This window comes from Ambystoma mexicanum, chromosome 10 (assembly GCF_040938575.1).
Source record: "Ambystoma mexicanum isolate Mex_15411 chromosome 10, UKY_AmexF1_1, whole genome shotgun sequence".
Taxonomy (NCBI): domain Eukaryota; kingdom Metazoa; phylum Chordata; class Amphibia; order Caudata; family Ambystomatidae; genus Ambystoma; species Ambystoma mexicanum.
The window spans coordinates 313,791,514-313,935,692 of record NC_090932.1 but is presented as its reverse complement, the minus strand read 5'-3'; the positions used below and the strand labels follow the sequence as shown (position 1 = coordinate 313,935,692).

At 46.5% G+C, this 144,179-nt stretch overlaps 1 protein-coding gene across 1 annotated transcript; it reads left to right on the top strand.

The window, feature by feature from the left end:
- Positions 1-40,714: 40,714 nt before the first annotated feature.
- LOC138491402 (zinc finger protein 79-like) lies at positions 40,715-136,222 on the top strand. Its single transcript, XM_069617913.1, has 2 exons — positions 40,715-40,765; positions 133,710-136,222. The coding sequence occupies exon 2, from the start codon at positions 133,724-133,726 to the stop codon at positions 134,687-134,689; it is 966 nt and encodes a 321-aa protein (XP_069474014.1). The 5' UTR covers positions 40,715-40,765; positions 133,710-133,723; the 3' UTR covers positions 134,690-136,222.
- Positions 136,223-144,179: the final 7,957 nt, after the last annotated feature.

The window sequence follows — 144,179 nt, the reverse complement described above, 5'->3', positions numbered from 1 at the left end:
AACACAAGATTATGTGATTGAAACATTTGAGACGACCAGATGAACTTTATTATTCTGCCCTGGTCGCCTCTTCCTGAATCTCATGGGAACAGCTACTCACCATGACACCATCAGAGCCTTGAACCACGGACATACTGTTGCAAAAATGTTGCATATTGGTAACACTGTAACCCTCTTCCCAAGGAAAACTGTCTGCAGGTGATTTGAAACTGCCGTGGTTCTTGCCGGCTTCACTAGAAAATCACATTTTATAAATGACTTTGAATTATAAAATGGTCATATGTTAATTTTTCACTGGCAGACCCCCTGAGCTCTAATCAATTGACCTCAAAAACGAACAACCACTGTGTGCTTCTCTTAAGGCTCGACTGGGATTGCATGCTCTGTACTAATTAACCAGATGCAGGGGCCTTTGCCTCAAACAAAAATGCTTGCACACATTTAAAGCAGAAGCAAGCTTTTAAGGCCTATTTACCGCATTTCATTCTACAACTAAGTTTGATTATACTTAGCTGTGCTTCGATATTTATGGATTCATTTTTATTAAGCATTTTATTTCACTAATGTCAGAAAGAGCCCCCCTTCCCTTTTACAGTGTTACTCTCGCAGCTTGTAAGTGTGCTCCTTCATACTGCGCTCAACTTGCATTTTTATTACATTTTTACAAATGTGATTTAAACTGATTATCTCCAACACAATAATATTTACCTATTCAGCAAATATCTACTTAAAAGTCAGAGAAAAGTAACCAGTATGCATTTTTTTACTACAAAACACAAGGAGGGTGGAGGAATGATAGGGTATATGAAACATTAGAATAAAGAAAACAAATTTAATATTTTTAAATTATTGGAAACACTGGAAGCAAAATACCTTGGCAAATAAATAAAAGAATGTCTCTAAATGATGCACACTACTGTATATGTAAATTAGTAAACCTAGTTGGCAGGTGCTTAAAAATTTTAGTCAGCCATAATCACATTCAAACTTGAGGAACAATTGTTTCTGAAAATGAAATCATTTTTGTACTTACGGAATACCCCTGATGACAAAATGTAAAATTCCATCAAGACTGCCACATTAAAATTAGCATTCCCTAGCCATCCAAATGCTCTCTTTGGCAGTTCCAAGTCCCTAAAATCACTGGAACCTTCAACTGCTGTTCAATTGTTCCACCATTGTTGGTAATGTTTGCTCTCGTGCCTCTCTTACCATAAACAAAAACTCGTTCTTCACCACCCATGCTGCTTCCATTGAAAAATCCCAAATATTGTATTTCTTTTGATACTTGAGCATTATAGGCCCGGGCCCACAGGCAGTTACATGCCCACAAGTCTGGCCGTGTATGTAACTGGCCTGTGGATTGAAGCCCTGCCTCGCTTTGGGAAGTTTAGAAGCGAGCCGGGAGACAAGGGGGTAGCTGAGGCAGTCTCAGAGGAGGTTGTCTCTGGAAGGCAATTGCAGTAAGGGCGGGAAGAGGCTGCAGGTACTTGGAGGGGTGAGTCACCTCCCAGTAGCCATGAGGTTGCCTGAATCCTGATTCTATGACAAGACAGGAGGCTCATATTATGCATTTTAATCTTTACTCTGAAACCACAGCAGCAAAGAAAAAACTTTACAAACAAAAAAGTTTAAAACAGAACTAAACAGAGTTCAATGTCAATGCAAGGGGGAACTCCCCAATCCATCATGGAGGACAGGTCATGCCCTGCAGGAGGCCAATGAGCAGGGACCCTTCCTTATATAAGTCCATTACTCTAAACCCAACCCCTCTTTCTTTGCTGCTGAAATCCACAGCTAAGTTACTCCTCCTAGTTCTTACCTTTGTGTGGAATTTATGGAGTTTAGAATGTTATTTTCTGTTACTTTATGTATTGAAAGTGATTTATAGCGCTGATAATTACAGTCGCTTCGCCTGCTCATAAAACTCAGGCGGCGACACGTGGAATTTTTTCCCCTCAGGGGAAGTTTGTTATCTTGATGCGGCTGCCTCCAGTTCCCGGAGCCAGCGCGCATTGCCCACGTGTCCCTAGAAAATGCTTAACGTTCTTTCCCCTCAAGGAAAGTTTGTTTATTTTGGGGCGGCCTGGAGTCGCCGCGCATTGCCCACGTGTTCTTTGAAATTCTTCCCCTCTGGGGAAGGCTGGTTTTCCGTGTGCGGCTGCCTCCAGTCCCCGGAGGCAGCGCGCATTGCACACATGCTTGGTTTGTGGCATGCGCGGTCTGTTTTAGAAGCTCAGCTTCTTACCGACGCTTGTCACGTCCCGAATGCGGCTCCTAATACTTTTATTTCTCCCTTCACGGGGATGGTAATGTGGCGCAGCGAGTAGAGCGCTCGCTTGACATGGGTGCAGAGCCTGCTGACACAGGTTCGAATCCCGGAAGGGCCAAACTCTTCCTTTCCTCCTTCCAAGCTTGATAAATGTGCACCACACACTGTGGGTAATTCGTAGCGATATATAAATGTCAAATTAAAACGCATCGCATGTGTGTTTTCTTTTCGACGCTGCTCGCGTTTGGATTTAGATGCTTGCATGCTGGGACCCGGCTGGGAGGCAGTTCGTTGGTGGAGCTCTTTCATGAGCAATTCCACTACGTGCTGCTGTCCCCTCTCTTACATTGAAACGCCATGTTTTCTTGATTTTGAGCTATTATTCTTTAGTATATATATATATTATGTGTTTATGGTTCAGAAAGGCTTCTGTTGCAGCGCACAGGTGACATAGCTCAATGGGAAGGTTAAAGGTTTTTCCATGCAGAGGGACCTGGGTTCGCTGCCGCCATTGGCAGTGTACACATATGGATGTGCTTTTATACCTTTATTTATTTATATTAACATGTGTCTTTATATATTTAAAAAGATATTTGATGTGGTATTTTATTGATATTTTCAGCCCATATTTGCACCAGTTCGCCTATTGAAGAGCCTCATACGCTGCCATTCTGCTGCTTTTTATTTATTTATTTCAGTGCTACTCAGAGCATGGGTGATTTGCCTTCACTGTACGGTCGATACACTATTTCGGTTTCAGATTCTGCCTGAGTTCTATTGCGAGGTTAACCCCTCGTCTACTGCTGGTTTCCACACCCTGCTGGGGTGAGCTTTTTCAGGTCTATTGGCTCGTGGTATTCCTCCCTTAAACTTGGCAGTTTTTTGTTTACTTGCGGCTGGGGGCAGATGTCATTCTTCTCCCTGAAGGGGTACCGTCACCTGCTCGGTGGCAGGTTTTACCTGTGTTTTTGCTGCGAGGTGGCCCCTCGTATACTGCTGGTTCCACACCCTGCTGTGGTGGTCAGTTTGAGGTACACGTGCTCAGTGTATTCCTCGCTTAAAGTCGGCAACTTTGTTGCGTGCTGCATATGGCTGTTGCTGTGCCATAACCTGCTCGGGTTCAGGTTCTGCCTGAGTGCTAATGCGAGGTTACCCCCTCGTGTATTACTGGTTATCACGACCTGCTCGGGCGAGCAGTTGGAGGTGCACTTGCTCAGTGTTTTTCCTCCCTTAAGGTTGGCAACTTTGTTTAAGTGCTGCATATGGCAGAGGTCATTGTCTTTCTGTAAGCACGCCATAACCTGCTTGGTTTTCAGGCTTTGCCTGGTTTCTACTGCGAGGAACTCCCTCGTGTACTGCTGGTTGCCACACCCTGCTAGTGTGAGCAGTTGAGACGCACTTACTCAGTGTACTTTGGATAACCAGTAGGTTTAAGTGTTGACTGGAACACATTTGCATTTTCAGAATGCTCAGTAGCCCGCATAGCTCGGTAAGTATCGGCTTCTATAAGGGCTGGGGGTCCAGACCCCTGTGAGGGCGTACCCCTCTTCTTGGATATATTTATATATTTATTTATGTATTAAGTACTTTAAAGAAAAGAGTGTGTGGAGGTTGTGGTATACAGACCCATGTGGGAGGTGGTAACTTCCTCTCTAGCCGCTGGTGTTCACCTTCGCCTTTTTAGTTAAAATTCGGTTGCCATTTACCTTGGTTAGTTTCAGGACAACTCAGTCCTTTCCTTAGGTTTTGTTTCCCGATATTAATTGCTCCACCCAATACCTGTGCTTATTAAGCTGCAGTATTTTCTGCTAACATGAGGAAGAAAACAGGTTGCGTTATGCCTCTATTGAGGTCTGCAGGGCTTGAAGCTCTCTTTATGGGGATGTGTTTCCCTTACTATTTGTCCCTTTGGACATTTATTATTCTATTGGAACTATTGGTGGAGACAGGGTCAGCTCGAGAGGAGCTGCTCAGTTGTGTGGCATGGCAAGTTCAGCAACCAGGTTCTACTTGGAAGAAGTGTTTGGAAACACTTGATGCTATCTAACAGGCGAGTTGCCAATTAATGATTTTATGGCGCCTGCCCAGGGATTTCCTCCCAAGGCTTGGCCTGTGGTTCAGCTAACCGTCTAACAGGTGTTGCAATTTCTCTCCTCTGCTCGAGGAGTTCAAGCAGGCTTCGGTACCCTCAAGAGCGTTGATTAACCTCTTTCATTGGGTATATATATATTTATATATATATATATAGACATATTTTATTTTCTATAGTGCAGAGGATAGAATGGTGTTTTCACATCCGTGCTGACCGTATGGATACAGGTCCCTAATTGGGAAGGGTCTGAATCAGTCTTTTATCCTGCTGAGATCGATAAGTGTACACCTCACACCACACTCTGTTCGTTGTAGTGCTAAGCACCACTCGTATACCTGAGGGTCGTAGTACTATATAAGTGATGTTTTGCTATGAACTATGTGCTTGATTTTCCTTCCCCTGATTCCCTTAGTGGCCAGACAGCCTCTCACGGATTCAGAGACTCGGACCTCAGGGTTTGAGGGGTCTGTGGTCCCAGGTTTATTGCACAACCTTTCATTTACGGGGCATTAATAATTTTCCCAGAGTTCTTTCCCCCCTCATTCCTTTTTTTCGCCATCCCTGGGCGAGATTGCATCATGATACTCGCGCTGAGCATTTCCCTCCTGTCAGTTACTTTCCTTTGCGCTAATCCCTGGTATTTCAATAAACTAAGGGGGACCCGTCCACGGTCAAGGGTTTGGTTAAAGTACAAGCGTGTATTTAGTTTTCTCTTAGCGGTGTACAGCAGGGCTTTAATATGGTCCTCAGGGTAGCCTTCTTCTGGGATTGCAAGGTTTTTTCCCTTGGATATGTGGGGAGGGTCCTCCTCCTTTGGGAAATCTCAATATCCCTCGGTGGGATGGTGAGGTCTGGGAGTGATACTAATCTCCCATCAGATTATTATGGCCTCTATCACGATGCGTTCCAGCGTCTCTACATTAACTATCAGAAGGTGTCTGTCAGTGCGATTGCCAGTGGGCTGGGATATATATTTAGTTACTGACTTGTTTCTCCTGGTCACCTGCAGGGCAGGTGGACCTTTGGGTTTTCACAAGAGTTTGTTTTTGCAATATGGTGCCAGCTCAGGGTGCTGTGAGCTTCAGGGATCTTCAAATTAGATGAAATAGAGGTTAGTCCTCTTCTGGTGTGCAACTCCAGTTTAACTGCTTAGCGATCGGTTCTTTGCAGTTACAGTCTTGCTAAGACTTTGGAATTTAGGAGTTCTCCTTCGGTTAGTTTTTGATCCTCTACGGGTTTTATCACCCGGAGAGGAGAGAACAAGGTTCAAGCACCGGGCATATATACAAAGGAGTTTACATATCAATATAATGGGAACATTTGGTTGTAAAATACATTTTTCTCCTTGCAATGTTTGGCCTCTTAGGGGTCAGGTGGGTACATATCTGCCTTTTGTCATGGTAGCAGTGTCCTTTTTCGCGAACGCGGGAGGTCTGTGGGTCTCCGTGTTGACAGTTTGACAGGTTCAGCTTCTCTGGTATGGCCCCTCTCTCTTCATTCTGCTTCTGTCTCCAGAAGTCATCCTTCCTTAGTATACACATATGTCTTAAGACAATTGGGAGTTAGTCTATTGTTTTCTGCTCCGCTCAGGATGGGTCGTCCTCTTACAAATTATTAAAATTACTTTTACTCCCACTTGGTTTTCCCAGTGTAGTTATGGGACATGCTCTGTTGCTACTACAATATCTTCCTTTAACGCAGGGGAGGGAGCCCTACAAAACTTTCACCCCTATGGGGTTCTTTCTTTATCTCCAGGAGAGCTGGGTGCTTCTTTTCTTTGGTTGCTATCCAGGTTCCCAAAGAGGGCGTGAGCTTTACTGTTTTAAGGTTTGCTTGGACGACAGATGCGTTTTATTTCTTTTAACCAGTTGGTTTTGGTGGCTGGTAGGGTCGCTGGAATTAGCACATCTTCCTGTTTTCTTACAGTGGATTTGGCTATGCCTTTTAAGTCAGTTATTGGGGCAGCCTAGTCTTGGGCAATTCTCTTGCAGTCAGCTGATTGATTTAATGAAAGCATTTAAAAAAATTTCTTTCCTATTATTTTATTACATTGTCTATTGTATTGATTATGTTGTACTAATGGGATGCAAGGGCTTTAAACTTGCATAATATGAGCCTCCTGTCTTGTCATAGAATAGCTAATCCCCCACACTAACGTGAGATGGGGGTTTAGATTCTATTAAAGACAAGGAGGCGATTATTATCCCACCCACCCACCCTGGGTATGATATGATATGACAGTTATGTCACGCATGTACACAGATGTTTTAAGAAAGAACAGTCTTTGGTTTGTTGGTCTTCCCATCCACCCACCCTTCTTGCTTGTTTTACAGCTACGAGTTGAGATTTTGAGCAGGAGGATGGCTCACAGCTTCAAGTTATGGAGTTCGTGGTACGAGAGCTTCGCTGGATTTGCCTTCATCGTTTATCATCTGATCTGTGCAGTGGACGTCTGGTTCAAGACAGCTACAGAAAGAGGGGTTGGGTTTAGAGTAATGGACTTATATAAGGAAGGGTCCCTGCTCATTGGCCTCCTGCAGGGCATGACCTGTCCTCCATGATGGATTGGGGAGTTCCCCCTTGCATTGACATTGAACTCTGTTTAGTTCTGTTTTAAACTTTTTTGTTTGTAAAGTTTTTTCTTTGCTGCTGTGGTTTCAGAGTAAAGATTAAAATGCATAATAATCGCCTCCTTGTCTTTAATAGAATCTAAACTCCCATCTCACGTTAGTGTGGGGGATTAGCTATTGACTGTCAATATTCCATCATTACACTGCTGGTGCTAATATATTTGTTTGAATGCTGGCCTCAATTCTCTCTCTTCTCTTTAACAAAATGTCTGTCTCCTGTGACATTATCAAACAATATATGCTAGGGTGCCCCATACCATTCTTCAATAATTACATCTTTCACTAGTTTCCAGGATTAATGCATGCACCTTTACAGATTTCCAATTGAGTTTGTACAGATTATTATTCAATACCTAGTATTCTTAATTACTCTGCGGTGGCATGGTATGGTGTCACCATCATCTTTCCAGTGTTGCGGCGCAGCAAGGAGCAGGTGATCTGTGAGACTTTGCAGAGCACCCCTGGCCTTGTCCTTATTGACCACCTGCTTGTAAGCCCCTTACTGCAACCCGGCGTTTCATTCCACCAACGCCTTTTTTGTTTGTGTGAGGCATCTTACGGCTAAGATCTACACTGGCTGAGGGGGTGATTGCTTAGCTGTTTCCAAAATCTTTGTTACCCGTTGCCTACAGTCTGTAGTGCTTGGCCCTTCTAACATGGCTGCCCTCTCTGCAGTCCCCCTGCTGTTGTTCCTGGCCTGAGCTGGCTCCCGCTCCCATTGGCTGCCTGCATTTTATTTCAGCCATTCACTATCACCGGGAGGCGGGAGCTGGCCCAAATATAAGGCCTGCATCGAGGCCCTTAGACTGCATCTTTCCAGTGTTGAAGGGCAGCGAGGAGCAGCTGATCTGTGCTCCATGAGACTTCGCAGAGCACCCCTGGCCTTATCCTTATTGGCCACCTGCTTGTAAGCCTCTTTCTGCAACCCAGCATTTTATTGCACCGTATCCTTTTTTGTTTGTGTGAGGCATCCTGCGGCTAAAATCTACACTGGCTGAGGGGGCAATTGCTTAGCTGTTTCCACATGCTTTGTTACCCGTTGCCTACAGTCTGTAGTGCTTGGCCGCTAACATGGCCGCCCTCTCTGCAGTCCCCCTGCTGGTGTCTGGCATGAGCCGGCTCCCACTCCCATTGGCTGCCTGCATTCTATTTCAGCCAATCACTATCACCAGGAGGCAGGAGCTAGCCTGTTGAATCTAAGGCCTGCATTGAAGGCCCTTAGACTGCATCTTTCCAGTGTTGTGGTGCAGCGAGGAGCAGCTGACATGTGCTCTGTGGGTCTTCGCAGAGCACCCCTACCCTTGTCCTTATTGGCCACCTGCTTGTAAGCCCCTTTCTGCAACCCAGCGTTTCATTCCACCAATGCCTTTTTTGTTTGTGTGAGGCATCTTGTGGCTAAGATCTGCACTGGCTGAGGGGGCGATTGCTTAGCTGTTTCCACATGCTTTGTTACCCGTTGCCTACAGTCTGTAGTGCTTGGCCCTTCTAACATGGCCACCCTCTCTGCAGTCCCCCTGCTGTTGTGCCTGGCCTGAGCCGGCTCCCACTTCCATTGGCTGCCTGCATTCTATTTCAGCCATTCACTATCACTGGGAGGCGGGAGCTGGCCCAAATATAAGGCCTGCATTGAGGCCCTTAGGCTGCATCTTTCAAGTGTTGCAGGACAGCGAGGAGTAGTTGATCTGTGCGCCATGAAACTTTGCAGAGCACCCCTGACCTTATCCTTATTGGCCACCTGCTTGTAAGCCTCTTTCTGCAACCCAGCATTTTATTGCACTGTAGCCTTTTTTGTTTGTGTGAGGCATCCTGCAGCTAAGATATGCACTGGCTGAAATGGGAATTGCTTAGCTGTTTCCACGTGCTTTGTCACTCGTTGCCTACAGTCTGTAGTGCTTGGCTGATAACATGGCCACCCTCTCTGCAGTCCCCTTGCTGTTGTGCCTGGCCTGAGCTGGCTCCCGCTTCCATTTGCTGTGTGCTTTCTATTTAAGCCAATCACTATCACCGGGAGGTGGGAGCCGGCCTGTTGAATCTAAGGCCTGCATCAAGGGCCGTGTCTGCTCCCTGTCCACTCTCGGTACGCTGTCTGGGGCCTGCTTGCACCCCCCCTCACTTGGAGCATTCAGAATGCTGCTCCCACACTCCTCAGCTGAACCTCGACTACCAAAACTTCTTTCACCTCCATAACAATGGGTTAGTTCCCTCCAACTGGAGATATTCCTACCCCCTTTGACTTCTCCCTCCTTCTCTCCATCTCACCTTGTCCCCTCGCTTACAGCCTGTGTTCTTACTGCGCATCCACATGTACCCACCCACTGTTCCAATTTGAATTTAGTTGTGTACCCACCCATTGTTCCAATTTGAATGTAGTTGTGTATCCACCCACTGTTCCAATTTGAATTTAGTTGTATATCCACCCACTGTTCCAATTTGAATTTAGTTGTGTACCCATCCACTGTTCCAATTTGAATTTAGTTGTGTGCCCACCCACTGTTCCAATTTGAATTTAGTTGTGTACCGACCCACTGTTCGAATGGATTTAGTTGTGTACCCACCCACTGTTCCAGTTCAAATTTAGTTGTGTTTGGCCCAGTGACTGCACTGTGCTACTCTGCCACGTTGGTCCTATCCTGGCCCTCACCCTCTGCTCCCCCCCTCTCTCTACATCACCCATGGCGCTCTCTGTTTCGCCTATCTTCTCCAACTGTTTCTCCATTGACCATTCTTCCCTTCTCACTAAGTCTGGCAGGAAGAAGTTCAAAAGGGATATCTTGGCCTCTAAACATGGTCTCCATATCGCTGACACTTATACTAGCGCCATCTCCAGACAGACCCTCACCAACATCCTCATTGTCGTTCCCTTGCCAGATCTATGGACTCTTCATATGGTCTCTGTGCTCTCTCCTTTCTCCTCTTGTCCTATTAAAGGTGGCACCCGCTGGGAGGCCCTCCTGGCCCCCTTCCACTCCTCTAAGGTCATCATTAATGTCTACCTGAATGGTACCGTCTTGGTCCAAGGCCCGCAGGCCAACCTCCTTCTCGTTGATAGACGGTTTATAGTTATAGTTTCGACAGTCATAGTTTCGAATGCCAATAGTTCTGACACAAAAGTGCAGAAAAAAAAGTTTGCATTTTTTTTTATTCTTTTTTACTTCTTTTACAATGCGAAACAAAAAAAACTTTAATATAAAAAAGAATCAAATCTTTTTTTTCGGCAATTTTGTGTCGAAACTTTTGGCATTCGAAACTATTGTTTTGAAACTTTGACTGGACGCGTGTCCCACGCCTCATCAATTTGCTTTCATCTCCTGCTGTCCCCACTCTCCTTTCTTCTGCTTCCTTGCCTCGCCCTCTGCCTTTTCCCTGGCTCCCTTGCCCTCTCCTTCTTCCTCTCCTGCCCGACCCGCCCCCCCCTCGGGCTCCGTATACACCTCCCTCTACATTTCCGCAGGTCGTACCTCTGATCTGTACCCCTCCCCAGAAGTCCTTCAAGGACGGCAACCTTCTCCATATTGCCACTCTCAACACTCTCTCAGCCGTCAAACACTCCTCTGACATCTGTTGCCTCCTGGAAGAACTTGACCTCGATGTCCTCAGTCTCACCGAGATATGGTTCACAGCCAGCTCTGTCACTCTCCTCCCTGATGGCTACAAGATCCTCTCCGCACCCATATCCACCTGGTCCGGGGGTGGTCTAGCCCTGATCTTCCCCAAGTGGATTCCTGCCTCTGTAATTATTATGCAGACCTACTCCTCTTCTAAATGCCTTGTTTACAGGCTTTCTCTCTCCCGGCCACTCTCTTACCATTGCTACCATCTATCGGCCACCTGGTCAGCTCACCTCCTTCCTATCTGATTGGGCGGATCTCTCCTCCTCCCTCCTGGCCTCAACCATTCAATTCCTCCTTCTTGGTGACTTCAATATCCATCTTGATGCTCCCTGTTCCTCATCTGTACTCTTTTGTGACCTCTGTGATTCTCTCTTTCCATTCTCCCCTCTGGCCTGGCTCACTCCGCAGGGCACACGCTTGATGCTCTGATCTCCTCTGACCTCCTCCTCCCCATCCCTTTGACCACTCCCCTCTCCTGGAGTGAGCACTCCTTTCTTTCCTCCCATCTCTCCCTCTCTACCCTTCAGGCCCAGCCAACTTGAACACTGCCACCTACCTTCTCTGTCATCCGACCCATGAAATGTGTGTCAGTTGAGGCTTTTGCCACCACTTTCTCTCCTCCTCCTCCTCTGGCTGACTCACATCCTGACACAGCCCTTTCCATGCTCTACTCTTGAATCTCTGATACTCTGGATGTTCTTGCCCCTGTCATGAGGATCCGCTTGAAGCCCAAAGCCAAGTGCAACTCCTAGTACGACTCCGACCTAGCTACCCTTAAACTTGAGTGTAGAGTGGCTGAGAAGAATTGGCGGGCTTCTTGTACATCCTCTGACAAACTGGCCTGCAGTCTGCTACAAAGGCATTATCAGCTCCTTGTCTGAACTAACAAGAGAGCCCACATCCAAGGCCACGTGTCTGCGGCCTCTAATAACTCAGCCAAATTCTTTAAAATCTGCAAGGAGCTGGCCAACCCTGCTGAAGTCTCTACCTCCCCTGTCGCCTCCCATGCCCTTTGCACGACCCTTGCCTCTCGTTTCATCTAAAAAACCCAGGACATGCTGTCCACCCTCCCGTCTTCTCATCCTCTTCCTACTTCTCTCTCCTCTACCTCTGGCCTTCCTAAAGCTGCCCCTCCCTCTCACTTTCTCTTCCTTTCCTCTTTTTTCCCCTGACAAGGTTTCTAGACAAGTCTGATCTATGAAAGTCTCGTCAAAACAGTTTCTTCCCTGTTCGTCCGAAGCCATCAAGGACAACATTGACACCCTTGCTCCTGCTGTGGCTTACTTCTGTAACCTCTCCGTCACCTCTGGAGCCTTCCCTGCCCTTCTGAAGCACTCTCTTCTGCACCCCCTTCTCAAGAAAGCCACAGCCAGCCCCTCATTCCCGGCTAACGATCGCCCAATGTCCATCACTCCTTTCCTGGGCAAACTCCTGGAAAAGCTGGCCATCTCCCAGCTTAATCTTCACACCGATTCTGTTGGTTGTCTCTATGACCATCAGTCTGGCTTTAGAGCTGCCAGAAGCACGGAAACTGTTCTCTTGAACATCCGTGAAGACCTACTCTCCAACCTCGACTGTAACATCCCCTCTGTCCTCATCCTACTCGATCTCTCTTCTGCCTTTGACAGGCCCTGCCCTGGCTAACCTCTTTCTTCTCTGTTCAACCCTCCCAGGTCCAGCTTGGGTCCTTCCTTTCCTCTACCTCACTCTCTACCTTTGGTGTTCCCTAGTGGTCTAACCTCTTCCCCCGGTTGTTCAACCAATACCTGGCACCCCTTGTCCACTGCATTGCTGCTCTCTGCTCCAACCTTCAGTGCTATGAGGATGACACTCAGCTCGTCTTCAGGCTTCCCCACACCACCTCCTCTCCTTCTCTAATCTCTGACTATCTGTCCTCTATCCAGGAGTGGTGTGCCGTCAATGATCTATACGTTAACCCCTGCAAAACGGAGATTCTCCTCATTGGCACAACTGGACCCTCCTTTCCTGTCACTCTCTGGCTGGCCTCCCCTGGCCATCTTCCTGCACCCACCAGTGAGGCTAAGAACCTTGGGGTCATCTTTGACTCCACACTCTCATTTTCTCCTCATATCTCTGATGTCTCCACAAAGTCAAACTACCAATTGCACTTCCTCAGAGGTATTCTTCCTTTCCTTTCCTCTCCTTCCCCCAGAGGCATACTGTCTCTCGAGCTCTTGTTCTCTCTAGGCTTGACTATTGCAACAGCCTCTTCCTAAATCTACCTTCTTCTACTCTCCTCCCTCTGCAACTCATCCAGAACAGGACTGCAAGACTTGTCCCTGGTCTCAAGCCCTGGTATCGTATCTCTCCAGCCCTGAAATCTCTTCATTGGATCCCAGTGGCTGCAAGGATTAAATTCAAGACCCTTTGCATTGTCCACAAGACTTTCTGGGGCCTGGGTCCAAAATACCTTCAACTCTCCCTCTGTAAATACCTTCCCACTCGAGCTCTTTGCTCCTCCACCTCCAACTCCCTATGGGTCAGTCGCTTCTCCGAGCAACGAGCTCCGGGTAGATCTCTTTCCTCGGCTGGGGCCTCCCTCTGGAACAGCCTCCCTGCCACTCTAAAACTTGAGTAGAACCACCTCCGGTTCCAGAAGCACCTCAAGACCTTCGTCTTTGCTTCTACCTTCGCTCTTCTTCTGCCCTGCTGATCAGTCTGCCTCAGTACCCTGCACCTGGTTACCCTCTGACTTCGGGCCCAGGTCCCTGCCGACCCATCCCCTCACCTGCACTGCCTCCTGGCAACCCTTGCACTAGGGTCTGTATCTGTAACCCTAGTATACCTACTATCCCCCTACCTGCACTTATCAGACACCCCTTGTCTGCACGTTAAACCCTGCACTTGCCACCCTTCTGGCTGCACTACCATTTTTTGTTTTTATCCCTTGCTTAGCACTTTCCACTTCTCCCCTCCCCCTTACACTTCCCACTTCCCTCTCTGCTGCACTTGCATGTTCTCAATGTCACTGGGCCTAGTAAGATTGTTGTTTTGTCCTCCCTTGTTCCCCTCCCTTGCCCCGTCGCACTCTGAAACACTTGAGTATGAGCGCGATACAAATAAAATATCAATATCAATATCAATATGGTGTGGTTTGAAGATTACTGGTAAGTAACCGGCTCATTAACCCTAGTCCTACCATACGTTAGCACAGTCCTAACAACTGACCTGCCATCACTAGGAAATTAGCATAAACTAAGCCTGGCTAAAATAGCAAGTATTATGGTTAAGGCCCTCTTTGATAGTCCAATAGGGAGAGGGAGGGGTATCAGGTAATATTATTCCCACAAATAATGTCGCCATATATATGGTCGCCGGGAAAGGCCATAGGCGGCATTATTTGTGGGGACAATTTATGGGGTAAATGGGAGCAGGGGTGTCCCTCGCTCCATTTAAAAAAAGATGGGGGTAGTGGGGGTGTCCCTCGTAGGTTCCATGGGTTAATATTGCTGCAAACAAACTGCGCCATTCTTGTATGGCAATATTTTTGCAGGGATATTAAAACATGTAACCGAGGGATGGGCCTACCCAGCAACAGAAGGCGAATAAAATAAATAGTAAGGGATCAATTCTCACACAAGGTAGGATTACCTGAATCGTTTAGGACTGTGACAAGGACGAGTGGGACATGTGGTAATGGAGATAAAGGATAAAGGAAATATGTTTCAACAAACAGAGAAAAATAATACTTTGCAACTTCTTAAATTAAGAGGAACCTGACCATAGCTGACCATAGCTGTACTGGCTCTCTTTTCAAACACGATCCCGGGAGTAAGGAAGCTGCATATTCAGATACTGGGTGCTGTTGTGCGTGAAGGAAAGATAAGTGCAGAAATGAATGGGGCCTTCTGTTAAAAAATGGCTTCTGCTCTGCAGGGGTATAAGAATGAGTAGTCACCAAACCGTCTACTCAGCCCTCACAGTTCAACAAACCAATAGTGATCACAAGCAAAAAAGGTAAAACGGTTACAGCTAGGAGATATACTTCCTTTGCCTTTTGTGGTAATGTGGGCTGAGGGAAGGCTATAATCTCAGAAGAGGTTTGAATGTGATCCAGTAGCAACCCAAACGTGATTAGTACACAGTTAAAAAGTAAAGGAATGTCCAAACAAGGTTCTGTTAAAATATAAATACTATACTTTAATGAATCAATTGTACAAATACGCTATAAAAACCCACCACTGCAAAAGAAACATGAGAAATGCAGAACAAGACTGTGGATGCACTCTGGAGATGGCAAGAAATGCAACAAAGGTTAAAAAGGAATATGCTTTTGAAGAAAAAAGTGCAACAAAGGTGGCTTACTATTCTCTAGGGTCCTAACCGTGGACTGGAGTACAGGGCTTCTCAAAACTACCTTATTCTGTTCCTTGGTGGTTCAATGTGGTTGAACCCAGTTTCAAGCTGTGCTGTGGTGCAGATTGTACCAGATTTGGGTGCTGCGAGTTGTACTGTCACAAGCAGCGAGCTGATGTCTAGTTGGTTCGATGTGAGTGCTCATTGCACTTCGAATGTGGAATTTGGTTCATTCAGTTCAGAAAGCTCGCCAGGGTCTGTACGAGTGTCAAGTCTGCTCAAAACATTGATAATCGCTGGTTTGGGTCAGTGCGTGGTGTGATGCTCCATTGGTTCGAGTCGAGGTAGAGCAGTTTGAGGAGGTGTCCTTGACGATCCGATACAGGGTTCAAAGAGTCAGTGGTTTCAGTTTGTATGCAGCAGCATTCTGGTTGTTCAAGCTGAATGGGTGATGGACTCTGCTTGGTACAATGGGGCGGCAAGCCCATTCGATGTATGTAAAACAGTGGTGCTTCAAACTTTTATGGATGCCAAAAGCAGCACCGGCGGGTTCTTCTGGTTCGAATGCTGCGAACACGGTTGGACTGGTTTGAAGCGGCAGAACAGTAATCCTGTGAGACCCAGTACAGGGCCTCCAGGACAGGGTTAGTCCTTTCAGGCTCTGCTACCCCAGCCTACAGTGGTTTGGAAGCAGACTGGCAGATCCAGTGCCTCAATATGAGACAATGTTCCCTGGGAGTGGGTAAGGAGCAGAGCTTGCCTCTACCTTCAAGCACTCCTTCTTCACCACAATCCCTGGGGGCATTGGAAAGATCAAACTCTCCGAAATGAGGACCAGACTAATTCCTTCTTATGTCCTAGTTGGTCCAAATGTCAATCAAAGAAAGGGTGGGAGACCCCCTCTTTTATAGGCAAGCGGCCACAGTGGATTGGTGGAAATCAAGCCCGCTTTAAGTAGTCAAATCTCCATCCTTGAGGCAAATTCCCCTTTCCTTCTGAGGTCACATCCAGAGTGCCTCCTTCTGCAAAAGGTGAAGGGGAAAGGAAGAAGAGAGAAGCCTCCAGAAAGTAAGACAGGGCAACCCTTACCCCAACTGACCTGTTTGCCCTGGCTGTCCTAACTTCACCCCTTCTCAACCTACGACTGCAAAGGCTCTCTGTTGTGAAACTCCCTAGTGTGAGGCAGAATGTTTTCAGGTGCCTAGCACTTTGATGCCCAGCTCTCATTTTGTCTCTAGCTGGGAGATCTCAGGCCTGGTGTAACGCTCACCTGATTCTCGCAGAGGCGCCGGTCTTGACTGGGCGACTACCGTATCTTCAAAGGTGATGTGTAGCACCTGGTTGGCTCTTTGGGCTGGACCTCTGTGCACTGTATGCCTGACGTGTAGAGTAAGATGTCTGCAGATAGAAAATATGGGGTTAATGAACTGGGGTTATTGGGGTGTCCCTATCTCTTTCCTCTTCTCCTCTCCTGTAGACCCCCAAAGGTTAACGCTCTCACCTTAGGTAAGTGAATGCCGAGCTCTCCATCTGCCTCGGGGCAGGGTGCTGTAACCAGTTTCTTCACTGGATAGGTAGCGCAGGCCTCTTGACTTCAGAGGACTGCTGTCCGTCGTTTACTGCACGAACGGTAAGTTTCGAGTCATTCAAATGTCTTTAAAGTCTTTAGTAATGATGTCTCTTGTTTTGCAGGGTGCCGGCAATGGCGGATGACGGGCTGAAGTGAGTTGAAGATGGAGCCCGTGTGATGAATAGAAGCGCCTGGAAGCATGTAAGTAAGCGCTTGTTGCCTGCTTCACTATGCGCTCTAACTGTCTTTTTATTTTGCAGGTACGAGTTCGGAGCGGCTGCAGGGTGCCGGAATACCCACTGGATTAGATGTGGAAAGGAGTCATGGCACGTGAGTATTAAAGTTCCCCAATGTCTTTAAACGCACCTTGTTTTGTCTTTCAGATGCGGGATGCAGCGCCGAAGAGTAGGTAAGCCTTTGCCTTTCAGATGCCGGAATGCTAACCTGTTCTTTCTTGTCTTTATAGGTGTTGCTGAAGACTGGATTCAGGATGGTAAGCCTTTGCCTTTCAGATGCCGGAATGCTAACCTGTTCTTTCTTGTCTTTATAGGTGTTGCTGAAGACTGGATTCAGGATGGTAAGCCTTTTTCCTTAGGCCCAGGACCGGATGCAGAAGACACGATGAGCGTTCTGCTGCAGAGGTTGCAGAATAACGCAAAGCAAGATTCATCCACCGGGTGTGGTTTAAATAGCCTCCTATAGTGCTTAGGTGTCTCCTTCCACAGCCACGCCTAAGTAAGAAAAGAGTTCCTGGTAAGAAAAGAGTTCCTGCCTTCCAGAAGAGTTCCAGTGTTCTGAATCTAGGGAGTGGCTCCAGCCCCACCCAACAGGAAAAGTAGTTCCAAACAGAAGAGGATCAGAGGCTCAACTGGCAGGCAAGTAAGCAGCATGGTCTGCTGAAGGTAAGTCCACCCAAGCATTATGAGCCCGGCGCTTCCAGCGCTGGGACTGGGCATATTTATGAGCCTGGTGCCACTGGCGCCAGGACTGGGTCCAAAAGGTCCCAATTGGGACTGGTTGGCACTCGGAACCTGGGTTATGGATCTGCTTCCAAGGGAGTTGGGAAAACCCTGACCTTTTGGAAGCAGAGATCATGACAGTATCCCCCCTCAAGGCCCCTCCCAAACCGGGCTTCTCCGGGGGTTTTGGCTTGTCAGGAAATGTTCGGTGAAATCTTTTGATTAGGCGAGGAGCGTGGACATATTCAGCAGGTTCCCAGGATCTCTCTTAGGGGCCGTAGCCTTTCCAGTCAATTAGGTAGAATAGTTTAGATTTGGAGATCTTGGAGTCCAGAATGCTTTTGACTTCAAACTCGAGTTCTCCATCCACTAGGATAGGTTTTGGAGATTTGGTTAGTCGGGTTTGAGGTTGCACAGGTTTTAATAGAGAGACGTGGAAGACCGGATGTATCTTCATGTGCGGGGGCAAGTCCAACTTGACCGCTACTGGGTTTACTATGGTAGTGATGGAATAGGGACCAAGGTATCTTGGGTTGAATGTGCGTGGCCCTTTTAGAGGTAGATATTTGGTGGATAACCAGACTTGATCCCCTACTTGATAGTGAGGGGCTTCCTTCCGATGTTGATCTGCTCCTTTCTTGTATTGTTCTTTAGCCCTTTGAAGGTGAGAAACAGCTTCCTTAAAGGCTTGGGTGATTGTAGAATGCAGGTAGTCTACTGCTGGTGTTTCAAGATCTTGGAGGGGATCCAACTCCGAGGTTCGAGGGTGACTGCCGTACAAAAGAAAAAACGGGGTTTTCCCAGTTCCCGAATGGACAGAGTTATTGTAGGCATACTCGGCTATCCAAAGGATATCTTTCCAAGTTTTTTCAGTTTGTTGCAGCATGCAGCGTAAATACTGTTCCAGAGTTTGATTGGTCCTCTCGGTTTGTCCGTCGGTCTGAGGGTGGTGACTGGTCGATAGTCTCACATCAATTTGAGCCGACCGACAGCAACTTCGCCAAAAATGAGAAATAAATTGACTACCTCGATCCGAAATTAGAACAGAAGGAAAACCGTGCAGGCGGACGATGTTTTCGAGAAATTCTCGGGCCAGAGTTGCTGCTGTTGGCAAGCCTTTGAGCGGAATGAAATGCGCCATCTTGGAGAATAAATCCACGATTACTAGAATCGTATTGTATCCGGAGCATGGAGGTAGATCGGTGATGAAGTCCATAGAAAGCGTATGCCAAGGGCGAGGTGGGATGTCAATAGGGCGTAAGAGGCCTGCTGGTCTTTCCTTTTGACTCTTGTTTTGGGCGCATACTCCACAGGACATTATAAAGTCTCTGATATCTTTTTTCCAAGACGGCCACCAGAAGTAGCGCTTGATCTTTTCTGAGGTCTTGGCTATACCGGGATGACCTTCCATTAAAGAGTCATGATAACAAGAGATTACTTTTTTCTGTAAATCTGTGCTGGGTAGGTATAATCGTTCTTGGAAATACAATAAGTTGTCCTTTACTGCAAAGTCCTTTCCCTGCAGATGCCAATTCTGTATGTCTGCTGGAGTTACAAGTTGCCTGGCTTTATCCTTAACTTCCTCTATGGATTCTGTGGCGATTACACCCAGAATTCTTTGTTCGGGAATGATTGGTACAGGTTTAGGGTTGACCAAGTGTTCTTCCACTCCCATCCGAGAAAGGGCATCGGCTTTACCGTTCTTTGTACCAGGTCGATAGGTAATTATGAAGTCAAACTCGGCAAAGAATAATGCCCAACGGAGTTGTCTAGAGGATTGGGCTTTTGCGGTCTTCAAATATTTCAGGTTTCGGTGATCCGTAATCACAGTAACGGTGTGTCGGGCCCCCAGCAGATAATGCCGCCAAGCCTTAAAGGCAGACTTGATAGCCAGAAGTTCCTTGTCAGTAATCGTGTAATTGATTTCAGGAGGCGAGAATTTGCGGGACCAAAATGCCACGGGATGCAACTGATTGGTTACCGGGTCCTTTTGTGATAGAACTGCCCCCATGGCAAGGCTTGAAGCATCAGTTTCCACGATGTAGGGGAGTTCGGGGCGAGGGTGTTTTAAGATTGGTGCAGAGATAAATTTAGTCTTCAAATCCTGGAAAGCTTGTTCCGCCTCAGTAGACCATTCAAAATGTTTGTTTTTCTTTAACAAGGCAGTGATGGGCTGGACTATTCGAGAGAATTCGGGGATAAACCTGCGGTAAAAGTTAGCGAAGCCTAACATGCTTTGCACACCTTTTACGGAGGATGGTGATGGCCATTTGAGAACTGCATCGACCTTCTTTGAATCCATACGCACTCCGCCAGGTGATAATATGAATCCCAAGAATTCAACTTCAGTCACGTTGAAAACATATTTTTCCAACTTAGCGAAAAGCTTGTGTTGACGCAATCTTTCGAGGACCATTTTCACGTGTTTCCGATGTTCAGATTCCGATGAAGAATAAACGAGGATGTCGTCAATGTAAACAACAACACATACATCTATGAGCTCTCTGAGGACATCGTTCATAAAATATTGAAAGGCGGCCGGGGCATTGCAAAGTCCGAAGGGCATGACCTGATATTCAAATAGCCCATACTTGGTGCGGAAGGCCGTCTTCCATTCATCGCCCTCTTTTACTCGTACCAAGTGGTAAGCTCCTCTAAGATCCAGCTTTGTATATATGCATGCTTTTCTGACTTGGTCCAGGAGTTCAGGGATCAAAGGTAACGGATATCTATTCTTAACGGTGATCTGGTTCAGGGAGCGATAATCGATACAAGTTCTAAGGTCTCCTTCCTTTTTTGGAACGAAGAACAAAGCTGAAGAAGCAGGGGACTTGGAAGGACGAATAAACCCATTTGCCAGGTATTGATCCAGGTATTGTCGAAGGTGAAGGTTCTCAGGCTCGGTGAGGGCATAAATTCTACTACAAGGAGGAGTAGATCCAGGTATCAGGTCTATCTGGCAGTCATAAGACCTATGAGGAGGTAGAGAGTTAGCCTGATCCTTCCGGAAAACATCTTGGTATTCTAGGTATTCGGGAGGTAACTGGGGAGTCTCTGAAGAAATTGCGGCCAGTGCAACACCAGGTGGAGGGTGACAAGTAGAGACACATTCTGGAAACTGGACCGTTCTTGCTCGCCAATCGATCAGAGGATTGTGTTTCTCTAACCAAGGTATTCCTAGAATAATCTGAAACTGAGGGGCCTTGATCACATCGAACACTATCTTCTCATGGTGTCCATCTTGACTTACTAGCGTCACCTCTTGAGTGGTATGCGTTACTGGCCCGGAGGCTATCTCCGTACCATCCACCGTAGTAATGACGTCCTTTACAGCCTTGGGACAAAGAGTTAGATTCATCCTCAAAACCATTTCATGATCCACATAATTGCCGATGGCACCGCTGTCGACGTAAGCTTCAATTGCATGTAATCGATCCGGATTATCAGGGCTAATGAGGACCATAGGTATCACGAAATGCGAGGTCACGGAACTGGTTTTCACGCTCGGCAAGAGGACCTCTATTCTTGTTGGGCGAGGTCGTTTCCCTGCTCAGAGTTTGTAACTTTGGTAACTGCAGCTCCTACTGCCTTCTTGGCAGGTTTCACCGGACAGTCTCGAAGAAAGTGTCCTGAGTTTCCGCAATATAGGCATAATTGCAACTGTTTCCTCCTTTCCCGCTCCCTTTGTGTTAGAGGACCTTTCAGACCCCCTATTTGCATGGGTTCCCCGGAGTCTACTCCTTTGGAAGGAGTTGGCGGTTTGGAAAATACTCGAGCATCAAACTTGGAACGATCGGCCTTCCTGTTCTGCAGCCTGTGATCTATTTGAACGACCAAGTCTATATAATCCGAACAGTCTTGTGGGGGATTCACTACTTGGGCTAAAACGTCTTTGAGCTCTCCACGTAGACCTCTATAAAACAGCGTAATCCTTTTGTCCTCAGGCCATTGAGTTTCCACTATTAGCCTATTGAAAGATGCAATATAAGCCAAAAGGTCTTGATTACCCTGTCGCAATGAAAGAAGCTCATTGTCCAAGGCCTGCCCCTGTGAATGTCTTGCGAACAGTTTTTCCATACTAAGCTGAAAGGCTTGAAAATCATGGAGAACCGGATCATCTTGATTAACTAGAGGGATCGACCAGTCTGCCGCATTGCCACTAAGGTACGAAAGTACAAAAGCTACTTTTGCTTGATCAGTTGGAAAGGCTGCTGGCCGGCATAAGAAGTGCAACCGGCACTGATTGATAAATACTGCAAACCTCTTTGGGTCACCAGAAAATCGTTCGGGCAGAGCCAGAGGTACATTCCCAGGTAGGTTGATCTGCACTGGATTCATAGAGGATGTTGAAGGAAGATTTGCCCCTGATGCGGGTAACGGGGTCTGTCCGGCTTGTGACTGTAGCACTTGTCTAGCAAGATTGTCTGTTCTCTCCTTGGAAATAATTAGTTCCCTTCTTAGAGCATTCGTTTCCTGACGAGCTGCATGCACTTCTGCCCTTAGTTCCCCAAGTAACCGGGCTAGGGGGTCAGTATCCGAGGTTTCCATAGCGCCTGGGCGAGAGTTTTGCGGTAGGCTTTGCGTTCTGTAACGCTCACCTGATTCTCGCAGAGGCGCCGGTCTTGACTGGGCGACTACCGTATCTTCAAAGGTGATGTGTAGCACCTGGTTGGCTCTTTGGGCTGGACCTCTGTGCACTGTATGCCTGACGTGTAGAGTAAGATGTCTGCAGATAGAAAATATGGGGTTAATGAACTGGGGTTATTGGGGTGTCCCTATCTCTTTCCTCTTCTCCTCTCCTGTAGACCCCCAAAGGTTAACGCTCTCACCTTAGGTAAGTGAATGCCGAGCTCTCCATCTGCCTCGGGGCAGGGTGCTGTAACCAGTTTCTTCACTGGATAGGTAGCGCAGGCCTCTTGACTTCAGAGGACTGCTGTCCGTCGTTTACTGCACGAACGGTAAGTTTCGAGTCATTCAAATGTCTTTAAAGTCTTTAGTAATGATGTCTCTTGTTTTGCAGGGTGCCGGCAATGGCGGATGACGGGCTGAAGTGAGTTGAAGATGGAGCCCGTGTGATGAATAGAAGCGCCTGGAAGCACGTAAGTAAGCGCTTGTTGCCTGCTTCACTATGCGCTCTAACTGTCTTTTTATTTTGCAGGTACGAGTTCGGAGCGGCTGCAGGGTGCCGGAATACCCACTGGATTAGATGTGGAAAGGAGTCATGGCACATGAGTATTAAAGTTCCCCAATGTCTTTAAACGCACCTTTTTTTGTCTTTCAGATGCGGGATGCAGCGCCGAAGAGTAGGTAAGCCTTTGCCTTTCAGATGCCGGAATGCTAACCTGTTCTTTCTTGTCTTTATAGGTGTTGCTGAAGACTGGATTCAGGATGGTAAGCCTTTGCCTTTCAGATGCCGGAATGCTAACCTGTTCTTTCTTGTCTTTATAGGTGTTGCTGAAGACTGGATTCAGGATGGTAAGCCTTTTTCCTTAGGCCCAGGACCGGATGCAGAAGACACGATGAGCGTTCTGCTGCAGAGGTTGCAGAATAACGCAAAGCAAGATTCATCCACCGGGTGTGGTTTAAATAGCCTCCTGTAGTGCTTAGGTGTCTCCTTCCACAGCCACGCCTAAGTAAGAAAAGAGTTCCTGGTAAGAAAAGAGTTCCTGCCTTCCAGAAGAGTTCCAGTGTTCTGAATCTAGGGAGTGGCTCCAGCCCCACCCAACAGGAAAAGTAGTTCCAAACAGAAGAGGATCAGAGGCTCAACTGGCAGGCAAGTAAGCAGCATGGTCTGCTGAAGGTAAGTCCACCCAAGCATTATGAGCCCGGCGCTTCCAGCGCTGGGACTGGGCATATTTATGAGCCTGGTGCCACTGGCGCCAGGACTGGGTCCAAAAGGTCGCAATTGGGACTGGTTGGCACTCGGAACCTGGGTTATGGATCTGCTTCCAAGGGAGTTGGGAAAACCCTGACCTTTTGGAAGCAGAGATCATGACACCTGGCAAGCGGGCACTACCTTGCCTCCTAGAGAGTCAAGAGAGGCAGGCATCCTAGTCTATTGCCTCATTCCCTGGAATGCAGAGAGGCCAGGAATCCACACAGCCTCCCAGAGGTGTCTGAGCTCGGAGGGTTCCCCCTGGTATTCTATAAATCAGATGCAACTTCAACAAGTATGTGAACCTTCAGCCACCACACCCCAATACTGGTATGGCGCATGTTTATAGATTAAAGTGCCACTTGCAGTGCACCAATTCCAAAATCGTTTGTCTGAATGATGAATTCCTGCACATTATCCAGAATCTCTAGAACTAGGAGGCAATGCCGAGGTCCTGTACTTAGTTTACAATCCTCTGAAAGTGGAAAGGGCATGTTCTAACTCAAAAGGCATAACAGTGAGTTCACTAGTTGCTAATGTCCTTCTGGAGTGGAAAATGCAGACTTTCGATGGCTTGATTAGCTATGCCGACCTGCCAGTAACATTCTGTGTGGTCAAAAGGTACTCATAAACTTGGCAGTGCCCAATCTGTCAATCAACTTGTTTGCTCTAGGTATGGGGCCTGCATCTGCTTGTTGACAGAATTCAGTCCCCTGTAGCCCACACAAAATCAGACTTCAGTTTTCCCCACTACTCTGCAATATCTTTGAACCTGATGTGTGCCACTGGAAAGCTGGTGGTTCAGGTCAGTACACTGATGTAGCAGGGCACATGTGTCACTATGCTTTTGCCATGGCGTTTGGGGAAAGTGGGGGTCTGCTTAACAGACCACACTTTCTGGCATAGAATTACCCCCATCATTTCATTATTAATAAAAATCAAAATGCTAGGGGTTGTACATTCCTGTTTAGATGTCTACCCTATCAATTTAGGTGGAAGACTCCCAATCTTTCTGTCACAAATGTTGCCATTTTTGATGGTCTCCTGCCTAAAATATCCATATTTCCCAACACAGTTCAATGTGGAAATTTCAATCTCCGATTACCATGATACAATCTCCCTCCCAGGCGATCCAAAACGTTGGTATGTATGCCCTTGTCAGATGGCACTCCTTCACATGTTCCGCCAGGATGCACACATAGGGTGACCAGGAGTCCCGGTTTTGCAGGGAAAGTCCCAAAATGGGACCCTTCATAACTGATTGTGCCACAGAGACCATTTGGTAAATGAATGAGGCTTGTACCATGTATCAAAGCCACAGCTATTTTTATTATTAGCACTCAAGGCAAGGCATCAACCAATCAGACTGCTCAGAACGTGGGCTAAAACTGCTGATCTAAGCCTGCTTTCTGAGCAACCTGATGGCTGCTTCCCCCACCCCATCATCTTCCCTCCACCCTCCCTTGATTTCTTCTTTTAATCCCCCCACCACTTACCTGATTTCTGCAGCGGCGGCACCCACCGCCACTGCTGCTGCCTCCTCCCGCTGTCCGTGCTGGCCGCCATGGAAATGGAAGAGGGGCTTTGTATGGAGACCCGTCTTTTAGCTCTGTGGCAGCCATCATGCTAAAGTATTTTGTTTGAATGGCATCCCGTCCATTCATACAAAATACAGTGCTCTCAGCACCCCGGGTTACAAGATTGTTGACCTAGGGTGCTAGTAGTGTTCATACCCTCTCTGGCGTGCCGGATCAGATATGAATGTTTAATTAATAAGCTTATACCCACAGTGAAAAGCACACAATTTAGAGGAGCAGGAGCAGTGCTCGAAATACTGTGAGATGGAGGGGAGATGCGGTGTGGGGCAGTTTGAGGGGGATTGCAGGGTTGAGGAAAGGGCTGTGAGGGGGTATTCCTTCTTTTATATTGTTGGTCATCCTGGTTCTTTGTTGTGAAAATCTGTTCACCCTATGCTAGTGATATTCAAAGTTTTTTATGCTGAGCCCCCTTGAGTAAAAATATTGTTTTTGAGGAGCCCCTTCAGTAAAAATAATGTTGCCTGGCCCTCCAGATGTCATATCTGCTTATATTTTCTATTGAAATCAGTCACTATACTCCCTTTTTGGAAGAGCCTCGCTGTGGCGAATGAGTCTTGTGAGAGCCTGCCACCCAGAGGACATTGCTAGACTCACAGTGAGATGCGCACAACCAGAGAGTATGCGCGCAGATTAGAGCCGAGCCCAGCTGGAGCAGTAAAGGCTCCCTGGCGCTCCACATATGTAGAGACTGTGAGACTTATGCTCATCATTTAAAGACATTGGGGGTAATTCATAGAATTCAGCGCACAAGTGGCGCACACGGCTGGCGCACAGTGTGCGCGTGCGAATCCCTGCGCCAGCCGCGTGCGCCAAAACCCATTTCCGCGCACAGCGTATTCATGGATTCCAGCCACCAAAACCAGCCGTGGCGCACAGTGGCGCAGCAACCTTGCAGCAGCGCCAGTTACGCCCCCAAGAACGCCTTCCGCGCAGGGAAAAGCCATCAAAATCCCCAATCCAGCGCAAAGGGCTGCGCTAACCCTGTACCAGCACGGCAAGCGGGCTACGTGTATCACTGGGGTGCGCGGGAAGTACCTCACGCGATTGGCCCCGTGCAAGCAGGGTACGGGTATTACAGGGGTGCGCGGGAAGTCCCACACGCGATTGTCCTGGGCGCGCGTATTTCAGGGGTGCGCGGGAAGTTCCACACGCGATTGGCCTGGGCGCGTGTATTTCAGGGGTGCGTGGGAAGTTCCACACGCGATTGGCCTGGGCGCGTGTATTTCAGGGGTGCGCGGGAAGTTCCACACGCGATTGGCCTGGGCGCGTGTATTCCAGGGGTGCGCGGGAAGTTCCACACGATTGGGCTGCGTGCGGGTATTAGGGGTGCGCGCAAAGTTTTACACGCGATTGGGCTGCGTGCGGGTATTAGGGGTGCGCGCAAAGTTTTACACGCGATTGGGCTGCGTGCAGGTATTACAGGGGTGCGCACGAAGTTTTACACGCGATTTCAGCAGGGTACGTGTATTTCAGGGGTGCCGGGGAGTCCTACATGTGATTTGCCAGTGTGGGTCCTCCCAGGTGTTCCCTGTACACCCTCCACGGCCCCTGCAGGCAGCCCACACCACAGGGGACTACCCTGCATCTCTGGTCATGTCCCGCAGGCAGCCCACCCAACATGGGCATGCCCCCCAGCAAAGGCACATGTCTCCTTGCACCAATGATCACCAACTCATGTCTCCTTGCACCCCCACCCCCAGCATTGCGGGGCACCTGCCAGCAGGCCCCCACCCATGTCTCCCAGCACCCCCACCCCCCAGTCACCAGGGGCAGCCTCCACCAGGCCCCCACCCATGTCTCCCACCACCCCCACCCCCCCAGTCACCAGGGGCAGCCTCCACCAGGCCCCCACCCATGTCTCCCACCACCCCCACCCCCCCAGTCACCAGGGGCAGCCTCCACCAGGCCCCCACCCATGTCTCCCACCACCCCCACCCCCCAGCAGTGCAGGGGCACCCACCACCAGGCCCCCACCCATGTCTCCCACCACCCCCACCCCCCAGTCACCAGGGGCAGCCTCCACCAGGCCCCCACCCATGTCTCCCACCACCCCCACCCCCCCAGTCACCAGGGGCAGCCTCCACCAGGCCCCCACCCATGTCTCCCACCACCCCCACCCCCCCAGTCACCAGGGGCAGCCTCCACCAGGCCCCCACCCATGTCTCCCACCACCCCCACCCCCCCAGTCACCAGGGGCAGCCTCCACCAGGCCCCCACCCATGTCTCCCACCACCCCCACCCCCCAGCAGTGCAGGGGCACCCACCACCAGGCCCCCACCCATGTCTCCCACCACCCCCACCCCCCCAGTCACCAGGGGCAGCCTCCACCAGGCCCCCACCCATGGCTCCCACCACCCCCACCCTCCCAGTCACCAGGGGCAGCCTCCACCAGGCCCCCACCCATGTCTCCCACTACCCCCACCCCCCCAGTCACCAGGGGCAGCCTCCACCAGGCCCCCACCCATGTCTCCCACCACCCCACCCCCCAGCAGTGCAGGGGCACCCACCACCAGGCCCCCACCCATGTCTCCCACCACCCCCACCCCCCCAGTCACCAGGGGCAGCCTCCACCAGGCCCCCACCCATGTCTTCCACCACCCCCACCCCCCCAGTCACCAGGGGCAGCCTCCACCAGGCCCCCACCCATGTCTCCCACCACCCCCACTCCCCCAGTCACCAGGGGCAGCCTCCACCAGGCCCCCACCCATGTCTCCCACCACCCCCACCCCCCAGCAGTGCAGGGGCAGCCTCCACCAGGCCCCCACCCATGTCTCCCACCACCCCCACCCCCCCAGTCACCAGGGGCAGCCTCCCCCAGGCCCGATCGCGTGACAAACTTCACGCGAGCCCCTGAAATACACGTGGCCGCTCCCCCAGGCCCGAACGCGTGGAAAACTTCACGCGAACCCCTGTAATACACGTAGCCCGCTCCCCCAGGTCGGATCGCGTGATTCACGCGAACCCCTGACATACACGTAGCCCGCTCCCCCAGGCCCGATCGCGTGACAGACTTCACGCGAACCCCTGTAATACACGTAGCCCGCTCCCCCAGGCCCGATCGCGTGAAAAACTTCACGCGAACCCCTGTAATACACGTAGCCCGCTCCCCCAGGCCCGATCGCGTGGAAAACTTCACGCGAACCCCTGTAATACACGTAGCCCGCTCCCCCAGGCCCGATCGCGTGAATAACTTCACGCGAACCCCTGTAATACACGTAGCCCGCTCCCCCAGGCCCGATCGCGTGAATAACTTCACGCGAACCCCTGTTATACACGTAGCCCGCTCCCCCAGGTCCGATCGCGTGATTCACGCGAACCCCTGACATACACGTAGCCCGCTCCCCCAGGCCCGATCGCGTGACAGACTTCACGCGAACCCCTGATATACATGTACCACGCTCACTCGCGTGTGTAACTTCCCGCGCACCCCCGCAATACACGTACCCCGCTCAATCGCGTGTGTAACTTCCCGCGCACCCCCGAATTACACGTGCCCCGCTCAATCGCGTGTGTAACTTCCCGTGCACCCCCGAATTACACGTGCCCCGCTCAATCGCGTGTGTAACTTCCCGCGCGCCACTTTTTTGATGCGCTGGGACTCTACCGCCTGCCTTCGTGTGGTGGACGTGTTTCAGCTTGTGCGTGTCTTTGGCTGTGCGTGGCTTTGCCCTATTCGATTCCATGAATACGTGTGGTTCGGGTGCGTGTGGGCGTTCCGTCTGCTTCCCTGCAGTAATCCCCAGTTACGCCCTTATTTTCGCGCGTTGTTCCCCATTCCGCGCGTTACGCCCCGTGTCCCGCCCACTTTCTGGTGTATGCGCTGAGGTTGTGCGCTTTCACTGTGCGCGTCGCGCACGCCTTTCGGGATGTTGCAGTGACTTGTGCGCCATGCACGGGTTTGGCGCACATCCCGCGGTGAACACGCGGAGGGACTTCCATGAATCGCACACGTGCGCCTGTTTTTTTCCGCTTGCGCCTGCTTGCACGAGGATTTTCGGCGCACGTTTGTTCCATGAATCGGCCCCATTATATCAAAGACTTATTTTGCTCCTATGACATTGAAACAACTGTTCTATGTAAATAGTTTCCAGGTGAAAGAATAAACCACTGTGCAGCTAAACCCTCCAGTGTGTCATCTTTATTTACAACATATTTGTCGACGAGGATCCAGAGTGTTCCTGCATGTTCAAGATGCAGGGCGCAACACCACCCCCTGATTTTCTTCAGTTACCAGGTAGACCTTGGGCTCAATGTGTGCCTCTTTTCATCACTTACCTGGATTTCATTGGGGACACAAATGTCTCCGCTCCCAGGAAGAGAGCCATGCTGCTGAATGCTATGGGAGTGGAGGGGCAGAGGATTTTTGCGTGCCTGAATCCTGAGGTAGTTGAAGACAATGCTGATGATGTGTTTAAGGAGGTGATCAGGCACACTGTTAAGAGATTTTCCAACAAAGAGAACACTGTGTTGCACCAGATTAAATGTAATAACAGAAAGCAGGACGTGTCAGAGTGACTGGATAATGACGTCATGCGGATGAGTGAGCCAGCAGCTTTCTATGGTTTTGGAAATAACACAGGGAGCATGATCTGTGATATGCTAGTGGTTCACACCAACTCAAGGAAGTTGCAGGACAAATATATTGTGGAGATGGAATTGGTGCATGACAAAGTGATCCAGATTGCCAGAGCCATAGAACAAATCTCAAGCAGGCACAAGTAAATGCCGGGAAGTACACCAGGCCCAGAGGTGCATGCCATGCAGTACCATGGACACAAAGAGAAAACAAGGTGGGATGGAAAGGATGAGAGGGCCAGTAGAAGAGAGCCATTGAAGTGCCACAGGTGCGCAGTACTTAACATTTGGCAAATGCTGGGGAATGCCCGGCCAGAAGTAAGGAATGCTCAAACTGCAGGAGGTTCAGACACAGAACTGTTGCCTGCAGATAGAGAGACAAGGTTACATCGATAGAAGTGAGCAGTGAAACAAGACGTGACGAATCGTCAGAGGGGGCAAGCTGACTATAATCATGGTCAAAAGCTCAACCGCAAGGATAGAAAAGCTGTACTGTGTGATCATAGTCAACGGAAATGAAATCAGAGCCTTGGCCACCTCCGGATCAGACTATACCATTTTACCAATTCGTATAGACATGGAAATGGTGGGGTGGTCAGTCATAATTTAGAAAAAATAATGTCGAATGACAAAAATGTCGAAAAAATAATGTCGAAAAAATAAATGTTGAATGTATTATTTTTTATTTATATGTATTTTTTGGCTTTGTTAAGTATAAAAAATGGGTACAATTTAAAATAAATAACAAAAGAGGTGTTAGGGGGAGAACCCCCCATTAAAAAAAAAAGTATTGAAAAATAAATTCAACATTTTTTTTTCGACTTTTATTTTTCTAAAAAATGACTTTCGACATTATTGTTTTCTAAATTATGACTATAAACCAAATGGTGGACCAGAAAAAGAATAAAGTCTTGAAAACGAAACACAGACCCACTGTGTTCGGTGGCACACCTGTTCCTCTGTTGGGTTACATCAACAGTACTGTGGAATTCAAAGGAAGGCATACAAAGTTATACTTTGCGGAAGAGAGTCTTGCCATACTAGGGTGGGACGACCAGGCGAAATTGGACATGAACTCGACCCGAGCACAGAAGATCAAGTTCTCTCAGTGGCAGTCAGAGAAGCGTTGGTATCGAGAGATGACTTTCCAAGGTTGTTTTCCAATGGACTGGGCAGAATTAAAAACTTTGTGCACAAAAATCAAACTATGTCAGATGCCATCACAGTCAAACACAAAGTTAGACTGGTGCCAGCCACAGGGCATCAAGAACTACAGGCACAGTTGAAGAAAATAGTCAAAGAAGGAACCACAGATACCGTAGAGTCATCAGAATGGCTGAGCCCAGTGGTGCTTATAAAGAAGCAAGGCTCAAATTACTTGAGAGTGTGCATAGACGTACACAGCCTGAACGTGTAAGTCATCACTGACAGTTACCCACTCCCAGCATCAATGATCTCATTTTGATGATAAATCTTTTTCTAAATTGTACATGCGGGATGCATACCATCAGATCACGTCACATCAAGAGTCAAGACTTCTGACAGCGTTTATTACCCCATTTGGCACATTTCTGTACACCAGAATGACATTTGGGCTATCCTCGCTGAGTCAGCCTTCCAGCGCATTATGGACTCTTTATTAAGGAACATCAGCAACGCATCCTATGTTCAAGATGACATTCTGATACACGTGTAAGATATAGAAATACATGATATCATTTTGAGGAAAGTACTTCACAAGCTACAAGACGCTGGGGTACGGTTGTGGAATGAGAAGTGCATAATCAGGGTCAATGAGGTGAAGTACTTAGGGTACACAATATCCAGAGAGGGCATCAGTCCTAAGAAAAACTTACTTCAATCCATAACAAAGGCTACGGACCAACCAACAAGGAGGAATTGAGGTCCTTATTAGGCCTGGCTAAATACTACGCCAAGTTTGTGCCAAGGTCCTCAGAAGTGGCAGTGCCCTTAAGAGAACTGTTGAAGAAAGGGGTGGAATATGTGTGGCATCAAACACAAGAGGGTGCATTCAAGGAAGTGTGAGGAACTCATGGAGACAACAAGTAAGACAGACACAAGTGATGACAGTTCAAGGGTGTTTATTGAACAATTAATGCTGTATTCAGGTTGGAAAAATGCTTATTCTAAACCTAAATCTAGGATGGGAGCAAGCGTCCACCATCAAATGAAAATAAGGCAGTCCTAGTGGCATGGTGTCAAAAGAAAAAGGCCTATACTAAAAAACCTATTGCCAAACCTCACAACTAATATAAAAAGGGGTGTGGGATAGTTCTCAAGAAAAGAAAGAAGTGTTCTCAAATAATATGTCAGGATGCAGTGTCTTGGGTCTCCCTTCCTCACATTTTGGACACAGGCTAAGATGGGAGCTTGGAGCACAGTACAGTCTCAGGCTTCTCCAGCTCAAGACAACCGTTCTAATGGCAGCTCTCAGGACACACGCTCGCGATTTCAGCTATTAGGGCCGTCAATGGCCAAGTCTTGTCTCACTTGAAAGTCTCTTGCCTTTGAGGACCTGACGCGTTCAAATAACAGAACAAAAGTTCCTTTAACAAATGAAAAGTTTGGTTCCAATGTTCGCTAGGGGATGGATTCACCCCTGGGTCCCCCTCTTCTGGGTGCTGACCCCTCCTGTATCGTGTTCCACAAATCTAAATGTCTTTTTAAACAGTTCCAAACACACTGCATCTTGGGACTTTACACTTTGCCCCTCTTGGGATTTGCTTCCCTTGTTTCTTCTCACTGCGGGATTCAAGTTCCTTTCTTTCACTCAGTTTGTAGATCAAAGTCTCTCTATTGTAGAGGGATTTTGCTTTACCGTCAGTATCACTACTTGGACCTATTCCGCTGGCTCTCCTGTGGCCTTCTGGTATCTATAGTTTCTCTCATATGGGGCTCCACCAGAGTCTCTCGAGCAGCTGATCTCCCCTTCAATACTTGTTACAGTCCTTTACACAACTTAGTTCAAATTTGCCACTTTGCGATTGTCACTCAACACAGCCCGGTTCATATTGTTTTCCCTTTCGACTCACTGGCTGTGATGAACAGCTTGCCTTTTCTTCTTCATTGGAGTCAAGGCGGTACCATGGTTGCGGGAGTTCCCCTTGCTCCTGCTTATGGGCGTAGGGTTGCCCCATCTACCATTGACATCTGCTGCAGGACACTTGTGCTATTGTTTGCGGTTTTAGGCTCTCTTCCACACAGGTTCTGCAGGTCTGGGACGAAAAGGGCAAGGTCACTTCTCTCATCGCAACCCTCTCGATTCCTGCTGCCTTTCTCCTTTGCTTGAACTGCCGCGTCAGATTAGCCGTCTCGTTGGGCTATCTGCCGTGCTTGTACTGTGCTCTCTGGCTCCACCTTTTATCCGTGTGGGGAAGGGAAAGGACCGTCAGTTGTGTGCAATTCTAATCAATTGCCTGACTTCGCCTGACCCTTGTATAGGGACATGTCAGGTAAACGGCTCTGGTGTTAGTCCATTGTCCTTTGTGTTGTGCGAAGTGAAAGAGAGAATAATAGGAGCACCGTGCCTTCGCCCTTTCAATCCCCACTGGAACACACTCATCACAACGGATGCCAGTGTGTATGGGCCGGGCGCAAACCTCACCCAAAAGCAGGGTGACGCTGAACGTGTGATAGCACTTGCATCTAAGGCGCTGTCAGATGCTGAAAGGAACTATTCAACAATCAAAAAGGAATTGTTGGCGTGCGCCTGGGCAGTGGAATACTTTGGGACCCAAGTGTGGGGCACCTGATTCACACTCCTCACCGATCACAAACCACTAATGCACATGCTGAGCCCAAAAGGCACCAAAACGTCCACTCCAAGGTTAGCATGCATAGCTGGTAAGATGCAGGAAACACGTACAACATAGGACAGATAGCAGGATGGACAAATACACAGGCCGACTGCATGTCAAGGCTGCCAGAGTCAGTCGGAGCAAGGTCGACATTCTTAAAAGATGAATGTGTGGTGGCTTCCATTGGCGACCTGAGCTGTAAGATGCACATGGAGATGGGTGAGAACTAGTGGAATGGCGGGCGAATGCGCCGCAGGACGCGGCATGGCAGGTGCCGCCCCTTAGTGGGGGTTGCCGGGCCAGAGACTCCCCCTCCCCCCTTTCTTCCTCCTCCGCCAGTCCCACGGGGGAGTGGGAGGAGGGGCCAACTCACGACCACGGGGGGCGGAGGGGGAGGGGGCCGCCCCGGAAGTGGCTGGGGAACATGGACTTGGTTGGGGGAGGGGGGGCTGGCGGGAGCAGGAAGCCGGGGGAGAAGACCCTACAAAAGGGTAGGATCGTCACACGAGCGATCACTTCCCCCGGTTCCTGCTCCCGCCACGTGTGCTCCAAGAAGAAGCATGGATTTTGTTTTATCTCTTTGTCGGCTCCTCGGCAACGTTGCCGATGTGTTCGTGTGCCAGTGCGAAGAAGGAAGCGGTCCAGGGCGGGTCGTTCCTGCGGTTCCAGTGAAGGAGTTGACCAGTTCCGGGAAGAAGGGGAAGGTGTCCCGGGTCGGTGTTCACTGTGGGCCGAGTTCCAGTCGATGCAAGTGGTGGCTGAAGGAGTCCTGTGAGTGCTTCGGTTCGGAGCATTAACGAAGAAAAGGTAAGTTACTGCTAGTAAACAATTGTAATAGAATAAAAAAAAAAATAAAAAAAAAATTTAAATAAAGAAATAATGCCGATAATAATAATATGTTGAGCAATATGCAAGTAGGCAGGGGGGGGTACCGCATGATGCGCGCTATCTCAGATAGGCAGCACGTGTAGGGCTATGAGTAGGGTTGAGGAAGGTTCAAGGGGATTACTGCATTGGGCACCGCGTGGGCAATGGCGGGTAGCGTGGTAGGTCAAGGGTCCCTCTGCTGCTCCTGCATCTCTCGCAGTATTCTTTGCTGCATTAAAGCGCAACAATAGCATTGTTACCTAAACGTATGAGGGGAGGCTAGGTGGTTATAGTGCCTTGCTTTTACAAAAATGACGTTACCTGAAAGAAATAAAGTTGTAGGAAGTCTTCGTGGTGGGGGGGTCCATAAGATCAGAGTCAAATTCTAGGTAGAACGGAAATTTTGTGTGAGCAGCGAATATTGCCAGGGCGTTGAGAGAAAGAAGGGGCGCTTAATGTGATGAATATGTGGCCCCACGAGCTCAGAACTAGTCGGATAACTCAGTGGGTCATGCGCGCGCTGCGGCGTTCGGGGTGATCCACAGGCTAGAACAGCATGAGGGTAAGCCTAGTCCACGCTACCTTTGCACTTACACAAACGCAACTTACCCGCGAGGTAAACGGGTGTGCACATGGTGTGACCTTGGACAAGCCGCACAGGGCCATAGTTCTGGTCATCATTCGGCTCTGTGGTTTCATGGCGGGCGGGAAATTAAAGGGTCACCCAGTGACCTCAGTTTGGGGCCCGAGCGCAGGGGATAGCAAGTTTGAGATAAAACTGGTGCTGGCAAGGCTATGTGTGTGTGTCGCTTTGGGAGTTTTGCATGCCGTTTCAAAGGTAGTGGGGGGGGAGGGGTGGCGGAACCGCGTAAGTAAGGGCGGCAAGCGCGAGGGTCAAACAAGAGATTTGAGTGACCAAGAGTTGTGTGTTAGGGCGCCAAAGCGAGCATTATTCGCCGTGGGAAATGAGGGCACAACGGGCATTTACAAAATCGGGGCTTGTATGTATGATGCCAGCAAACATGCACTAACATGGCGGGTACGGTTTAGCGAAAGAAAATGCAAACAGATATGGTTGGATACGTTCTGCAGCGTGGGGAATTGCTGGGGTTGTAGTTGGGATCAGATTTGTGCAGAGAAATCGCAGGGGGATGGGGTGGGTGGGGGTGGTGAGTTAGATGGGGGAAGGGCAATGCACACCGGCACCATACAGTGTGGAAGAAAGCAGGATATGATACGGCATTTATAACGCGCCTATACACAAGTGTATGTTAGATGCACACAGTTAAACTGGCCCAGAAAGCGCACACAGCACAGCTGGTCCAAACGCGAGGTTTGAGGTGGGTGAAAGAGATGGCAGTTCACCTGAAGGCTCGCCCCAGTGAGAGGGATAGCCTTTAGGTTAACATGGTGAATATTAATGTGAAGTGCACCATGAAGGACGGGGCCTCGGTTGAAAGCGCGTTCAGTCGGGCACTGACTTCCAAAGACAAAAAAAAAAAAAAATAGGCCAACGGACAGTGGGTTCGCTCTGTGGAGAGCCCAATCATTGTATGGGCACCTGCGTTTCAGGCGGGCTCTCATTGTCAAGGTATGCCTCATTGTTGTGCTACTCTGGACGTCGTTTTAAAGAGATGAATGAGTGCAGCTGTATTTGGATTACGTACAGGCATTAGTCGATGGGAACTTGTTGCAAAGGGGGGCTGGTTTCCATGGGCTGAGGTGCATGGGGTTCGCAGTGAATTTGGGGGGGGAGTAAATGGCATCATAGCAAGATATGGAGCGCAATGAGTGAAATGCACAAATGGTATATATACATGAACGGGTAACAGAGAGGCCCGCGGCGTGCGGAGGTCGGAGGCCCGGTTGGGTAACCTCGGGGCCAATGGCGGCTAGTTTGGGAGAAGGTGGGTGGGGGGTGGGCAGTGCAGACAGTAGACCAATGCGAGCAAAGTTCAGCGTATGAAGAGAGGCCGCAAAGTGGAGGAACCGGGAGAACATGACCTTTGTCGGGGACCCCCGGCCAGAGGCATGATGGCGGGTAGTTGGGAGCTACCACACTCCAGTTGGCAGGGGCACATGGTCCAAGCGACGGTGGGCTGCATGGGTAGTCGGCGTGGCTGCGTGGCTTGGACCGAGGTGCAAAGGGTTGGCGGGGGTTTCCAAAAGGTTGGAAAGTGTGTATTACATACGGATTAGCCACGGATAGGATTACTGTATGAGATTATATGTACCAAGGATCAAACAAGTCATCACAAATGCAGGGTATTGCTAGCAAACGATTGTGCAAAGGAAGAAAAGGTCACATGGTAATGTTTTGTTAACTGTTCGGCTGGACGGGGGCTTTTCAGTCCGGGTTTTCAGTCGGAGTTCAGTGTACAGTGAGGAAAGGAGGTAGCACTGGTTTGCAGAGGGTGGCCGTTATGAGGGTGAAGTAAATTAATGTCTCATGACCTATACTAACACAATTTGTCTTTTGTTTTCAAGGTAGCCACGTGTGGGAACAACATAAGGTAAAGGTGGGCCCACAGTTACAAGACGACGGTCCTGGGTACAGAAGGGCAAATGCACTTGCGTTTAGTGAGTTAATAATAGGTTTAGGCAATAGGACGCATATAGGTCGGAAGACGAAGAGACACAACAGCCCGAAAACAGGTAAAGTAAAACAGGAAAATGCCTGCAGTCACCCAAACGGAGCTGTTAGATATTACAATGGTGCGGAGTACTCAAACAGCTAGGGCAATGGCGGGGCAAAAAGGAGTAAGGTAGGGCGCACATGTTGGATCCTTTTCTCCCTAAGGCAAAAAATTGCGGGGGATAGCAGCGCCACGACCAATGTTCCGTTGGCGGAAAATGCTATAGCAAAAATATTCAAACTCTGCGCGGCGCAGGGCTTGTGGTGAATTACCTGGCATGGAGCTCCTTCAGGGGGCGCGTGGCGTTGTAGGGTAAGAAAATGTTATGTCAGGGGGGGGGAGACGAGAGTAAGAGCTGGGGGGACAAAGAGCTCGCAATGCCTGGTGGGTAAGTGTTAAGACTGAACTAAGTTGAGCTCCAACCAAAGGAAAGGTACAAAATAATATTTTAAAACAGCGCAATTTCTTTATATATGAATTCAACCTTAAACCACTTCCATGGCACTGCTGACGAGTTACTTCACTATGCGGCCAATAGTTTTGACCAATGTTGGGAGCAAGACCACACGGAGCACCACACATTCGCTTCGAGCCCCCGCACCCCGTGCAGAGAATGGCTGGGGATTGGGGTGCTCGTTCCGGCGAAAGAGGGAGTAAGGGGGCACAGTATTAAGGGGTACGGAACCAGACACCGGGAATTGGGGGGGGGGGCAAGGGTGAGAGCACAAATACCACATTCAAGCATGATCTGTAGGGCAAGACAGTTCTATTTAACCAACCAGTTAAGCATCACAAGGTAACGTGCCGCAAGAGCTCAGTGCGGATTAACGGAGAGGCATCTCCTGAAGGGGGCAGTAGAGAATCCACTCGAATTCACTGGAACTAATTGCAAACCCACTCAAACAAAGTGGGGACAGCACTTATGTGCTTGGAATGGATGGAAGCATTAAGAAAGGTGGGTTGCACATAAGGGGCGGCCAAGGGGGAGGCATGGGTAATGAGGCGGGGGGGGCATGGGGGGGGTGGTGGGGTCGAGCAGGAGATTAGCAGGGTGAGGGGATGAGATGCCCGAAGGGAAAAGGGGGGAACTCTCTGCCGCCGGCAGCCCGCAGAGAGTCTTGGAGGAGTTACATTGCGATCCCTGTAGCAAAGCGCTGTCAGGCCCATAGGGGAATGCACAGCCAACAGATTAGATCTTACGGTGCCCCAGGAGTACTAGACTCAGGGGAGGCCCTGGGAAAAAGGGGAGGGAGATAGGGGTCTTGGAAACCATTCCAAACCCAAAAGAGAGGGGCGGGGGGGATCAAAAGAACGAAGCTCAAAAATACAACAAAGGTCTTCAAGGGAAGCCTGCCGGGGGGGGAAGGAATTTGGGGATGAGGGTCTCGAGTAGAGGCTGTGCTAGAGAAGAAGGTGGGACTGTGAGTCAAAGTAGTATGGGACACTAGTACATATGGACATCGCAGGACGATGACTTTTTAGGCAGGGAGAAAGTGGTGGGTCGGCACCGGAGGGCGGGGTCGGCCCGTTGTATGTATGGGGAGTATGAGATGCATTGGGACACTGTCGGTGGTGTCTGTATAGGAATCTTGCAGTCGCAAGGCGCCAAGGGGCGGCCTGCGGTAGATAGAAGGGGACGTTGGGGACTCAGAGAGGGGAGGGGGCGGGCAGAGCTGCATTTGGGTCAACGGACCAAAGTTAAGAGGAGAACAAAACAATATCGATGGGGGCAAGTGGCAATCAACGACAGATGACCAAGGGGTAGAGAGAAGATAGACAGGGCCGGGGTACCCCAGAGGCGTCCGTACGACGCCGACGGCGGGGGGGGGAGACCCTAGGTAACCTCACACGGAGTAGAAGAACCTGTGGTGTGGTGAATTACGGATCGTATGTAAGATAACTCCAAGACTTTATGCAAAATAAAGCTGCTGTGGCATTAACACTTCCAATCGTACAACTGGTCTCCGCCTATTATTTCTTGCACAGGGAATGCTGAGGAGGGAAGGCCGGCACGTCAGAAAGGGTGGGGGGGAGGGTGGGGGAGGGGCAGGGGTGGATGTGCCGGCCTACACGACACCAGGACTAGGGGTTGGTTGGGTGTGCAGTGGGGGGGAGGTAAAGGGCGTTAGGATGCCCCCGCTAAGATGGGTCGTATATAGATCCAGCGATACGGAAGATAGCAGAATGGGTCCGAGAAGCGTGGCCCGATGAGAGAGCTGTCCCACAGGGGCTAAGACCATTCTGGAAGGTAGCAGATGAGCTATACAAGGCAGGTGGCTTACTTCAGAGCAGAGATCAAGTCATATCACCAGCGGAAATTAGGAAAATAATCTTGTGCAGAGCTCATTCAGGACACCTCGGGAGCAGCATGAAACAATGCCATTTCAGGGATGCATACTGGTGGCCGTGTATGGACCACGACATCCAAATGATGATGGAGCGGTGCCATGAATGTTTAAATAGCGACAAACGCCTGAAAGTAAGACAAGCACCAATGATTCTGACAGAGATAACGGCGGGTGTGTGTCACAAGTTGGGATTGGACTTCATAGGCCCGTTAGAAGCCATCAGGCCCAGACAGAGATATGGAATTGTGACGATCGATAACCTTTCCAAATGGGTGGATGCTGAATTTGTGTGGGACCTTACCACAGCAACAGTCATTGAGGTACTGACTGCAATATTCCAAAGGGATGGATTGCCCAAACAGATTGTTACGGACAATGGGTTACAGTTGGTATCCAGGGAAATGGAGAAATTCTTGATGGGAAACAACATCAAGCAGATCAAGGCCTCTCTTTATCCTTCCCTAGCCAATCGATTGGTCTAGAGGAGCAACAGATTTATCAAAGGTGCGCTGCCACTGTGGACAATGCAACTCAGCAAAAGGAGGTATGTGGTGAATGAGTCTCGTGAGAGCCTGCCATCCAAAGGGCATCACAAGACTCATGGCGAGAGTACGCACGCAAATGAGAGAGGAGCCCAGCTGGAGCAGTAAAGGCTCCCGGTTACTCCTCATATGTAGAGACTGAGAGACGTATGCTCATCATCAAAGACTGCTTTTGCTCCTAGAACAGTGAAGCAACTGTTCAATGTAAATAGTTTCCAGGTGAAAGAATGAACCACCATGCAGCTAAACCCTCCAGTGTGTCATCTTTATTTACAACACTCACACCCACCTAGGTCATCCTTCAGGACCCCTAGGGGGGCAGCCCCACAGTTTGAAGACCACTGCCCTATGCAAACAGAAAACTGTTAGAACGTGTTCACTTTTTGTTGATCCTGCCTCAGCCTTCATTATTTTGGAAGCACGAATCCGTGTTCTGAAATGTGGGTCCGAACACCCAATTTTAGAGTTCATCAGCAGGTATTAAGCGACCCCTGTTGGTCAAATTACAGAAACTCTTACATCTTCGTCCAGTAATGCATTCTTAAATACATAACGCATCTCTATTTTCCGATTACACTAAAAGGAGGTGTGAGTGGGATATTTCTCAAAACACAACACCTGGGGTTTTCTGGAGATGAATAAGCACTTGCTTTCACCACCCATTTTCACACACAGGGCGATTTATCCAACCGGACCTGCTGAGCCGGAGACTTGTTTCCAGGTACTACTCGACACCTACAAACAATTCTCAAATTAGATGGCGACTGTATCCACTATAAGTGAACACATGTGTGGGTGTTTTTCGTTCCTCTCCCGTCCTCCACTTCTTTGCTGCAAAGCTGAATTCAGAATCGAATGCTATGTTCTAACAGCAAAACACTTAAATCCTTTATTCCTGTCAATTTTCTGATTTGATTGTTTCATGGGTTTGTGCTGTCACTGCCACTGCTAACCCGGAACGAAACAACGCTTACCCTCCTCGGGAGGTTTATAGAGGGGTGGTCCCTTTCTTTAGGGAAGAGTTTGGGGCTGTAGTGTGCTTTTCTCTAGAGAAGGTAAGCGAGCAGTTTTTATATACGAAGTGGGCCGCGTGCACGCTCCGATTTCGTGAAATTTTGGTGTACTACTTGGTAATACGCAATTTGTACCGTTAACGGCCTACTATCCCATGTTTTTACTCACTAGCGTCTAGTTTTCCTACCTTGGCAGTTATCGGCGTACTTTTCAGCACGCCGCCACAGGGAAGTAAACACTTGGTTGCTGGCACCATCAAGCTTGTTGTTTATATTCGCTCGGGCCATTAACACCTCAATCCCCTCAATTGACGCCGAAACTTCCAGCAGGGCCATGGAAGTGGCCTAGCTGGCTATAAAAGGGGTGTGTTTACTTCCTAGATGCCAACATTGTATCACCTGGGAGTGAGTTTCTGAATCCGAAAGCGGGAGAATACACATTTCCATTGAATTGCAATGTGGTTAGGGTTATTTTAGGAGCGAGAAAGTAAAAAAAAATAGCAACAATTCTGATAGACAAATTGGGAGTTTGCCCTATTAATCGGGAGTGTTGGCATGTATGCTTAACTGTGAGGTACGAACCTCAATGTTAGGAACCAGATCTGCCTACATTTAAAAATAAACCCTGAGATTTTTGCATCCCCCAGTAAGTGCACGCCTAGCAGTACCCATGAGTGCTATAAACTCTGCCCGGTAGCACAACTAGAGGTGGGGGGTATCAAATGGTAGAGTAAGGGCAAGCTTCAGAAACTTTGCTTGTATGGTGCCACATTCCCATTGTGCAGAAATAATTATGGGGGATCTAGTGTTAAATTAGCCACCAATGGTGCAATTTAATGCTCATTGAGTCACTGACCAATCCCAAAACACGATGGGCCTTAAATAGAAAACGCACATCTTTATGGAACTGCCAACATGGTGTTGCTGTGGTTGGTTGTGCTACATGGTTGGATTTGTCAGTTGTTAGTTCATGATGCATTACTGATTGGTAGTACAGTTAAGGTGTTAGTGGGCAAACAGAAGGAAGGTCCAAAGGAACTGACTAAATACTAGGTTCCCTTAATTTGTCACCTGACATAGCACCCCCTAGCCTAAAACACTGCTGTAATGCATAATATTAGTTTGATATCCACATATAAGCAACCCCTTTTTTTGCATGTCGATGTAGTGGACATCATGGATATCAGTGGACTTGAGAACCATCTATGGTTCCGGAAGCACCTCAAGACCTTCTCTTTGCTTCTGCCTTCGCTCCTCCTCTTCCCCTGCTGATCTGTTCTGTCTCGGCATCGTGCACCTGTTTACCCTGATTTCGGGCCCAGGTACCTGCTCACTCTGCCACCCACCCGCACTCCCTCCTGGCAATCCCTTGCACTGGGGTCAGTATCTGTAACCCTACAGTCCCCCCCTCACCTCCTTATTTCCGCACTTGTCTTAAACCTAGCACTTGCTGGCTGCACCACCACTGTTTGTTGCTTTTTATTATTTATTTGTTATTCGTTTGCTCAGCACTTTCCCCTTTCCCTCACTTTCCCCTTTCCCTCTCCCATGCACGTTCTCAGTGTCACTGGGCCTAGTAAAATGTTATTTTGGTTCTCCCTTGTTTCCCTCACTCCCCTCGTCGCGCTCTGAAACGCTTATGTACGAGCGCAATACAAATAAAATATCAATAAAGTATTCTTTAAAGGCCATTTCTTCTACACACTTTTTGGTTTTGACACATTTTTGTGGTGCTTGTGCCACAAAATTGCCGAAACCCTCGTTACAGAGAGAGAGGGAAGGAGGTTCTAAACTGACAATATCTGGTTGGCATAGCAACTGGCAATGGTATGACATGAAAATGCCAACTCTCTAAAGTTCCTTTTTCCAAACTCCTACTGTACCTAATCCGCAGCTTTGTAAGAAGCAAGTCAGGTCTCGTGCTTTCCATTCACAGCTGTGCAGTGATTTATTGTTTGTGAGATTGGGCTATAAATAGTTATTTTTTCTTTTTTTTTTGGGCTACTTTTGATGGTGGATCTGTTTTTAGTCCTCCCGAGGCTGCCACTCTACTCACTCTAGCCTCACCTGCATTACATGGGCTGATTGGGTTTTGTTTGGGCTACTTTTGATGAGTCTTCCCTAGGCTGCTTTTGTCTTTTATTTTTTCTGCCAGCACCCACCAACTCCACCCACTCCACCCCGTCTCTCTACCCACCGATCCTCCCTACCACCACTGTGTGCACCCTTTCCCCACACTGTCTACCCCCTCTCTTTACCCCCACTCATGAAACCAACCCCGTCCCTCTAACCCTACCTCCTCTATTTCCCACCCTCTCTCGCTACCACTCCTCTCGTCCTTGCTGACAATCACTTTATTTCTTACCCTCTCACCCTTTCTCGTCCTATTTCTTCTTGCTTATCATCGATGGCACACACTCTTAATTGCTTCCTCTCTCTCTATTCCCCTTCTCATTCTCTTGCCCACTTGAAAAACGCAGGCTGAATTAGAATATCCTGAATAGAATAGGACAAGTTGGCATATTTGGGGGAGAGGGTGGAAGAAACTGAAGAGCTGGAGAGGAACAGGTAAATGCGATAATTGTGGCATTGAAGAGCTACAGGGTGTGTGTGTGCTAGGAACAGGTGGATGATGTTGAATGTGTGAAATGGGAGGGTGTTTGAGCGTTGGACGAGTGAATGGGACAGGGTCAGATGTGAGAGTTGGCTTAGATCAGAGCTGATTTATTTGAGGGGAATCAAAATATTTTTCATAAACCAGACTTTAATGTATCTAACTTGGATGGTAGATCATTTGGGAATATTCTAGTTGCCCCAGGACACGTCCTTGTTGATTGTGGGTGTCAATGTCCTTACAGTGTCAATGTCCTCTTAAGAGAGGATAGCCCTGGACTCAAGGGTAGCATACCTGTGAAACCTACCAATTAGATTGGAAGAAAATGATTAAATATGAAGTGCATCAGATGTTGAAGGGCATCTTGTGCCATTCCTTTATAGGTATCTGATCTACAGATCTAGGGGATTTTAAAGAATGTGTGAAGCTAAGTATTTAAAAATGTTGGTTTTGACTGGTCTTCATGGTAATGACGTCATGGAATGTTTGATTAATTTTGTGGTTAATAAGTATCGTGTTTAAACATTTGTTAATTTAAACAATCTCACATTATTGGGTTGTGAAAAGGTGTGTGAAGCATCTGGGTTCCGGGAAGTGTGGTGATGGTAATCTCAGGGTGTTTGATGTTCATATGTATGCCTGTTATAACCCCCTTTTTAAAGCGGCGTGTCAACAGCAAGTAGGCTGTTGTGTTTCTGTTGTCAAGCAGAAGTAATCTGGTGCTTGTTTGCATTTATTTATTTTTTTATTTTTATTTTTTTACAATTTTTCTTTTGGGTGTGACAGTTAATCTTAATACTTATCTTAATAATATACAATTGTTGGACGTTGAAGGAGTATTCATCTGTAGAACTGCGTGGGAAGCCTTAAAAAGGCTGAGTCCACAGGGATGAAATTCTGAACAGTGACATTTTAACCCGTGGTTTCTAATAATCCATACTGGGTGGATATCACTGGCTTTCCTGTCTTGGGGACTGTTGTCATTCAAGTGTGTTGGCAGGTGTACCTGCGATGGGCAAAGGAGCACCAAGGAATTTGAGTAGAATAATTGCAGATATATGTTGAGGGGATTTGTGTTATGTTAACAGAATTTGAGAGGTTCTAGATAACATTGATTTGTCGTGTATGATTTGTTTCAAGAACCCGTGATAAACTACTATTTTGCCAGTAGATCAGTCCATGTGTGACAATGAAAGATTAAAGGGCATTATGAATGGTCTGTATAAAATGAGTGTGAGTAAGATGTTCAAGGTAGTCTTTTGCTGGAAAAACCTAGTTTGACGGTATAGATTTAATTTCGGCCTAAACCAGGGAAAACCGCTAATTCTCAATTACTTTTTATGTAATGTAAGTGGTTGTGTATAGCTCCCTTCTGTCACTATTGGTGGGCTTGCTGCTCGTATTTAGTTCTTGAAATCAACATGAGGTGATCAGCATACACCTTTGGCATGAAAGTGATCATAGTTATAATTGCATGACCCTCCCACTTTTCTTTGAGACGAGGATGAAATCCTCAAACCTCCCTCAAATAAACTTAAATATCAGCACTGCTGTGCCAAGAAACCCTATTGCCAATTCCGGAGTATCTATGAGCACCAGTGACGTACGGCAATTAGCATTATAATATGAATAGTCACCTTTTATTTGGTACCGGGGTTGGCTCCCACTCTATTGCCAATTGCTGCTTTATGACCAGCAGCTGGCTAATTCCAAATCATTTGACTGCGTATCTTTCTATGCACACATCTCGTTCTCTGCCGGTTGAGTCGAGAATAGCAATACATTCTCGTGTGCTGTTCTTTATAGCATATACCAGAAATACTGCAGTTAATCTTTGAGCCATGGACTAGGCCCACTGCTTCACTCCAAGAAATTGGGGCCCACGTTCTGGCCCAATAAGAAAGTAAACCTTGTTTTACTGTAGCCTAGTGAGAAGTTTAGAGACCTGGATCGATGCTATTTCCTGGGAGTGATGACCACGAAATTCGTACTTGCAGGTTTCACAGAGCCCATCGACTTCCAAGTGTCTGGTGAGCCTTTTGAAGATCACACACTCTAGAGGTTTTGTAAATTGGGAGAGAAGAAAGATAGGCCAATAGATGGTGGGGCTATTTAGGTCAGCCAACAGCTTGCCAAGGATTGGTGTGATGAGAGTTGCTATTTTAAAGCCAGCTGGAAGATCCCAGCTCAAACAGAGGTTGAAGAGGGAGGAGGAATGGGCGCAGGTTAGGGGCGCAAGGGTTTTGACCATTTGTTGAGTAAATGGGTCCACCTGGGCACAGAGCTTAAAATGACCACAGAAATAAATGCCTTTGCAGTGTGCTGGACCCATTGTTCTATCCCAACAGGTATTACCAAACGAATGAATTGGATGCATGCATCCCTACGTTTATGCAGAGGCTTCCATCTGGAACAACCAAATGGTTCAAATAGGCAGCAAGCCCAGTGACGCCCTTGTGGTGTACGTTGGGTAGCTGATCTAATTAAAGAAGGAAACTGGATGTAATTCTGCAGGCTTCAGGAAAGGACAATTGTACATACAGGGAATTCCGGGACTGACGATCTACGCTAACTCAGTTGCCGTATCCTTGGGGGAGGAGCACCTTACTGGCTAAGGTGCTAGAGTGGGTGGGAGTGATCATTCTGACTCTGAATTATATGCATTCTGGCAGTCGCCTAGCTCCCCAGAACATGTGTAGTAGGGGAATCGATGCATGTGTTTGCATGGACTTGACGGTGTCACAATACCAGATGGCTGTCCTTGAACTGGGGGGGGGGGATTGGTACATGCTGAATTAAGATAATGGACACCCTCGAGGATGTTTGAAAGGGCCTTGGGAGCCATTGATAAATGTGGTCAAGGACCGAGTTTAGACCATAAGTAATGGGGATGTCGTGATGTCATAAGATTCTTCTGGTAAGGTATAACCATAACAATAAATGAGACTACACAAGGACCTCAAACTAGACTTCGATACAGGCATAAAAATGTGCCTTCGCCAATAGCCATTGGCTAGATATAATTGATTATTTTGGCCAGTAAGACATGGTCTCTGGGCATATAGATAATTGAGTGGGTAGGTGAACATGTATGCCTGGCTAGTAGCTTGCAACTTGATATTTTTACCCCTGCTTTAAGACACTCATTTTGGGTAATAACACACTGTTGGAGGATGTACATAAAAATCTAGATTACTCACAAAAAAGGAGTGGTTAAGGGAGATGTTGTCCCTTTCCTGCCATTGAGGGACATTTTCCAAAGAAAGGGTACTTGCCTGTGAATAGTGTTACAGCCTCAAACACATCAAATCTTAAAGACAGTTCAAAGGTTTTTATTGAAGGAATTCAGAAGGGGGGATAGCTAAGGGCTCTTTCTCTTTCTCTTCTTACCTAGGTGGTTCCCTCCCTACTCTAGGCATCCCTCAACCCTATGATGGTCAATCGAGATCGGTAAGTGGTACTGTTTAACCACTGGGTAGCTGGTTTTGATGGTGTTGGGTAAGATTTGTACAAAACTGGTAATCTTCCAGAATCTTTTGCTTTACTAGTGGGACTATTTCCTTAATACCTCTGTGTGGGGACCTTTTTCCGCACTCAGAATCATTTACTATTTTTATGGGTGTCCTTTTTAAGACTCTCCATACTGGCTTTTTAAAGTTATCCTAACTTATTGGCAATAAGTGCCTGTTATTGCTGGGTTGCTCTGGGGGCTCCCCTTTTAACTTCTTGCTAGCCGTGAGTCAACTACTGTTCCCAAGGGTAGAAAGGATCTTTGGATCCCTTTTACATTTTATTCTGTGAAGCCAGCACACCCTACCTTATGTGGAGTTCTGGGGAGATGCAATGTATCCCCTTTCACATTAAAACTGTAACAATTTTGTTACAGGGACAAGCTTACCTTCAATGTCTGGTGGCAGTGATACCTTGTATTGGTTTGGTGCACCCTTACCGCCGGGCTGTATTTACAGCTGCAGTACAGGCACCAAGGGTGCACATTTTACCAAAATGGCATCTGTCTTGTTTTTTCAGCATTTTAGTGGTTCTTGTTCCTTCCCCTGACATCCAGGGCGGGAAATTTCTTTGTGTGATTATTATTATTATTTTTTTTTTAATCTTTCCTGCCCAAGCGTCTCTGTGAGGGCAGGAAGCCCAGGCATCTGTCTGTGAGGGCAGGAAGCGGGGGAGGAGTCCAAAACTCTACAGCCCTTTGTCTTCCTCCTTGCCTGAATGGGGACAAATCCCAGTGGGGGGGCTGGCTGTCCTGATTGGACAGCCAGACCACCCCTTCTTGTAAAATGTGAGGCGAGAATGCAGAGGTTGTGCTGTAGTTCCTGTTAAATACTGCAAACCTGGAAGCTGAAGACAAAGTCGACACTGGAACCGATACTGAAGAGGATGATGAAGGAAAAGTGGCTGAACGATTTCCAATGACCGGAGAGCCTGCTGCATCCCTTCCTTATCGACCTGGGGATTCTGACCCAGAGCCTGGTGAGATCCACTAGACTCAAGAAGACCTGCATTTTTGAGCCATCGCACGCATTGCTGCAATACACCAATACCCTGGGACTTCGAGCCACTGTGCGGTGCACAGTCTTCCAAATCTCGCTGAAACCTGGTGGGCATCTTGGTGGATCTCCAAAGGCACAAATCTGGACCTTGTAACGACGAGAATTCAACTGCAATTTTCTGTCTTCTGTTACTTGAAAAGGCGCCAAATCCGCAGAACCGCGTTCAGCTGCGAGGAAAACCTCCCTGCTGCAAGTTCCTTCTGAGGTCTTGCTTTCAGTCACCACAACAAGGAATCCACTGACTGGGTATTTGGCTGCAGACCCTGAAGTCCCTTTGTTGCAAAATCTTCTTCAATGCTGAGGTACTGTGTTGGCTTGGGTATGTACTTACCTTAAGCCTGTTAGGATTTCTGTGTAGCTGTGGGGTGTTTTCTGTGATTGGGGGCGGGGGGGTCTCATCCAGTGCACCCAGTCCCAATGCTAGAATCCTGCTAGTCTCTTCTCCGAAGCCCCTGGACCCTCTTCTAACTCAGAAGTAAAGTACTCGCTCGTTTGCCCAGTCTTCCTTTTGCTACTCAAGAACCTATCCTGACACTGCCTGTTGGACACTAGATCCTAGGGACCCCCACTTCTGCCACTGAGAACACTCCTGCTCCAAGAAAAGGGAAAGACTTAAGGGATTGAGACTTTTCCCTAGAAAATAAGTGTTTAAAAGTTACTTACTTGTAAAGAGTTGGTTGGTAACTGTAACTCTAAGTGAATGGTTACAAACATTCCTACTTACCTTGGATGTGTGATGCACTATTCTTAAAAGTATGGTTAACATCTTTTCTTTCCTTAAACTGTTTTACCATGCTAATAGAAAGTAGATGTGAAGGTATATTAATCGCCTGTGATTAGGTTGTGCCTCTTTCCAGAAGTAATGTGTAGGTTTTCACCATATTAGTCCTGTTAGGATAATTGTATGGGTGTCCCCCCCCCCCCCCCCCCAACTGGGTCTTGCTTTCCTGACTTGCTGTTAGCCTGTCCAGAAAAGTCTGTATCTAGGTTGTTGCCTACCTAGAATAACTTCGGTCATTCAGTAAAATGTAACATTAGGGTTTACTTTCCCTGTGCTATCTAACCCAGAGTTTGTGGTTCTAACTGCACCTTATAAGTCCTACATCAGTCACTTGTATAGTTGGGGAAAGATCTAACCTGGACTTCATAGTTATAAAAAATATATGGGTTTTACTAACCTTGAGTTAGCTGTGTGCCACCCCAAAAATAAATAACAAGAGTTACTGCTTATCTCAATCTGTGTTTCACTGATCTAAATAGCACCTGTAATTGAATATTATATCCTTAGACTCACCTAGCATAACTGTGTGTTATCACAAAAGTAGTTATTGGTTTTTACTGTACCTGAAGTGTTCCTCTTTTCACAAAAAGTATATTGTCCAGTTGACTGATTATGTGATTTGTACTGAGTCACTGTACAACTGGTAGGGTATACTGCCCTTGCATTACTGAATGTAATTGTGAAAGTAACCATTCGATTTTACTCACCAAGAATAGGTGTGACCTATAATGAATGTGTTTTGACTTCCCTAGAACTACTGTTAGGTATTCCAAATAAGGTTTATACTTTGGTCTGTGTAACTTCAAGTATAGTGTTGTGTCTTTATAAATGTGGTTTCATATAATGTGTTATTGCTTTTACCCCTAGATTTATCTGGGCCTACCTGTATTTAAATCATTATTTGTTTCTTTGGATTTCATCTGTATTGATTCTACAGCCCTCTCTCCCTCCAAGATAAACCTGGTTGCTCTGTCTACGCTACCATGTACTCTGGTGGTACAGCCTTATACTAAGAGTGGAGTCTTGTACTGCCTCAGTTGAATGGTTTTGATGACGTTGGTAGCACATCAGAAAAACTGTCCTATCAGATGGCCTAATTGCGATGTCTCTCTCTCTCGCACTTATAGCTGGGTGAATCCTAACGTTAGTCCAATGCAATTTTAGTACAAGAGGTGCCTGCCAAACACTCAGTCTTACTTGCATGTTCTTGTACTCCTCGCACTTATTTTATATTCTTCCGCTCCCTTCTTCTTTTGGCCCTTTCTTCCTCTAGCTCTTTTGTCTCTCCCTGCCTCGCTCTACCCCTCTGTCCCTTTTGATGTTCTCCTTTTTTAACTCCTAATCTCTCCCTCCTTACTATGGCTCTCCCCTTGCCTCTATGGCTCTCCCCTTGCCACACTACCACATATCACTTACCCCCTGGTTATATATATATATATATATATATATATATATATATATATATTTTTTTTTTTTTTATCAGTTGTTTGACATCTATATATTCATTTTTGCTCTTCAAATAAATACAGGCCATCTGTGACACTATTCACAGGCAAGTGACATTTTCTTTGAAACAATGCCCTCAAAGGATTAAACACAGTATTAGCCTGGTGCCTTGTGCCGTCCTTCTGTTTATTTCTTTCTTTTCATTTGCCACATGTACTTTTTTATTTTCCTTTTAGGATTGGAATTCTTCGACTGGGCGCCGCTTTGTCTTTTTTCTTTTACTTATTACACACCATTTTTATTGTTTGAATTTTATATTTCTTAAATTGTATAATGACTTGGCGGCAGAAGGTGCCTGGCCTCATCCACCCGCCTGTTCACGGCGATACCATGTGCCCTCGCTCACAAGTTGCACCTAGGAAGCACAGCAAACTTGCGCAGTTGCGTGCCAGTCGCGCCTATCTGTGCCTTAGCAGGTTCACGGTCCTGTGCACCATTTTTATGCAATTCTTTTTTAAAAATATGACCGTAATCTCCTTTTGCAGTATGCTCCCCTGATCATATACTCCTTACTGGATTTCATCGGTCTACACCATTGGCCTCTACTGATTGCAGGCCCCCAGCAGGTAAATTGCTTTCTCTTCAATGCATGATCTCTGGTGGCTCACTTTCTAGACCCATGAGCTGCTACAGAAACCTGATACAGCTCTGGTTCATGCACTACCTCCCTCCTATACTAGCGTCCATTTGGATAGGAATTCAGCTCACCCTGGGGGTGGCCTCGCTTTGATTTGTGTCCCCTCCTGTCACTTCAGAACATAATCTACAGATGGAGGCCATGCTTGTCGCGGTCTCTCTGTCCACATCATGGACCTGTTATGTCTTGGTTGTATATCGTCCCCCCCCTCATCCTGCTTCCTCCTTCCGTCTATGTTTCTTGAACTCACTGCTGATCTTAAAATGTGTTTCTCCAATCTGATCATAGCTGGTCACTCAATTCATCTGTGTGTTGCCCAAACGACTTCCTTTTATAATACCATGGCAGATTTTGGACTTCGTGAGCTTGTAGCTGAATCTACCCATACCCATGGAAAAACACTCAATCTTTTTTTTGCTACGGCCGCCCTGACTAAAGTCTATCCTTCCATCCTGGTTTTATGCAACAACTACTTAATTATTCCTTTCTCTATGGTTCTTCCCTGGACCGTCCCGGCACCCTTTTCACCCTTGTCAGACTTGGGCATCAGTAACGGTTTGTGCTGTTCCGAAAGTGCTTGATTTTATTGAGACTACCTGTCCCTCTTTGTGGATTTCGAGCCTCTGTCTTTTTAGCCTTTATGACTGCTGCTAATCACTCTGCTCCCCTAAAACTTCTGAAACCTCGGGCACATCCTTCTCAACCCTGATTTACCCATCAACTTGCAGAGTTCCGCCTGCTTCGTTGGCTGGCGGAAAGGATATGGCATCTGAATTAATGTCCATTTGCTAAGTACTCTTGCAGGATTGCAACCTCCCATATCGCAAAGGCTTTTTGGCTGCTAAACGTGATTATTTTACTAACGGTACAAAAACGGCCCTTAATCTGTATAAAGAACGTTTTTAAATTGTGCAGTCCCTCTCTTTCAGCTCCCCTACCACTACCCCAACCCCCCACCCCCATTCCCCAGTTCCACTCCTCTGTCGCAGGATCTTTGCGACTCGTTTCTTCCCCTTTTTTTTTCTTTTTTTTTTCCTCCATGCAATTACTTGAAGCTCTCATTACTCCTCGACTTTCCTCATTCCTTGCACTTGCGTGATCTGAATGACACCTGGCCTAGTAGGATCGTTGTCTGTCTCCCCTTGTCCCCCCCCCCTCCCTGCCTCGTCGCGCCTTGAAACACTTGTGTGTGTAGGCGCGTTACAAATGCCATATCATATATCATATCAAGGCACTTCCTTTTGTGACCCTATTCACAATCTGGCTTTCGTCCTGGCGGCGGCACAGAGTCTGTGCTTGTCTCAGTGGTTGACAACCTAGCCAGGCTGGTGGACTGTGGTGGTGTGGATGCTCTCTGTCAGCAGCCGTCATAATGTTGACCACACAATCCTGCTGAGCTGTCTGACTGGGGCTGGCATCTCCAACAGGTACTCTCCTGGCTTCACTCCTTTCTTATCGATTGCTCTGTTCTCCCTTTGCCCCCTTTCCGTCGGCTTCTGTCCCACTCACTTGTGGTGTCCCCAGGACAATGCTCTTTTCCCCCATTTTATTTAATGTTTATGTTCAGCCGGTGGCAAAATGTATTGAATCCTATGGCTTTCAGTGTGCTATATATGCCGACGACACACAAATCGTGGTCCGTTTGGAGCTCCGTCAATCTGAGACTGCCACCTGTCTTTGCTTGTGCCTTGTCAGTGGGCAACTGGATGCACCTTAACTGGCTCAAGCTCAACGGTGATGGTGGGCCACACCCACTGCTTTCTCTCTTTGGACTTTGGATTTCTGGCCACCCTACCTTGGCATTCCCCTCTCCAGTGACCACTGTGAAAGACCTGGGCGTCAAGATCACGGCTTCATTTATCTATGGGGGCTCAAATTAGCTCAGTCTGTCAGATTGGCCACTTTAAACTAAAAGTCCTTGGCAGGGTTATTCCTATTTTACCACCTCATCTTTTGTGCGCCTGTTGCATCTGCTGCTGTATTTGATCATCTTGACTATTGCAATTCTTTATATCTGGCTCAATCTGCTCCACTGCCTCCAAATTCATCAGAACTAAGCTCAAGAGCGTCTGTTGGTTCCTCTTACTTTACACATCTCTCCACTTTTACGCACCCTTCATTGGTGCCCTGTAGTGGGCAGAACCAATTGTAAGACCCCCTGCATTGTCCATCATGGATTATATGGTTGGGGGTGGGAAGGGGCAGAATTTCTGCATGATACATTCCGTCCTATGCTCTTTCTGCGAATACTCTGTCCATTCCGGTCCCCCGGTTCTGCAGTACTCGAATTGGTGACTTTACTTTTTCTATTGCTGCCTCTCTTCTTTGGAATATGCTTCGTTTCTCTATTCATTCCATTGAAGCCCATCTCCTTTTCCGCCATAATGCTAAAACATTTTATTTTTATTTTGTAATTTTTTTAACGCGGGCGACTGCTGCGCTTTAGAAGTCCAGATAACCACAGCACCGGCTAATTTGGCACATCCTTTTTCAAAAAGTGAATGGAAGGCCTTGCTACAGTCTTTGGTCCTTACTGGATTCAGGTTCAAACACTCCACTGAGACTGCTCTCACCCATGTGCCAATTTTGCTTTCCACTGCCCACCACCTTCACCTCTTCTCAATTCTCTTCCTTCTATGCCTTCTCCTTCACTGAAGACAGTGGCTCACACCCCCTCAAACTTTCCCTCCTTGGCCTCAAGACTACTGTACTTGACTGGGTGTCCTCTTACTAGACTCCGCTACTTCTCTATCTCCTGGAACTCAACCCCTCTACAACGACTCCCCCACTCAGTGGGCATTTCTCAAGCATCTTCTTCCTATATACATTTTCCCTCCGCCAACTCATTTGCTCCCTCGGCTTGTTGACAATGCTCCAGATCTTATTTCATTCCTAATTCACCCTTGCAGTCTCTGAATAAATAAGCCACTGCCTAATCACTATTAGCTACTAGATAACACTATGCTGCCTCATGCTCAAATCTCCCTTCCTCCAGAGCCAATCCCACTCTTCCATCTTTTGTCCATGATCTTCTCACCAATGGCCTGCACCTTTGGGGTTCTCTTTGATGGCAACCTGCAATTCTTCTAGCTCATCAAACCCACTACCACTGAAGCCAGACTCCACCTTTTAAACATAGAAATTTACTCTTGTGCTCAGCAAATTGGATTACTGCACCATCCTTCTTGGCCTAATCCTCTACTCCTTTTCTCCCCTCAAAGTCATGCACCCTTTCAACCAATCCAGATAGTCCTTCACCTCTACCTACCATTACCACGCTTGGTGGCTCGCAATACAATTTTGCTCTAAAATGTCTGGTACTCCTCTCTAAATCCATCCATCCATGGTCTTCCCTGCCCCCACACTATACCTCTGACTTAATCTCACCAAACTCATCTCTCCCTCTCAAAACTCTCTTCATGACTGGCCCGGGTCCCACCCCTCTGCTCCACCCAGTGTCTTTTCCAACTTTTGCTGATTTTATTTTTTTCCGGCTTGCCTCACTCCACTGTAATACTTTCCCCAGGACATCAAAGCCATATTTCCAGTGGGAACATTTAAAAACATGGCTCAGACTCCATCTGCTAGCAATGGAAGGAGTTCCTCAAACCCTTCCACCCTCCTAGTCCGATTAACCCGCCTTCCCTGCATTCCACCTTCGGGATCACCCTGTACAATCAATGTTTAAAAGTCAAATATCCACAATTCCCTCTCCCTCGTTCCCACTTTACCCCTTATCACCCAGTACACACCACCCAAACAAACAATGCTCCTACTTAAAGGCACCTTACTAAAGGACTGCCTCCAATCTGTTATTGCTTACTCTGTAAGTCATTTGTGTTTGAAATTACACCCTGTTCTTCAATCCATACAATACATCACTTTCCAAATGACCAGTACATTAATACAATTTGATAAAAGCTCTTTCCCGATAACTTATTTGGCAAAGTAAACCTTTAAAAAAAAATGTTTGCGGTTTTAACACACCATCTTCAGGTCTTGAAAGAAAAGGTTGTCTGAGCAGGAGCTAAAAGTAATCCTTGACCAAGAGCTACCACTGAGGAGCAAGGAGCTAGTAAATGGCATTTCAATGACCCTTAATGCTGTATAAGACTGTGTACACGGGCCAGAAGTTGTGTTGGAAGGAGGTTTCCCATCATTGTTTTTGTAAAATTTCGGTGAGCTGGGTTTTCTTGATCGGTAATGTTGGCGCAATCATTTTGGTTGCATTTTCCTTCAAGGGCTCTTCCTGAGTCTTTCCTATTTCTTCTACGGGCTGTGGAACGTGATTGTTGCATGTTGGAGAGCTGTTTTCTGAGCTGTCGTATTGGCTCTATTTTCTTTTTGTTTGCTTGCAGTATTCTTTAGGCAACAGCTCCCACTAGTGGTGACAACAGGCAAAGCAGGCATGTGCATGACTGCATCAGACACAGTAATAGACCCAATTGATCATGTTGACCAAAAACCCCACCTGTATAATTCAGTGAGTCTTATAAACACATGAAACTTTGCTGTTATTTTACAATCAATTTTAGTTTTCTCAGATATAGGTTGTTGGATACAGTCATGAAATGACAAATCAATATTAAAAGGACGAAAATCAACATGCATTAATACATTTTGTACAAGACAAGCATAGAGTAAACCGGTTCCCATCAATGTTATAGGATAGTAGAGGACACGTTGATTTATAGTATTAGTGTTAACATTAAAACACTTGAGAGAAGGATGTCGACAGTGTTTCGGCCACTGGTAGCTTGACTAGTGTGCTTGGAATTGGGTGGCCTTCATCAGGACAAACGAGAAGGAGTTGTGGTTGAACATTGAATGTTGGATCCTGTCAGGCTCTGCGAAAGATGAACAGAGGAAAGTGTGTCGGGGTATATTTGGTCGCTTGGATAAACCTATTGGTGTCATTCATAAGGCAATAAATGATCTTTAGTTAGATGCCACCTCCTCCGAGGAAGAGTGGTAGATGTCTTACAGTGTGTGGCTTGTTCAACACGGTATCTTATGGGAATCCACGCTGAAGTTGGTGATCGGTTCCGATCAAAATGCAATCGTAATGGAAATCGGTGCTTGACCTTCTCATAGGAGCATTAATGAAAAGCATGCAAAAAGAAATGATTGCTGGCAGTAGTTAAATGAAAACATGTTGTCCCGTACTTATTCACAGAGAGCCGGGACTGCCCACTTGGTACTTAATAGGTATGCCATATGATGTGAACACAGTGTGGTCAGAGTGTACCCCGTGTTGGCGGCGAAGTTAGTATCTATTGACTAATCCTGGGTATGGTATGGCCGATGGGGGATTAGTGATGAAGTGAAATGATACTACTTACTTGGTTGGTTACTGAGTATCTGTGGCTTGGTGTGCCCCCTGGTTAGTCAGTGACAGCCATGCCGGCTGTGCTGTCTTGTGGAGGATGTGTCTAAACAGATGGTCCACCCCAGAATAGAGTGCTATGTAGGCTGGGACAGACTAAATCAATTAAATCAATACTTGTCTAAAGTATCCCTAATGAATGCACCTCAGATTCTCTGCCTTCGACCAGACTGCCCTACTAAAAGCAATCACAAAGATCTGTTCACAGCCTCATTGTTCAAAACACACCTGCTGTCAGTAATGACAGGTACGGGACGGCCACAGCAATACTGCGATGTAGTGGAGTCATAGGGAGACCTCGCTTGAGTGAAGAAAAGATTGGTCCCGCACTAGGGAAGCCAGATCGATAGCCAGAATCCGCCGTACCATCACCCTGAGTAGCCATGCCCAAGCACTCTATTACTGTCGACATTGCCTGACCAACTTGTGCATGTGGTGTGCTCTGGGTGGGTGTAACCATGATTAGTACAAGATCTGATAGTGATATTACCTTTGTCCCTAGAGATGCGGTGTCCGCGCTGGCAAACTCGGACGGTCACATCTGCTCAAAGCTGAGGCTGTGCTGACTATGCTGGAAGTAAGATGGCGGAGGCGTTGCTATTGAAACAGATCCAAAAACACAGCGTCAATGTTGGACTGGTTGCAGCATGTGCGCATTATTGTGCAGTACTGCACAGTACGAGAAATATTGTCATCAGAAACTGCCAAAAGTATCATGTGAACTGTTGACAAAGTTAAAGGGGTACAGTGGACCCTTCTGGTATATTGCTGTTATTTACACGGGGGAATTGAGAAATCCTAAGGGACATCTTAACCCCATCTGGGGAAACTTCCGACCAAATTGATGTTCTAATATTAGGCCGGAATTGAATTGCTCTCAAAGTGACCTGGAACCTAAACACATTGTTTATATATTGCAGTGCACATTGATGTAACCATAGTCGTGATTCCCAGACACAATAACAAATATTTGTGAGTGGTGATTCAATGATCGCATTAGTTAATCTGACATAGTTGATGTATTTGGAGAAAACGTGGTGTATTTGGAAGAATTGTTGTCATTTTAAGATTGGACCAGTTTTTTAGAGATGCGGACAATGATGGGTATCATTCTAATCCACAGCATTGTGAAGTATTTTAAACGCTCTGCCTAATTTCCGATCATGATGGGGAGATTTTTTGCCCCCTTAGTCGCCACAAGCACAGTAAACAGATGCGTGTGAGTGGTAAAACTAAAATACCATTTGGCTCAAATTTAATTCTGGTGGTTAGTGCATTCAAAGGCAGTCACATGGTCTATCACGTTTCATGAAACCAGCTATTTAAGAACTTATAGTTGGCACTTATTCATGAATTGGTATGATGGAGACCACCGAAACAGTGTTCTCTGTGCATATGGTTTCCTTAGTTTCAAAATTTCGGGTATCTTTTTTTTTTTTTTATTACTTGTATGTAATCAAGGGTAAAATGATTTTTACAAGAAGTTGTTAATTACAGTTGATGTACATCAAAAGAAGCGTGCGCAAAGGTGAGTCTCAAAGTATTAAATTCAGAGATGTTCTCAAAATTGAACAGCGAGGCAATCCTCTCTCATTAGAAAAAAAAATGTCCATTGAACATCCAAGACCGGCCGGTCGCTTTAAGTTACGCCGCCAAGTTTGATGAAGGCTGCTTCCAAAATTTTAGCCGTGACTACCGCCCATCGGGACTTTTCGCCAGATATCAAACGGCACCACCACGTGTGCTCATCGATCAGGACCGAGTCACGCCAAAGCGGAGTCAAAAATGGGGCGCGAAATTCCTTCAAAGCCGGGCACGTTAGGAGAAGATGGCGGATGTTCTCCACAGAATCAGGGTCTTCACACAGTCTGCATGTAGTTGAACTGCCCAGCCGTCTTCTCCCTAAGATTTCTCGAGTATGGAGCAGGTTTAAACGTGCCCTTAAAAATGTTGAGCGCAGTTTTTTTTGTCTGGGAATCTCAGACAGTACGCCATAGGAAGTTTCAATTTATTATAGGTTGGTGGAAGGTGGTTTAAGCACTTGATGGACGCTGTTTTGTCAATGGTGGTGATCCAATCCTGCAATTTTAGTTTTTCACTTACTCTTTGCGGATTCGTTATCAAGTCATTAAGTGAACATTGCAGGTCTTCCAGTTTGGGTTTTTGAAGGTGAACCCATTTTTGGACCGTCTTGGTGTTAGTTGATTCCAATTCCTGCCCAATAATTTTAAAGATTGGCAAGCTGTCTTTAATTAAGGTTTTCCTGAATAGGGCGAGTGCGGCCCCACTGACGGTGGCGCTTAGCGACAGAAGGCCCAACTCTCGTCTGATCGCTTCAATAGGAATAGCATTCGGAAAGCCTAAAAGAGACTTCCATATATAGGCCTCTAGTTTTCGCCATAGTTGGGGAGGTACGGTGAACATGGCATCCATGCCGTAGGTCAGTGTGGGCACCATTTTTCCCTTGTAGAAATTAATAGCCGGCATTAATGAGAATTTGCCAAACTTCCTATCAAGTGCTCGTAGTTGGGAAGTCAGTTGTTTAGTTTTAGCCCAGAGATGTTGCTGCATTTTGAGTTCTTGGGACGACCCATCCATGAACACACCTAGATATTTAAATTGTTGGACCACTTCGATTCTAGTTTCGCACACTGACCAAGACCGGGTGGTTTTCGGAGGGTGGCGAGAAGAGGACAGGACCATAATTTTGGTTTAGTCTGATTTATTTGGAGATTGTTGGTGGTCATGTAGGTTGCCAAATTGTCCAGCTGCCTTTGGAGGCCGATCGGAGTTTGGTCGAACAGAATCATGTCGTCGGCGTATAGGAGGCAGGACAAGGGGGAATTGCCAAACTTCGGATGGAAGCTGCGCACCAGAACTTCCGAATCTTTGTAGTCTCCCCCCACCCCCAAAAAAGCCACGAAGAGTGCCGGAGCCAGGGGACAGCCTTGTTTAACACCTCTATACGCTTGGATATTTCTGGACAGAGCCCCCTGTTTATTCAGTCGGACGTTAAGTGAGGTATTGGTGTGCAGGGCTATTATTGGCTGTAGTGCAGGGGATGGACACTTCCAGTTTTCCAGCTTTCTCCACAATTTTGGTCGATCCACTTTATCGAAAGCCTGAGAAAGGTCGATGAAAGCCGCGTACACCGTAGGGGCACCCTGCTTTATTTTAGCTTTTAGGATTGTGAGTATGAAAATATTCAATGCGGTGCTGCCATTTTTCTTGAAGCCTAGTTGGTAGGGATCACTGCAGGCGGCTGTTCTCCCAGCGGTGGAAGTGCTCTAAAAGAAGGGTGGCAAACAGTTTCCCCATAATGTCCAGTAGGGCGATAATTTTCCGGGGCTTCTCTGCTTCCATGTTTGTAAATTGGTATGATGGTTGCTTTGCACCACAATGATGGGATCTGTCTGGTGGTTCTGCAGTGGTCAAACAGAATGCTCATGAAGGCAGCCCATTCATCACGGTGCTTCTTTAGATCTATATTCGACAAGCCATCCGGGCCAGGGGCTCTTGATGATTTTAACTTTTGGATGGCTATGCTTATGTCTGATATTGGAGAAAGATCGATCCAAGGCGCTGCGGAGGAATCGAGGGACGAGATCGTATTCTGGGTCGGGCTAGCAAACAGGTCGGTGAAAAACGTGACCCAGACTTGTTCCGGAACTGAGTTGCTCATGTTATAAGTTGTGGATCCTTTCGAAGCATTTACCAAGGACCAAAAATCAGCCGTTTATTTTGCAGTTAGGACTTTCATCATTGATTCAGCGTCTTGTTGGTATAAAACAGCTCGACGTGCCCTAATCCATGATTTGTAGGCTTTTTTTTCAGTTCACCAGCGATCCCATGCCGCAGCGGTGCTGTCAACCTTGGCACGTCTTCTGAGAGTTCTCAAGACGTTTTTCTTCCCAGCTGTTTCCTTGTCGTACTGGTGGTTGCATGATTGGGGGATAGATGATCCTGCTGCCAAATGATGCCTATATTTTAGGAGCATGGGGAGGTAGTCCGGCCTGATCGGTGGAACAAGAGGTTGATCAATCCCAAATTCCGCCACGTACTGATCGGTAATAGATCTAATATTGGCCAAAGTCAGTCGAAGGCACGATTGTTGGGGATTTGTTTCAACCGATGGTAAATAATAAGTTGAATTACTCGCAGCAGAGCTCCAGGAAGTAGTGAGCATATTGTGGTCGCTGGAAGCCGTTTTGACCACTTGGAAGTCTTGAATTGCTGCACACAGAGCTTGCGACGCAAAAATATAGTCCAGGGTAGCTGTCGACCGGACCCTCTCCCAGGTCGGGAGATGGGACTGCCCTTCACGGATCCAGGCAACGTTGTGTAGATTCCTGGATGCCATGAGGGTCATCCATGCTTGTCCTCTAGGCTCTGCTTCTGTTACCTCGGTTGAATTTTTAGAGACTATCTTCTGCTGGACACACTTCGCATTGAGATCACCACATACGAGTACGAAGGGAGTGTTCCATTCGATAAGGATCTCGTCAATGACCTCCGCCATGGTTTGACAAAAGAGTGTCGTAGTTCTTTGCGGGTTCCAGTATGTAGTGATCAAAGCGAGTGGCAGAGGTGAGGATTGCTTTGACCGTCGATTTAAAGGTTCAGAAGCGGGGTTCCATTCAATTAGGACCGCCAGTACCCCATATGATCTGGCTGTGGTCCTGATCAGTTTTAGATTTTGATCTGACCGTACCCCGATGAGAAGGCCTGCTGAGGGACGGCCTAACAGCCCTTTTACAGCTGGCGAGATCACGATATCATACCCATCCATTGAGGGTGTATCCTGGAGCCATGTTTCTTGCAAACAGAAAATATCAAAATGACCCAGGTCGAGAGTGTTGGGGTCAGTCAGATGAGCGTGACCTCTGGTATTCCAGGAGGCCAACGACAAGGGTTTTTGACACAGTTGGATGTCTGCTTCTTTTGGTAATTGCTATCTAAGGCGGTGTGAAGATGGAGCCCCCTTTATCCAGTCCCAAGGGCCGGTTTGAGGAGCAGATTTTTTGGGAACTGGCGACGGTGGTAATTTGAATTGCACACCAGATCTGTGAGTTGCGTGGTCTCTTCGTGGGGATTGGTCTCTCCAGCTTAGCTTTCTTTGAGCCGCACGGGATCGCTGGTTTGGGGAGTACTGCGGGCGATGCCTGGCTAGTTCTTGCATGTCTTTAGACCGCTGGTAGATTTGCGATACTCCTCGAGGTGGGTCAGGAGAGCCCCCGACGGAGCTTATCGGACGTTCAGGTGAATCTTGCCACAGCTTCCGGGTTCTTGATGGATAGCAAAAGTGTGCCTTCAGTATGTCTCTTCGATCGGTTTGACGTTGGGAAGGACTGTGGACACCAGTTCTTCCTTTTTTAGATTCCTGGGTACTGTTCTTAAGGTCCACAGTCTTTATTTCAGACAGCAGCAGGCCTTGCGCTTTAAGTTGGTCGCTGGCTAGGCGGCATATGTCTTGAATTGCAGAAGAATAAATGTGCAGGTATGCTTTGGCTTTATTGTCTCTATGATAAGGCTCAACCCTTTTAAAGTCTTCCGAATTTAGTTTGTTTAGCGAGGGTGTAGCCGATGTAATTTTTAGCACAGTTCTTCTATTCAAGATGATGTACTTATCTTTGCTGGAGATTTGCTCTATTTTAAAAAGGCGCGTAGAATTTCCCCTCATACAGACAGTAAATTTGTCTGTTACGTTTCTGGCTGCCGCGTCCCTTGCTGCTGCGACCTGGCTGATTGATTTCTCGCCCTGGGTCTGCTTTGGAAATCCGGCGAGTATCTTGATGGCTCTTCAGTGTGTCGGATCTGAGCCGGTTTATTCAGCTCAGGGGCCTCCCTCGGACATGAGAGAGGGTCCGCTCTGGAGTTCGAATTACGGCCAGAGGGGGAAGTTGTCAAGGTCTCACAAGAGGTTGGTCCTTTCTCGGGAGCGGATTGCACCTTGCCAGGCGACGTTGCCGATAGTAGGCCTGAATTCAGGCAGTCTTCTGTCGATCTGGGGGACTGGGTAAGGTCCGTCACAGAGCCTGATCGCGTGAAATTTTGAGCCGTACTTCCGGGAACTCTGGAGTTGGAAGGCAAGCCCTCCCGTGGGGGGCTACGTTGGTTTGGTTTATAGGCTGGTGGCATTGATTGATCGATCCCAGCTAATTTCAAGACTTTCTTTCCGTTAATCGGATGTTGGGTCGGACCCGGGCTGCTTGCCAAGGCCAGATTTAAAGACGGTGTAGTCAGATTAGACGTTTGAGGTAATTATGCAAGAATACTGGAGCAATTTCGTTTAGCTGCTTTACCTGAGTCGTCTGTGTAGATTTATGCACTGTCGGCGGTGGTAGAGAGCCTTTTGTTGTTGACGAGGCCACGGAGATGTCCGGAGCTAAGGCTACCGCCTCTTTTGTTAAGTGCAGGGTTTCGTACTTCAGGTCGATGGCTGTTATATAGCCTTCCAGGAAAGTTAACTTCGACTGTATACTTGCTAAGATGGCCGTGTTGTCTTTAGAAACGTTGCTTAGCGTTTGGTACAGCTTACAGAAGGGGGCCATAGAGATGGTGATTGCCGACATGATTGTTGTCAGATCTTTTCTGGTGTTGGGTGCGTCTTTCTGAGATGATGAGGAGAAGTCCGATCTTCCACTCGCTGTCGAGTCCCTTGTTCCTAGAGCCGCAGGGTCCGCCAGTGAATGTCTGCGCCTGTAATTACAGTCTCCATGGTCAAGCGTGCTGAAGGGCCTTGTAGTTGGGTCCCTTGTTTGGGCTTTAGAATCATCGAGATGTAATGGATGAATCATGGCATCTTGTTGAGGAGACATTTCTCTTTGTGGGCCCACTTTGGGCTGCAACAAGTCAAAGATGTCCGAAAGGGGCTGATATGAGGCCCTTGTGTTACTTAATGGATCGATCGTTGTAGTAACCGCCGGCCTTGAAAACTGGTAGAATTAAGGAAGAGACCTCCCGCCTTGACGTGGCTAGCGACAGGGGTAGTCCAGGCCGAGCTGCTAGGTCACATCCCTTCTGCGCAAGACCACAAGCATCCCCACACATGTTTCAGCCTTGTTGGGCGTCATCAGTGAGGAGTAGCTTGGGTCTCTAGGCCCTGCAGGCACGGGACCCACGTCTGGGGTGGCCCTTTTGGGGTGGGGCCAAGTCTGATTTGCATATGGTCTTTCCCCTTCTGTAATGGCTTGGCAGGCGAAGAACGATGGTCTGGAGGGTTGCCCAGAGCAACACCAGTGGTTAAGATTCATTCTAAACCTTCCAGCCATCACCTCCTTGTTTTTGCTTTTGAATGAACTACCCCCAGCAATCATTGCTTTTTACATTCTTTACAGTAATTCCCCAATGAGAAGATCAAGCACTGATTTCCATTATGGTTGCATTTGGATCAGAACCCATCACTAACTTCAGTGTGGATTCCCATAACATACCGTGCTGGACAAGCCACACACGGTAAGACATCACCACTCTCTTCCTCGGATCAGTCGCATCTAAATGAACATTTATTGCCTCATGAATGACACCAATAAGTTTATCCAAGCGACCAAATATACCCTGACACACTTCCCCTGTTCGTCAATGTTCAACCTGAAGGTACGCATACATATGTAATGTTGTGCTCACACTTGGAGTTTGTACTAATCATCATATGCGTTAAAAGAATGTACTTTTTGCTAAAAGAAGAGGCCTTCTCTTTTATACGGTGGCGTTTAATGGCCATATATGAATAGCAATTGCAAACTAGAAAGAGACCTGCTGACCTGGCAAGAACTTGTTTTTAACAGAAGAATTGTGTTTGGTCACTGTATGTCGAAGCATGTTGAGCCTGCTAAAACTATCTGCAGATTACGGGTGGGGAAGGAATGAGTAAGCACAGCCTCGTGCACAGAGATAAGGACACAGAAGGGCACGAGAGAGAGAGAATAACAGATAACAGGAAACCACAATAGCAGATGTTGAACTGTTGACCATTGATGCAAAGTCATGACTGGGAGGAACCGCCTTGTGGTGGACATAATCTATGTGCAGCAATGTATGACAATGTAAAACAGATGGGTATAAAAGGACCACGATGTGCAGGGCAAAGCGCGGCACTTTGACGACTTGCTTTGCGAGACGTTTGAACTTGCTGCCCATTCGCGAATGCTTGTGCATTAATAAAGTAATGTTAACTTGGCTCTTTTCTGTCTGAGTTATTGCAGGGTCCCTCTTGTACTGGTTATGGACGGCGAGAAATCGCACCCACAATTTTGGTGTCAGAAGTGGGACGCGAAGGAGCGACAGTCCGTCACTGGGTGAGGAACGCCGCGGCGGAACCGGAGAAGGAATTGATCACGGGGCCCCAACAACTGAATCCGCACCTTTGATTGCAACCAACGCGTCATCCTTGTTTTTCCGGCTCCGTTGGCGGTGGAACAGCAGGCTGTCGCCCTTCGGGTCCGGAACACTCTGGCGGGACCCTTAAGATAAGTGGTATGGACGGATGCATGATGGAATAAGGGAATAATGATTCAGGGTTTGTGAAGAGGACGGTGGTAAGTCCGTCTATGAAGAAGTAATGTTGAAATGATGATATGATATGTTAGATACGCCAGGAGGATGTATTATTATTGTTAGCCAATAGGTGCATATTTGGGAAAGGTGAGTGTTTTAGGCAATTGTGGTATACCAACAAAATGGGTCAAGCGGCTTCCAGCAAGAGTGGTATAGGCAAGAGACACTATGCCCCTCTTGAAGGAACCCCTGCATTTGATATGTTGATTAAACATGGATTGAATTCAACATTGTTCTTAAAAGAATGGTCCGAATACACAAAAGATTTGATTGAGCATAAATGGCCAGACACCGGGTCCTTTGATGCGGACCGCATATCCAAAGTAGAAATAGAATTAGTAAAAAGACGGGTTAGACCCGCACAGTTTGAGGCTATACGACTATGGAGGGTAGAAGCAATGCGCAGGCGCAATGCTCAGAATAAACAAAAAGCAAAGGAGCAGAAGAGAACGGTAAATCAAAAATTACATGATCTAGAGATAAAAGAGAAGGGTGAGAGGCTAGATCAGTTGGATAGACATATGATGATTAAGAACAGTGGGGGTATGTATCCTGCCGTGCCGGTGCCTCGATATGAAGATGTGATAGGGCTAGAAGCAGAACAAACAACGACTGAATTATTGTTTCCAGGAGCTACAGCTCCACCGGCAGACAGTGAGGGTGAAAGGGTGGAATTCCCAATGAAGTATGGGGACCCAGATAGGTTGATAGACCATAGGAGAACGACTACTGTAGAAAAGGATAGAGATGGAGACTTGCAAATCCTTATGACCGGGCTGTATGGCACACCCCTCAATGACAGCCTACGGGACCAATTGGGGTGTTTGACACCTTTGGAATTTAGGACAGTGGCCACTAAACTATATACCTTTCATGAGGGTAACTGTAAATTGAGAGGACAGAGTACTGCGGATCTGCCCTCAGCATATCAGGACGCTGTCGCGTTACTACCAGTGACTGCGTCCAGTGTTCAGTTATGGGGATGTATGTCAGACATAATAGAGGAAGTCATAAGGGGCAGTGTTGAATGGGAGAAGGAAAAGAGGGCATGGGAAAGAGAGGTGAAGGAAAGAGAAGCTAAACTCAAAGATGCAGACCAGGCGGGCCAAAACGTAGCTAATCGTATGATAGCATCCATACACTCGCAGTCCATGTCCACCCTGGTGAGTCTGATGGAGGGCCTTGGCTGGCCTATACAAGTAAACGTAATTAAATATCTTCTTATTAGGGTGGATGATATAGAAGAGGAAAAGGAGCCTAGGTATGTGTCCCAGTGGAATAGGATTAGGACTGAATTGGATAAGAAACTGCTATCTAATATAAGAGTGGATGATTCAGGGGCGGAAGAATGGAGGATGGCTAAGGTGGAGAAACTATTAAAAGATTATAAAAAAATAAAAGAGAAAACTCTTAGTCACCAGTCCTCTGCTTCATCACCAGTGCAGGCCCTTGTGAGTGAACAAACAAATACAGAAAAGTCACTATTAATGCCAATGAGAGAGTGCCAACCCACCATAGAGGCAGCCACTGGTAACATGATGCGCACCTATGTGTATGTCCCTTTATCCCGAATTGAATTAATGCATATCACCAAGTCCATCCCCGACCCCCGTATAGACCCGGCAGGATTCTACAAAGAAGTGGGAAAGTTATTCAGACCAGGGTTATTTACCGTAGAGGATGTAGATAACATATTGTTAGCCATTGTCCCAGAAGAAATATGGACCCCCTTTCGTGCCAAAGACAATGAAACAATAAAATGGAAAGATGTAATGGATGCGAGCAAAAATAGAAAACTGCATGAGGAATATCCTGAACCCCTAAGGGGGCATGGCATGGCAGTCCTGAGGGCTCTAGAAAAGGTGTTACCCCCATTTGATGTGAATGTGGAGAAACTGTCCGCTGTGATACAGGGTGCAAGTGAGGAGGTAGCACAGTACTTTCTGCGTTATGAAGCAGCATTCAAAGCGCACAGTGGGCTAGAGATAGGGTCTGAAACGGGCCAACGGTACTTTGCCACAAACTTTGTAGAGGGGCTCCACGGGCCAATTCAGGAGAACATTAGGAGGGCAGAAAGTACATGGATGACTAGAAACCCCCGGGATCTCCTCGAAATGGCCAGGTATTATGAAAGAGGGGAAAGAGTAAAGGGACAACAAAAGGCACGACAAGAGAAGGATTTAAAAACCAAAGTGTTGATGCAACAGTTGCATCAAGGGCCCCAAGGCAGGTATAACTACAATAATAACGGCCCGTCACAGGGCTATAGCAGCAACATGATAGGGGGCCAAGGGACAGGAAGAGGTACAGTGCAAGGAGGTGCGCTATATGGGAGGAGTGATGGGCTACCCCAAGATGTATGTGCCTTCTGCAAGAGACCCGGACACTGGAAATCCCAGTGTCCCCAGAGTGGTGGGAGAGGAAGGGGCGTACGGCCCCCTTCACAGACAACATTTGCCCCAGGAAATAGGACTGGTGGGTACGGCAACCAAGACAATAGAATGTTTAAACCCCCTCAACCCAATGCCTTTGACGGACAAGCAAGAGGGGATGTTCCCTGGCCGGCCCCGCCTCCCCCCAATCTACTGTATCAGCCACAACAAACGACACAAGTACAAGGTGTATGCCAGGGTGAAGAATGTGGAGAAGGGGTATACTATAACAATGATTTTCAGGATAACACAAGCGATATGTCCTGAGGATGCCGGAATGAGATAGCGGGAGTGGTGCAGGTTCCTATAGACCAAAGGGGGCCTTATGCCTCTATTAGGATCGGCCCCCACCGAAACTTGAGATGTCTGGTAGACACGGGAGCTGGAAACAGGCACACCTGATTATACTAAGAGATTTTGCCTTTTTGTTGATGAACAGGAAGGTTGCGCTGTGTCAGTCTTGACGCAGGAACAAGGGGGTAAACAGAGACCATGTGCATATTTTTCTAGCACTCTGGACTCAGTAGCTCGAGGCCTACCCCCATGCATGAGAGCAGTAGCTGCAGCAGCGACAGCCCTAAAACAAAGTGCAGGTATCATCCTAGGGAGTGAAGTAACAGTAAAGGTTCCACATACGGTAGATGTTCTTCTGAATAGAGTGCATACACAGCATTTGACTACAGCTAGACTCACACAGTATGAGATGATCCTGTTTGCCAGTAATGTAAAAATTGAACGGTGTAACACTTTGAATCCAGCGACACTGCTTCCTTTGCCCACCTCACCTGATGACATTAGGCATGATTGTGTGATTCAAATGGAAGAACACACTAAGGGTAGAGCAGACCTGCAAGACACCCCGCTGGTTGATAATGAGGGTATATTATTCTGTGATGGTTCCTGTTTCAAACTGCCAAATGGGGAGACAACAGCAGGGTATGCAGTAACTACAGGGGAACAGTTGATTGAGAGTGGGAAAGTGTGTGAGAAATCGGCGCAGGCGGCAGAATTGATTGCGCTAACTAGAGCATTAGTGTTAAGCAGCGGCATGAAAGTGACAATTTATACTGATTCAGCCTACGCGCACGGGGTGGTTTCCAGTTTTGGTAAACTCTGGGGAGAGCGTGGCTTCTTAACCTCTCAAGGTGATACTATTAAACATGCCCGATTGATTGCTGAATTATTGCAAGCCCTTACGCTGCCCAAAATGGTGGCCGTAGTGAAGTGCTCAGCGCATAAAAAAACACTGGATTATGTCACGCAGGGAAATTCTTTGGCTGACCAGATGGCTAAACTAGCTGCCACAAGGGACACTCGGTGGGAAGCCCGACAGCTCATAGTGGGGAGGGATGTGACTATGGAAGGGACGAAGGAGCGCGTAAAGGAAATCCAAGCAGATGCAACCATTGAAGAAAGACTATCTTGGCACAAGGATGATCAATATGAGGAGACGGTAGATGGGCTATGGGCACATACCAAAACGAACACCTGGGTACTACCTGACGCATACTTACCTGTGATAGTGAGCGTGGCTCATGGTCCAACCCACGTTAACGCAAGAACTATGGAAGAAGTTTTAAGTACTGTGTGGTACAACAAAAGATTGGGAATGTATTGTCGCCAATGGGCAAAACAATGTGAAATATGTGTTTTATATAATGTGGGGAAAGGTGTACCGGCCCCGGCGGGCCACAGTAAGTTACCCACCTGCCCTTTTGAGGTGGTGTATATGGACTTTATACAGCTGGAGCCTGTAAATAAACATTCCTACTGTTTGGTGATGAGATATAGAGGGCACAAATAAGGTACTGAAGAACAAACTGGCAAAGGCTTGTGCTGAAACGGGACTGAAATGGCCGGATGCATTGCCTATTGCATTATTGAGTATGCGTACTATGCCTAAGCGTACACATGGTTTATCTCCTTTCGAAATTGTTATGGGGCGTCCACCAAGTATTGGGACCCCCATATCACCTAAGAGATTGTCTGAGCAAGCATGGCCTGCATTACAACAGTACTGTATTGGGTTAACTAATAGACTGATTTCTATTAATGCACAGGTGAACGCAGTAGCTCCATCTCCTCTGATAGGAGAAGGTCACGACGTGCAGCCCGGTGACTGGGTTGTTATAAAAGCCTTCGATCGCACCAGCGGACTGCAACCCAGATGGAGGGGCCCGTTTCAGGTTCTCCTCGCAACACAAACTGCGGTAAAAGTTGATGGCAAACCGCACTGGTACCACGTGAATCCAGAAAAGGGAACCAACCAACCCCAGGTTGCAACAGTACTGCCAGACGCCATTAGTAGGTGTGCCCATCGCCTCCGATCCCGTGACGTGTATGTGCCAAGCAACGTGTAAGGACACTGTTTTGAACTTTGATCATTAGGGAGATGAACATTTGGACTCTCTTGTTGGTTTTAGCAGAATTGTGCCTTACTGAAGACGACGGGCTTGTAGCCTGAAGGGCCTTCGGCGTTCCCCTCCTGGGACAGGCACTACGAGACGTGGGACAGATCGGATGAAGGTTTTCAGTGAGACCTACCACTATTAGAGTAATAAGGACACTGGTGCTTTAAATAGGGGATATTGCTATATCGCTAGGTTGCAACTGATATACGCTGTATACTGAGCCATATACTGAACTATGTCTACACCCGTGTATGCTGGTTTAGTCCCTGAACGGATAAGTGTATGCTCCTCAAACACAGAAGGTAAGAGGAAAATACCAGTTTGTACCACAAGAGGCAAAATTTTGTTTTCTGTATGCACGATAGTAGTACTAATAGCATTTGCCATAATATTCTGGTATCTGGAACATCCATCTAGATATGAATTAAAGAACCTGTTGCCCGAGTCAAATGAAACAGGGAGAACAGATTGGGTCAAGAGCAGGAATCGAGATGCCTATGACCAACACGACCCGGAAGACTATGCTAAAAATGAATATGTGAAGATAATAAACACAACATATGGGGTAGTGAATAAAACTGATTGCTGGATCTGCACCCACATGCCCCGACATAGCAGTGAAGGCATCCCAGTGTACGCATCGCCAGTTACTGAGGATGCCGGGTGTACATTAATTTACATGAGAATAGTGTCAGCACAGCAATATATGATACCGAATACCGCTTGTTATGTTAGAGGAGAGAACAAAACCCTTCTAAAGGAAAAGATACGCTATAAAATCAAAACTGAGGGAATCGGGCTTGCACCTGCTATGGTACAGATAGTAAGAGAACCTCCTCCCCCTATCACCATCACACAAGAGTTTAGGCCAAAGAATATATGTTTTAAGAGGAGCGCAAGAGGTAATCAAAGAATGATCTCGGGGTGCAGTCAAATGGTGAATCTAAATAACTACACAAAGGGATTGTTACAGATTGAAGGACATGCCTACGTCTGTAACAAGAGGGCTTATTTGTGGTTAGCCAAAGATTTTGTTGGGGTATGTTACATAGCCAGAATAATGCCGGCTGTGATGGTATATGCCCCGTCTACTCTGCATAAAGAAATACACAGCAGAAATAAACGAGCAGTAAACCCAAAAATTCCTACGTATCAACCTACAGGATGGGAAACGTTTATAGATCTGATGGGGGTCCTGGTTCCTCCAGCGGGCATCTTTATGAACAGTCAAGAAATCCAAAAGCTAAGCAGGGCCCTTGAGTTCGTAATCGAAGAATCTGCAGACCTAATGGAAAACATCACTTATGAAATGAAAGCAATTCGGCTAGTGGCTCTCCAAAATAGGTATGTCTTAGACATACTCACTGCAGAAAGGGGCGGAGTCTGTTTTTTGGTGGGATCCCAATGCTGTGTTTACATACCAGAAGGGAGTACAGGAATCCTGGATGGAGTAAACAAACTGCATAAAGTGGCGGATAGCATCCACCAGGAGGAAGGGTCAGGAGATAGCTGGTGGATGAAGCTCCTGAAAGAAATTGGATGGCAACTTCTTACGCCTATACTGGTTCTAGCGGCAATAGTTGTAGGAATTTGTCTCTGCATCCAATGTTTCCCGGTATGTGTGTCGTGCTGTGTTTCCATGTGTTCTTCCAGCATAACGCGCCTAAATCCAATGGATAAAAGCCATGTACAACAGGAATTTTTTGACATGGGAGGCCTGGAGAAGATTATGGTACATACAGTATGTGATGATGTTGCTTTCCTGCCATCTGCTTATGCTAGGAAGGTTTAGATTGATGCTCAAGTGTGAGCAAAGGGTGGATTGAAGGTACGCATACATATGTAATGTTGTGCTCACACTTGGAGTTTGTACTAATCATCATATGCGTTAAAAGAATGTACTTTTTGCTAAAAGAAGAGGCCTTCTCTTTTATACGGTGGCGTTTAATGGCCATATATGAATAGCAATTGCAAACTAGAAAGAGACCTGCTGACCTGGCAAGAACTTGTTTTTAACAGAAGAATTGTGTTTGGTCACTGTATGTCGAAGCATGTTGAGCCTGCTAAAACTATCTGCAGATTACGGGTGGGGAAGGAATGAGTAAGCACAGCCTCGTGCACAGAGATAAGGACACAGAAGGGCACGAGAGAGAGAGAATAACAGATAACAGGAAACCACAATAGCAGATGTTGAACTGTTGACCATTGATGCAAAGTCATGACTGGGAGGAACCGCCTTGTGGTGGACATAATCTATGTGCAGCAATGTATGACAATGTAAAACAGATGGGTATAAAAGGACCACGATGTGCAGGGCAAAGCGCGGCACTTTGACGACTTGCTTTGCGAGACGTTTGAACTTGCTGCCCATTCGCGAATGCTTGTGCATTAATAAAGTAATGTTAACTTGGCTCTTTTCTGTCTGAGTTATTGCAGGGTCCCTCTTGTACTGGTTATGGACGGCGAGAAATCGCACCCACAAACCACAACTCCTTCTTGTTTGACCTGATGAAGGCTACCCAAATCCAAGCACACTAGTCCAGCTACCAGTGGCCGATTTCGACATCTTTCTCTCCCTTGTTTAATGTCCACACTGGCACTAGTAATGGTTGTTTAAATCAACTTGTCCTCTTTAAAACAGACTACTATCCTACAACATTGATGTGAACCTTTTTACTCTATGCTTGTCTTATACAAAATGTATTGACGACAATGTTGATATTGTTTAACACTTGTACAGTTTACACCTCCTTTTTTTCCTGTGTAATATTTCATGAATGTATCTAACTACCTATATCTTAGAACTAAAATTGATTTGCAAAATGTGTTCATAAAATTCACTGAATTATACCGGTGGGGGTTTTGGTCGCTTAGTCACTCAGACAATTGATCAGTCTTGTTGTACCTGGATAGGTCAGGGTTTGCCAGGGGCCCTATAGACTGTATTGTATCGGACACACATACATATGGCTTTTTATTAAGGTTGATACTTTGTCATATAGATGTGTCGTAATGTTTGTTTATACGTCCCACAGTTAAATTCACATAGGTGTTTGTTTGGCATCAGTTAACCTGGGGAGCCATAAATAGCTCCGTCTAGCTAACTGGACTCTTCTATGCTGTAAGCAGAAGCTAATTAGCTCCCAACTTCCATCAATTTCAAACTCTGCATCTTATTTGCTTAACAATGGTTGTGCATTTGCATCTAGCTGAACCCACCCTTCAGCCCACCTAATTCTAAATAGGACTGATTTGCTCTGGGCTGTGCTCCTCTGCCTATCAAATTCTATAACATTGTAGTGACTAAACCAACAAGTAAGGGGATTACTTGTATGTATAAATATGCTAAAGTGAGCCCTGCTGTCGCCTCCAACCGTTGCTCACCTAGCGTTCCACCCGTGAGGACTCGCCACTCTTGCAGGGCTCATGGGATGTCAAGAGGCGGCTCATGTGGAAGATGACCCTAGACCTCCCTTCTTCCCCACACAGGGCATCCCAACAGGATCTCCAGAGAAGCATGATCTTATAGTCTCTGAGGTAACCAGGTCTGCAACAGTTCGTTTCACTCCTGGAACTAAACGACTCCCCAACAGTAGCACCATACAAAGAAGATGCACCAGGTCTGCAGCACCTTCTTCTGCCGCTGAAACGGTACGACTTGCCACCTGCAGTAACTGGCAAGGAACATAAACCAGAACTGTCAGAACTCCCCCTTCTCTCAATCATCCCTCGTTCCAAGTTCCCCAACCTGTTGTCCTCAGTCCTAACCGCATACCTGAACACCTCTTTCACCTTGATTGAATCTGACCACATACATGCCCCAACCCGAAGAGCCAGGGGTAGCTTGATCCTTACCATGGCCCCAGTACTTGGTGACACCTTCTCTCTGACTCCACTCCGATCATACAACTTTTTTTTTTTTTCTTTTTTTTTTTTTCAACTGACGAGATATTCCCCTCACACTCCCAATTTCGAGGAGGAGGAGGAGGCTTTGTGTTAGCCTGCTGAGCTCGAGTGACACACTAGTGCTGCTGTGCGGGGTGAACCTATGAGCTTTCACAGCCACCCATACAGCAACCTTCCAATTCCGCACATGACCACCTGATTGCTTCCTTCAACACCCTGTGAACCACTCTGTTAGTCTGTGGATCGTATATGGCACTGGTTTTGTGTGATGGCAGTATGCGGCAATAGTCACTCCATTCCTTCGATCTGAAATGGGTACCATCAGTGACTCGGTGACTATCACTCTAGGGTAGCCTTCCCTACCACATAACTCCTCAAGGAATTCCACCACTTTTCCCAAGGTCACATTGTCTGCCACCAACACCTCTGCCCATCTAGTGAGCAGACCCAACACCACCAAACAGAATGATTGCACTCCATCGCACCAGATGGGACCTATGGCATCCATGCCAGTATTGTCCCACGGCTGTGTAGGGGTGGCCGTCACTACTGCCATAAGACACACTACACACACAGCACTATTTTGCAAAGGATACAATCCCTGATTGCCCTCAATTTGCAGGTTGCAAGGCTGGCCACAAGTAGTCATTTCAGATCCTCTTTCGTTTTCACTATGCCCTGATGTCCTTCGTGACCTATTTTCACCAGGCGCTTCTGAGGCCCTCAGAGACCCACCTTTTAATCCTCCCTGATACCTTATCCAATACTTTCAATGTGATGGGTTTATGATCCATCTGAAACTCTAACTTTGTGCCCCACTCAACGTTTCCACCTCCCACTTAAGCCGCCTTGTCAATGATGGCATAGTTCTTCTCAGCTCCTTTCGTTAGTCTCGAGGCAAAGGCTATCAAGTACTCTGTGCCGCCTTCCAGCTGATCACCGCCCCCAAACCCACATTGCTAGCATCGGTTGTGATGACTGTTGTCCTTCCTCTCTCATAGTTCTGCAACATGATGGCTTTAGCTAAGGCATCTTTTATGAGCTCAATTCCTCCTTGCAGGCATCATTCCACATAAATCCTCCTTTGCTCTTGGGTAACTCTCTCATATTGGCAGTGTGGTCGTTCCCAAGAATGTCCACAGCTGGTCTCGGCCGGCCGGTTCAGTCATCCCTTCAATAGCTTCTGACAAATTCTTCTTGGGGTGAATGCCTTCCTTTGAAATAACATGCCCATGGTATTCATTGTTAACTTTGCACTTCTCCCTACTGAGTGTCATTCCTGCCTTATGCAATTAACATGCCCTCGGGTCTCTTGTTCTGTTCTTCTAGGTTGTCCGCATAGACCAGTATGTCATCCTGATAGACGTGGGCACCCGGATCTCCATCAAATATTCAATACATGATCTTTTGGAAAACCGAGGCTGTGGCGATGAGCCCAAAGGGCATTCGCTTATACTGGAATAGGCTTTCCGGCTTTATGAAATCAGTCAAATGTCTGGACTTCTTATGTAATTTCACTTGGTGATAGACTGAAGTGAGGTCTAACATGGAGAAAAATCCTGCTGGCCCCATGGTTGAGATTTCTTGGATGTTGGGCAGTGGATGTCTTTCGGGTACAATGTATTTGTTCAATCCTCTCATATTCAACACGACCAAATGAGCATCAAAGCTTTCAATTATGTCCTGTTCCACCATTTCTTCAACTCCACCCTCGCCTCAGCCCTCATTGAGAGAGGTATGCTCTGCATTCTTTGACACTGGTGTGTAATTGTCTCCGAGTCAAATCCCTGTAAACATCCAACCTTTTCCTGAAGAATTTCTTGCATCACATTTGTTCCTTCTGATGATCCTCCAACTGACAGGACTGCATCTTCTGCATTAGGATCAAGTTAGACCAAAAGCTTCTTTTGGTGTGTGCAGCTTAGTAGGGGTGTAGCTCCTTTCTTTGAAACATACTTTCCAATGATGTTCCTCCCTTTGAAACTCAGTTGTGTTGAAATAACCCAATAGGTCTATGGTCGCCCCCCTAGACTCTGGAGCATATGTCGACTTCATTAAGATACTCGGCCCCAGCCCTCCAGATAATCTGGGCTTTTTACGCAGTAAAAAAAATGTAAATACGCCACATTTTCTTTCTTTTGTACTATTTACGCGGATTGGCCACAGTACTTTTTTGTGAATTTCCCTATTCTTTCCAGTAGATGGCGCTGGAACACATATTTAGCAAATTCTAGTTTTGTGTGAACTACTGTGCCATATTACTGTAATAGGACACACTTTTGGGCATGGTGGAAAGGGCGTGTGCTTAGCACAGGAATCCCTGCAACCGGTTGTTTTTTTTTTTTTTTTTTTTTTTAATTAAATACATTTTTCTAAACGCACAGGTTCTGTCTGGTGAGTTTGATTGGGGACAGGGACTGGCCTGAAACCGAAGTACCAACAATGTCATGCATGGCCCTTTGATTTATTTGGTTTAATCTGAACGGGGTTATTCGCTACCACTCATGTTTGATCCATGGAGAAGGGACATTTTTTTTTTTTTTTGACAATAAAACAATTTGAAAAAAAAAAACTTATGTCCCTTCTCCATGGATCAAACATGAGTGGTAGCGAATAACCCCGTTCAGATTCAACCAAATAAATCAAGGGCCATGCATGACATTGTTGGTACTTCGGTTTCAGGCCAGTCCCTGTCCCCAATCAAACTCACCAGACAGAACATGTGCGTTTAGAAAAATTTATTTTTAAAAAAAAAAAGGACCAAAAGTTCTAAAAATGCCAACACGAAAGGTTCGACCACCAAAAGTTCGAACCTTTGGTGGTAGCATTGCAGGTAAATTTTAAAAAAAAAAAAAGAAACACTGCAGGGGTGTCCCCCGCAACACCCCATTCACTGTACTGTGTAGTATAGTGAGCAGGGTGTTGCGGGGGACACCCCCGCAGCACACCCACAAAATAAAACCGGGGGCTGCAGGGGTTTCCCCTGCAAACCCCGCTCACTTTACTATGAAGTATAGTGAGCGGGGTATTGCAGGGGACACCTCCGCAGCCCCAGTAGTATGTACGTGTGCTCGCATGAGAAAGGTGCAGCTTTTGGTAGCTCGCACCTTTCTCATGCGAACGTTCCGACTGTGGCAAAATCAGCCGCGGTCGGATCACGTAGATCCCTAAAGTGTTCTTCGTGGACTTGTGCCCGATCAATCAAGCTCCACAGCGGCTAATGTCCCTCACATATTAGTGCTGTCTCTAGCAGACTGTGGAAATATGGCTTCTGGGTGGTGGGACCTGTGTGATGTCTACAGCACAGTGTGTCAAATGACTAAAATTGTGTTCAATGCAACCTTGTGTCAAATGAGCCATTCGCATGCGACTGGCAAAGGAGTTGATTAGCAATACACGTTGTGTAGTGCTCACGTTTATTTAGAGTTTGTGTTATTGTTTTTTATTATGACTTCAGATTTACTTTTGTAAATGGCATTTGGACCATTCTACCAGTAAAAGCAGTATAAGTATCTCTGATGGGTCCATTGAGCTGGAAAAGCATCTGCCACCCACTGGAATACTGCAATTAGATAATCCTGCTAGCCTATGAGGATTAAACTATCAGAAATAACGCGCATACAGAGCCCAGAAATGACATTATAATTGATATCAAAAACATGAATGCTATGTACCATCTGTTAATGTGGATTAATTCCAAGTACTGGGATGAGGAAGAGGTGCAGGTGTGATTTAGGGAGATTACAAGCAACAAAACATGCATGTATAACTATAACGCTGTAAATAACTTGACTTCATACATAGAGCTTACTCCCAGAATTTATGCAGTTTCGTAGCTGTAAATAAAATCTTGCTGTCAAACAAGCATGCATCAGATCTAGATAGAATTGTGAATATTAGCTTGCGTCGCATCTAGATAGAAACTGGGAAGATTCACCTTGCATCACATCTAGACTGCATTATGAATATTAGCATGCCTCACAACTAGATAGTGATCCCGCTAACCAACCCTACAAAAAAAAACTAAAAAAAAACTCACCCCTCTGCATACACCTCTCAAGCTCTTACTAAGCACATCCATACCTCGAAGCACAACCAACCACCCGCATTTCACTACGCAACAACAAAACCGACCACACATGTTTTTGCAAAAGAGCACATGACGGCTACCAAACGAAAAGCACAGCTCTCTTGCACTTTTCACACTCAAGCCTACTAACCCAGCCTACCCTTTTTCCATTGTGATCTGCCAGAGCGCCAGGGCACCACTCCAGTAGTGCACAGTATAAATAGCCTTTAACTTTGAGTTGAATGTGGTTCATCCATCTTCAGTGATAGAAGCAGGGCCTTTAACCAGACCGCTGAGTATCACCCTAGCAAACCCATTCATTGCTCTGCAACACTGCGCAGTACAACACAATCCTGTGCATTTAGAGCTGGCTTTAACAGTGCAGTAAATCTCTTCGAAGGTCGGCTAATTACAAAGAGTCAGACCTAGCAGCCTCACAAGTGGAATCGGCAAATCGTCCAGGTGATGCAGACGCTTGAACATCAATAACAGATTGATTCAGCCACTGTGACAGTTTCTCCCTGAGCCCCTCCTTCCTATAGGAAGAGCCTATCTTCCAGTAAACGTGTGTGAGCAGTTAACTGTTAAACTCGGGCACTTCAGTGCAGCAATAATGCAATTCTATACGGGCTGTATTGCATTATTGCTGCACTGGCCCTCCCCCCCCAGTCTCGTAACACTGGATTTGAAAGGCAGACCGTCTCACCAGCCCGTCAGTGCACCACAGATTCTAGTATAGCAGACTGTGGTAGAACCAAAATTACATTTTCTCCCCCCGTTGCTCCCAGCCACTGAAGTTGCTTGGTCTATCCAGAGTACTGCCCCACACTCTATTACCTGTTATGGTATGATATTGAATCTTTCATTGCACACCATCTGCCATTTTCACTGCACTGGAATAGTCTCATTACAATGAGTAATGAAGTTATATGAGCCTACACAAGTAAGTTTGCCACTCCTCCACCGTCTCTGAAATTAGTGTCCCTCCGAACATTTGAAGGGTTAGCCCCTGCCTAAATTTAGCCTAGGTGCACCCCTGGATGTGTGCACTTGCCTCTTGTTAGCTAGAGAGGCGAGGGAAGCCTTTTGCCAAAACTGGCGTGTTAAAGCTTTACTGTGTTTGTTCAGAAAAATGTACTTGGAACAAACGCAGTAAAACATTAAAGCTGTTACTTTCAAGAAAGACTTCATCGCCTCTCTGCATTTTGCGCTTTAAAAAATACAATGTGTTGGATACGTTCTCTCTTGCAGAGGAGAAAACTCATTTTTACTCTCTTGATATTGCATTTACTCTCTCATTTGAAAAAGTATGCGTAAAATACTCCCACCTCAAAATCAAATCTTATCTGGAGCACTGCTCAGCCTCATATTCTCGCAGATTTTCTTTGGCATGCGTGGGTACTTGGCCCCTGAGTCAATCATCAATGTGTGGGCTCCATTGATGGAAACGGGTGCCCTCGGGCTGTCCACCTCTTCATCCACTATCAAATGGACACACTCTTCTTCTGCTTCGCTGTCATCACTCTCAATGCAGTTGGTGGGTCTCTTGACATGACTGCATCTTGTGAAGTGTCCTTTCTCTTTGCAACTTCGGCAAATGATGCTTCGCGCCGGGCATTCCGTATCATTCGCTCAGTGAGAGATGCACACACCTGAAGCATATCCTCCTGTCACCACAACGTCTTCCTCTAGAGTTAAACCTTCCCCTTCTTTGGCAGTGTCTTCTTTCTCTATAGAGTCGCTCATTGGAGAACTTCTTCCTTTCTACAGAATGTAATCTCATCCATCGGAATTGCTGGAGTGGTAGCCTGTTTGGGTAGCTTAGATTTTACGGATGACTCCTTCTGTTCTCCAGCACCACATTGTTCTGTGTGTTCTACTTCTATCAAAAGGTGGGTCATCCTCAGTCCATAGCTTCTCTCTAACTTTGCCACTACTGATAAATTGGTGTCTTAGTCTTTTGTCTAATTGGTTGTCAAACTTGCATGTTCTTGCAAGTTTCCTTAGTGCAGTAATGTACTGTTCCACATTCTTGCCCTTCCTCCTGAGTGCGTTTCCCAAATTTGTTTCCAATGTAGTGCTCTTTTTTTTTTTTCATGGTGCTTTTCCATTTTCTTGACAGATTTCTCATATTCCCTGAGATCTGCTCCTTTCTCTGCTGAGATCTGGCAAAGCCTCACATTTATCCTGCCCTGCTCAAGCAATGTAAGAGAAGTGACTTCCTTCTCTCCATGCTATAGTTTACACCAATCACAACATTGCCAAAATATTCGAAAGGTTTAATCCACCTTTTCCATAGAATAGACAACTTTAGGCAGAAAAAAAGGAGGTGGCGGAACACTGTGGAGCGCCATGTCTCCTGCACCCCCAGCGACAACGGATTTGCTGGCCTGGCACAGTCACCAAGGTAATTCTACTTTGAGAATGCTGCAAGTGGGGATGCAATGGGTGAGTCTAATATTCCTTACTTCTTCCTTAAGTGCGCTTTATCTATGTAAGTCGAAGTAGTGCCCATTACAAAGCAATCTAGCTTTTCTTGCGCTGTGCTTTAGATCCGTATTGTACGCATTAGACAAACCCCTACTTCTGCAGTACAGAATGGTACTGGGATGAAGATCTACATGGAGGTAGCTCTGTGTGCAAGTATGTCCTTTCATTGAACGCTGGGGTAGTGCGTACACACTGGCTGCTCCTTCTGGCCCAGAAAACACAGCATGGCACAGTATGCTGCTGCAGTATTGATAAGTGAAAATAAAACCGATGCTCACCCAGAAAGATCAGGATCGGCACGCACCTGGAAAGCTGTTCCAAGGGTCCGTCATGACAGCGCAGGGCTCCTGCAACCAAGCTCGTTTTTGTTGTAACAAAACTTACAAGTACGTGGGATTTATTATATTGTTTATAGCAAAATAATGAATGTATAAATATGATAAAGGGAGCCCTGCTGGCACCAGCTCTCACTGTCTCCTACAACCGTTGCTCGCTTTGCATTCCACCCGTGAGGACTCGCCGCTCTTTCAGAGTTCATGGGACGTCATGAGGCGGCTCACAAGGAAGCTGACCCTACAAACATCAAAGCGTTCCTAGCTGGCGGCACCCACTGTCTTACGTAGCAACCAGAAACCTCCAACCAAATATATAGTCTGATGTGCGGTATTCCAAAATTAAAATGTCTTAATTCAGGCAACCCGATCCCACCCTTCTATATCAATGTTGCAGAACATATCCCACTGTGAGGAATTGCCATCTGGAATGGAAAGGGTATAGAAGCACTGTTATTTTAGTTTTTTATTAACTAATGAAATGATGCGGTAATTCCATTTCAGGTAGTGAAATCGCTGTTTGGATTTCCTACCCATAAGCTCAATGCCAAAATCATAGTGCACACCTGTGCCCTGCAGAATCGGTACCCTGATCTGCAGCATCTGCTCTCCAGTGGCACAGAGCAGGATCAACTGTGATGGGTGCCCTCTTGACCACTGCAGTGACAGCCAACTCTCTGCAGTGCATGGATATGCACCTCTGTTCCCAAAATACATAACTATGCTATCTCTGTGGCATGTTCAACTGTAAATCTACACCATTCCTGAGTTGGGGTATGGTAGCCAGCATCTCTAATAATTATCCAACCTACCATTGATAATGCACGTGTCTGCCCTGTGTGCCCCATTCCATTGTGGAAATGTTCTGTGTATTCCACCGAGCCAGGCTGTCCCTAGACTGTAACCCTGGGGATACCTGTTTTGTTTCTTTGTGGGGACAGGTAACATCTTCCCCAGAGAGGCAGGCACTCCACAGCAAGCTGGGAAAAGGAATCGCCAGTGGCCTCACACCAGGGTGCTGCATACCAAAGGGGCCTTTGATTATATTGAGAAGGGAAGGGGGCAGGGTTAGTTGTTGATGAGTCTGAGAACACAATTTGACTCAGATCAGGTGACTTTTAGCAAAACTACAGTAAAACTACAAATGTTTGAGCAGAAAGCATGCGTTTGCACATATCGCAGGAGCTGCTTTCACGGACCAAGCATAGAGGCATGCTTCAGATAATATAGGTTCCTTTAATAAAAAAAAACGGACGTGTGGCCAGCGAAGAATGCACGTATAACCTGCTGGTGGGCTGTAGTGCAAGGCGAACAACAGGAAATGGTAGCATTCTCTTTCCAGAAGAAGAAACCTAACCACAAGAGGCGGCTTCCTGTCTTAGGTACATAGCGAGTTCAAGAGATGCCTTTCTTCTTTTACACCAGTTGGATCTGATATGACAGGAAGCACCAATAGGACACCTAATACATGCACACAGTTAAGAGTGTGTGAAAGCAAGTGTCGCTCTTTACCTCTTCAGAAGCTCAGTTACTATAATGGCGTTTGAAGTTGTGCAGGAGCAAATGACACGCTTTGCTCATTCCCTGAGCAGAAGCCCAGTCACTCTAAGGGAGACAACCATTGGTCACAGACAGCACCTGTCTCCTAACGGAATATGGTATGTACAAGCCAAGCAACGCTCTTAAGCGCTAGATTTTAAGCTCTCATATGGCAGGATATGACGCTCAAGTATGGTACCCCCCCTTTTTTGTTTTTTAGATATAAATGGCGAGCTAAATGGGCAGAGGGGAGGCAACGCAATCAGCAGAACTCGAACACTGGGGGCTGGGAATAGATTGAACATTGCAGGTCCCAGAGCAGAGGAAGACGCAGGCACAACTGGCAGGAAGCCCGGGGTCGATTCGCAATCAGCACAGCTTGACCTAAAGCGTGAGTTTAAATGTGGCAGTCTTTCTGTGCGCATTTTGAGACTAAAGGCGTGTGGTATGTTACACGTTAGTATAGTACACCATACCACACCATATTATAGATCAACATAACATGAATCCCATTTCACTCACAGTTGCTAAACTAAAAGGATTGCTTGTTCTTTTCTCTATTATGCTCTTAACTTACACCACAGTTCTTCTCATATGTATGGTAATGTGCTATGTCATAGTTGCTTTTGTTATAGCCTGTGCAATGCAAATTAGAGCTTGTAGGAGATAGCTGTGATATAAAAAATATATTAAGGAAAGAACAAATGGTTAGAAAAAGTCACGATCCACAGCGCTTGTAAGTATAAATTGGGTCAAGGCTGCAGGTATTTGGGTAGTGTGGATATACTGCCAGTATAATTTCACTGAGTAAGTACAATTGCAACACAAACAAGTCCCAGTTTCACTGCGCCAAGTATAGCAAAATTAAAAATCGGGAGTCCTGCATTGATTTCTTCAGACTGTCTAAACAGCCGACCCGCTTTAACTGCAATTGCGAAGCCTTCAGAGTACTTTTTGGGCATTGTCCCTTCAGCTTAAATTTCAGGCTCTTTCCCAATTAAGCCTCAGATGAAGAGCCATGGAAGGCTTGAAACACTGGTTAGGCTGTTGCTTGTACTAAACCTTGGACTTTAAAGGCTGTCCTTTCATACAAATCACTTGGACTCCTGGTTTTTATTTTAAAAATATATTAACCTGCTATCCTCAGTGCCAGCTTCATATTTCTGAGTAGTGCTCTTCAGAATGGTGTCTCTCTGATTCCAAAGAATTTCACAGAATTTCCTGGCTGTATTTTTGTTAATTATGCTAAGGGGCGTGAACACTCAGGAAGATGGTCCCAAGCGCTAGGCAAACTCCTGGGGCACCCCATTATCATAAAATTCACTTTCCACAGCCTCACCTGGGGTGGTGGGGAGGGGCAGGAATTAAGCTTCACCACGAGCAATCAAGTCATGTGGCACCCATAACTGATGCAAAATCTTAGAGATGACCATAGCAATACTAATAATTAAATAACCTCATGTCCCAGTCACGGTAAAAGTACAGGTCAAACATTCTTTTTCTATAAGAGGTTAGAGTGAGTGCAGAAGCTGGCTCACCAGGAAATCAATGTTCCCTTCCATTGTAGAATGGAACTATATGAATGGCTTCGATCAGCTCAATGTCGAGCAATGAATACCAATAGCAGTGGTACAACTTGATGGATTGGCAGCAGAATCGCTTTAAAGACCCCAGCCAATCAACTCTCCTGGTGAGGGGAGACTTGGACACCCTCCAGTATCGCCCATACCTGTTTCCTGAATTGGCGTTAAGGCATACAATATCATGTCAAGTGGTTTGGAGGTAATCGGTCACTAGAATTCTTGGCCCTGTTTCATCAGAACCATGGAGGCCAATATCTGCAGACTGACTACCAATTGCTAGCAACCCACTTTGGCACAGTGCGCTACAATATGCAGCTCAACAACCTCAAGGACAGCTGGATGCAGGTGGGGTACAACTACAGACATTGAGAATTATATTGGGATCTTGTCCATCCAGAAATGAAGACATACCCAATTGGTATTCAGAGAAACTAGGGCAATTGCAAGCAGCCTACCCCAAGTCACCCCTCCCCCTCCCCTTCCCCCAACCCAGCTCAGACATGGGGCCCTAGCAATGTTCCTTCATCTGGCTGCAGACCACATTTAGCGAGCTGTGACCGCTGGATCTCAATCTATAGCAGGCTTTATTTACAGCGTATGGGCCCGCCGTTCATCGCATCACTACCACTGATACTAGCAGACATCATGGGAACACAGGGCACAGCTGCAGCCATTAATTTAGGCCAGTCCATAGCATCTAATAATAATTATCAAATGGTTGAGAGCATAATTGTACCCTTATCGAAAGGAGAGCCTGCAAGGTTAGAAGTCAATAGGAAATTGTCCCAATTGAATGAACAAGAAAAAGGAGCAATTTGGGGACATAGTAACATCCACTTATCAATCGCTAGGCAGGGATCACTTAGGCAGGAGACCTACCGAGACACAGAAAAAGGTTAACAAAGATGTTAAGCCAGATAAGGAAACACACCACGAAGGGAGGCCCTCGAAAAGACGAGGATCTTTCATACTAAAAAGGGCAGCAAACCACAGAGGCGACAATCAATAGAGGAAGCAAAATATCCAGAGCACCGGCCTATAAATGAGAAAGCTACAGGAGATGGGCAGGCCATGCAGTGGCAAGGCAACCACAGGGCTAGACTATCATGGGGTAAGCCTGGGGGACAGTCCCATTTCAGACATACTGACTATGATTTTGGAGATAGGAGACATGAAGAGTCCGCAAAAATACACTGATGGTCTGTCTCCTTCCCCACAGGCAAGGACACCAGATCATTCTAAGGGTGAGGGGAAGGAAGTGAAGGTTGAGAAAAAAGACACAGCATCCCTACAGGTTTCACAGAATGTAGAGTCCACGCACTCATCGCATCGTTCCCAAGCGACACATGGATTGTATCGAGGTCCTATTAGACTCTGGGTCTGACATGTCCATATTTTAATGCAGCCACAAGGCACTATTGGAGCCCACAAGGGCACATAGGAATGCACAGATTGCTACTCCCACTGGGCAGATATTAACACATAGTGTATTTTTGTAACTGTGTAGCTGGAAGGCGAGCACCCAAAAACAGATTGAAACACTATTTTGGCCATAGTTACACATTCAATATAAAGGACTGTTAGCATTTCAAGACTGGCCACCGTTGTATGGGTGGGAAGCACCCAGGGGTGAAGAGGTGGCAAGGCCTGCTTTTTCAAGTGAAGTGAGTGGGGAACTAATGCAAAAAATATGCAAGAATTTGCTCAGCGCTGGCCTCAGTGCAGCTGTTTAAAAAATCATGTATGGCATAATAAGGAATGTCCAGAACATGTGATTCCAGTACTGAAAGCACCCCTGCCACAAAGGTAATATCCAGTTAAACCACAGGCAGTTGCCCACATGCAAACCATAGTAGACCAGCTAATGGATCAGGCGTTAATCATAAAGCAAGCTAGCCCACATATTAGTCCAGTACTCCCAGTTTTAAAACCTGATGGTACTTTGTATTGTGGATTTTTGAATTTTGAATGCACATTGTAAGACGGCGGCCGTCCAGAACCAACACAGTTCTGGATTGTGAGCTAGCCAATTTACAGAGATGTCAATATAAAACGAACCTTGATCTAGGTAATCGGTATTCCACGCAACCCTTAAGTGTAGAGAGCCAGAAATACACTGCATTCACGCTTAAGGGGACACATTTCCAGTTCACTGGAATAATGCTGGGGTATTAAAACTCGCCTAGCACATTGTCAAGTAGAATACAGAGCTTACTCACAGCCAATTGTTGGCAGTATGTAGCTGATAATTACAACACTCATGAGAATCTCAGTGAACACTTGCCACAAGTAGACAGTCATTCACACATTAGCTGCTAAAGGATACCTGATTAACTTCAAAAAATCAAGAATAGCTCATCGTGAGGCTTCCTTTCTAGGATTCATTCTTTAAGGTGAGGGCAGAAGTTTGTCAGCAGATTTTCTTGAAGTGTCCCAGGATACGACCACCTACCACGCTTAGGCAGTAGGCCATTCTAGGATTGTTGAATTTTGGCAGATCATATGGCTCTAATTTTGCTGAGCTAGTGAAACCATTATATGCTTTGATAAAACCGAATTTCAAGGCAGCTCACTGGCTGCCGGAACACGCTCCCATTCGGCACCATGTGTATTCATTAATGATTCAAACTGGTCCTTTGCAGGGCAGACATACAGATAAAGATGGTGGGAGGCAATGCTTTCACAAAGTGTGCAATCTAGGGGAAACTAAACCAATTGCATATAAGTCACATGTATATTCCACACCTGAGTTAAAATGTACACCTGAGGAGAAAGTTCTGGCTTCAGTTCAGATGATTATTCGGAAAGAATGGCCACTAGCAGCAAATGGAACTATATACATAAACCCACCACCTCTAGCTCAACTTGAAGCTGCTACAAAAGCTAGCGTGCCAAATGGAAAGGCATTGCATACTAGATGGATTCAATGGTCAGCATCTCCAGATAAGTGCCATAAGGCAGAATTGTAAAGACGGAGTGAATTGAGTTGGACAATGGACACAGAGCCTGATACCTCACGGTCTGACATGCCATTGGTTGATTTTGTTTTTTCCTTCCAGGTAATTTACTGCGATGGGTCAGTGATTCCAGTGGTAGGGACATGGTCCCAAGTACGCCGCCATGTGCGCAGCAGTCGTAGGGCACTTCACACATGAAGATGCATTTATACACCCTGATATTGCAACAAAGCATCTGGGAAGCATGTCTGCCCAGACTGCTGAATTGCATGGATTACTGCTTGCATTGCGCCAAGCAGATTCATGCAAGCCCACTCTAGTAGTCTCAGATGACATTGTCAGGGCTTCTAACCATTGGTGGTTGCAAAATGACTTCAGAGACCTTGTGCATAAAACTTGCCTGGAAGAAATACTCTGAAAGCAAGTTTGGGATCTTCAACAGACTTGCCCTTTGCTACGGGTGATGCACACAAGAGCACCTACACATTCATAGCACTGGCAATGCATTGGCAGAGAAATACGCCAAAGAGCACACAGTGAGAAAAAAGATAGCAGCCATAACTCGCTCAGCGACTGCAATGGCTGGGGAAATAAGAGGCTTGTTTAGGTTTTGAACCTAGGCCAAAAGGTTTGCCCAGTAATTATGTTTATGACATTAATAACAAAGCAATAGTCACCATCCTATGAAAAATGGGGATCCTATTGAAAGATGAATTCCTAATAGAGCAGATGGGGAAAAGCTGATTGCAGCCACACATGCTGGACTTGCATCTGCCCATTTTTGGGTGAGTGCAACTGCACAGCTGCTCCTTGACTGGTTCTGGAGGCCAAGGCTATGACAGCAGGTGAAGATACATATATATAGCAAACTGTGACACATACAGACAACTGTGGACCACAGCAAAAAAGGGAGTTCCTTTGAGAAAGGCAGCCTCGCCCTTTGAGATCCAATATAGAACATATAGGCCCACTACAAGCAGTAAACAAGTACATGTACATTCTAGTAGATTCTTGCACTGCGTTCACCTGGATGATTCCTCAAAAGAAAGCAGACTGCAAATCAGTCATAGAGGCACTTGGGGGTGTAGTAGCCATGACAGAGACTCAAACGTTCCATGCTGATAATGGTCCGGCTTTCTAGGGGCGGGCTCTGAAGAAAGCATTAGAAGCATGGGGAACAGAGCTGCACTTCTCACACCCATTTTCGCCAAAAACGAATGGGGTTGTGGAGAGGGCGAACTAGTCTGTAAAAATAAGCCTGACTAAATGCATCCTGTCACTTGGAGGTAACTGGATAGACCATGTGCCATTGGTGATCAGGAGTTTAAATAATTTACCACGCCAGTCTCTATGCAACAGTAAGACTCCTTTTGGACTCATGTTTGGGATAAAGATGTATATGCCTGAATACTCTTAAAGCAGGAGATTGGGTCCTGGAAAAGAGCCATAAGAGCCATAAGACTCTGAGAGTGAAAGGTTCCAGAACTGCTGTCCTACCCGCACTACCACCTAAGAGCAGTACCAGGCAAGTTTCTGTGGATCACCTAAAACCTGTGCCAAATGGTTACCGCAAAGTTTCCACGCAATCTTCCTCTTCCAAGCGAGGAGCCCACGGAAGATGAAGAGATGGAGATCCGTCAAATGATGCTGATAGGCGCTCACGATGAGGAAGAATATGCCAGTCTTGATTACACGTCCACAATTCAGGAAAGTATTCCAAGTCTGCCCATGTGAAAACAGAAAGCCTTTCTAGTTGCTAAATAAAAGGATTCTTTTGGACAGACTTTCTAAAACAGTGTTATAAAACGCTGGCAGTGTATTTTCTCATACTATGGATCAGCCTCACTTTGGTCTTTATCTCACTGACTTCTGGCCGTTTTCTGAGCAAGGTTTCCACTCCACTTGGGAGCAAAGAAGTTAAGTTCTTCACACGTGTTAGGAAACAGTGCTCCAAGAGCCAGTAACTCAAGCCACAATACAAATGTTTCCTGTAACTATGGGTCATGTGTGGATGCCCTTGTTTAAGACACTTAATGGCCCAGCTACACAGCTGCAAGTTCACACCTTTTCTGTGATTGATAATCCACACTGTTTGCACACAGTAATCCTGTGTCCAAAACATACAGAGAAAAGAACTAGGCTCCAGACATTTGTGCAAAAGGCATTATTCAATGTGTTTGATGTGGAGGATCTCCATGAAATGGAGCCCCATGTGTGTTATGTGCGGTATTACAATGCCTGTTTACTTGTCAAACGCGAACCCATTCTGTGGCCCAAATACACATTCTGTGAACACTGCAGTGCCCTTTCAAACCGACAGTCCTGAATTCAAAGCACAGTTCCTTTATTTCATTGAGACCATACCAAGCAGGGGATTACATGTATACATTCCCTCCAAAGCCACATAATGCACAGCACATGTATATTGCAGATTCAGTCATTTTTGAGAGAGAATACTTTGCAAACATGGCTGGAAACTGTCCCTCTGTCTACTCTTGGTCAACAGGTATGGCAAATCAAAGGTGTTCACACGTTAGACATGGCATGTAGATTCTCACATTTGATGTATTTCTTAAATTATGCACAGTTCCAGACCACTTGCAGTAATAGGAACCTGAGTTTCTACGCTGAGTGGGAGGGGAGAAGGTGAGTTCTGGGATGCGTCTTATAGAGAAGCAAAAGAACGCAATGGCACGAAGCATATTACTTATGCGTCACAGACACTGGTGTTATGGCCGGTTCAAGCAAATTAATGCAATAAAAGAAAAGCGGGCCTCGGTGTACGCCCATATAGGGCTTGGAACTCCCATAACACCTCACCGACGCAAACTAAATCCATGGGTAAGCTGCGCCAGTGAATGCTTTCACAGTATCACCTGAGTTGATACAATGTCGAGGGAACTTCATAAAAGAAGAGAATTGGACAGCTATCATGCAGTTGGTCTGCAGCCCACCCAAAGTGGGCGTGTCAGGAGAGTAGCTTCCTGCACCATCTCTGACCCGAGTGTACCTTGTGAAGTGGGACAAGCGTCCATAACAGTTAGAACTTAGACTTGGTCACAAACAATAATGCAAATCCTGCAGACTGAAAGTGAGGCAGTACAGCTAGGATTTCATGCTGCAGATTCTAGTGATCAAGCGCTACAACAGGGTTTCTGTGCGCTACGAGATGTCATCAGATGGAGTAGGGTTGATTCAAAATGACTTATCTATGGTTAGAAGCGACCAAGAAGCTGCAGGAAGTCTTGCTGTGGCAACAGATTTTCTGGGCACTCATCAGAGTGTCCGAAAATGTTGCATGTTGTCCCAGATTGGAATGTAATTTCATTGCGAGAACAAATACAGGCACTTAACTTGTCCTAGGTTGCAACACGTCGGGCAATGTCTGGCTCCACTTTCTTATTGCTTAGTGTACTGGCAAAGAGTGTAGTAGCGGCATCTGCTTGGTCGCCAGGCTCAACAAATTGGATTATGCACAGGGTGCTAATCCTTCCCATTTGAACAACACCTTCTATGATATGTGAAGAACTACATTCATGGGGCAATGTACATTGGGTAAATGACATGTGGGTCAGAGAAGATTGTTGTACTGTATTCACATGCCTGTGTTTCACCATTTAGTCCTGAAATAACACTGTACTCATTAGGTGAATGCAAAGGCTCTACTCGAATGATGTGCACCCATGCTGAGCCAGTGAATCCCTGTGACAGTAACTCTAAATGCACACTGTATGTTGCACCAATTGCTTCCTTTCACAGTCAAATTGCTTCCTTTCACAGTCAAGCAAAGCATATCAGTTCATATCTGGTACATTTTAATCAATCTTGTTATGTCCCAGTGGAAATTCCAACCCTGATCACTGTACATCCACAAGTTAAATGTTGTGGTTTCATTTTGAAGCGGCCTAGGTTGGTTCCCCTGAATCGTTACATTGGCCCACCTTCAGGTTACAACAATTAGAGTACCCGCCATTGAGCTTATACATGGTAAGGCTGTTAAAAATGTGTTTGGAGGTGATCTCCAAGCACACTTCGCTGTGGTCAAATGGATTGCATCTTTGCTAGGCTCCGAACAGCCATTCAGGAAGCCATGCCCTCTTTGACAGTTCAGTGGGTTCAATACTGGTCTTTCTGTGGTGGCAGCAGCATCCACAAGTGCCCTACATAAAGGGATAATTGCCTTGGACACAGTCATTCGAACATTGACCTTGTTGGGTGCGTTGTACTACTGGCTGTTGATAATACCTGGTATTTGTCTCATATTTTGCTGCAGACACTGAAATCATGACAAGTTACAATATAAAGGGCCTTGAAGCAACTTGTTTCTGGTACAGAGCAGAACTTTGAAGACTTCTTGGATATGAACAGTGTTCGCAATTTCAAAAACATTTCATTTTGCCAGGAAGAAGTCTACAGTGTCAGCCATTGCTAGATGCAGAGTTTGTGCCTGAATCCCTTCTTGCCAAGAACGTGGCAGTCAGTCTCACCGCCAAGACTTGCTCACCGCCAAGACTTGCGCTGTGGTGCAGCAGACTCGCCAGAACATTACCTGTTCATAGAGACATTTGCTGAATCCAAAGGTACTTGCTGCAAGTCTTTTTACTGTGAATTCATTGAAAGTCCCCCTGAAACCACGCCTTGTCATGGGAACATGCCAGAGCAAGATCAGGAAACGACGAAAGCGACTCAGACTATTGTCAAATGTGACCGGAGCCGAAGCCAAGGAAGCAGCTGGACCCTCTATCGCAAAGCCGGACAGAAGCCAGCCACAAGATGATCAATGCCTACTTGCAAACCCTGACCCCCAGGGACCTTGGGGAAACAGGCGAGACAAGTGATGTATTTCTCTGGTTCCAGGAGTACATGGCACAAGGAAATGATGCCCAGGCCAGTAAAAATAATTGACATGCAAATCCTGTTTTCATCCCCTCTGTGCTTCTTCACACACCTCAGAAAAAGGCTTGCTGCTAATCCGGAGTTCAGAATGCCTGACATTCTACAAATTTCGCCCGAGCTGGCAGCTCAATCGGGGATTAAAAAACTGAAAATATATCGTATGATACCTCAAGATGCAAGTTTGAGTGCAAAGCAAACATGCAAATTGGATGACCTGCATGTGCTAATCTGTGGGTAACAAAGGCACTCACATACTTGTTTACTTCCAAGGACAATGATTTAACCCCTTGATAGTTTATGCATGTCAGCATGCGCTCAGAATCACAGTCCACAGAGCGTTGGGTCAAGAAGCTAGGAGCTAAGCTATGCTGGTTCTTAATTGCTAATAGAATCTCAAAGGATCCTGTGTCGTATCCTGAAGCTATTGCCAGTAACGATTTTCAGTTAACCTAATTACCTCACAGTGAATGCATGCATTAATTCATCCTCTGCTACTTCCATTTACAATGTAGTGGACTCCTTCTGAATACCTCCATGTTATATATAATATATATATTCATTTATGCTGTTGGCAAGTAGTGCTAACTATTTGAAATGTGATGCAGTCGTTGAGTTTTTTTCTTTTTTGTGTATAGCTCACATGACGTGCATCTAGGTGCCCAGCAATTTATCAAGCAACTCATGTTAATGTTTGCATGCAGCTGATATATGCTAAAATATGAATGTGCACATTTTCTTGTTTTTTGGAACCAAATAGGCAATCTTTATGTAAATATAGCTCCCAGTAGGTGTATTCATGATTTTACGGAGCTACACATCCTTTGATCTGTGTAAATTTGCTTTGAGGGGGGGGTGTTAAGGATAATAAGTCTGAGAAGACAATTTGGCTCAGATCAGGTGACTTAGCAATGCAACTACACCAAATTGACACAATGCACACCAATTTGTTGTTTGTTTAAAAGAACTGGGAGTTTGAAGAGAATCTCAAATTATTCCTATGACTTAATAATGAAAAACACAACCATGGCATCTAGGTTTTCATTGTAACAGAAAAAGAGAAAGTTCCCTACTAGGGAATTGGCGTCGCCTGTACACTATCCTATAACCTAGAAAAGGCAAGTGGTTAGAATCGTGGCAAAATGGTTCCTATTAAGGAAACACAGTTTTCTACTTATTAGTTTGAGGTAAAGTGAATTTATATATAAAATTAAACAGTATAATACATTTACGTTCATATCAAGTAAAACACTTCAGTAGTTCATTTTAATGAACAAATTGCCCAACGCGTTTCGAGTTAGAACTCTTCATCAGGGGCCTCTTATCAAAAGAGCGCCACAAAAAAATTAAACAAATGTGATATCAGTTTTTGGAAAAATACATTTGAAACTACAATACAATGGGGGGAAAAAACACAATTTCCGGAGTATACTAGTACACCATTGGGTTTGATAAGTTCTCTGTACCCGTGTAGGTAACTACTGGATGACTGTCCAGAGATAAATGTGGTTAACCAATAGACTGTATAGGTGGACCTGAAATAACCAATGTTGTGTACTCTAATGAAAGCTAGAGACAGTCTTGATTATCAAGAACAACCATTTTACATTGAAATTTCAGTATGCAAATCATCATATTTGCAAACTCAAATGAAGATAACTTTCATAAACTAAAATTCTGTATGATTGGATTATGACCAATGCTCAGCCTGCTGCGGCTGTAACTCAAATGAGTGCTCTGTATGGGTAAATATTCATATGCTGTATTGAACAAGGGACTACGTGAGATCAATATAAGGAATTCCTAATACATCTAATGAGGGTCTTACTGGAATAGAATCTTGCTAATCAGATGATTCAGGATCTAAGCTGATCTGTGCTGTTGAGTAACGAGTGTGCCAACTCATTTGCTACTTGGGAAAAAAATCAGGAAGCGGGGTTCACTGGTTTCCCAAAAGGGTGTAATACGGAAACACCTGTAAAGCGTCTAGTGGTCTAACAAACAGCGCTTACCTTGAGACCGTGGAGCAGGTAGAATGCTGCTGCATCTCTTGTTGCTAGTAAATATGCACTCCGCCTAAAATACTGCTCGATGTCTGACTTTACACTACCCAAGAAAAAATGGATGGTTAAAACTAATTACCTAATTGCATGGAGCTAGAGAGTTAAACTATCCAGAAGAATAGTAGGTTACTTACAATAGGAGTTTAAGGAAGGAGCGCTTCTTGTAGGAACAGTAGTGTTCGCTAATGCTTCCTCGCAGAGCTGTGTGGACTGCTTGTATGGTCTGCGGATCACCCAACTAAAAAGGGGATATGTAAGGAGATACTACTGTGAGCTAGAAGTCAATCTGGAAGGTGTTAACGGGACATGAAAGAAGTGCAAAAAGGACTTGCAATCAAACGCTGGATAGCAAGGTTATACGAGTAGTACAACAGAGTCCGTCTGTATACATTTAATAATTTGAAATGGCTGCTACTAAATGGTGGAATGTCATGATGATGGCACTACGTTATTATGCATGTGATGTCATAGTCAACAAAGGAGTTAAAAAAAAAATAAACTTTATACAGAAACCAACGGCAGATAAGCTATCATTTAAAGTAGGATAGTCTTAAAGGTGTCGAAAAAGTGAACGATAATGGCTACATTCACAGTGTGAATGGTGGGAAAACCATTTGTGCACAACAACCGGGGCGGAATGTGTGCTATTGTGCAATAGCGACAGAAAGGTTATGAGCAATACTTATGTCTGAGGATAAATGCTGCGGGGCTCGATAATGAACAAGACCAACGTATTGTTGATGCTATAACATGTCTATAACATTTATGTCCATAACATGTTCAGCTGGATACCCATTGTATCCAGCTCATACATGAAAACATGTATGAGCTGGAATGTCAGTAGGCTGGGTAACTATGCCAAAATGCTATATGTGAACGGCAGAACGGCACAAGGTCAAATTGTGTTTTTTTTTTTTTTTTTTTTTTTTTTTTTTTTTTTTTTTTTTTTTTAGAAACGCATGCTCACACCAGCGGATGTGAGGGGTTTGCGAGGGCATGGGGGGGGGGGGGTGCCCAACGCCATTACATTGCCTACTCTACCTAGAACCGTGGAGTCATGATTCTTTTCCAGAAGTCTCAAATTCCAACATAAAGTGACTCATGCCGATCCCCTCGGACGTTATGTATTACTATTTGGGGCCCTGCTGTGCAGAGAAGTCGTGTTACTGAACATATATGGTCCCAACGTTGATGATCCCGACTTCTATATACAACTCTTCTCCCTTCTATCTGGATTCCCTCTTATCCCTATCCTCTGGGGCGGGGATTTCAACACTATTTTAGACCTTAGCTCCAGACCTTGGCAACTTTCCAAGGCAGCCAAAACCATCATAGAAATGCAGGCCCAATTAAAAATAACTGATGCATGGCGGTTGATTCACCTGGACTCTCGAACATTCTCCTTTTATTCCTCGGTACACGACTCCCATTCAGCACTAGGCAGATGGCTTATCTCAGATACACTTGTCGGAACTGTCGCGCAAATGTCTATCCTTCCCAGAACATTCTCGGACCACTCCCCGGTGACTGTCTCCCTGTGGTGGACTGCTGCCGATCCGAGGGTCTGCTCGTGCAGACTGAAACCGCACACTCGATTGGATATTGCCTTTGAGACTGAACTGGGAATCAGCATTGATGATTTTTATTTTACATTAAACACTGGCTCCACCAAATCACAAGCCACCCTTTGGGAGAAATTCAGGGTCTATATTAGGGGCATCACAATTTCCAAGGAAGCTGGGATTCTCAGAGCAATCCAGAGAGACTTTACGGAGAGTGATCTCGACTCGCTTTCCTCGAGATCCACTATGCTTCCTCTCAGTCGTTCGTCATTCTTACCGATATAGGCATGGAATTAGATGCGTTCTGCACCCATGAGAAGCGAGAATGGAAGTTCCTCGACAACCCCCAGTCAGCTCGCAGGTATGGGGAAAGGTGAGCGCCCAGGTTGCATTCTCGCCAGGTTGATTCGGCATGAGAATGGAATGACACATATTCCAGCTATCGAGAGGGCAGATGGCACTCTGGCTCTGTCATTGCACGATATCCACACCGAATTTCACTTCTACAAAACCCTGTACTCCAATGTAGATACTGCTGACATAGAAACATTCTTAGATAGCCTCCCGCTCTCTATCCTCTCCTCAGAGACTAGGGATGCCTTAGACACCTCTATCACACCCGAAGAAATATCCTAGGCTATAGATTCGCTGGCCTCTGGGAAGGCCCCTGTATCAGACGGGCTTCCCGATATAAGACCCACCTGGTCTCCCATTGTCAACTTATTTTATTTGTATTTGGTTAATTCAAACCTTTACAAAAAACACAGAATCAATAACGCACCGAAAACCACATAAAATACAGAGAAAACTGTTTCAGAACACAGATTAAAGGGGGAAATACCACCATAGGAAAAAGTACCAGAAATATTTACATTTAAAAAAAGCAATTATTTGATCCGGTCGTTGGTACAACCATATTCCCTAAAATCAGAGCTCTGTCATCCGGAGTTCCCCCAAAAGGATCATAGAGCAAACGGGTAACAAAAGGCTTAGTGATAACAAAATATAACATGTCCCAATACTTCTGGTAGACTCATTCCAGCCTATTGTGCAAAAATGTAATGAACCCAGCTAGGGCCAGACCTTCACGTATGTTGTAATTGTGGAGGCAATGTTTCCATATTAAGTCTTCATCATGGAGATAAGGAGACATTACCAGTTGCTTTAGGAAATTAGCTCGAAGGCCCTGTAAAGGGGGCATTCAAGGACCAGGTGCCTAAGAGTTTCCATTTTACCCCGGCAGAACCTACAAGAGGCATTCTCCGGAGCAATAAGGAATTCCTGAGTTGGATTTCTCTATTGGGGAACAGGTTCCACCTTACCCCTCAGGAGAATACCTCGATAGCATCTGTTAGGGAATTGTATCAGAATCCTAGATAAAGTGCCTCTTCTATGCTCATGTGTCAAATGACTCATTGATGGGTAAGAGTGGAATTGGTCAGTGTTCACTGCCCAATCATGGTCAAATAATAAGGCCTGCTTAGTCCTCACCGGGTTAAGGTTTCTACAGTCCTCTCAATCTCAGCCAGGATTAATTCTGCTCGTAATCTTGGGGCTTTTTAGTACCGGGGGGAATTATCAAGATTTCACCACATTAGCTGGTAAAGAGGATCAGGTATGGGTGAAATAATTTTTTAAATAAAGAACCAGCAGAGCCCATTTAATCCGAGCCCATAATGACACTAGTCCCAGCTCAAAACAAATGGCTGAGGTTGGTACTGCGTTTTTCCCCTCAATTTTGTTCAACACATTAGACGTTCTGAGATCTTAACTCTAGTCCATAGATCATTTTAGGGACTATTTTTCCTTCATAGAACATCCTCGAGGGTTTCGGAGAAAAACTTGCGTCAATTCGGAGAACCTGGGACCGCAGAATTTTTGCCTTATGTAACGAGATCTCATTCGCAGATTTAATGCATCTAGAGGCAAAAACCTGGAAGCCCAGGTACCGGATCGATTCAACCAGCCTCAGTGGCATTACTCCCACAGAAAACACAAAACCTTTAGTTGGGCCTTTCTTTTTTTTTGTTAAATGCAAAGATCTTTGTTTTCGTCGGATTGATAACTTGCCCGTTGTCATTAGAAAAAGTTTTGAAATTCTTCAACGATCTTTGTAGCCCTACATTAGTGCAGTCAAAGATCAAAATATCGTCTGCATAGATTGGGCAAAAAATGTTCTCCTTGCCGATTTTTGTGCAACTAGGCCCTCATTAGCCAGGGAGATAGTTACTTCTGAGAAATACTGATTGAAGAGCCAAGGTGCTAAAACACAGCCTTGTCTCACCCCCGGAAAGAACGTATAGATCCCCTTTCTGATTCAATCAAACCTGGATACTACAGTTTTCATAGACCCCCGCAATAAGTCTTAGCAGCCCCTTCGGCTGCCCCAGCTTAGTTAATTTGGCCCAAAGCCTTCCTCGATCGATGGAGTAGAATGCCGCAGTTAAATCAATTGATGCCATAAACTTGCAGCCCCTTGGTAGATTCCAGGCCCCCTCTTGAATACATTTCAGGGCCAATCCGTTGATGTTAGTTGAATGAACCTTTCTAAAACCAGTCCGAAATTGTTTTAGCGGGTGGTGAATAGATGACCATTTTTCCAAGTGTGAGAGCAGGAATGCCGAGAAGATTTTGCAGTCCGCAATCAATGAGATTGGACGATGGTTACTAGGATCAGTCCTGCCCCCACACTTGAAAATCGGGATCACGTATACCGTATTCTATGAACTAGAAGTAGTTCCTGTGCAGATGATGTCCTTAAATTCCAAAAACAGGAGATTGGACCAGAGGTTACGGTCACCCTTAAAGGTAGCATTAGTCAGGCCTTTAGGGCTGGGTGCCCGGGAATACTTTGATCTGGTTATTAGACCATGGATAGTGGCCAGATCTAAATAAGTGTCCCAGCTGTCGTTAGCTGAGGGTACAGTTAGGATATCGCTAGTCAACATCGGGGGCCCAAGAACTTGACCCAAGCACATTCAGAAATGCAGTTGAGCTGGGATACGGCGTAGTTAGGCTTTTTTGGCCATTTACAAGGTACCAAAATGCACACGCATCAGCTTTCATCAGTATACCAAGCATCAATTCTGCATCTTGTTGTAAAACGATGTGCTTGCAGGATTTACAATGGTTCCTATAAGCCTGTGTCACCTTTCTAATTAGGTCATTACATGTAGCTTGCTGAGGATGGTTGTTCCTTATCATACGGATCTCCATCATCATAGATTTATTTATTTGGGTTGTTTTTTTTTTTTATTTATTTATTTTTTCTCCTCCTCTCTCCTCAGCAGCTCCTGAGCTGAAGGCATGAGTATGTCTAGTTGGCGATTTTACATCCAATCCCCTGGGCAGCCCCAATATCAGTGACTATGCCCTCCACAAGGTTTTGGAACTCAATAGAGTTAAAGCATCCAATCTTCCATTCATAGGAGGACTGGTCAAGGGCACTCCTTAGCCTTGAATTAAGCTGGAGTATATTCTGATTAGACGACTTGACTGCATTCCCTGCCACATTAGACGTTACAAAGGGCTGGGTCATAGAGACCCCAGTGGTTTGAAAGCAGTCAAATGAGGCCATCGGAATAGAATGGTCACTCCAGGCAGTAGACTTCACCTCAAAGGAGTGACAGTGGTTCATAAGGAAGGAGTCGACAAAGATCTAGTCTATCGTAGAGCTGCTGGGGCCTCTGTGCCATGTATTCCAATCCACTGGAGTTTTAATTGGAATTAATTCCCACAAGAGGATGGAGACCACGCCCCTCCAGCCCCAATCTCCATTTGCTGACTCATCTTTTTGCCGACACCCCCTCAATTTCATCCCCATTCCATACGGGTCCATCTTGGTCACAGTCGGCATTAAGATCACCAAGCGCCATAATTCTTCCATTCAAATTTCTCTCAATCAAAGATCAATGATCTCCCCAATTGTACCCAGGAACTCATCTAAGGGTGTAATCCCATTATGCCAATATGTTGATAAAGAGTACATAGTTCAATTACCAGGGCCCCAAATGGCACATTTTCAATATTAGCTCCCGTCAGCCCCAAGAATTATTGATGGCTCTTAACATCCCCCCCCCCCCCACGGTCTACACCACCCCCATAGTGAAACCATCTAGAATAGGGGCAGAGATAAGCCAAGTCTCCTGTAGACACACACAGTTGGCTGATCTTCGTTCTTTAACGCAATCCTGATCAGTGAAGAGGTGTAAGTTACCTCGGGAATTCCAAGATGTATAACCAAACAATTTTTGTCTTCCCTCGTGGTTATTGCACCAAGGCACTGATCATGGGTCAATTTCTGCCACAGAGAGATTATCGTTGCCCTATCCACATCATTCTTTACTCCCGTGCCCCCCCCTATTCTGTGAGCCTGGTTTACCCGGGGAGGCAATGGTAGAATTTTCCATTTGGCAACCAATAAACCTCTTCTCCTTCCACCCTATGAATATCAATGCCCATCTCCGATAAAGCCTCCCTTTGAGTGAGTTCCCCCACCAGTGGAGATGCCAGATCGATGATACTCGCATCCGTTTGGCTCTTCACTGGGAATGAGACTCTTTGGATATCCTTAGATACCACCAAGGCAAGTGGTGCTATTTCAGCAAAGATGGTCAAAATATTGGCACGATTCAGACAGATGTTGATAGTTGGGTCCGTGGTGCTACTAAGTTGGATTCAGTAAGGGACGCCTTTCTTCCCTTCATTAGGGGGCCCTGTGTTCAGGGGGAGATTGTCCAACTTACCCAGTTTTACCTTTTGTGGCAGAGGCATGTATTTAGGGGGGAGATAGTCGTTGTAGAATATCCCTTACCCCAGCCGAAATTCGGGGGAGTGTAGTAATGTCCGGGATATCAACCTCTGGCTGCAAGAACCTTGATTTACCGCCCCCCCCACAACCCGTACTCCATTTGTGGCCCTCACTCAGTACCCTGGCCGTATCGGGTAAGGATGGTACCCTCTCAACCTCCTTACACAGGTAGAGCTAGCTAAGCTATTCCTCCTCTGGTTGGGCTGTATCTCACCTGAGGTAGAAGCCCCCCGACAGGGTCCCCAAACTGACTCAATTTGGTCAGTGATTCCCTTTGGGGGGTATTGTTCCTAACTTCCAGAGGTAGAGATTAAGGTGGGAATAGAAGGTGGAGGCAATACAGTCAGGTTTTTTAAGAGCAGAGGGTTTAGGGGCCACCTTTGTTGTAGTACATGCACATGGGGCCTCACCAGAATCGGGAGCCTTCAGAGCCTCAGAAGCCCCAAATCTTTTGGCCTTCCCCAGCCGCCCCTCCATCAGGGCGATTTTCCCATCTGAAATCTGTTTGATTCATAGAATCCAATTTCTTTGCTACTGAGGGAGAGGCCAGGGTTGGAGAGTCGTGTTCCACCATGGGAGACAGGCCAGGTCGAAATAGGGAAGTATGAGCAGCTCTAATAGATAAGAGCTGATTTTTACGAAAACTCTGCTTGCCTCTTTCCTGTCTCCCCTTTGGCACATTCATTCTTTATTATATTGTCGTTTGGCCTTGGGTATTTCAATAGTCAAATAATCCTTTTCACAGCTTTCCTCAAAGGGGGGGGATATGGCATTAGAGTGACCCACCACCGCAGAGAATACTAAACTACTGTGTGGCAGATTCTGGACCAGATGCACATCTGTGGGTGAATTAGTAGGGGATTCAGTTGTAATGGTCCGAAATTTCGACAATTGTCGAGTCCAGGGCACCAAGGGGGTCCGGCACACAGATCACCTGCTCGGCTCCCTGCAATAAGTGGTCATGGGGGCATGGGTTTCTGATTTCCATGCCACCCATCCCCACAAGCTCCACTGCATCCTTACCCAGACAAACCTCTGCTCTCAATTCCTCTAATTTAAACAGAACCTCAGAGAGTATCACATTAGTTGACTTCAGTTCAGCCCACACATTATCGTAGAACAAAGAGCTCGGAACCACCTTAAGACCGATACTGTGAGCTGTGTCAAACAAATCCGTTCATCAACATCCCTCAGGATATGATGGAGCGCCGATGAATCAAGCGACTCCTCTCCTGCCCCGGCGGGGCGGGTGGCGGGGGCGGGGGGTGGGGAGGAGGGAGTTGTCCATAACACGTTGGCCTGATATGGGTTTTAGTCCCGGGGTGGAGATGGGTGCTTGAAACTGAGGGACCTGCACTCCTCTTTTGGAGGGATGGCATTGGACTTTATGTACACCATGCGATGAGGCATTGCTGAATGACATATGTTGAGAGGACTCATTCATCTGCAGGGAGCGAGCCAGGGGATGGAAAATATGGCCTTGGCCAGCTAGTAGATTGGCCCCATATCCTGGTTATTTAAACTAGGTGGTGTCACATGGATAGTCAGATTAGATGTAGATGCATTGTTTGGTTGGAGCATTTGAAAGTGATCGCCCCAGCCTTGGCTCCAACTTGCCCATTTCATTTGACTCCGTGGAATGGACCATAATAGGTACCATTAAAAGGCTTTGAATGGCAGTCTAGTCCAGGTAACCCCCACTACGTAAGCTAGAGTGCATGATATATTCGAATAGCTATTGTTTTAAGGAAATAGGCAATCCCTAGGTCAAAGGGGAGGGCCAGTAGAAGTGGCAAAGTCCCAGTCCCCAGGAACACCCACAGGATCCGCCAGATTGAAATTTGGCAGCTAAGCTGGTGGCAAAGCAGTATGCAAATGGGTACTAGATGAATCTCAAGGTATAGGGCCAGTAAACGGCACAGATGAAGCAGAGCCAGTTGTAATACAAGAAGCGTGGTTCAAAGGACCAAGTCCCGCAGTCACCACAGCTTCAGGGCCACCAGGCAAAGCGTCTATGTAAGATGAGGCCTTTGAATGACACAGTACAGTTATAGGCAACTACTGAAGAGAGGCGTTGCTAAGCCAGTAGTAAATCCCGAACCGGCTCAGCCAGTGCTGCTTTGCTGCACTCAGGTGCTCTGGCAAAGTGCAGACAAATACCGCTTCGGATGCCGCTCAGTTGGTAGGTGCTTAAAGTTTCATAGAGACATTTCCCCACAGGGTTAAGGCCAGCCAAGTAGATGAATAGGCTCACAGGATAACTGGGCAACTTACCCCTTCTGGGAAGTCCGTCGCGTGCAGTCTGATCCACTGGTGCCACTAGAGATCACTGGCGCCTAATATTTAATACACAGCTATTCAGCCCAGATGGAGGATAGTAGACAGTCGTCCAGCGCACAGCACAGCACAACAGTCCGAAGGTGCCCTTAACTAGCGCAGGCTTCACGCCGCAAGGGCGTCAATGCTGTGATTAAATACCCTTTACTTCCTGGGTGGCTGGAGCTACGCGAGCCGTAGCTCTTAAGGCAACAGTGCCTTATTTCCTGTGAAATTCCATATCGGCAGCAACAGCCGCAGTCCAAACAAACACACTCTGCTCGTGCTTTGAGGAAACACAAAAGGTTCTTGGCAGGAGGCACAGGAGACCGCTTCAGGAGCAGCAGGTAAGGACGACAGCACAGCCACACAGCAGTCCGAACGCGCTCTTAACTAGCGCAGGCTTCAAGTCCTCCCTTTTGGAGGAGGCCTGTAAAACGGTCATTCCGCCCCCCCTCTCCCCAGCTAAGGTGCTAGCCCTGAGATTGGCTCCTTAAATGTCATACATTAATTCACCCTGACCAGCCCGGTTTTATTCCGGGGCACCCCACTTCTCTTAATTTACGCCGTTAGTTCAACATACTTGCTTGAGTCGACCCAGGTACACAAGTAGTTGCAGCTACCCTTGATATTATCTGTGTTGGGCTCTTGAAAAATGCAACTTTAGTGCTCGTTTCATATCCTGGGTTAAACTCCTGTATTCCTCTCCTGTTGCAAGGGTCCGCACCGAAGACCGTTGTTCGCCCCAATTTCCAATAGCCAGAGGTACGAGGCAGGGGTGCTCCTTCTCCTCGCTAATCTTTGCCCTACCAATTGAACCCTTGGCCGACAGGATACGCCAACAACACGCACACAGAGGAATAAGATTGTCAGGTCCCCCCCCCTGAGATCATCTCCCTCTAAGCAGACGATGCTATCCTCTTCATCCGCTCACATGAACGCAACCTGGCCGCAATATTGGAGGGCGTTGTACGCTTCGGCGAGCTCTCGGGGCTCAAGTAAATTGCTCTAAATCTATACTGTTCCTGCTGACCGAAGCCACCACATTTCCCTTTAGGAAACACCTCACCACCCTCGGCCGAATTACACAAGCTGGGCCAGATTTCGCTGGCAGGCGCAATAGCCATCCTCAAGATGGTGGTGCTGCCCGAGCGCCTATACAGATTTCTAAATGTCCCCTTATTGCCGGGTCGTGAATTCTTTACAATACTGACTCGCATCATCAATACTTTTTTATGGCACTCTGGTGCGGTCCACCTGAAATTAGAAACCCTAACCATCCCAATGTTGAGGGGCAGACTCAGCAACCCTAACTTCGAGAGGTACTGGATAGCTGCTCAAGCTCACTTTGCCTCACACTGGTTCACACCTACTGATCCTCCTCTTCACGTCAAACTCTAACGTCTTGCCACGAATGGTCGATATATCCGTGGTTTAGTTCTCCCCGCCCATTCCATCAAGTTGAACCCCTTGACCCTGTGGAGTTCACGACACTGGCCCTAAAAAAATGTTGTGGAACCAGGCTTGCGCCCATTTCATGGTTCCCTCTCCCTTTGGAACTTTTTCACGGAATCTCTGTGTAGACACCACAACACGTCTTTGGTCGGATGCAGGTCTTGATACTGCCTGGGATGTCTTCGACCAGGGAATCTTCTTTGAATGGCCTGACTTACCAGAACCCCTGCGGGGCAGGTCTCTTGCTGGCTACAATATGCAGGCCTGTGCCGCTCTTTCAAGAATAGGTTTCCAGACTCCCCCCCCCCCCCCCCCCTCCCCTCCCCTCAATCCCTTCAGATGACTCGATATTATTGGAAGTTCTGAATACCACGACTTTCAAGGGAAAGGTCTCTACATTGTACAGCATCCTCCAGGGTAAAGTAGCCACCCCATTGGTCAGCGCAGGGAATCTTTGGGTAGGGATCTGGATGTTTAGGTCACTGACCAACGCTGGGGCCGCACGTGTGCCTGCACCCATGAAGTCTCATTTAATTCACAATTTTTAAACTGATTCAATTTAAGGTACTTTATAGATACACCCCGATCAGACTACACTGCATATCGAAAGACCATCCACCTACGTGCTGATCAGACGATGCAAACTATACACATGATATGGTCCTGTCCGCGCCTCTCCCTATTTTAGGAGGAGGTATGCACTACAGTATCCAAAATGTTGGATTGTGCCATTACCCCTTCCCCATCTACATGTCCTCTTTCATGAGCTTCCCCAGCTAGGGCGGGACTCCAGGAAACTGGCTGGTCTATGTCTGCTACTAGCCACCCGCTGTATTCTGCTGATTTGGCTTTGCCCTAGGGGAGAGAGACACACTCTCACTCACTCTCTCTCTCTCTGGGCTGTCACCTGGGCCTCCGATACCGAGGAGCGCTGGTCATTTCTACAACCAACAGTGGCTAGACGTAGAAATATCTGGACCCCATTCCGCTCTTAAATCTCTTGCTTTTCAGTTGATGCTGATGAAGATGCCAGCGACCGGATCTCCAGCACCCAGCTCCGCTTAATCTATATGCCTCGATTGTCACTATGCTGCATGTATCTCGGGATACTGCACCCCAAATTACTGTTTTATGTAATCTTCCATAATTGATACTTGCACTCTACACATATTCTGCTTCTTTTCTCGGTTGCAATGTCAAGCTTAATAAATAAAGTGAAAAAAAGTTTTTTTGTTTTTTTATTATAAATGCAGAGCAGCCCCACTTTGACAGGGGCATGGGTAGAACTATGCGACGTGTCCTTGGTGGCCTCTTGAACATCTGCGGTAGGTGGCAACCAGGCCAATGCAAGAGGTGTTGAGGGGACCCGCCCCCAAACCCCCCTCTTAAACACCCCCCCCCCCCACATGGCTTCCCTTTTATGCATGCATAGTCCTGTATGTACATGGGCATCAGGATAGGAATGAGGTAGGCCAGGTCTCGCTGTAACATTTGAGGCAGTTCCTCAGAGCCATTGTGCACCAGGCCACTGTGAACACCAACACAAGACCCAGAGACTACAGCTACAGGCATGCACCAACCAAGACAAATGCACTTGGGATCAAAAGGAATGGTCACACTGTAGAAAATTGACTTTCCTCACCCTTCGTGGAACACAATTGGGGGGGGGGGGGTGGGGACCCCAACACCTGGGTAAGCCTGCTACAGATGAACTGCGAGCCTGGGGTGGCAGAGCCGGAGTGAGCAGGCAGCAGCAAAGACGACGAGGGCACACTCCCCAAGATCCTTCTGGTATCACACATGGTCTCAAGAAGAAATTAACTCTCACCAGTTAAAGGGTTTTTATTGAACTAATTGAGAAGATGCACACTTGGGGCTGTCCCTCTTGCGTCTCCTCTGGGAATTCCTTCCCTAGCCCAGGTGTCCCTAAACCTCACTGGCCACTACATCTCTACTGTATAAAGATATGCCACATAAACCAAAGATAAACTATTGAAGTGTAATATATCGAACAGAACTGAAAGTGGTGGGTATTGTATTGTAATCCATATATATATATATATATATATATATATATATATATATATATATATATATATATATATATATATATATATATATATTTTTTTTTTTTTATTATAATTTTTTTCTTTTGAGGGAGTGAAAAAGTCCAATTCCCAATGGGAGTATTTCAATCGGCGAGTACAAATAATACATATTTCTTTGCAGCAAGGTATTCGTGCACATTTTAAAATTAAATGTTTACCATTTCAGATCAGCCAGTAATGAGAGTTTCTTCCTGTGCCACTATGTTCACTATTGAGCCAAACATATATCCTGGAGCTCTGAGGTTGGAGCAGAGTGATAGACTCTCATGGGTCTGTTTCCACTTTTTGTTAGGAGTATGTTTACTCCCTAGTTTATTTTTGGGAGTATTTGCCTATTTTTAGGGATGCAATTTAGTGGCTGCTGCATTCTGTGGGCAGCCCTATCGAAAAGGGGTGTATGTGCCTCGGTGGCAAGAAGAGCAGATCTTGACCCTCGCAAAATAGAGGACAAAAGTTGGGGAGATAACCCTTGGACAGCTAACGGAACATGGAACCCACATGGGGATGGTGCGGGGAGGAAGGGCCAGTACAGGAATCTGCATGGGGATTGGGGGGGAGGGAGGGGGAGTGGAGTGTTACACAACCTCGTAAATCAAGAGGTTTAATAAGTGTACAAGGTTCAAATTGAAACCGTGTACAACAAGCAAACCGTAGGAGCCCACTAGTGAATTGAAGTTTGGGGATGACATTTTCGGTGTAGAAGAAGTATTTGAAGAGGGCAATGTGGGAAAGATGCCGCTTTCAGAGTACCCAGATAGACTCACCAGGTTCAGATACTGGGCACACATTTTTGGAGTAGGCCTGCGACTCAGTAGTCCATCGGTTTCTTTGGCTAGGTTGGGTTGGGGAGTGGAATTCGTGGGTGGATTTGAATAAGAGACTGAGGAATGATAAAGTTCATATATGGCATAGATCTTGTTCAGCACTGGCACAGCAGCAAATGTTGAGTAATCTGCAACGGAATACAGCAGATATCATTCTGTCACAAGATTGCCCATCATACGAGAATGCGGAGAGAGGGCTACCATTTTAACAATTACTATACTAGCAAACCCAGAAGGGAAATGTTTTGCAGTGCACAGAGAATTGGATTGATGCAAGATGTGCCTGAATGTGTACAGACCAGATGCAGATGCAGATTCAGACTATTTTCCAATGATTACGAGTACATGCAGTGTATGAAGAGAGGTTGCACAATAATCTGAGCTCAGGCCTTTAATTGTATAGTATATTCAGTGCCAACAGAGCTGACACAATAAGGGGGAACATATTGCATTCTGCCAGGGCAATAAAATGGGTCTTAGAGGTGTGAGACCTGGTAGACCTCTAGCAGGCAAATTATAACCAAACGCATTCTGCAATTTCTTGCACACCCTGGGTACGCAACTGGGTTATTCTGAAGGAAAGAAAGGTAAATGCTGTGCAGTACGAAAGAAGAGGAAGGAGGAGCCCATCTCAGCTGAGTTGCTGCCCATCTACAAGGATCTTGGGCCCTGTGCCTGCAGAGCTTTACTGTTTTGGGTAAGCTATCACAAGGCCCTCAAACTCTCTGAAAGCTGCCATTGGGAGCATACCCCGTTGGGTGGCAGGAGCACGTTTCTGATTGTGTAGCCTCAGTACTGTGTGTGTCACTATACTCACTCGCAAGAAATTAGAAGAAGCAGACCTCTAAAAGATCCTGCCTGGTTATCTTGCGGTCTAGTAATCCGGCTGAAATATATCTCAACGGAAGCAGTGTTCCCCTTCTCCTGAATTTCCCTACTTCCTCCTAGCCCACAGAATTCTTACTTGCAGCGAGAAGTATAGTACAGGTATCCTGTAACACTGTCCAGTGCCTGGAACCTGTTGGAGCATATCTTCCAAAGCTAAACCTCCCACTTTATGGGAACAAATGAAGGATGATTAGCACGCATGGAATGGCTTCACATTTCCATGTTTATACAGACTAAGTGGCTTTAAGATGAAGCCCCTTTCAAGGCATTTGTTTCTAGTGAGTTTCAATTACAAATCTGTTTATATCTAGGCGAGAGCTGACTTGAGAAGTTGCCATAACCAAAACAGTGATGGGTGGAAGCATTTGAATAATCTGAACCACTGGAGCTGCTCTGGGCAACCTTCCACACCACCATTTCTTTAGTCAGTCTGCATATGGCTGGACCCCTTTTGCAGTGGTGCAGATACTGCCACCAATGGGAGCATCGCAGCCGGGACTGTTTTGTCCTTGTTGGGCCTCACCAGCCTGGTGCTGTTTAAGAAGATGTGCATTTGCTACTTTTAAGAAGTCTCCTCGTTCCTCCCATGTATATTCTGCACAGTTTAAAGTAATGAAACAATGCACTTAAAAGTAATGAGTAAAAAGAAATGTAGAATGGATTACTTTCTGGTTTCAGTGAAAAATTGGTCCAACGCTATTGGTAAGAAGGTTACACAAAGACAAGAGATCATGTTCTACTGGTGATATTGGTTGTACTGGCACTGATGCCAACTCTATTTAGTTATGATCCAGCCGGAGACAAGCTAACTCTAACATGGGACAGGGTTAAAGGGCGAGTTCTTCTGTCGGAAGACTAGCCAACCAGGAATAAAAAACATTTTTGGGATGTAATGGTAGCCCATCAGAGGTGGTAAATGGCTTGGTTGCCCTGGTCGATAAGAATCAGCTTCTTATAACACAATCCCAAGGTAACATTTTTACAAGGGGACTATTGTAAAAAGGAGTGGAATAATAGAGGGCCACAAGCCTAAAAAGCTGTTGGTGAAAGCATCCAAGAACAAAATCTAAGAATCAGGAAGTTTACAGAGGTTAAGAGCTAATTATTATAATTGTGTGAGAAGGCCAAACATGGAGGAAGAAAAGAAGACCTTGCAGCAAGTGGTAGTTTGGGTCACAATGACGTATTTCATTGAAAAAACTCCTCAAACATTTATTTTGGGAGGTTTCCCCCCACACACCCCCCCCGAACACCTCACCCCTGCTGTCCCTATGCTATTTCCCCCTACCCCAGCCCCCTCTCCACCTCCTTTTTACCCCACCCCTTTTCTGATGGAATTTGGAGTTTTTTTCTATGGAATGTTTGCCAGTCGGCCAAACAACGCGATACCATCTGGGCTCCTTATGGTCACAGATCGGATTAAAGCAATATTTTTGTGTTCGATTGGTCAAGGGGAGTTATCATCTCAACCATTGGGGATTTAAGTAACATTTCTGTTTTAAACCTATCACCCTGACAGATTAAAGTATTACAATTATGGGTCAAGACCTTTAAGGCCAGCTGCAATATTGGCGTAAAGAAAAGGTGACTTTGGTTGACTGCCAAATATGGCTTTTGGCAGAATTTGGGAACTAGAGAACGGGTCTTGAACCAGCGTCTGATGATGGGAGTAAATGCACATCAAGTGTGGCAGTCTCCTCCTAGCTTTTACAGACCTAAACAAAAGACACTACACAGCCAGTACTATTCCATGGTGACACCATGAGCCAAAGGCAACAGCCAGCCCTTGATGGCATTTCTGAAATTGCAAAAAAGCTGTCCATCTCGTGGATGCTCAGCAGTAGGGCGTGCAATAATCTTGGGGCAATTACCGCAAATTGCCAGTCTTCTCTATGCACGAAATTAGAGGTAGGGATGACCAATAACATCTTATCTTTCAAACACAAAGCTCATGATGAAATCTGTTACATTTGGTTTGTAGATACCATGGGAGCCCGATTATGGAGACATTTAAAAGTGAGGATTTTGAAATCAATCCATCTGTCCACCAGAAGCCAATCAAGTGACCGACACAAGGCAGAGGTAGGATTGCGGCGAGACTGGTGGCAAATCAAACTAACTGCAGCATATGGAGTTTTTTGTAATTAACGGTTTGATTTGATAAGCCAAGCTATCCGCCTACAGAGCATTCCAATCATTACAATAATGTATGAGTGTATCAGGGCCCTTACTACACTAGGCAGATATTCAGCGTTTTATACCTTCAAGGCCAACCTCGAGCTGCCAGAACATCCATGATTTTTAACTCTGCTGGCATAATCCTTAGGGATGTCAAACCGCATTGAAGCTGAAGGTAAATTATCAGGAGAGGGGAATTCGGACTTGTGTCCTAGTGGAATAACTTTATTGGAGTTGAGCAGTATAGCATTGTCCAAAATCGAGTTTTCCACTTCATCCAGACAGTCTACCAAACCATATATTTTTGCATTACTGTCCGCTAGATTCCGGTAGATCAGAGGCGTCTGCATATGCATGAAAACTGCATTTATATTTTTCTAAAATATCATAGTGGCCTACAGAGATGGCGAGAAGCCCTGAGGGACACCACATGACATGCGTTGTCTAGTTGACAGATACAAGTTTAGTCTAACCTCGAGTCCTATCAGCCAGGAAGGATTTAAATCATCTGTCTGCTGAATCTGAAATCCTAACAAGTCTATCTAACCGGCAGATCATGAGATTGTGGACCACTGTGTTGCAAGCGGCTATGTCTAGCATAGCCAACAAGGTAAAACTGCCATCATCGGCCTGTTGAAGGATATCACCCAAATGGATAATAATGTCATCTCTGTTCCGTGCCTAGGCCGAAAGCCTGATTGAAGAGGGTTTTGATTATTTGTGCCTCAGGATTAGTTGGTATAGGTTCTGAAAGCAACATGGAGTTAAAACCTTTCTGCTTTTCTAAGGCTCTTTAGAAAGTTGAAAGGAATAAAAGTGGAGTATGCCGTGTCTTTTTATAGAGGCAAATCCCTTTGAATTATTGTAGTGGGATATGGGGCATCATGGAGGAACCTGAATCAGTTAAAGATTCCAATTCTTAAAACTGTTATTAGCTGTCCTGAACTCTACAACAGAAGAAATGGCTCATCTAGAATTTGGGGTTGCGTACCTAAAGGTATCTTACAGTGGATCTGCTACAGCTGTGGGGGTGAATTTGGTCGAATCTGGTGACATGATTGAGAGTCTATAATAGACGAGTTCTCCCATACATATCAAGTTTACTTTTATGCCAAAGGTTGGGCAAATTTGTTTGATTAGAGGCACTCTGGGATGAAAACCACAGTACCAGGAGATGGAAACATTTAAAAAAGAAAAAAAAAAGTTTGCAAGGAAACTTACTTCGAAGACTACTTCTCTCGATTCAGCTTTACCTACACTACAAGACCAATGAGGGATGGGAACTATCTAGTAGGTATGCTCAGCTGTGAGGCAACCAGGCTGATTACTAAGTTGGGTTTGCCACAGTTCCAAACCGGTTCCTTTATTGCCATATGGAGAGGTTTGCCTGAGGTCTCTGTTATGTGAATGTGATAATAGAACTGGTGATAACCTGATCATATGCACTTGTTCTGCAGACATTTTGACAGGAAAAGGAGATGGTTTATTAGGCCTGGATTATTGTGATTATTGTATTGCAGGAATACCCCTGCAATGCTTTTTGTTTTATCACCCTTCTTTGGATGAAGGCCTCTTAATGGCACTGTTGTTTTTTGTTTTAATAGTGAAGAAGTTGAAGGTGCTTCAGGTTGGAAATATGTTGGTCTTAATGATTGCATTTTAAGTAGAATTGCGGTGTTCTAGCTCTTAATTATTTTTATTTAGGAATGTTGTATTCATCTGAATTTTAGATTATGATTTTGTAACAAATCTGTATTAATTTAGTTTATTTGTTTGAATAGCGCCCTGAACCCAGGGGTAGCTAGGCGCTTAATCTGGAGTACAGGTTACATAGATGTGGCGTTGCTTAAATACAGAAATGTACATTTACATAATACATAATTACAGAAATTTACAGTTACATAGTATAATCTACAGCAAGTGAATCGCGTGTTTGTGGATGTTTGTTAACGACAAGATTGAATAGATTAGAAAATTATGCCAGGTTGGTATAGGCATAGTATACAAGTTGAACATGGAAGAGGTAGGTATGAGGTTATGTGCAAGGGATAATGGAAAGAGGCCATGCTTTGACTTTGAAGCGAAAGGCGGGGAAGTGATGTTCATCTCTCAGTGACGGGGGCATGAAATTCCAGGTTTTAGCTGCTAAGACTGGGAAGCTAGTGCCGCCTGATTTCTGGAGTCTGTATTTGGGAATGTTGAGGCAGTGCGCGTAGTTGGTTATAGTGGGTCTGGAAGATGTTCTGGTACAGAATCTGTCGACCAGGTATTTAGGGGCTGTGTTGATGCATTTGTGTGTAATCATGCGGGTCCTGAATGTGATTCTGTCTTTTATGGAGAGCCAGTTGGCCATTTGTCTTGCCTGGGTAATGTGGTCCTTATGTGGGAGGTTGAGGGCTGGCCTAAGGGCATTATTTTGTAGGATTTGAATATTTTGCTTGCTGGCGCCTAGATATAGGGAGTTGCAGTAATCGAGTTTGGAGAGTATTAGGGCTCTTGCTAGTATGATACAACAGTGGGTGGATAGAAAAGGCCTGCAGGCCGTTATAAGTTTTGTGGTGTAGGCAGCAGCGGAGGCAGTAGCGTTTACCTGTTGTGATAGTGTCAGGGAGGAGTCAAGGTAGACACCGAGTGTTTTGGCATCATTGGAGATCTTAATATGGTTTCCATCGATGTTGAATGAGTTGTATTTTGGGTCGAGTTTATTGAGGCGTTGTTTAGAGCCGATAAGAGCTCGATTTTGTCATCGTTTAGACCAAGCCCATGCTTTGCCATCCATTCTTGGTTTTTGCTATAGATTTCATTGATTTGGCTGAGTCTTTTTCATAAAACCCTGTGAGCGTGATGAGGATCTGTGTATCATCTGTGTAGTTGGTATATAGGACATTCATGTCATCAAGGAGGTCAAATAACATCTTGTTAAAGATGTTATAGAGGGTAGGGGAGACGCAGGAGCCTTGGGGAACTCCGCACGTGATGGGTGCAGGTTCTGCTGATGCGTTCTGTGAAGACCCTCATGGAACTTTCGGACAGGAAGGATTGGATCCCTTTACCTGCATTGGATGAGAAGGAGGCAGAGGTGTTTAGCATTGCTGTGAGAATGTTATGGTCGACCAGGTCGAAGGCCGCCGAGACGTCAAGAAGTAGAAGGAGGTAGGGGTGGCCTTTGTCTTTGGCCTCATCCATTTGGATTTTCAGATCTAGAAGGGCTGTCTCTGTGCCGTGTCTAGGTCTGAAGCCATATTGGCGAAGGCCGAGCAGGTTATGTGTTTCTAGATGGTTCTGAATTTGGATATAGGCTGCTTTGTCAAGGATTTTTAGCAGGAATGGCACTGTGGTGAATGGATGGTAGTTGGTGGGAGTGTTGGGGTCTAGTGTGTTTTTTTTTTTTTTTTTTTTTTTTTTTTAAAGCAGTGGTTTGACGCAGGCGTCTTTCAGATTCTTGGGGACCGTGCATGATGCGAAAGAAGAGTTTGAGCGTGGTGATGAATGGTGCAAAGTCTTTAACTCCTTTAATGAAGGCTGCGGGACAGGTGTCCCCTTGACATTTTGAAGTTTTGAGGCTGGAGATGATTGCTTCCACCTGAGCGATGGTGACTGGGGCAAATTTGAATTGTTCTGCGCTGTTGGGTTGAGATCTGTGGATTTGGTTGGTGTTGGTAACTTTGATGGCTAGGAGTCTTTTGGTTTCTATTTTTGTTTGAAGTAGGGCTATTTTGTCTAGTAGTGCCTTTTGGATTTTTGCACACCATGTGGCGTCTTTGATACAGGTGGATTGGGAATGGGGGGGGGGAGTGGGTGCTTCCATTTCTCTGAGAATGGTGAAGAGTTCTTTTACATTGGATTTGGCGTTTTGTTTTCTTTTGTTGCAAGCGTCACTTTTGGTGTTGATAGCTTTTTTGTCGGTGGTGGCTGCTATCTTGAAGAAATCCTTATTGTGGGATGTTGGGTTTTTTAACCATGTGGATTCTGCAGCTCTTTTGTTTTTCTCTTAGTTCAGGTGTGAACCAGTTGTTGAGATGGTTGGGTTGTTTAGCTTTTCTGACTTTGATGGGGGCGATTTGGTGTAGTGCCTATTGTAAGTTTTTATTGAAGGTGTTCACTAGAGCTTCTGGGTCGAGTATGGGGGTGTGGGATGGATTAATTATAGGTAGGATGAGTGGGCGGATGTATCCAATGTGATGGCCTTGTTCTAGTCGAGGCTGGAGGAGACTGGCTGGCTGATCACTGTGGGGATGCGAGTTGTGTCCAGCTCGAAGTGGATAATGTGGTGGTCGGGCCGTGGACATGGGTTATTCGAGATTAATTTCAAATTGCAGTTTAGGTTGGCCACCCAATCCAGGGTTCTTCCTTGGCAATGCGTGGGTTCTGACATGTGGTGTTTTGAAGCCCAGTTTGATTAAGGATTGTTCTACTGTGCTGGTGTGGGAGTTTAGAGGGTCTTTGAACCCTAACTTCAGATCACCTAGCAGTAGGATTTTTGAGGTAGGTTTGGTGTTGTGGGAGAGTAGATTGGAGATGTCTTCTTTAAAGGTGGAGGTGGGGCCTGGTGGTCTGTGGATTAGAAGAGTGCTTTGGGTAGATAGTGGTAATTTAGCTGATATGAGTTCTCCAGAAGGGAATGGGATAGAGGTAAATTCTCTTAAGCATAGCTGGGGTTTTGAGATGAAGGCAATTCCTCCCCCTTTGCTGGAAGTTTATCGGCTTTGGTGATGGTGTAGTTTTTTGGGACTACAAGCATAAGTGCAGGTCCTGCTGCTGGATGTAACCAGGTTTCAGTTATTGCGAGTAGGTCAAGGTTGTTGGCTGTGATGAGATCAGAGATCTCAAGGGCATGTGCAACCAGGGATCTGGCATTTATAAGGGCACAATTGAGTTTGAAGATGGAGGGTGTTGGCAAGTCTTTAGGACAATTGGGTTGGTCAAGTGGTGTGGTGGATGTATTCTTCTGGCGGTAACTGGGTGTGTTGGTGTGTGTTATTTGTGGGTTGCGACAGAATTTAATCTTTAGGCGTTGGGAGGTGCGGTATCCTAGGAGGGCATTTCTACGTATGAGATTGTGGTGTGCAGGTGTGTAGAAGTGGACATCCGGAGGATGTGATGGGCCTTTGGTGCAGAGGATATTGTGGTGGTGAAGTTGGGTGTTGGTTGGGATTTGCGGGCGGTCTGGTGGCGGACTGGGTGTGGAAGAGGTATATGAAAAGAGAGATGCAGGTGAGTGGGAGATGTGCCATGGATGGTCTGTGTTGAGGGTGCTGGTATGTGATAGTAATTAAGGGGTGCAGTAGTGCTAGGATGGATGCAGAGCAGTACCATGAGGCAATGCTAGGCTAGATGCAGGATAGTACAATGAGCCAGTGCTAGGCTATATGCAGAGTAGTACAGTGAGGCAGTGCTAGGCTAGATGCAGGACCAAATATTGCGGCAGTGCTAGGCTAGATGCAGGAGCAAATATTGAGGCAATGCTAGGCTAGATAATACAATGAGGCAGTGCTAGGCTAGATGCAGGGCCAAACATTGAGGCAGTGCTAGGCTAGATGCAGGACCAAATATGAGGTAGTGCTAGGCTAGATGCAGGATAATACAAATATTTGTTTTGCTGTATGAAACATGCTTCATTTGAATTAAATGAAACGGGGGACTGGGGGTTGGTATGGCCACTACCCAATGTGCCTCTCAGTGGGTGGTTGTAGCAGATTCCTCTGCCCCACCCCCCTGCCCCCCCAACACCTCCTTGAGAAACAGTATCCCTATAAGACCAGTACAGGTGGTGAAGTTTAGAAGCCCTTTTGCGGACCCTGAAAATTAGGACATTGGCAGTCCCAGTAACTATAACCCTTCTATAGATAACCAACCCCAGAAGTGTCACTAAGGCCGCCCTATTCTGGGGCCATCAAAAAAGACCATAAAGGAACAGAAATTTGGAGTACTTGACAGTAAGCAGGTGTGCCGAGTGATCCTCCCCTCTTAGTTGGAAGGAGACCACTACTTGGAAGAAGGTAGCACACTTGCTACATCAAATCGTGCAAGCACTCTACCTGTGTCTGGGCTGGTAGAAACACTACAGAGTCGGGCTAGAGTACAGAGGAGAAACTGTTTAGACTCCTTCAGGGAGAAGCCTGAATGAAGGCCTGAATCCAGCCCAGAAACAAGAAAGGTAAACATTGTCTGCCAGATAAAGGACCCCGAATGATGGTGGGGGTGACGGGGGGGGGGGCAGGGGTGTATCCAATCCAGAGGACAAGCAGCAATTCTCCAAGGTCTGAGGGCCAGACCTCCAGACCTCCAAGAAGACTGATTAAGGTCTCTGAAAGATTGCAGAGAAACCCGAGAATCCTAACGTCTGAATGACCAACCACCAGGGAAGACAAAGCCAGGTCTCCGAAAGATGTAATGTATACATATACCACGCCGAAAGCCTGCTGGCATCGGGGTGCGGTTGTACAACACAAACAAAACATAGACTGCCAACAGGCTAAATCAAGGAACTGAGAAAAGGACCTAGCAAAAGAGCAGAGTTTTCAGTCTCCTCCTAAAGATGGTCAGGTTTTCCTATAGAGTCATTCCCTTTTGGTAGTTTGTTCCAGGCCAAAGCTGCTTTCAATGGGAAAGAACAATCCTTACCCATCCTACATTTGCTTTTTGGACATGTTGGTACCATTGAATCCATAGTCTAGTAACCTTATCCAAGCAATGGATTACAATTCGATCTCTCAGATACTTGGGTGCCTGTCCATACAGACATTTGTGTGTCATGGTGTTGCTTTTGAAATGTATTCTGGCTTCTATTGGAAGCCAGTGCAACTCTTTTGTATAGTCTGAAATGTGGTTGCGTCTGGGGAAAAAGTTTTTATAACATGAATGGCATTTTGCAGAATCTGCTATTTCCTGATACAAGCCTTCCTGGGACCACCCGTCCAAGCATTACAATAATCTATTCCTGGTAAAATTAGGCTCTAACCAGTGTAGCAGATTTCTTCTGAGACATGAGGCTTAACTAGGCGGATAAGTCTTATATAATACTAAGAGTTTTTAACTACTCTCTGTAATTCCGCATTTAATGATGCTTAAAAAATTACACCTAGTGTTGAACGTTTATGGTGTGATGATTTATACAGAACTCTGCATATGATGCACTTAACTTCTCTCGTGCTGAGACTGACCCAAATACCAGGAACTCATGTCTTATTACCAAAGGCATAAAGCATTTTCTGTCCTCCAGGCCTGGATCCCATGATGTGCAGACAAGATATATTCAGAATCTTTATCAGAATCGCAGCTCAGCTCAAAAATCTGCTGAGTATCGTCTGCATAATTAGTGAAATACAGCCCCAAGGAGTCCAGGAGATCACATAAAGGCTGATAAAAGTTGAAGAGGGTGGGGGCAGGGGTGGGGGCGGGGGGGGGGGGAGCAAGCCCGCTGCGACACTCCCCATACCACAGATACTGGTCCAGGTACAGCATTTCACTTATACCATCTTTGCCATCCTGTCACTGAGGAAAGCCCTAAACCAAGCTGCAGCACCTGTGGAACATGAACCAACTGTTCTAACCACCAATCTTTCATGTTCCATAAGATCAAAGGCCGTTGAGAGATCCAAAAGCACCAGCAACTCCTGATTTGCTCTCATCCATTATATTCAGACCCAGAGAATCCGAGGTTCAGAGGAATAGACCTCTTGAGCAACCCAAATAAAGGTCTTCAAGAGATATCTGAAAATCCAGAGACTCTTACATTCTGAGATAGACAATGGAGGTGTGGGGTGCCTACAAGCCCTATAGGATTTGACCTTGTGTTGGCCGGAAGTGTATACGTATGCGTTTTCTAGAATAGGTTTATAATAGGTCTAAAATAGCCTAGGGGCTAACAGAAAATATTTGGAATATGGTGGTGTTTTGTTAGCGATTTCCTTCAGAACTCTTGTTTTCAATTAGGGTGCCCCAAAGGGGACAGACTCGTGAAGCCTAGGCAAGCAAACTCTATTAACGGGACCCAAACCCTGAGGAACTGAAGAGCATTTGGATAACGGCTCGTTTTTGTTGTAGATATGACATCTGCAAAGGCAATATAGCCTGAGCTTCTTTTGTTCTTTTTTTTTTTTTTTTAAATTAAAGGATGTGCTTAATTCTGTTTCTGAAAGGGGTGCCTTCTAAACTGCCCCCCCCTTTTTAAAAATGCTCCATTCCAAAATTATAGTGCACACCTGTATCTTGCTGTAACTGCTCCATCGACCTCTACAGTGCCAGCTCTGCAGTGAAATGAAATTATATTTTGTTTATATCGCGCTCGTACACAAGTGTGCATGCAGCAGATTCAAAGGTCACTTACATGTTCGTCTTTAACAGCTGCAGGGACACAGAGACCCTACAGGGAGATGTGGCTTTTTAACTGTCTTCACATCTGATCTAAATTCGAATGTTTGGGAAATCTAGACCGTACAGTGGCACGTATGGCTGTAAATATAACCCATGCCTGGTTTGGTATGGTGACTGCTAGAATCACACAATTCTAAAGCCACAGCAATTTGATTATAATATCAGTGTCGGCTCTGTGAGCAGGGCCTAATTATGATGGGGCTAATGTTTATTGGCATCTAGACTGACTGTCCACAGCTGCCATGGGGAGCATTTGCCAGGATGCTGCCCCTTTGATTCCCCAGCAGGAAGAGTAACACCCCCGCACCGCTAACACAGGACATAGACTCTCCCCCCCCCCCCCCGCCTCACACCAGGGAGCCCTTCACTGGAATTTGAATCCAGCAGGCATGGGAAGAGGGCACAGTTAGAGTAGCCAGAGATCGAAGGCAGGCCAGTACAAGGGTGCCACCATCTCGATTGTTTGGGCTCTTTTCCTTTTTCTGTTACCTCAATTTCTTGCAGGGCAAGGTTCTCTGGATGTGATGTCCTAAGGCAAAGGACACAATTTACAACAGCCGGGATGAGACCCTTTAGAGTAGGCTTTGGACCAATCCCCTGTGACCTTGTACCTTTTTAAAAGGAGAGGGGCACCCTCTCATTCATTTGCTTCATTTTTGGACCATCAAGCGAAGAGGACTGTGCACTTTTGTAGGGTGCACAGTCCATTCCAGAATGAAGACTGAAGATGTACGCGGCAGAAGAGTGCTCTGTCCTAATCATCCCCAGGGAATGGTGTGGGTGTCTGTTGTTGGACCAAGGCCTCACTTCTGGCTGCACTGGAGTCAGGACCCAGTTCACTGGAGGTGAAGGATCCCCTGTCGTTTCCATCCAAGCTCCCTGGAGTGGGAGTGACTCTCCTTGTCCATGGAGACCATGGATTGGGCCTTCAAGCAACCCAGAAGTCAAGGAACACCTCTGGGTCCTGATTCTCACATTGAACTGCTTATGAGCTACACTGAAGTGGACATCTTCTGCCTGTCCCAAGCGTTGTCGTGCCATGTGCTGTTGCTCTTTGGACTGCACTGTGTTGAACCAAGTTAACCAACTTGCCAACCAATGCTGAATCACTGCCTCAGGAAGCTCCTAGAAGCCGGGATCGACACCAAAGGCAAGAATAATATACAATGCAAAGACCAGAATAAGGTTCTGTGAAGAAGCACTGCCCCACAGTCCACCTTTTTAGACCATGGTGTATTTTAATCCCCACTTCTCTGCCTTTTTCTTCTAAGACCTTCTCGTGCATTGACATTGTGCCAATTAAATGCCGGTAAACTCCTCTCTTCTACCTATAGTGCCATTCCACAACAGTCTGCATTTTCAGTGTTTTCTTTACAATGTTTTTATTTTGCTAGTGTTTTTAGTTAGTTGATTGCATTTTATTGTTTGCTTACAATTTACAGAAACTTGATTGGGCATTCTTTTATTTTGGGGCCATTGTACTTAAGGTGTTTGGTTTGCTACTGTCATACACCCCTCCTGAAGATCTAGCCTGCCCTCGGCCTAATGTGCCACATATAGCAAAGGAGGTATACCTCTCTGGCTGTGCTTGTTTAACCTTTATAATTGGGATCCATGCTGGTTTAGTAGTATTGTGGTGCTGAGTAGGCAGTTTATCCACTACTCATCCCTGTGCTCCTGCAGAGAAGTTGTCATCCCAAACACAATTCCTTAGTTCCTGTAGGCGTTTAGGCTTCCCCTCTTTGATCTTCATAAAATAAATGGGTAAAATACCCAAATATTTATCAAGTCTCTTTCCTATTTCTTGACAACCTCACACTGCCTTTGTCACGGGGTGTTGGCTTGTTCTTTTAGTTTTTTGTTTTGTTTACGCCACACTATGTTGACCCGATACAATTGTAGGTGTGGAGTAGAGGCAGGCCTTTAACACTTTTTTTATTTGCATTTACAACACAAAACATTACAAATAACCATTTAAACAACACACTCCACACATTTCTGCTAGCACTTTCGTGTTAGTCCTTATCATTTCTTATCTGCTTGGTTCACGCAGGGCCTTTCTTCCACCGTCCATGATATTCCCATGCCATATTGTGCATTCCCCCGGGTGCGAATGGGTCAGTCTCGTCTCTTGCGGCTCCCTTTGGTTCGTGATCGCAAAGCTTCCTCCGTCGTCCAAACCTGTCTCGTCCATGCTGTCTCTTTCATTGCTTCCGAACAGTTCCTGCACAAGTGCGTTCCATGCTAATATCTTTACGCCACCATTGCCCTCTCCCCTCTGCGTCGCCCTTGTCCACACTGATGTGTCGGCTATTGCCCATTTGTGCAGGTTCGCCCACCCCGCCTCTGAGGGTCTCGCGCTTGTACTCCATGCCATTGCAGTGCAGCGTTTTGCCAGTATTGTCATCAGGTCCTTCATTTTTGCCAAATGCTGGCATCCACACCTGCATCTGGATACCTTTCTTCAGCACTCTTTCCTGAATAGTGTCCCAAAAGTTTGTTATTCTCGGGCATGACCAGAACATATGCACCATAGCTGCCAGCTCCTCCGCACTGCGCGGTCACCTCCGGGTCTGTTTACTTCCCATACTCGACATTCTTTTTGGTGTCGGATATGCCCTGGGTATGAGATAGAGCTGCATCTGTCTGAACCTTGCGTTCCTACACACTTTCTTAGGGTACCGGAGGGCCCTGTACCATTCCTCATCTGTGAAGGTTTTCTGGAGATCTTCTTCCCATTTCCCTCGTGCTTGTAACTCTCTCCTGTTGTTGGCTCCTAGTAGTTGTTCATAGAGCCTGGACACCGTGTGCCCCCCCCCCCCTTCAGAGGCGTCGTACCATGAGTCCAGTGCCTCCCCTGTGTCATCGTCCTCCGGAAGGGCCTCCCACCTTTTCCTTATTGTCTGGATCATATTATACAGTAGGAACTGGCCCTTGCGTATGCCCTGTTCTTTTACCAGGGTCTGGAAGTCCCAGTTCCCATTTTACCACATCTATTTGGGCTACCCCCTTGTCCTCCCACTGTGTTCTGAATGTTGCCAGGTTTGTGATGCTGACGTCAACTGGTCCCGCAAGAGGTATTTGCCTGGAGCAGGGGTCTCTTATGTCTTGGATTCTCCATTCTCTTTTCCATAGGGCTCGGCCCAGCTTGACCATACTGGGGGAGAGTTTTGGCAGAGGCCGTGTCCATCCACAGGAGCTCTATCGGGTGGTATTGCTGCAGCGACTATCGAAATGGTATTGAGTCTATGGATCTGTCCTCGCCCAGCCACTGTACCACGAACTGGAGTTGGGCTTCGAGCGGTACAAAGTCCGGGATCCTGATTTTCCCCCCCCCCTCCATTTGTAGTCTTTGTAGTGTAATCAGTGTTGCCCTGTTTCACCCTCCGTCCCACAAAAAACCTCTCTTGCCATGGCGTGTAACTGTTTAAAAAACATCCCAGGGATGTTGTAAGGAATGTTAGTGAAGTAATACAGATGGCTAGCAGGACTGTCATTTTCAACAAGGCCGCTCTCCCTATCGTCCCCAGAGGTAGCGCCCTCAAACTGCATGGCCTTCCCTATTTTGTCCAGAGCCACCCTTATATTACCTGTATGTGGCTCTTTAGTGTCGTTGTATATATCCACTCCTAGGTATCTGAATGTGCGTGGGGTCCAAATCGGTCTGGTGTCTCACCTCTGAGGGCCGCCAGGGGGGGAACAAACAAGAATTTTTACTTGTTGATACTGATTCTCGACAGCCTGCCAAATGCTCCCAGGGCGTCTAGCAGGTCCAGCAAATGTGTCCGTGGTAGTATGCATAGATTGATATTTGGTTTACCTCCCCATCTATCATTATTCCCGTGTCCTTGTATTCCGCCCTTAGGAAGGCTGCAAATGGTTCCAGGGCCAAGATATACAGCATCAGGGACAGCGGGCATCCCTGCTTCGTACCTCACGCTATGCTCCACTCCTACGAAACATGTCTGCCCGTCTTCACCCTCACCTTTGGACCCTTATATATAAGCTTGATCCAACGTAGGTACCCTTCACCTATCCCAGTGGGTGAGCACTCCCATGAGGCAATCCCAGTTCACCGAGTCAAATGCCTTTACAGCATCTAACGATGCCACTGCGCTTTCCCCCCCCCTCTTACTGGTTCGTGTTGTCGACTATGTGGAGATTCCACGTTGTATTCCTTGCCGGTACATACCCCGTTTTGGTCTGGGTGCACCAGCATGGGTAAAACCCTTTTTGATCTGGTTGCCCAGAACTGCTGTAAGAATCTTGGAATCCTGGTTTATCAAGGAGATTGGTCTGTAGGACACACTCCAGAGGAGATTTCCCTGGTTTTATATTGGTACTATTACTGACTCTGACATGCTACTTGGAAGCCTCCCTCTCTCGTATGCCTCCTCCAGTGTCTCTAGCAGTCTCGGGGCCAGGGTGTCCTTGTATTTCTTATAGAATTCACCTGGTAACCCATCAGGCCCTAGGGATTTACCGGTCGTGAGCTGGGCTGTGACTGCCAACAGCTCTTCCACTGTGAGGGGCATGTCTCACATCCGGGCCTGTTCCTCCGTTAATCGGGGGAGTGCAATTTCCACAGCATCCGCTATATCTCCCTCCTCTGCTTCCTAGACCCGGGAATATAGTTTCTCATAGAATTTCGAGAACACTGTATTATTGCCTTCCTGGGTCCTAATCACCTCTCCCCATTCATCTTTGATTGCGTTTATTGGTTTTCGCGTACCCTCCTGCCTGGTTAGCCAAGCCAGGAGCCTGATGGGCTTGTCTCATTCTGCCTGTAGCTTTTGTATATATTTCCCGTAATCCAGCTACCCAGCCTCTCCAAGATTGCCATACACTTATGCCTCATGGTAGCGAGATCTCCCGGTTCATTTCCCATTTCGCCTGCTCGCACTTCCGCTCTTTCAAATTCCTTACTATTCCTTTTAATTCAGCCAAAATCTCTCCCCTAAGGCCTCCGGTCTTCCCTATTGCCACCCCCCCCCCTTACCACCACCTTGAGTGCCTCCCAGACCATCCTGGTACTGTCTACACTTCCCACATTGTGCTCAAAATAATCATCTATCATGCTCTGGATGTACTCCTGGAACCCCCACCTCCCCCGGTCCAACAATGCTTCCGTCCTAGTCTCCATGTAGGTATGGGGGATCTTTTGTATATAAGGGCCCATGTCACCCCAAGCGTGCATGGTCGAATAGTGTCTGTGCATTAATGTGTGCCCCGGTAAATTTCTCCCAGTGTCCCCTTGCCTGTGAACAGAAATCTTTTTGAGTGATTGTTCCGTGTGGGGCGCTATAATGAGTGTATGTCCTGCTGCCCATATGTACCCTCCTCCAGATATCCCCTACTTCAGGCTGCTCCAATATCTTCCGTAGTGCCCTCGCTGGCGGCACCGGTTTCTTGTGCTTGGTGTCTGACCTATCGAGCCAGGGGTCCAGTGTACAGTTGAAGTCCCCAGCTCAGACGACCGACACGTCCCTGTATGGGGCTATTCGGTGCGTGTTTCCTTAAAAACTCTGTAGCATTGTGGTTGGGTGCATACGTGTTCACCAGGCACACCTCCCGGTTTTCCAGCATACCCTGTATGATCAAGACTCTGCCCTCCACGTCTCTTTCTTGTTTTATGAGTTGGAACGGGATCCCCAGGGAAATCCATGTCAATACTCCCCTTGCATAGTTCGAGTACGTTGAGCTGTACACCTGACCTCCCCACGTCTTAGCTACCTTGGCTTGTTTCTCCGCCTTCGGGTGTGTCTCCTGTAATATTGCTATGTAGACCTGCCTTATTTAACCAGGTGTAGACCCTCAGCCTTTTGACATATGCGTTTAATCCCCTGACATTCCATGTAACTGCATTTAATACTTCCTGGCCCATATGTTCGCTGTGTCCAGCGGCCCATTCATTCCCATGGGCTTGTGAGCTGTTCATCCAATGTCTGGTGCTTCCGGGCCTGCCCCTATTGTCCCCAACCCGCTGAGATGGTGATAGTCCTTCCCCCTCCCCGGAGTCTTCCTGCCATGTCAGTTTTGTGCGGGCCCTCGCCCTCGGTGTGTCTTTCCGGTGCTCTGCATTTGGGCGCAGCTCAGTTCGCTCTCTCTACTCCTCTGCCGTGCCCTGGTCGTTTCATGCCTCTTCCTCCTCCAGTGCCTTCTCCTAATCTAACTAACCATACAACTCCTATAACTATAAATGCCCAGTACATCCCCCCCCCCCTGCTCGGGCTCCACCGCTTTCGAGGTGCTCCCCTCCCTCCCGTGGGTGCACTTGTTGAGGTGTGGTGCCTTTAAAACTGGCATCATGAATTCTGTTCTCCTGCGTGGTCGCTTCTGTGGGTCTTGGCGGCCTGCTTCAAGGGCTGTGGGTCCCCGCGTCTAACTGATGGTTCAAGTCTCTGAACTGTTAACCCAGGAAGAAGCGCACCAGATAAATGTTTATCGGGGGTGGGGGTGTTCCTGTTGTCTCGCTCATCCCTATCGCTCAGTTGCAGGATTCCTTGCTGGTCCATCCATTCTTGGGCTTCGGTCGTAGTCTCAAAAAAGTATGTCCTGCCGTTAGGGTAGTACTTTCAATTTGGCCGGGTATAGCAGCGTAAATCGTACCTTGGTGGCCCAGAGGCGCTCCTTTGTTGGGCAAAATTGTGCTCTGTGCTTTTGCACTTGTGCCGTGTAGTCTGGATACATGGTTATTCTGGCTGCATTTCTTTTTATGACTGCACCCTCTCTCTCGAGAATGCCAAGATCTTCTCTCTGTCTTTAAAGTTCATGATCTTTGCTAACATGGCTCTCAGCGGCGCCCCTGGAAGAGGTTTCCTGGTTAGAGCCATGTGCGCTCTCCACCATGAAACCCTGGGACAGGTTCCTTGCTCCCAACTCTTGAAGCAGTAGGTTCTTTATGTATCCTGTGGGGTGCCTGCCTTCTTCTCCTCCCGGCAGACACACTATGCGCACGTTGTTACATATGGCCCTTTCTTCTGCATCCTCGGCCCTCTGCCCCAGGTTTCGTATTCGGTCTAGCGCCTCTGTCATTTGGCTCTCGGTGGCGGTTATGTTCGCTGTGTTAGTCTGCACCTGCTGTTCTGCAGTGCCGACCCTCTGACAGGTTCCTCACATCCTGCCTTAGGAGGCCCACATCCACTGTCACGGCATCCATTTTGAATTCGAGTGAAGTTTTCAGCGCTGCTATAGCCTCCAGAACACGTCCCTCTTCTTTTCCCTTCTCAGTCTGTGCAGTTTCCACTGTGCTGGAGCCAGCTTCTGGAGCCTCCAACTGGGGCGCTTCTGTTTTCCGGGTAAACTCCTCCATGCCTGTTTTTGTCAACCCCCCACCCTTCTGCTTTTCCGACATGTCTGTGTTGGGGGTGTTTCGTCTCCTGCCTCTGGGCCCCAGTCTTGCCTTCTTCCCGCGGTCACAACTTATTTGTGCCCTGTCCGTACCTTAAATGCAGGGCTCTCTTTTCCTATTTGCGGATGATTAATCAAGGGCACGTGGACTAAGGCCTCCCACGTATTGTCGTTTAACGCCTTACACTGCTGTCCCGTGCTTGTGTCACCGGTGGCTGCACAGTGCCAGCACCCCTAGGTCTGCAGTCCCTGCGCTCCAGCGGCTCGGCCCATCTTGTCCACCTCAGCCGCTGTTGTGAGTTGGGAGCCACTATGCCCAGGCGGAGATATGTGTTCTCTTGTCCCCCTTATATAAGCCTTCCCACCCTCCTTCTGGCTAGCGTTCTAAGGACTCACCTCCAAGTGAGGCCCCCCCCCCGCACACCTCCCCGGCCGATGCCAGTGTCCGTTGTGGCCCCTGGTGTGCAGAAGCTGTGGCTTTGTGTTGTTAAGCCTCCGCCAGTTCGTTTCTCAATAGCCACCAGTCTCCAGTGTCTTCCCCAAGACATGCTTGTGGGCCTTATAGGTTGAATGGGGGGCAAGGAGGGGGGGGGGTTTATGTGGCTGTTTAGTGCGTGTTGGGCAGGTGGATCGTGGCCTACCTTGTTGCATGGCCAGGCTTACCGTGCGGTGCTGTTCCTGCCTGTGGGGCCCTTCACTGTTGTGCCTGCGGCCCTTTTTGTGCTTGTCCTATTGGTGGTCACTCTGCATCAGCACCTCAGGTACTACAAGATGTGCCCCCACGCTCCAGCACATCTGCAGCTTGAGTACCCTTGCCTTTGTTATGAGCTGGGGGATGCCATGTCTTGGCTGAGTCCTGCTCTTTCGTGTTTTCCTTTAATAATGGATGGACTGTGCCCTCCCACGTATACACACGTGCCCTTGTCAATGCTCAATCTGCCCAGTTGGGTGGTGGGCTAGGCCTCTGCCCGCTCAGTCTGTGTAGGGATATTTGTGCTTTGATCCAGGGCTTCTTAGGGTCTGGGCCCACGCCCTGTGGCTCATCAATGTGGGGCAGTATGCTGTGACTGTGCTCTCTCTGTTTGCAGGTGGCCTCTGTTGCGCACCAGCGACTCCTACGTTGCTCCTGGCATTCAGCGCTGGGACCACAGACTGTCTGGGAAAGGCTCCTTCTGCCTCTGTTGGTCTGATGACCTGCCTGCGTATCTCCTGCCGGGCGATTCCGCTGTTTCCAGTGTGCCCCATTGTGGGCCTTCACGCTCCTTCAGTGGCCTCGCTGCCGGTCCTCGCAGCGTCCCCTCTCCTCTCGGATCGTCCCTCTGGTGTGCTTTCGCCACTCGGACCGCCGTGTCCAGCCGCGGCACTCAGGTGGTGGAGGAGTGTGTGCCCGGAAACTCCTTGTCTCCGCTTGCCCAATTCTCAGACACTCTTCTCTCCCTTCCGGGTGTTGCTCGGGGCCTCCCGGCCACCAGCTGCTGTTATGGGAGCCTCCGTTACTCTCCGCCGGAAGTCCTCGCCACCAGTGCCTCTCCACGCTGCGTGCACCCCGCTGTGTGTGCGCAGTTCTCACAGAGCACGGTTCCACTCGCCTCCCCTGTCACACAGTGCTCACCTGCAGGATCGTGGCTCCTCTGGGTAGAGATGTTCTGCCCCTTGAGCGTGCCTCCTCCCCGGGTGTCTCGAGGGGCCCGTCGGCAAGGATTATGATGGCCGCTGTCGCCCTCTCAGTGGCACCTCCTCGCCACCGGTGTCCCTCCTCCTCCTCCTCATCTTCTGTGGCCGTCTTGTGTGCGCTTGCCTACGCTATATGGCACCGCCTTGCCCTCGCTGTTAGGCGGATCCGCACTGCGCACCGTCGTTGCTGGGAACTGCGACCGCCTGTCAAATGGCCGGCTTGTTGGCTGCTGGTCTCGCCTTTCCTTTGTGTTGCCGTATGCGCACCTCGCTGCCTCCCTCTGCTGTTCTCATGGAGCTGGCAGGGCCCTTTCCTTGGCACAGGCAGCCTCGCCCACCATTTTGTAGTCAGATCTTGCTGGAGCTTCGGTCCGCTCCCTGGGCCAATCTCGTGTTTTTTTTTTTTTTTTTTTTTTTTCCTTCTCTCCGTAATCACTCCCAGCGGTGCCCCTCTCCTTCCGACACCTCTCCTCTGCTTTCCTGCAATTTGTGTGCGCTGCCTCAGCTTTGTCGGATCATATGGCCGATCATGCGGGAGCCCCAAGATTTCGCTCTTCACCGCATGACCGTCACGCCCCTAACTGTGTGAAACACATTTATCCAAGAAATGGACTGGGTAGAGCGACTTTTGACCCAGTAACGAGTCATGTTAAATTATTAATGTTGCCATGTGATAGAATGTACGTTGTAACTGCTTTCCTCAAAATAAGTCCACCCAACAAGGACTTTTAAACTACTCGTGTTGGAGAGGCTGGGTGGGGTCTGTATTGAAAAATATTGCTAGCTCTTTTGCCGTGTGACTATCACCGTCCAACTAAAGAAAGCTGGCAAGAAAACAGTGCAGGCTGCAATTGATCTTTCTCACCACTTACAATTGCCCCCATGTTGGCAACCTTCACCTGTAGGCAATTTGGAATTGGTTTGAATAGGAGTGAGTCTACAGTGTTTGTCTATCAGTTATCCAGTTTTAGCTCTACATAAACAATTGGTGATTAGTCTGATTTGCCTCTTTTAATTTGAAAATGCATTATTGTGGTCTCTTTATGCCTGGTGTGTTTGTTTTTACTTTTTGTTTTTTTTTTGTTTTTTTGTGGGTTTTTTTCTTACTTTCTCTCCACACTTGGCTACGAGCAACTTGGTCTATCCCCAGCTGTATTAAATTTGTACTTGGGTATGGGCCTAGTGAACTGGACTCCCTAAATTCCTGCTTTAAGTTAATTTGGTAGGGAAAGACCTATTTTCATAATATTATCTGACTTCCATGTGTTTCACAGAAGGGTCGGCAGGAATTCAGTGAACTGGATTGTTAGGTTCCTCATAGGTCTGTATTCTTGGAAACTGAGAACCTCACTGGGGTTAATAATTCAAAGGGCTATTGAGTGGGTTTAACGATTGGCTATGTGCGGACAATGGCAAAACAAGAGGTGATGGCTGGAAGTGTTCAAATTAATCTTGACCTTTGGCATCGCTCTGGGCAACTCTCCATGCCATTGTTCTTTGCCCAACAAGCCCTTACAGAAAGGGCAAAGACCATATGCAAATCAGGCTTGGTCCCACCACAAAAGGGGTAGTCAAGCTCTAACTTCTTGGTCACATCCCTTTTGAACGAGACTGCAAGAAACCCCACACATGGTTTGGCCTCATTGAGTGTCATCAGTGATGTGCAACCTGGGTCTCTAGACCCAGCAGGCATGTGACCCACGTCTGGGCATGCCAGTCATACTCTGGGTGACTACAACAAATTGTCTGGAGTTGGACGGATATGTCCAGATGTGTTTTTCCAAGCCTGCTGGTCCTAGAGACAAACCCAAGCTACACCTCACTGATGATGATGGAAGCCAAAACATCTCTAGGGAGGCTTGTGGTCTTGTGCAGAAGGGATGTGACCAAGCAGTTCGGGCTGATGTAACTGGTCCTTCAACTCTCACATACGGAAGTGAAGGTACTAGGATTAATAGCCGCCAGAATTATTTTAATAAACTCTGAGCACTACCAAACCTCTGGACTGACAGTGTGGAAAACCCAATCAATAAAAATAACCACCCCTCCACATTAAGGGTAATTTGCAGCATTCACACTGTTGCACATGGATGACTCAGAATAAATTGTGCATACACAGGAATAACTGGTGCTTTTATAGAATACTCTGACCCCTCCTTATAGGTCTAATTATTTTATTTATATGGCCTGATAGCCTGCCGGCATTGGGCCCTGTAACAAAAACACAAGGTGTAACAGAAGTGAACGGGACAGTAGAGAGGTACCGGTAGGGCCTAACGAGGAACGGTGCAGGGTCTCTATGGAACAGCAGGGTTTTTAGTGGTTTACAGATCATTTTAGAAGTAGTCTTAGATCTATTTTTGGCAGCCTTCACTGGGAAAGATCTTCCCAGGCTGTTGGCACATTTGAAGTTGGTGTTTCTGATCAGGGCAAGTATAGACTAACGTAAGCTCCTTGGGAGTTTGTAAATCGACACACGCTCTTTAATGTAGTTGGGGATATTACCATATAAGGCTTTGTGGACAAGGGTTGCTGTCTTGAATTGTAGACTGGCTGTCAATGAAGGTCTTGTCAACAGTGAAAGATATAATCTTGTCGATGCGAACTGCGTTATTTTGTATTGCATGCGGGCGCTGATCAAGAGGCCATTCAAGTAGTCCAGTCTGGACAGAATAATTGCGCGAGCAACGGCTGCACAGTTAGACTCAGAGAGGAGCGGTTTTAAATTTTTGAGTAGTCGGAGGTAGTAGGAGCGGTTTCTTACAATCTGATTCAAGTGTGCATCAGTGTTAAGTAGTCTAGATGGAAGTCTAGATGGAAACCTAGAGTCTTAACTCTCTTTGATACTTGAATGCAGCAGTCGTGTAGGGAGAAGGATAGGCGCCTAAGGTCAAGTTTGGAGCTTGAATGTTATGTGCCAAACATCAATGTTTTATTGCCTCGATGTGATCATATGAGGTTTGCAAAGTGGAAGAATCGAGACCGTAATCTCCGGAGAGCTCAAGGACTAGCTGTGTGTCATCAGCATAGTTCAAGGAAAAACACATTAAGGTTGTCTAGAAGTTTGCACATTGGTCTAATGTACAGATTACAGAGTAGTGGAGACCAACAGGCTCCCCAGGGGATGCTACAGATTATGGGAGCAGACGGTGAAATTGCGTCTCCCCATCAAACTCTTGAGGTGTGCTGCGAGAGAAGGGATTGTACCAATTTGATGGTGTTCCTGCTACGTAACACTATTTCTCAAAGTATGAGGGGTAGGTGGTCGAGTCTAAGAGGTCGAAAGCCGCTGATTCGTATGAGTAGGCCAGCATTACCTTATTTGCGATACCCCTCATGTGGGATTGGAGGTCTAAGAGTGCAGTCTGTGTACAGCAGTGCGGGTGAAAACCAGATTGTCTACAGTGAGGGATGTTATTTTCTTCAACGAAAGACTGGAGTTGTTTTTTGTCCAGTATTTATAGTAGGAATTAGCAATTTGTAATGGGACGTATGTTGCTAGGATCTTTGTGGTCGAGGCCAGGTTTCTTAACCAAAGGCATGACCGTGACCTTTTTTTTTTATTGCTTCCGGGACCTGGTTGCAGGAGTAAGAGTTGCCAAATCTGACAAGAAAATATTTCTTTGTCCCAGGATGAGGTTCTGGAAATCACCTTTTCTGGACATTGCGAGGGCTGTAAGGTGGACATTGTGTTCATCATATCCGAGATGGTAATGGGAGAGGACTCCTCTTGAGTACTAATTTTTGGGCAGGTAGATGCGCTTGTTTAAAGCGAGTTTAATCTTAGAGTGTGCCTTGTTAACTTTTGTCTCAAATGCTAGTTATATACTGAAGCAGTCTTCTTCTGTTGGAGCCACAGGTGTAGATGAGGTGCCTGGCTTTTCCAAGGATTTATTTCAAAGAGCTTTTTTGTTGTTATTGGATTCCTCGATTTGCTTGTTCAAGATGTTTTTCTTGGTGGCACAGATGGCTAGTTTATATTTTTTGTCTAGGGCTTTCCAAGTACTTTTAGATACTTCAGATGGCTATTTTAGCCATGTTGACTCTGCTTGTCTTTTGCATTTTTTTTTATTATGCTCAATTCCTGGGTGTACTATTTTTGGTGGGATGTGTTTTCTCTAACTAGTTTGCTTCTAATCGGGGCTACTTTGTCTAGCATATGGTATAAAGATTGGTTGAAGGAGTCAACCAGGGTCGCTGGAGTGTCAAGATCTGATGTAGCTCATTATTGTGTTCAGACCAGTAACTTTTTTGATGTTGCGGTTTGAGACTTTTTTTGTGTGAATTCTTTCCTTTATGGGTGGGATGTTTAGGGTCTGATATATTATTGAGTGATGGTCTGGTCTGACCAAATGCAAGGTAAAGTGCTCTCAACTTGTATAGAGGAGGTTTTTAGCCAGAGACCCAGTCGAGGGTATTCCCTTTGTTGTGAGTTGTTAGCTACAAATGTTATTCAATGCATTTTCAGGTGCAGTAGCTTCCTTGTCGGTGTCGTCGTTACACCAACGGTTAAGGTCTCAAACAAATAGGGTTGCACAGTTTGGGCCTTGTAGGTCATTTAGGATGTGTATGATTTCATCACTGAAGTTTGCCATGTTTGTTGGGGGGGGGGGGGTGGTAGATTAAGACAATATTGATGCAGCTTTGGGAAGTAGGAGTCATTTTAACGTCAAATCTCAGCTGGTGCATGTGCAGGGAGCTTGGAATAGGCCTAGCTGGTTTTTTTTTTGCGATAATCGCTATGACCCCACCCCCCCCCCGCCCTCCAGACCAGTGGGGTGGTTTATGCAGACCGTAGTAAAACCTATACTCTGATATTTCCATGATCCATATTTGTGTTTCTCAACCTGACTAAAATATATTCACATCAGAATTATATGGGCCTTTATAAGTACAAGTAGACAAAAAACAAGTAATCATGCCCCCGTTCATGTTATGTAGACCGTTCTGAGTAAGAAAAAATATAGTTGCTGAAAGCGAAGGATGAAGTAGCTTACTGCCCACTCTCCTGGTTTAAGTGCAGATTGAATTTCATGGAGTAGCTTCAGTGATCTCAGATGGGATTCTTGCCAATTGTGCTCCAGGACTCTAGATTTGAAGAAACCTTTAGCATTTAAATATCAGTCTCTTTAAGATTCGGGAATCAGCAGAGCAATTTGTTACTCCCTATAGTGTCACTTCCTCAGACTGTTTTTAAAAAAAAAAGAAAAATGGAAATGCACTTCCAGCGTGCATATCAGTCACCATATCACATGCTCCCTGGTGCCAGAAGGGAGTCTGGAAATCCATTTAAAAAACATATGGGAGACAGTGCAGGCAGCCCCATGAATATATGAACACTGCTAATGCTGTTTATACATCTGACACTGAGGGGTGGTGTGTGCGCTCGTAAGACAAAAACAATTGAAACCCAATTTACATCACAGTTCTGGATTTAGAGGTACAGTTGCCTTCAATACAAAAATATTCCTTCACTTCCACAAGCCTAATCAAAAGTCTTGACAGCCTTTCATTTATAGGAATCCCCAAGAAATGTTCATACCTTGTATAAACAGGCTGTGTACTAGTCTGTATTCCTTTCATAAATAATTTGGCTGCAGTTTCTGTGTTTACATTTCTTATCTTCTCTGAGCCAGAGAGCGGAAGAGAGCGAGCATCCTTAGACCAGCCTTTCTCTCTCTAATTACATGACTTGAAGGCAAAGTTTTCCTCACCAGGAAGTCCAGTCAGACTGTCAGAGACTGGAACACTCTGCATATTTACAAATCTAAAAAATCTTACCTCTTCACAACTGAAGTCAGATTGATAGGCAGTCACTGTCACCTGCCTAAAATAACTTTAGCCCCAATGCATTCCTATGGGGAAATGCACATCTCCCGATTTCCCTGTGGAAATCTCCCTCCCAGGTGCGTCTGAATGTTGGCATGTAATGGAACTGGTGAGTTCTGATCTAATGAGCGGGGCTAAGCTGATGGAAGAAAACAAGTATAAAGCAACCTATATTCAAAGTTATGGGTTTTGTTTTCTCTCAGAAAGTATATATAAATTGAGCTATTTATATAGCCTGTGGAGAGCTTAACTACAGGACAGGCTGTCACAGCTGCTCTCTCTCCAACCCCTCCTCAACTGCCTTCAACTGCCACCTCCTGAACATTCCACGAGCCCTGATAGGTTCTCACAAAGGTGAAATGGTGGACATTTTGTAGCAAAGCTCATTGTAGTGGCCAAAATCTCACCAGGAGAGCTAAAATGGAGCCCCCCATTGCTAATAACAGTACATAGGTGTACATATAATACATACCTCATCAAACCTAAATCCACAACGCGTACCTTTCTCCTACAAATCACATAACTAAATATAACATGAAAACAGTGTATTACACTTCTCAGTGCACTCTAAATGCATTTCATACCTTCAGCCCTAGTGAGCTGTAACATATGTGCTTTTTGATGTACACCGGGAAGGGGCATCCCCACAACCCAGCCTATAGGGAGCCCTACACCCTTCCGGGGGTTACACCAGAATGCCCCTTTTTGGGGTGGGACCAAGCCTGATTTGCATATGATCTTTCCACTTTCTGTAATGTCTTGGCAGGCTGAAGGATGATCTGGAGCGTTGCCAAATGTTGAGCTTAATTCGAAACCTTCAGCTACCACCTCTTTTGCTTTGCTTATGTGAGGACAATAAGCATTTGACTCTCTGCTTCTTTTTTTTTCAACAGAAGATAGAGCCATCATGGAAGCCACAAACTTGAAAAACAGCACAGCTCCATTGAACATCAAGTTGGCGAAGAGTAACCCGACTGCAAAGGGACAAGAACAACCCACTGAAATGGTAATGGAATCCACCTACCACCAAGAGTTCCAGAGTCCCTGTGCATTTGATATTTGTCAGCCCTACGAATGTATGCAATGTGATAAGAAATTCAGTCATATGTCAAGTCTGAAGCGGCATCGGGGTTCCCATACCGGGGAGATGTCATATCGGTGTACTGATTGCAACCAAAGCTTCACCCAGCAATTGTATCTCCGTGAGCATCAGATGACCCATACTGGGATGAAGCCATACAAGTGTACAGAGTGCTGCAAAAGCTTTACTTCCAGCGCCAATCTATGTAAACATCAAAGGATTCATACAGGCGTGAAGCCCTATGAGTGCCTGGAATGTGGCAAGCACTTCAGTCAGATGGCTAACCTTAAGCGACACCAGGGAACCCATGCAGCGATACCAACATTGAGTGAGAGACTATACCAGTGTACAGAGTGCGAGAAAACCTTCACTCAGAACGCCAGTCTGCACAAGCATCAGAAAATCCACACTGGTGAGAAACTGCACAGCTGCCTGGAATGTGGCAAACTGTTTAGTTGGGCCTCGCAACTGATTGATCATCAGAAATCTCACACCGGAAAGAAACCATTCAGTTGTATGGAGTGCAAGAAAGGCTTCATTTGCAATTCAGATCTGATAAGACATCAAAGGATCCACACTGGGGAGAAACCATTTAAGTGTACAGAGTGCCTGAAATGTTTTGCCCAGAAGATTGATCTCTCAAAGCACCTTATGAGCCATACAGGGGAGAAGCCCTTTGTGTGCACAGTTTGTGGCAAGCGCTTTAGTCAGACGTCGAACCTGACAAAACATCAGCGATCCCATTCAGAGATGCCCACACCCAACGTGAAACCATATCACTGTGGCGTGTGAGGAAAGCTTCACTGGGAGCGCTGATGTATGCATGCACCAGACAATCCATTGTGTGAAAAGTCTAAAAAAAAAAAAAACATAATGTGATGAGCACTAGTCTGTCCGTCATACCTCGGGGTCCATCAGAAAAGCTTCCGCACCCCTCCGTGAAACAAAAGGCAATCGGGCAATGTGATGAAAATATTTCTGTCCCTACCACCTAAACTTAAACCAACATGAAAGTTATGTGATAAAAGACACAACAAAGGGAAAGACTGTTTGAAAGGAATATAATCGTAAATCTGCAACGAAGGCTGAGGGCAGAATATTATGGTTGACTCAGACATTTCAGAACGCTCTTAAACTGATGAATCAAGTCTGTGTGGATCAGAAGAAACTCAGACATGACTGGAATAAAATGTATTGTTCATATAGGGTAATTTACAATCATGTCATTGACAGAAAAGTCAAAATGTCAAACAAGAAAACGCACCCTCTATCTTCGACATTCAGCTGTAGAACTGTTTTTAAATCACTGGGAGGCAGTAGAGCACTACTTCAAAAATAAGAGCGAGAATGAGCAAAGTCTTTGAAGACCGCTAACAAAATAATTCTATTGTGTGACACACATTATTCATTATCTCCAACTTTGAAATCACCACTTTCGGAGGAGTTCTCAAGAAACAAAAACAGAAGAAATAGTTCAAAGACGATCTAGAAAATGTGTTGATGTCTCTCTATATGAATCATGGGAAATTCAATAGAGACATCAATACCCTCTAAAACACAAGTAGAATGTAAATAAAAGCTACATGAATAATTGTTATATTTTTTGGGGAATTATTACTATATAATTATCCACGTCCCTGATTTATCAAAGCCTTCAGTGACATATCAAGATGGCCCTACACTAACAGACGGCTGGGCAGATAGTTCACCTAACCTCTAGTTAAAGCCTTTCACCCACCTTCACGATGTTCATGTCCTTGCTTGAAACCCCAATTGGTAGCAACGAAGTGATCGCAAAAAGACCCTAATCACTTGCTCACCCAATTGCAACTCTAAATGAGTCCAACCAAGGCATATAGATTATCCTGGCTGCTCGATTTTGAGTGTATGCGGTATCGTAAAATATTGAATCGTGTTTATATTGTGTCCTGAAAGTTGATGTTGACGGAAATAAAAGTATTTTTATAAATCATGAATGTTCTTTGGCTAGGATCTAGAGATGATGGAGAAGTTTGTTCGCATCCCTGTTTTTTTTGTTCCACGTTTCTTTTTTGTTTGCTTCTTGGTAGCACGTCGTGACTTGGAGGCAGCAGTGAGCAATGCATTTATTTTGTAGCACTGTTGTCCAGACCGATACATATGTTTGCTGTGGGATCGACACACACCCGCCCCTGTAAGAAGAGAGGCTTTTGAAGCCAGGTGATGATGAATGGCCGATTTGCATTTTTTTTTTCTTTTAAATTACTTTGGAACGATTTCTTGGTATTTTATGTGCACAATTTTCTAAACAAAATGCATGTTTTTTCAATAAAATGTTCATCGCTTTTTTTGTCAAGTTGTCTGTGCATTCCTCAACTTGAGATTTTAATGGAAACCTGACGATTTCAAGGAATATTGCAAATAATTTGGTCTCTTTGGGTACTCTTAATGCTAGCGCATTTGTGCATTTTGAGGCCTCTCCTCTGGTTAAATACACTAAAGGTCATTTTCTACAAAGTGTTAATTGCATGCAAGGGACCACCAACATTAGCTGTTGGGTCACCTTTTTGCAATGCTTTACTTTTACCAAATGGTGTGCAAGTATAAAAACGGGCGAAATCACCTTCTTTTACTCTTCGTTTTGTAAAAGATGTAAATGCTGCTTGCAAATAAAGCTTTTCAGAGAGCATTTCCAATAGATTCATATCATCTTCCTGCTTTTAGCAGGTGTTAAACACAGGCGGATTCCATTCCTTTTACACCTGCATGACAATCTCATGCAGGCGTAAAAAGAATGTACACCTTGAAGTCGGAGGTTAAGTGCATGGCAGAAAAGTTCCATTTCGTGCTCCTTTTCTAACTTCAAATGGCATCCAGATACCCTAGAGTCCAAATGTATGGCGTAAACACCTTACTTTTGCACTCAAATCCTTGTAAAATGACCCCTAGTCCCTATAATATTAAAATCACATTTTTTACTTGCCCTCCAGCTTTCTATTTTCACATAAAACTTCTGACTTCTGACTCAATCATGGCAATTTAAGTAAAGCGCAACATGCAAAAATCACAGGGTACAAAATGTGTTGAATGTGATCAGAGGCGACATTATAAAAAAAAAAAAAACTGTCAATCTCTGCATTGCATAAGTGGGCAATAAAATGGCAAATGATATTTCATGTTTTTCTGCCCTCAATTCACTGGAATTGTACAATTGATTTTACTATAATAAGTGAATTATCCCAAAAACCTTGGCAGGCTGAAAATAGTGCCCCGAAGTCCCAAATGATTTGGCAGCTCAAAAAAAGGCCTTAAAATTTGTCCTTGACCCCAAATGTATAGAAAGGTTTGGTGACGCCAGAAGGCCATAAAACCCGTCTGAGAACCCTGAAAGTCGAGCAAACCTTGGCACCCTGAAAAAGGCCTTTAAATGCATCCTAGATCCACAAACGTCCTGAAAAACATGTCTTAGATTCCTAAATGATTTGAATGTTTTGGTAAACCAAGAAAATGCTCTGTAACACATCCTAGGCCCCAGTCCCAAAAACTTTTGTGGCCCAAAATAAAATGTCCTAGGGCCCTCCATGATTCATAGCCTTCGGCAACCAGAAAAAATGCCTATCCTGCACCGCAAAAGACCAGAAATCTTTGGTGTCCAGAAAAACATGTTTTAGAGCCCCCAAATGGCCCGAAAACCTTCGGCAGCCCCATAATGACCTTGAAACGCACACTAGACCCCTGGTGTCAAAAAGGTCAATTCTGAACTTGGCAGCCCAAAAAATCCATAATATTGAACCTATACCCCCTGAAGTCCGGCAAATTTGGCCGATCAAAAAAGGCATCCTAGAGCCTGGAATTCCAGACAATGTTGACAGACCAAAAAGGACTTTAAATCAAACGCTGTAAGAACTTCAGTGCTCTTAAAAAAAAAAAAAATACAATAAAAAAAAAAATGCATCCTATGCCCCAAACATCCAGATTTGACAGCCTGAAAAAGGCCTCAAATTGCAACATAGTCCCAAAACCTCGATGGCCTACAAAGGTCTTAAAAAATGTTTTAGACACCCAAAAGTACAGAAATCACTGGCAGCCCAAAAAAGTGTCTTAAATGCATCTTAGACCTCTGAAAATCCCCAAACGTTTGGTAGCCTCAAAAAAATTCCTCCCAGAAGTCCCATTTTGGTGGACCGAAAAACTTCACTCTTGGAGTTTCATGCGCCATTCTTCCTGGTGCCTGTTGCCTCGTATCCGACTAAGAGGCCATTGAGATACTATCATGTACACCAGTTCGGGCAGCAGCAGTCTAGTTTTTCTTCTGCTCGCTTTTTCAGAGCTTATTAGCCACGCCCTTCCTTTCACACATCACGGTGCAACCCCTTACGGTCAGCTGTGCTCTCTACGCTCACCACTTGTTGCTGCAATGCTTGTGTGTTTCGTTCCTTTCCGTTCCATTATTTTCTTATTGGAACGCCTCTGTTTCCTTTGTTATTTTTGTGCAGTCGCCTCGCGACTTTGTCCGTTCCGGCGCTTTGGCGGCACCTCTTCTTTGGTTTGAGCTCTGTGTCCTTTCTCTCTCGTTTCCCTGCGCTCTGGCTGCTGCTCCCTGACTTCACGCTGGGGTTTGGTGTCTTATACATTGGATTTCATTGTTTACGTACCTCCTTCCAGCAAGATTCTGCACATCTTCCCGGCTCCCACATCCCTGACTCGCTGATACTTTGACTACCGTCGGAGCCCATCTTCCACCCAGGATCCTGTCAATCAGCATTTCTTTGGAGTTATTTATGCCACTCCTGCCCCCCCCTCCACCCTCCATTTCTGTCCCTCTCGGGGAAGGGGTTACAGGGTGGGTTCTCTGACGAGCCTTCACTGTGGCTTCTCCTCGAGTGAGACCCCGTCATCAGGCAAAAGACAAGAAAGACTACAGAACCTGAAGACCATAGAATGGGGTTTCAATCAGATGAGGAGGATGAGGATTAGGAGAGTTAAAGTCGACCAGGGTGCCGAGATTGACAGTTTTCAATGCCAAGTTCCAGAGATGGCCACCTTAGAACAGCTGCAGGAGCTGGTAGCGGCTGTCCAGAATCTCTCCCTGGAAATGCAAAACCTCAAAGCTGAAAACAACCTATTAAAGCAGATGGTAACAGCACGAGGACTGTGATCCAATGAATTGCCACTGATGGCTCTCTCCTCGGGCAAATTCGATGGTGCCCCTAAAAACATAAGGAATTTCTGGATGCCTGCAAGATATACTTTACGTTCATAACCCACACTTAAGCCACAGACCACGTCAAAGTGGGGTTTCTGATTTCATGTCAGGGAACGCCTTGGCATGGGCCAACCCCCTGGTCACTGGAGCTGATGCAGTGCTCCAGGATTATGGGGCATTCATTAAACTCCTAAAACGTAATTTTGAAAGACCAGAAATAGCTCTTGCGGCTTGTGAAGACCTGTTAGATGTCTGCCAAGATGTCTGCAGAAGGATGTTCAAACCTACATGTCTTCCTTCAAAAGACTGGCTACAGCGACTGGGTGCTCGGAACTGTCCCAGTCTGTACTTTTCAGACGCGGATTCCGAGAAGACCTAAAAGATGAGCTGGCAAGATCCCCGCATCCTGCTTCTCTTACAGCAGTGATGGCTGCAGCCCTTCAGATTGAATGCAGGATGCAAGAGAGAAGACATGAGAAATGCTGCTTTTGCCCATCTTTCACAGGAAGTACCTCGCCTCCTCCGTCGCCTCTCACCAAACGCACCGATGAACCCATGCAAATTGGAACTGCCCATCGCTTTCTTATGCCTGAAGAACGAAAAAGGAGAGATCAAGGCCTTTGTGCATATTGTGGGTCAGACAAACCTCAGATCCGGATCTGCTCTGAGATCCTCTCACGACTGTCGGGGGGGAAAACGAAAAAACCTCGATCCTAGAAGGGCAGGGGGGGAAAGGATATTGAGGGGTCTTTTCCAGTCCCTATGTTTCGCTTTCCATTGGTCCTAATGACATGATTGAAGATTCCCGACTGATGGTGCTTAGTGGCGCCGCCAGCAATTTTGTGGATACGTTATGGGTGGACAAGGTTGGCCTACGGCGCATGGACCGCAAGGAGGACCAAAAGGTGGAGGGAGTGGATGGTCAACCTTTAAGTTCAGCTCGATCACCCAGACGCCAAGAACCTTACGGCTAACCATCCAACAACATGCCAAAGACATCAAATTCGATATTACACGCGCAGCCCATTTTCCTCTGATTTTGGGCATGACCTGGTTGTGCAAACACAACTCACGCATCAATTGGGCAACTAATCAACTGGGTTTTGACTCTTATTTTCCCAAAAGAATTACCTACAAGGCATACAGTATCCAAAAGCATTGCCAGAAACCCTTAACAATGCTGTAGGAATACATTCCATCCCAGTTCTTCTGGCAGAGTATGAAGCAGTGTTTGCAGAAGAGACTCCGTTGGCATTACCTCCTCATAGACCAGAAGACTGCTCCCTAGACCTAGTGTCTAATGCATTGGTCCCTTTCGGAAAAATGTCTGCGTTGTCCCAAAAGGAGAAGGAAGCACTCCGGAAGTGCTTAGATGACAATTTACACAACAGACTTATTAGGCCATCGAAATCACCAGCAGGAGCGCTGCTCTTCTTTATACCCAAACGGGATTCTTTAGACCTCCGGCCATGCATCGACTACATGGGTCTTAACAAAGTAACAGTGAGGGATCGCTATCCCATGCCCCTTATGCCAGATATTCTGGAAGCCATACAGGGAGCTACAGTTTTCTCCAACTGGACTTACAAAATGCTTATCATTTACTAAGAATCCGTTCCGGGGATGAGTGGAAGACCGCATTCCAGACCCCTTTAGGACTATTCGAGTATCATGTGATGCCCTTTGGGCTGGTTAATGCCCCAGCCATATTTCAAAGATTTATGGACCGCATTTTCTCTGACCATCTGTTTCTTACGGTTGTAGTATATCTGGATGATATCTTGCTGTTTTCTCGAAGAATGCAAGAGCATCTTGTACACCTCGAAGTCCTGAACCACCTCAGAAAACATCGGCTACTAGCTAAAAAGTAAGTGTGTCTTTGGAGTCAACTCGGTATCCTACCTGAGGTTTATCCTGTCCCCTCAAGGAATTCAGATGGATGGCAAGAAGACCGAAGCGATTCTGTAGTGACCTGCTGCCACATCAGTAAAAGAGATCCAGAGGTTTTGGGTCTGGCCAATTTTTACAGGCATTGTTATTGCTGGATTCTCCGTAGTGCTACCATCTGGAGCCCACAAGCGGAAGACCGCTTTCAGCATCTTAAACATCTATAATGCAGTACTCTCATTCTACGACACCCAGACCAAAAGAAACTGTTTATACTGGAGATAGATGCCTCGGCGGCCGCCATAGGACCAGTTCTCTTACAAAAGCAAGATCACGAAGAACATCCCATCGCTTACCTATCAAAGACTCTGACCAATAGTCAACGTAACTACTCAGTCATCGAAAGGGAGCTTCTTACCATGAAGACGGCATGCAAAGAATTGTGGCATTGGCTAAAAGGGGGTGAACATCAATTTACCATTAGAACTGACCACAAGAATTTACAGGTCCTTCAGACCATGGATTGTGTCAATTCCCGCCAAGCCCGTTGGGCCCACTTTTTTGCGCAGTATGATTTACAAATTACTTACATTCCCGGCAGTCAGAACACAGTAGCGGATGCCCTATCTAGGAAGTCTAGTGATTCAGGACCGCACTTTTACTCTCCAGAAAGACTGTTTCCCAGGAACAGGATCATCAGCAACATCTCTGCCTTTCCCTAACAGATTAAGGACGCTCTTGTCTTGCATGGTACCGAAGCACAAGAAAGGAGGTTAACCAAACGAGACCGCCTTTGGTTCCATGACCATCGCTTATACCTGCTCTCCGTGGCACTTTTCCAAAAGGTCTTGTCATAGTGTCACAACCGCAAGACGGACGGACACAGAGGTCAAGCTGGTACTTTGGATCTTAGTAAAAGGGTGTTCTACTGGCCAGGTCTTTCCTCTGGGGGAAGGAGAGGACAGACAGAGTACCTATGAGGAGGTACAGTAGGAAGTTTGACTTTTTAGATACCTCAGATGTGGGCGGAGAAGAAAAGGGTGGAGTCAAAGATGACACTGAGATTCTTAGCCTCGCAGTTGGGGGTAGGAAGGCCAAGGGAAGCCGGCCAGAGAGTGAGGGTAAAGGATGGTGAAGGTGTGCCGATGAGGAGGATCTCCGTCTTGCTGGCATTCAGACAAAGATCATTGGCGGCACACCAATCTTGAATGGCAGTTAGGCAATCCGATGAGAGAGGGGAGATGAGGTGGCAGAGGGCAGCCTGAGTGTCATCAGCGTAGCACTGGAAATTTGAGCAGAAAATGATAATTCAGTGGGTGAGAGTTGCCAGGTATTGGTTGAAAAGCCAGGGTGAGAGGTTAGACCCTGGGGAACACCACAGGTAGAGAGGAAGATAGATGAAAGTAAGGACCCAAGTTGGACCTGGGAGGGTCGATCAGAGAGGAAAGAGGTCAGCCAGACCAGAGCCTGATCAGCGATACCCAGGTTTTCACGGAGACGGTTGAGCAGGATGGTATGGCTGACCATGTAGTATCTCTCCAGCTCTGAAATCTCTCCATTGGCTCCCAGTGGATGCAAAAATTAAATTCAAAACCCTCTGCATTGTCCACAAGGCCTTCTGGGGCCTGGGTCCAAAATAACCTTCAGCTTTCCCTCTGCAAATACCTCCCCTCTCGAGCTCTTCGCTCCTCTATCTCTAACTCCCTCGGGGTTAGACGTTTTTCAAAGAAACGAGCTGGGGGTAGATCTGTCTTCGGCTGGGGCCTCCCTCTGGAACAGCCTACCTGCCACTCTAAAACTTGAGGAGAACCATCTCCAGTTCCGGAAGCACCTCAAGATCTTCCCCCTTTTCTTCTGCCTTCGCTCCCCCTCTCCCCTGCTGATCTGTTCTCTCTTGGCACCGTGCACCTGGCCACCCTCTGTCCTCCGGGCCCAGGTACCTGCTCACCCTGCCACCCTCCTGCACTGCCTCCGGGCCACCCCTTGCCCTGGGGTCTGTATCTGTACCCATACAGCTCCCCCTTTTCTTCCTGCACTTATCAGACCTACCCTGTCTGCTGCCTTAAGCCTAGCACTTGCAAATTGCTGGCTGCACTACCACTGTTTGTTGCCTTTATTATTTATTTATTGTTCTTTATCTGTTTCTCCTCTGCTTTGCACTTTCCACTTCTCCCCCATCCATGCACTTTTTCTGTCCCCATCTCCCAAGCACTTGCGTGTTCTCTGGGTCACTGGGCCTAGTAAGATCGCTGTTTTGTTCTCCCCTGTTCTCCTCCCTTGCCTTGTCGTGCTCTGAAACACTTGTGTACGAGTGCGATAGAAATAAAATATCAATACCTACAGGTATGATATCGTTCCACAACTCCCTATACAGTCTGCTCTGCCCGCTGTGGAAGAAGTCTTGGCCAAGATACAAGAAGCTCACAAGACCGCTAAGCTGAGCTTGTCATACAGTCTCCGTAATTACAAGTCACAGGCCGACAAGCACCAACGAGAGGTTCCGGACTGGAAGGTTGGCTCCAAGGTGTGGTTTTCCACCAAATGCTTGCCTCACTGGACTCGTCCCGCTAAAGTTTCTCCACGCTACATCGGCCCTTATCCCATCTCAGCTAGGATTAACCCTGTGGCTTTTCGCCTTAAGCTACCTCATAGTTTGAGACAAGTCCACCCCGTTTTCCATTCTACCTTTCTCAAAGGGTCGATCAGAATCAACCCCCCAGACCTGTCCCTTTACAAGCCCCTTCAGACTCTGGGGAAGAATATAAGGTGTCTTAGTTACGTGATTCTTGCTACAGAAGGGGTCGGCTTGAAAACCTTGTACATTGGAAAGGATTCACTAGTGCAGAGGACTCTTGGGAACCACTTTCACATATTCAAGCTCCCATTCTCCTTCGGAAGTTCAACCGGGCCCATCCTGGTAAGCCAGGTGGTTCTAGGTATGGAAGGGGGCATACTGTCATGCGCTGTACTTCCTGGCGCCTGTTGCCTCGTATCCGACTAAGAGGCCATTGAGGTACCATCATGTACACACGTTGGTGCAGCAACGGTCTAGTTTTTCTTCCGCTCGCTGTTTTGGAGCTTATTAGCCTCACCCTTACTTTCCCACATCGCTTTGCAACCCCTTACAGTCAGCCTTGCTCTGTACGCTCGCTGATTGTTGCTACAATGCTTGTGTGTTTCATTCCTTTCCGTTCTATTCTTTTCTTATTG

Excerpts from the sequence above, each read along its gene's own strand:
- LOC138491402 (XM_069617913.1), top strand. The coding sequence starts at position 133,724 with ATGGAAGCCACAAACTTGAAAAACAGCACAGCTCCATTGAACATCAAG.